This window comes from Myodes glareolus, chromosome 14, assembly GCF_982192425.1.
Source record: "Myodes glareolus chromosome 14, mMyoGla1.1, whole genome shotgun sequence".
In the NCBI taxonomy this organism is placed as follows: domain Eukaryota; kingdom Metazoa; phylum Chordata; class Mammalia; order Rodentia; family Cricetidae; genus Myodes; species Myodes glareolus.
Window position 1 is genome coordinate 63,471,533 of NC_142039.1, and position 121,896 is coordinate 63,593,428.

At 44.7% G+C, this 121,896-nt stretch overlaps 3 protein-coding genes and 1 non-coding gene across 6 annotated transcripts; 2 read left to right on the forward strand and 2 right to left on the reverse strand.

Moving 5' to 3' along the window:
- The first annotated feature begins 51,744 nt into the window (after positions 1 to 51,744).
- Positions 51,745 to 64,727, forward strand: LOC148119895 (uncharacterized). 2 transcript variants are annotated; one of them, XM_087896559.1, is made up of 7 exons: positions 51,745 to 52,355; positions 58,534 to 60,982; positions 61,687 to 62,115; positions 62,652 to 62,828; positions 63,623 to 63,798; positions 63,956 to 64,065; positions 64,239 to 64,727. In XM_087896559.1, exon 2 carries the CDS (start codon positions 58,561 to 58,563, stop codon positions 60,940 to 60,942), a length of 2,382 nt encoding a protein of 793 aa, XP_087752685.1. In that variant the 5' UTR covers positions 51,745 to 52,355; positions 58,534 to 58,560; the 3' UTR covers positions 60,943 to 60,982; positions 61,687 to 62,115; positions 62,652 to 62,828; positions 63,623 to 63,798; positions 63,956 to 64,065; positions 64,239 to 64,727. The 2 variants fall into 2 exon arrangements, with proteins under 2 accessions (XP_087752685.1, XP_087752684.1); XM_087896558.1 differs by having other exon boundaries at positions 58,534 to 62,115.
- A 5,482-nt stretch (positions 64,728 to 70,209) lies between these two features.
- LOC125399573 (uncharacterized) lies at positions 70,210 to 121,341 on the reverse strand. Of its 2 annotated transcripts, XR_015734897.1 has the most exons (6): positions 121,152 to 121,341; positions 115,422 to 115,480; positions 113,477 to 113,650; positions 101,244 to 101,357; positions 73,350 to 73,416; positions 70,210 to 71,765 (listed from the first exon to the last, which is right to left on the reverse strand). It is a non-coding gene; the product is annotated as an uncharacterized LOC125399573 (transcript). The 2 variants fall into 2 exon arrangements; XR_015734896.1 differs by lacking the exon at positions 101,244 to 101,357 and having other exon boundaries at positions 121,152 to 121,332.
- Positions 84,638 to 97,705, forward strand: LOC125399572 (F-box/WD repeat-containing protein 12-like). The gene is made up of 10 exons (XM_048433010.3): positions 84,638 to 84,790; positions 87,804 to 87,841; positions 89,731 to 89,891; positions 90,263 to 90,381; positions 92,175 to 92,384; positions 93,779 to 93,937; positions 95,374 to 95,581; positions 95,976 to 96,151; positions 96,233 to 96,360; positions 97,145 to 97,705. Exons 1-10 carry the CDS (start codon positions 84,701 to 84,703, stop codon positions 97,251 to 97,253), a joined length of 1,398 nt encoding a protein of 465 aa, XP_048288967.1. The 5' UTR covers positions 84,638 to 84,700; the 3' UTR covers positions 97,254 to 97,705.
- On the reverse strand, positions 106,994 to 108,834 carry LOC148119896 (uncharacterized). The gene has a single exon (XM_087896560.1). It carries the CDS (start codon positions 107,519 to 107,521, stop codon positions 107,285 to 107,287), a length of 237 nt encoding a protein of 78 aa, XP_087752686.1. The 5' UTR covers positions 107,522 to 108,834; the 3' UTR covers positions 106,994 to 107,284.
- Positions 121,342 to 121,896: the final 555 nt, after the last annotated feature.

Below are 121,896 nucleotides of genomic sequence, written 5' to 3' on the forward strand. Positions count from 1 at the left end.
GACACACCAACTTCACCCCTTCCCTGGCCTGACTTTCCCACCTCTGCTGTCTGCATCTCTTGCTAAGGTTGCTGCGTTTGTGGAAAAAACTTCATTGAAAGGTCCAGAAGAGTCGATAAGATCAACACCAGCTGCTGCATTGCAGAATCCTCTCTTCCCGGTCACCTGCAGGGATTCAGGGACTCAGAGGACCCCATCTTCTGGCTGTCATGGGTCACACAACCGCATAGGGAAACTTCCTGCCATGTCAGGACTATGCTTGCTCTCACATGGATGGGGACCTGTTAGAGCAAGGCTGTCCTGGGAACCCAGAGAGGCAGCCGCAGCCAAGCCCATGCCTTGCAAAGGTGATGAGTGACGCACAGCATGTGAGTGGGTGTGTGGCCTCGGAAGACACTGAAGTAGTGTGACCACCATGGAGACTGAAATAGGGTTCCATTAACCAGTGATCAACCACCATGGAGTCACTGATGATGCAGCAGATGTCTGCTGAGTGCAAATTATGCATGACAACATAGTGTCACTGCCGGAATTATCAATGACTCTGATGAGGCCAGGTTCCATAGAGACCAGTACAAGCCTTCCCCTCTCTAGAATGTAGGTATCTGGGCCTAAAAGCACAATATTGACAAAGGTACAATAGTGATAAAGATACACACTTAACGCAATAATCTCCTGGTCTCCTGCTGTCCCCTGCTCCCTACTCCAGCCAGCCTGCTCCCTGCATCTCTCAGCACCTCTCAGAGTGCATCTAGGAGAAACATGGAGACTTTGGTGAACTCCTGTGCTCTGAATGAACTGTAGGTACAGCCCAGAGCAGCAGGAGCTGGTCACTACAGAGAAGGTTTCAGAAGGAGTCCCAGCAGGATACTTCCACAGCCATGGAGAGAGGTGGCCTGGGAACAAGTAAGGAAAAGGCTTGCAGGAGCGAGGGCCTGCCAAGCCTGCAAGCTGAGCCCTTGCCTAAGTCCGGGCCTAAGTCCAAAGGAATCTCTTCCTATTCACGAGACAGTAGGATGCTCGTGACGTCAATAGATACAAGCTGCTGCAGAGGATGGGCTCTGACACAGAGGCCCAGCATATTGAAGATGACCATATGAGAAACCCCAGCCCTCTGAGAGCAGCTACTCCCATCACCAGCAGGGGGCACTATGACTTAGACGAACAGAGTGGTGCATGGGCTGTGGCCATCCTACCAGCCCCAGAGGCCACAGCCACCCAATGAAGAACAAGTGGGTCACAAACAGGGACAGCAATCAGACCTCGGTGCCCAGAGAATCTATGTCCCCAGGGGACTCTGTCCTCATAGTCCACAGGGGACAGATTCTGGGCTACCTTTACCTTGTCGTCAGGCAGTCATTCAATAATGTGGCTCGCCTGACCAGTACAGTGTTTCTCAGGCATGTTGGCAGAGGAAAGATTCTTCAGTAAAATTTCATCCTGATACAATAAAGGCTTTCCTTCTTGTGCGGGCTCACCCTCTGTTTGCTAGTGGCTGTTTCTTCCCAGGACGGGGACTGCTTCCTGATTTTCTTTCGTTCAGCTTTCAGCGTGGTGGCTTCTGTCTGCACTGAGGTTGACACAAGGCAAGGTCAGCATTTGGTCACCCTTGAAGCAGCTTCTAGAAGTGAAGGGCACAGAGACATGACAGTGGCTCTGAGACTCACATTCACCCCAAATCCCTAGCTGCACCGTAAGACTTGCCATCCCAGCATCAGAGAAGCCAACCCAGTAGCCTTTACATATGTGGAGATGCACTAATCCAGTCTTGCTCAGCCTGGCCCTCTGGCCTTGTTTTACATTTGTGCCAGTGAAGGTCTAGGTGTGCAGAGAGACAGGAAGGCCAGTACCTCACATGTCACAGGAGGGTTCAGGAATGTTGGGGTGTGGTGGTCTTCACTTAAAAGGAGACTCCTGTGTCATGGGTTTCCTGGGGAAAATAAATCCACAGGAGAGAAGCCCCTGTTCTCCCTGATGGAGCCTGTGCGAGCTGAGCCCCACAGACCCTGCGCTCTGCATGGGTGACAATATAGTGTCATCCTTTGAGCCTATGTGAACTGAGCCCTGCAGTCCCTGAGTTCTGTCTGGGTAACAATGCAATGTTAATCTCTTAGTCTTTGCCTTGCCCCCTCTTGTGCCACACTGAACCTAAGTCCTGCAGTGTGGTGTTTACAAGGTGGCATTTGAAGAGTGTGTCACCCTGCCCAGGGGTCTCCTGCCTTTCCATCTGCTCAGGCCTGTGTGTGTAGTCATGGTTGCCATGGACAGCAAACCTCTGCCCTCACAGGACATGGCACTAACTCTACCGATGAGACCTCAGACTCTGAGCCATCCTTTCTATGATACGGTTCCTGCGTTCCTTGCTCTTGGCCTCCACCACAAGCCTGGAGAGACCAGCTCCACCCCAGACTTCTGAGAGCAAGCAGGGTCTTCAAACAGGGAATACTATTTCCTAAGAGCAGAGCTGTCTACTCTGGTGTTCTTGCCCGTTTAATTCCAGAGTGATGAATCACTAATTGATGGGAAAGCTAGACCTAGGAAGTCTGGGACTCCTAGTCTGGTGACCTTCATGCATACACATGGCACTACCACCACATTTAGGGCAGAGAGGGGACATGATCAGAACATGACCTGGGAATTACAAAACAAGTCATTCCGGGCGTCCAGTCCTGCCTTTCCATGACCAGCAGGAGACCAGGGTATCCTACAGGGCTGGTTCACACAGGGAAGGGACTTGTCCAAAATGTGACTGCAGCCTGGGCCTCCCTCAGCTCCCAGCCATGTTTTGAGTCCCAGGACCCATCCACAAGGACACAAGAATGCATCAAAACAGAAGAGCAGTCACAGCGACTCCCATCAGCACCGTTTTCCTAACTTAAGTGCATGTGTGTGCCTGCTTGTCTCTATGGGCCCCACACACCTGCAGTGTCTGCAGAGGCTTCAGATCCCTGTGACTGGAGTTACCAGCAGCTGTGGCCACCTGATGTGAGTACCAGGAACCAAAACCAGGTCCTGAAGGAGTGCTTCTGATGACCCATTGTTCCAGCCCCTCCACATTCATCTTTGGAGACTCTGATAGAGCTCACCCTGGTTCTCCTAAGATATGCCCTCCAGACCTTCACATTTCCCACATAGAGACCTCTGAAGTCACTCCTAGACTCCCCCATGGACATTTAGTGACACCCACACAGAGAATCCCAAAGTTCTCCCTCAGCCCCCCTCTTTCACAGACCTCTGGAGTTCCCTGCAATCTTCAGAGACTTCCACACAGAGTCCCCAGCGCTACCATGTGTCTCTACATAGACACCCTCACAGACACACTCACCACACCCTCTAGAGTGGCCACAGATCTCCACAGAAGGGCAGAGAATTGTACAGTGCTCACATTGAGAACCCAGAGAGACTTCCAACCAACACAGAAATGCCATGCAATAACACCTACAGCATGCAGCAACAGTGCATGAGTTTCATGCAATAACACCTGCAGCACACAGCAATAGTGCATGAATTTCATGCAATAACACCCGCAGCACAGCAACAGTACATGAGTTTCATGCAATAATGCCCGCAGCACCCAGCAACAGTGCATGTGTTTCATGCACTAACACCTACAGAATGCAGCAACAGTGCATGAGTTTTATGCAATAATACCTGCCGCACACTAATAGTGCATGAGTTTCATGCAATTGCAATGACACCCGCAGCACACACCAATAGTGTATGTGCTTCATGCAATAACACCTGCAGCACACAGTAACAGTGTATGAGCTTCATGCAGTAACACCCGCAGCACACAGTAATAGTGAGTGAGCTTCATGCAATAACACCTGCAGCACACAGTAATAGTGCATGAGCTTCATGCAGTAACCCCTGCATCACACAGCAGTAGTACATGAGCTTCAGAGTCCAGAGATCTCACAGAAACCCTTCCAGACATGCTCACGTCACCATGCCAGCCACACTACACTGGAACATGCTAACATGTCATCTAGGAAAGGTGGCCAACAGGGCCTCTTGATTCTGACTTGACTTGGCTCCAGCAATTTGCCCTCCTCTGCGGTGATAACAGGGAAGCACTTGTTCCTTCACTCAGGACCTGGACCCCCTCCCCTCTACCTACCCGCTCACTGTCCCTGAATGATCTTTTCCATTCCTCAGCAATAGTCACATGGCCCCAAGATGCCTCTCAGTTTGGGGATCCTTCTGAAGCTTTGGAGTAGGCACCCCACGCACTTCGCTTATGTTCCTGAGGTAAGCTGTTGAACATTTCACACACCATTTTCAGTGTCGCGGAGAGCTCAGAGAAGCGTGCTCATGTTGTGGGCACTGTGGTCCCTGGAGGAAGGCAAACTTTAGTGTTTAGAAACATCCCTTGCTTTCAGCTACGAAATGGGGCAGGACTGAGTGTTAACATTGCATGCTGGAAATGAATTGCAAAACTGGGAACTCTGGGAGGCACCTGGATTACTTTTTTCTTATTGCTTTTATTTTTTATGAATTGTTACTAACGTGATTTTCACTTGCTAAATAAACCATGCACAATAAAGTTTTTTTTTCCAAAAAAAAAAAATCAGTGTCATTTTTACACCTACTGGGAAGGGCTCTGCTGGGGAGAGATGGAGCAGAACTGGAGGAAGGAAACAGGAGTAGACATAATCCTATTTCACTGTATATATGTATGAATTCAAGAATAAGGGCAATTAGTTAATAAAAAACAGATCCATCACAGTGGTGCTGTGGAATCCAAGCACTTGGTAGGTTGAGGCTGTAGAACTGTAGTTCTCATCTATCCAGGCACTCATACTGAGTTGGCTTCAAACCAGAAAACCCGAAAGCAGCTCCCCAACTGCTGCAAAGACCAGATACAGATATTGATTTGCTTTTCTGTTGCTGCCACAAAACACTGACCAAAAGCAACTTAGGGAAGGGAAGGGTTTGTTTCATCTTTCAGTTCACACAATCCATTAAGGGAGGAGCCTTCTTGATAATTCGGGGTGGGGCTGCTGGTGGGCGGGACAACACCCTGGGAAATCTGTGGGGCTGGATGCCAGGGGCGGGGCTCCTGTGAAGGGGTGGGCCTGTGTCAGGGGCGGGGCCAGTCGTAGCCTCACCTGAAAGGGTTCTAGGGATCAGACAGTTGAACTCCCCTAACCTAACTTACAACAGTCGTTGAGTCAGGTGGCCACCGACTGCACACATTGGAGCTGCGGTTCCTTCTCGCCCTCCACTTCCCTGCTGCCACTGGCTGCTGAGCCTAAAAAGGCTCAGTTCCTGGCTCCCCGAAGGCTTCCTTGGTGTCCAAAGAGTCCTGAACCACATGGGTTTCCTCTGCTGCCTAGGGACACAGGGACTGAGGTCCTGCAGCGAGATGGCGGTGGGCCAGTCTGATGGAGGAGGCAGAGGATTGAGGTAGTGATCTTTTTTTTTTTTAAATGTGAATGCCTCATTTATTTTTTTAAATTTATTTATTCATTTATTAAAAGTTTCCACCTCCTCCCCACCTCCCTTTTCCCTTTCCCTCCCCCTCCCCCTCCCTCTCTAGTCCTAAGAGCAGTCAGGTTTCGATGCCCCGTGGGAAGTTAAAGGTCTTTCCCCCTCCATCCAGGTCTATAAAAGTAAGCATCTAAACAAACCAGGTTCCCACAAAGTCAGTCCATGCAGTAGAATTGAAACCCAGTGTCATTGTCCTTGGCTTCTCAGTCAGCCTTCATTGCCAGCCACATTCAGAATGTCCCGTTTGATCACATGCTTTTTCAGTCCCAGTACAACTGGCCTAGGTGAGCTCCCATTAGATCCGTCCCAGTGTCTCAGTGGGTGGACGCACCCCTCCTGGTCCTGATTTCCTTGCTCATGTTTTCCCTCCTTCTGCTCCTCATTTGAACCTTGAGAGCTAAGTCCAGTGCTCCAATGTGGGTCTCTGGCTCTATCTCCATCCATCGCCAGATGAAGCTTCTATGGTGATATGCAAGATATTCATCAGTATGGCTATAGGATAGGGCCAGTTCAGGCTCCCTCTCCTCAGCTGCCCAAGGACGTAGCTGTCCCATGGACAACTGGGAACCCCTCTAGAGTCAAGTCTCTTGCAAACCCTAAAATGGCTCCCTTAATTAAGATATTTACTTCCCTGCTCCCATATCCACCCTTCCTCCATCCCACCCATCCCATTCCCCCAAGCTTTCCCCAATCCTCCCCTTCTCCCCTCTCTCTACCCATCTCCCCTTACATCCACCTTCCCCCTGTGCACCCAAGTTTTGCCTGGAAATCTTGTCTAGTTCCACAATCCAGGGGGATAATTATATGATTTTCTTTAGGCTCACCTTCTAATTTAGCTTCTCTAGGATCACAAATTATAGGCTCGAAGTCCTATAATTATGGCTAGAATCCACTTATGAGTGAGTACATACCATATTCCCCTTTTTGGGTCTGGGTTACCTCACTCAGTAAAGCATTTTCTATTTCCATCCATTTGCATGCAAAATTCAAGATGTCATTTAGTAAGACTCTAATGTGTATATGTTCCACACCTTCTTTAACCATTCTTCTATTGAGGGACACCTAGGTTGTTTCCAGGTTCTGGCTATTACAAATAGTGCTGCTATGAACATAGTTGAACAAATGTTTTTGTAGTATGATAGGGCATCTCTTGGGTATATTCCCAAGAGTAGAATTGCTGGGTCCTGAGGTAGGTTGACTCCCAGTTTCCTGAGAAACAAGTTTGCATTCCCACCAACAATGGCTGACTGTTCCCCTTACTCCACATCCTCTCCAGCATAGGCTATCACTGGTGTTTTTGATTTTAGCTATTCTGACAGGTGTAAGATGGTATCTCAAAGTTGTTTAGATTTGCATTTCCCTGATCACTAAGGAGGTTGAGCATGACCTTGAGTGTCTTTTGGCCATTCGAAGTTCTTCTGTTGAGAATTCTCTGTTCAGTTCAGTACCCCCCTTTTAAATTGGGTTAATTAGAGTTTTAATGTCTAGTTTCTTGAGTTCTTTGTATATTTTGGAGATCAGACCTTTATCTGATGAGGGGCTGGTGAAGATCTTCACCCAGTCAGAAGGTAGCCTTTTTGTCTTAATGACAGTGTCCTTTGCTTTACAGAAGCTTCTTAGTTTCAGGAGGTCCCATTTATTCATTGTTTCTCTTATTGTCTGTGCTACTAGGGTTCTACCTAGGAAGTGATCTCCTGTGCCTATGTCTTGTAGACTACTTCCCACTTTCTCTTCTATCAGGTTCAATGTGGTCAATTTTTAATATTGAGGTCTTTAATCCATATGGACTTGAGTTTTGTGCATGGTGATAGATATGGATCTACTTTCATTCTTCTACAGGTTGACATCCAGTTGTGCCAGCACCATTTGTTAAAGATGCTTTCTTTCTTCCATTGTATACTTTTAGCTCCCTTGTCGAAAATCAGGTGTTCATAGGTTTGTGGGTTAATATCCGGGTCTTCTATTCGATTCCATAGGTTGACTTCTCTGTTTTTATGCCAATACCAAGTTGTTTTCAATACTGTAGCTCTGTAATAGAGTTTGAAGTCAGGGATGGTAATGCCTCCAGAAGTTCCTTTATTGTATAAGATTGTTTTGGCTATCCTGGGTTTTTTGTTTTTCCATATAAAGTTGATTATTGTTCTCTCAAGATCTGTGAAGAATTTTGATGGGGATTGCATTGAATCTATAGATTGCTTTTGGTAGAATTGCCATTTTTGCTAGGTTGATCCTCCCAATCCAAGAGCAAGGGAGATCCTTCCATTTTCTGGTATCCTCTTCAATTTCTTTCTTCAAAGACTTAAAGTTCTTGTAAAATAGGTCTTTCACTTCCTCGGTTAGAGTTACCCCAAGATATTTTATGCTATTGTGGCTATCGTGAAAGGTGATGCTTCTCTGATTTCCCTCTCTGCTTCTTTATCCTTTGTGTATAGGAGGGCAACCGATTTTTTGGAGTTGATCTTGTATCCTGCCACATGACTAAAGGTGTTTATCAGCTGTAGGAGTTCTTTGGTAGAGTTTTTGGGGTCACTTATGTACACTATCATATCATCTGCAAATAACGAAAGTTTAACTTCATCCTTTCCAATTTGAATCCCCTTAATCCCCTTATGTTGTCTTATTGCTATTGCTAGAACTTCAAGCACTATATTGAAGAGGTATGGAGAGAGTGGACAGTCTTGTCATGTTCCTGATTTTAGTGGAATGACTTTGAGTTTCTCTCCATTCAATTTGATGTTAGCTGTCATCTTACTGTAAATAGCTTTTATTATATTTAGATATGATCCTTGTATTCCTAATATCTCCAACACCTTTATCATGAAGGGGTGTTGAATTTTGTCAAATGTTTTTTCAGCATCTAATGAAATTATCATGTGCTTTTTTTCCCCTTCAGTTTATTTATATGATGGATTACATGGATAGAATTGTGAATGTTGAACCAGCCTTGCATCTCTGGGATGAAGCCTACCTGATGATAATGGATAATTTTTCTGATGTGTTCTTTGATTCGATTTGCCAGTATTTTATTGAGAATTTTTGTGTCGATGTTCATGAGTGAGATTGGCCTGTAATTCTCTTTCTTGGTTGTGTCTTTGTGTGATTTTGGTATCAGGGTAACTGTAGCTTCATAAAATAATTTGGCAATGACTCTTCTGTTTCTATATTGTGAAATACATTAAGGAGTATAGGTATTAACTCTTCTTGGAAATTCTGGTAGAATTCTGCATTGAAACCATCTGGTCCTGAGCTTGTTTTTGGTAGGGAAGTTTTTGATAACAGCTTCTAATTCTTCGTGAGTAACAGGTCTATTTAGATTGTTCACCTGGTCTTGGTTCAACTTTGATATATAGTACTTATCTAAAAAAATGTCCATTTCTTTTACATTTTCCAATTTTGTGGCATACAGGCTTTTGTAGTAAGATATAATGATTGTCTGAATTTCCTCTGTGTCTGTGGTTATGTTCCCCTTTTCATTTCTGATCTTATTAATTTGCGTGTTCTCTCTCTGCCATTTGATTAGTTTGGCTAGGGGTTTGTCAATCTTGTTGATTTTCTCCAAGAACCAGCTTTTTGTTTCATTGATTCTTTGGATTGTTTTCTGTGTTTCTATTTTGTTGATTTCATCCCTCAGTTTGATTATTTCCAGTCTTCTACTCCTCCTGGGTGAGTCTGCTTCTTTTTTTTCTAGAGCTTTCAGGTGTGCTGTTAAGTCTCCAATGTGTGTTTTCTCCGTTTTCTTTAATTGGGCACTTAGTGCTATGAACTTTCCTCTTAGCACTGCTTTCATAGTGTCCCATAGGTTTGAGTATGTTGTGTCTTTATTTTCATTAAATTCACGGAAGACTTTAATTTCTTTCTTTATTTCTTTATTGACCCAGGAGTGATTCAGTAGTTGACTGTTCAGCTTCCATGAGCTTGTAGGCTTTCTGGGGGTAGCATTTTTGTTGAATTCTAACTTTAATCCATGGTGATCCAACAAGACACAGGTGTTTACTAATATTTTTTTGTATCTGTGGAAGTTTGCTTTGTTACCGAGTATATGGTCAATTTTCGAGAAGGTTCCACGAGCTGCAGAGAAGAAGGTATATTCTTTCCTATTTGGGTGGAATGTTCTATAGATGTCTGTTAAGTACATTTGATTCATTACCTCTATTAATTCTCTTATTTCTCTGTTAGATTTCTGTCTGATTGACCTATCCATTGGTGAGAGAGGTGTGTTGAAATCTCCTGCTATTAGTGTATGTGATTTGATGACTGCCTTGAGTTCTAGAAGTGTTTCTTTTACATAAGTGGGTGCTTTTATATTAGGGACATAGATATTCAGGATTGAGACTTCCTCCTGATGAATTGTTCCTGTTATGAGTATGAAATGTCCATCTCCATCTCTTCTCATTGATTTTGGTTTGAAGTCATTTTTGTTAGAAATTAGAATGGCCACACCCGCTTGTTTCTTAGGTCCATTTGCTTGAAAAACCTTTTCCCAACCCTCTACTCTGAGTAGATGTCTGTCTTTGTGGTTGGGGTGTGTTTCTTGTAAACAACAGAATGTTGGATCCTGTTTTTGTATCCAATTTCTTAGTCTGTGCCTTTTTATAGGTGAATTGAGTCCATTGATATTAAGTGATATTAATGACCAGTGGTTGTTGACTCCGGTTATTTTTTTTATTTTTATTTTTTTTGGGTAGTAGAGTTTGTGTGTTTCCCTTCTTTGAGTTGTGCTTGTGAAGGGTCGCTAGATGTCTGAGTTATTATAGGCAGTGTTGGCAATGTTGGATTCCTTGGGTTTTGATTTTCCTTCTATTACTTTCTGTAAGACTGGATTTGTGGCTACGAATTGTTTAAATTTGTTTTTATCCTGGAATATTTTGTTTTCTCCATTGATAGTGAACGATAGCTTGGCTGGGTATAGTAGTCTGGGCTTGCATCCATGGTCTCTTAGTTTCTGCAGTGCCTCTATCCAGGACCTTCTGGCTTTCATGGTTTCCATAGAGAAGTCTTGTATAAGTCTGATAGGTTTACCTTTATAAGTTATTTGACCTTTTTCCTTTGCAGCTGTTATTATTCTTTCTTTAATCTGTATGTTTTGTGTTTTGATTATTATATGGCGAGGGGATGGTTTTTTTTTTTTTTGATCCAGCTATTAGGTGTTCTGTATGCTTCTTGAACCTTCATAGGAATATTGTTCTTTAGGTTGGGAAAGTTTTCTTCTATAATTTTGTTGAATATATTTTCTGTGCCTTTGATCCACAATTCTTCTCCTTCTTCTACCCCTATTATTCTTAGGTTTGGTCTTTTTATTGTGTACCAGATTTCTTGAATGTTTTGTGATGAGAATTTGTTGGATTTGCTGTTTTCTTTGATCAGAGCGTTTATTTTCTCTATGGTGTATTTAGAATCTGAGATTTATTCTTCTATCTCTTGTATTCTATTGGTTATGCTTGTTTCTGTAATGTCTGTTCGTTTACATAGATTTTCCATATCCAGCCGGTTCTCGGTTTGTGTTTTCTTCATTGCCTCCATTTCAGCTTTCAATTCTTGAACTGTTTCCATTACCTGTTTGTTTTTTCTTGGTTTCCCAGGCTTTCATTTACGAATTTACTCATTTCTTCGAACTTTTTGTTATACTTCTCATCCATTTCTTTAAGGGAGTTATTCATCCCTGTTTAAGGGACAATATTGCTTTCATAATGGCATTTTTTTCCAGTTCTTCTGGATTATGGTGTTCAGGTCCTTCTGTTGTAAGATCGCTGGGGTCTGGTGTTTTCATGTTGTTTTTCAGATTGTTGGAGGAATTTTTGCCTTGGTGCCTGCCCATCTCTTCCTTCAAATGCACTCCAGTGGATCTTCTGGTATAGGGTCAGGCTCCCTTGTTGGCCAGGGACCTCTGCCTCTGATGGATCTTCTGCTACAGGATCAGTGCCTCTTGCTGGCTAGGAATCTCGCTGACAAAAGGCTTACCTTGCTGCAGCAGGCTATTGAAACACAGGAACTTCCTCGTGCCAGGTTGCACTTACCACCCTGTCCCAGCACTGAGGTAGTGATCTTTTTAAAACCGTGGGGTTATTTATCATTGTGCTTATACTAAAAACTTTTAAGGAACTTTTTTGTTTGAGGATTTTACTTAGTAGATCATCTGTTCTGAACCTGTGGATCACAGCCATCAAAAACCACATATTTCTGATGGTCTTAGAAATTGAGACACCACTCGGTAGCAAAATTACAGTTTTGAAGTAGCAACAAAAATAATTTTATGGTTGGAGGGGTCACCACAACATGAAAAATGGTATTGAAGGGTCACAGCACAGGGAAGGTTGTAACCAGTGCTCTACGCAGACAGACATCCATGGCGTTGACAAAAGGAAGCAAATGTGGGAATTATTAAGATACTGGTAGCTAGTGGTAAAATGTGCCTTTATGATACCTAGTATATGTCCAGGATGCAGAATCCTGTGGCAGTTATTCCCAACCATGGGATACCAGTTATCAATTGGAAAAAGTCCACAACGTTTATTTTTGTGTGTGAATTTATCTAAATAGTTCTTGTGCCGGAGTCCAGCCCCTCGGCTGCCTTAAGACATGCAGCATCAGCAGAGGCTCCAATAGGACAGCGTTCACTCTGTCTTACTCCTGGCCTTCACCTTCTCCTCCCATGGCACTGAGGCCCTGCAGGGGTGGCTGGCAGGCTTGGGCCCTGGCAAAGGCAGGAGAGTGCCTGGGAAGCCTGGCTACAGCACACTGCCCCCCCCCCCCGAAATCTACAGCAATAGGTGTGTGGTTGCTGTTTTTATATTTGAAATTGATGTGCTTTAGTGTCTGCTTTTTACTTTTTATCTACTTTTCAGAGTCCCCATCTTGCTGTGTCGAGACTGACCTGGACCTCACTGTGGCGGTCAGGCTAATCTCGAACTCTTGATCCTCCTACCTCTACCTCCAGAGTCGGGGCATGGCAGGTTTGCCCAAAACATACCTGGAAAATGTACCAACACTTTGTTGAGCTTTAGAGTTGTGTTCATGAAAGATGTGGGTTTGTTGTTTCTATTCTTTGCCTTGTTTGGGTATTTGGGTACTGCTGCTTTAAAAGAAGGGCTTAGGTACAACAGTGCACAGCCTCTGTACCCTGAAGTGACTGCAGGGAATTGAGGGCAGGAGGCTGTGCTGGGGTCAGTCTCTGACACCGTCCAAATGAAAACATGGGGAATTGTAGGGCCCTATCTTCCCTGTTCCTCGAGGCCGAAGCACAGGATGCAAAAATTGTTTACGCTAACCAGCTTAGCTTCCCCTGCTCATTCTGCCAGCCGGAGGAAATTAGTTCAAAGCCTTGTTTCTGTCATTGCTATGATAATTTCGCCTGCTAAGAAGGTTCTCACAGGCGCCCTAAATCTCCTCTCATCTGTCTGTCAGGGTTCCCAGCTCGATACCCCCTACATGGAGGCTCTGTCCGCTGGCGCCATGCGGCCAACACCCCTCTTCTCACTCCCATGTGGGAGGGGGCTCTCGTCCTCTTGCCTCCAAGTATATAAGCCTACGTGTGCTGAATAAAGATTGACATTTACCCTTTGGGCAAATGATACGGTCTCTCTGTGTGTGTCTGTTCAACTCCTAGGATACTGATCCAGACTCATGGTCCAGTACAGGAAGCGCGCCCTGTATCGGGTGTGGAGATTCGCAGAAAAGCGCAGGACAGGGAATTGGTAGTTTTCTTCCCTGAATGTTTGGAGGAATTTGCCATTGACTCTATATAGCACTTAAGGCCAGGCAGGTAGCACACACTTATCATGTCCAGACTCAGGAGGCAAAGGCAGGCAGATGAATTTTAGACCAGCCTGTCCTACATGAAGAGTCCAGGCCCATCAGTGCTATACAGTGAGACCCTGACACAGAAAAAAATTCTTTTTAAAGGTGGGTCCAGTAAGTTATTTTAGCAGGTAAAGGTGCTTGGCACCCAGCCTCCTGATCTGAGTTCAATTCCCAGTACCCATGTGGTGGAAAGAAAGAGCCGAGTCTCACAAGTTATCTTCTGACCTCTATGGGCACACAACAGTGCACACACTCCCGCACATGTACACACAGAGTGTATTTTAATAAAGTCAAGATGATTGACACCCAAAGAATGACACCAAAGTGTGGCAAATGTTCCACACCCGAGTCTGCATCACCACCCACCTGGTATGGACCTCGGTCGGCTTCATATCTTCCATGAGCTGGGTAGGGTCCTAGGCGTTAAACAGAGATGCACACACACATAGAGAGTTTGAGTCATTCACCAGGAGGAGAATGCTCGTTTATTAAACTTAATCCAGTGTTAAATACTTTGGCCCCAGAAGAGGAGAACCCCTCCCAGCCAGAGGGGGATGGGGAAGCTGGCGCCGAGTGAGCTTTTCCACAGGCAGGTGGGCGAGGGGTGCAGGGCAGTGTCAGACAGGTTGGAGGGATCTTGGCGCCTGGGCTCTCCCGGGCAGGTCGAGAAATTATCATTCCAAAGAAATATAGAGCCCTAGGCTATTGTACCAGTCTAGAGCAGAACAAGCACGAAACTTAGCAGGAAGCTTTAGCTGGTTGCCAAAACAGTCCTTGATTTGCATCCCAGGAAGCAAGGGAAGGCCCGGGTCTTACACCAAAGGTTGACCTTTTGCCCTACACATACACACATAGACAAACCTTCATACACACACATATACACACCACACACGATGTATACAGGAAACTATAAATATGTGGTTTCCGTATGAAAAGGGTAGGGAAATGGAGGATAGAGGAAAGGAAAGGAAGGAGGAATTAGTCATCTGATGGAGGAGGGTTATCTGTCTATTGTGTTATTTTCATTGGTCAATAAAGAGACTGCCTTGGGCCCTTGATAGGACAGAAAATTAGGTAGGCGGAGTAAACAGAACAGAATGCTGGGAAGAGGGAATTGAGGCAGACACCATGGAGCCAGCCACCAGATCAGACATGCTGAATCTTTCCCGGTAAGCCACCACCTCGTGGTGCTACCACGAGATTATTAGAAATGGGTTAATATCAAGATATGAGAGTTAGTCAGTAACTAACTCTCTAGAGATAATGGGCCAGGCAGTGCTTAAATGAATACAATTTGTGTGTTGTTATTTCTGGGACTAAGCTAGCCATGCGGGAGCCGGGTGAGGAGAAAAGCAGGCCTGCCCTGCAGCCCCTCGCTACAGATGGCGCCCAGACGTGGCTAACTGAATCCACAGAAAGCTTGAGAAAGCTTGGGAAAGAATAAAGCATGTTTTCTTGGTAGCAGCAATTTCTGGGGTCTGCTCTGCTTGCTAGAGGCAAGCAAATGCTCTTAGATGCTTCCTGACTCAGCCTTAGCTGCAAAACCTTGCAGCTCATTAAGAGGTCCTGCCACGAAACACTTAAATGCTGTTGGTGAAAAGCTGAACGCATGCTTTTCGGTTTTCAGTCGTAGCAGGAAAAAAGCTGTGCTGTTTTAAAATGCCGGCTTTCTGGGCTGTCCTGCCAGAGCAAACTCTGACTCTTTCAGGCAGACAGTCCGACTGAGTGTGGTCTGTGAGCAGAATGCTGCAGCTTGCTTGCTGGCAAGGACCTTGAAACGCCATAGAATTGTGGCAGTGAACACAGCTCTGGCTGGTACCTCAGCCTTGAGGCTGAAAAGCTAAGGAATGAGCTGAATCTAGCCGTCAAAGCCACAGCTCTCCATATTGCTTAGTAAATCAAAGAGGAAGAAAACCTCTAAATGGTTTACAGTGTGTATATGCAGGCTAAAAGTTAAAGTTCTTAAAGTTAAAAGGAAAGAAAGAGAGTAGTTGGGTGTGGTGGTACACACCTTTAATCCCAATGCCTGGGAGGCAGAGGCATATTGACCTCTGTGACTTCAAGGGGTAGAGGTAGATTGACCTCTGTGACCTCAAGGTGTGGTAGTACACGCCTTTAATCCCAATGCCTGGGAGGCAGAGACAGATCTCTGTGAGTTCAAGGTGTGGTAGCATACACCTTTAATCCCAGCACTGGGGAGGCAGAGACAGGAGGATCTCTGTGAGTTCAAAGACAGCCTGGTCTACAGTGTTATTCCAGGACAAAGATATACAAAGTTCCTGTCTCAAAAAGTAAAAGTAAAAATAAAAGAAATAGAGGTTAAAATAAAGCCACATAAAGATGGAAAATGCACAGAGAATCTTCATACTGTATGCTATTATGCTCTCTTTAAATTGTTTGTTTTCTGAGGAAGGAGCAACAACTGCTAAAAGACTTTTGTTTATAAATGCTACTGAACTAACCCAAGATAGGAATTTTGAAAATTCCTTGGCTTCAATACTGAAGTCAAAAGGTATGTTACTTTGGAGAAGAGATTTTGCTTTTGTTTCCACAGAAAATGAGAGACTCTGGATTTATTCAGAGTTAAGAATAATCACCTTTGACCAAGGGAGGCCACCTGAAAAATCTCCAACAGGAACAGATGGCCTGGATGTCTGAATTCTACATCCAGAACATATTCAAGACTGCTGCCTGAGATGATCAAGACTCACAGGATACTCCAGTCAGGACTTGATTATAACTCTAAATTTTCTTTAGGTCCCCATAAGATCATCAGCGCCCCCAACCAGCAGGAAGCAGCCTGAAATACTACGCCCACATTCCCAACAAATGGACTATGGGTGTTTTCTTTTGTTTAAAAAAAAAAAAAGAGGGAAATGGTGTGGGAGAATTATCTGTATTCTGTCAATCATATTTTAATAAAACGCTGATTGGCCAGGCAGGAAGTATAGGCAGGAAAGCCAGACAGGAAGTAGGGGTGGAGTAAAGAGACTGGGAGTATTCTGGAAGCAGAACCTCCCTAGCCACTCCTGTACAGACCACCGAAGAGGCAACATGTAAGCTGTCACACCGAGAAAGGTACTGAGCCCATGTGGCTAACATAGATCAGAATAATGGGTTAAGATAAGTTATAAGAACTAATAAGTAGCCTGACCTAATGAGCCAATCAGTTTATAATCTTATGGAGTCTTGTGTGTGATTTTCTTTGTTGCTTGCCAGCTGTTGGGGTACTGGGAGGGACAGAAACCCCAACAAGCCAGCCCTCATACTACATAAGATATGTTGAAAATACCTTGACTTCTGAACTTGGATCTAAGGATATGATACTTTGGAAAGGAGGTTCTTCTTTTGTTTTCACAGAGGATGAGACCCTATGGATTGCTTCTATCCCGATATGGTATGATAGACCACGCCCTCCTGAAAGGTTTCTGTGTACACCCTCAAAAAATTTCTTCACTCAACTGCTGACTGAGATGAACCTGGCAGACAGGTTATACCATGAAAGACCTGATTAACTGCGCCCCTATACAGCAGGAAGAAGTTTGGAGAGAAATAACTACGTCCATATTCCCAAATATTGTTTATAAATGTTCTTTTACATTTAAAGGGGGATATGATATAGATATGAATAATTTCATTGGTATGGATTTTAAGGTCAATTTTGTTATATGTATATATATTTCTGATCTTGACTGATGTATTGTGATTGTGTAGTTCATTTTAAAAATGTAATATATAATTAGAAAATATAGGTTGTTAATGGATAATATCGATAATAGTCAAGCTTGTAGTAATGTTAGTCTGATTTTATAGAAATGCACAGATATATTTCAGATAGACATTCATATCTTTCAAAGACTACAGAGCATGGCATTTAATGTTTTAATAACTTAGGACTTTTCATGACAATGAGACACATCTGCTCCTGGCAGCACCAATCTACTTCAAGAGGAAGATGGGCATCGAAGAGGCTCCTTATGGAGTTGGTTAGCCATTTGGGCAAGAAACTGCTCTTGCCTGGACTGTTGTATAAACTGGACACAGAGAACCCGCAGAGAGAGGACTGCTGAACTTGCCTAAAGGTGAGATGATCTTTCGGGGTTCCTAATTCAAGAAAGAGTCTGCGAGACATTCTACAGGACACAGCAGATAGTGACTGAATTGCCTTTGAAATTTCCTGCTTCATGAAAATGTCTGCTGGATATTATGGACCTGAAGGCCAAAAATGGATGCCCCAACGATACAGAGGAACTTTGGGTGACTGTCCAGGCAGCGAGATGTCTCTATCATTTCTAGAGTTTTGGAAGTTGCTTACTTCTTGTTTACTTAGGTAATATTATATCCTTCTGGAGTCTTTGATGGAGTTGAAGAATGGATAGTCATAGTTATATTTTCCATTATTATGAAAAAGATATAGTTATAAATATTGTGACTGTAATTCTTGCTTGATAACTGTTTTGTTATATGTAATTTTACTATGTTAAAATGAAAGCCTTTCTTTTTTTGTTTAAACAGAAAAAGGGGAAATGATGGAGGAGGGTTATCTGTCTATTGTGTTATTTTCATTGGTCAATAAAGAGACTGCCTTGGGCCCTTGATAGGACAGAAAATTAGGTAGGCGGAGTAAACAGAACAGAATGCTGGGAAGAGGGAATTGAGGCAGACACCATGGAGCCAGCCACCAGATCAGACATGCTGAATCTTTCCCGGTAAGCCACCACCTCGTGGTGCTACCACGAGATTATTAGAAATGGGTTAATATCAAGATATGAGAGTTAGTCAGTAACTAACTCTCTAGAGATAATGGGCCAGGCAGTGCTTAAATGAATACAATTTGTGTGTTGTTATTTCTGGGACTAAGCTAGCCGTGCGGGAGCCGGGTGAGGAGAAAAGCAGGCCTGCCCTGCAGCCCCTCGCTACAGTCATCAGATTGGAAGGCACCAGAACTAAGAGTTCCAGAAGACCTGATTCTCTAAGTAGAGAACAACAGTGAATCTGTCAAACAAAACAGAACATACTAGAACTAATGAACAGTCTTAAGTTTATAGGAAATAATATTTCTACCAAAATTGTATTTCCATAAACCAACAAATATGAAAAGGAAGCTAATCTAATTCTACAGTTTTATTCACAAAAGGACGAACTATTTGGAAGTGAAGAGTTGAGGAAAGGAAGGGAAGCTGTGGTCAGTGGGTGCTGGGTGGGGACAGCCATCCTCTAGAGGCATCTGTAAATTCAGTGCAGCCCTCACTCAGAATCCCAGCAGATTCTTGGGGGAGGGAAATTTGGCACGCTAACCCTAAAATTTACATTAAAGTGCAAAGGACCTAGAATGCCTGAACACAGGGAACTAAAAGGTAAAGGACTTTGCATGTAACCAGTGATTACAAGAGAAGTAGAATCTTTTTTTTCAGAACTACTTCATTTATATAAAAAAAAGATTAGCTGCAAAATTTATTTGTTTTTCATTTTCTCATATGATAAACTTAAGAAATTATCACAAATTAATACATAAGATTTTACAATTTTTATAATTGAAGTTATGACTTTCCATATCATTTTTCCTCTGTTCTCTTTTTGTTATTACTGGTATTGCTGGGTAGGTTATGATATTATATTTTACATTTTGAAATCTTTTTTTACTTTTAATTTGTATTTATTTAATATTGATAATTTTTTATTATTAAAAAATTTTCACTTCCTCCCTACCTTCCATTTCCCTCCCTCTCCCCTCACTCTTCTCCCCCTCCTTCTCCAGTTCAAAGAGCAGTTAGGGTTCTCTGCCCTGTGGGAAGTCCAAGGTCCTCCCCCCTCCATTTAGGTCCAGGAAGGTGTGCAACCAAACAGACTAGGCTCCCACAAAGCCAGGACATGCTGTAGGATCAAAACCCAGTCCCATTGTCCTTGGCTTCTCAGTCAGCCCTCATTGTCCACCACGTTCAGAGAGTCCGGTTTGATCTCATGCTTTTTCAGTCCCAGTCCAGCTGGTGAGCTCCCATTAGATCAGCCCCACTGTCTCAGTGGATGGGTGCACCCCTCGCGGTCCTGACTTCCTTGCTCATGTTCTCGCTCCTTCTGCACCTCATTTGGGCCTTGGAAATTCAGTCCAGTGCTCCAATGTGGGTCTCTGTCTCTATCTCCATCCATCACCAGATGAAGCTTCTATGGTGATATGCAAGATATTCATCAGTATGGCTATAGGATAGGGCCAGTTCAGGCTCCCTCTCCTCAGCTGCCCAAGGAACTAGCTGGGGACATCTCCATGGACAACTGGGAACCCCTCTAGAGTCAAATCTCTTGCCAACCCTAAGATGGCTCCCTTAATTAAGATATCTTCTTCCCTGCTCCTATATCCACCCTTCCTCCATCCCAACTATCCCATTCCCCCAGGGCCTCCCTATCCTCCCCTCCTCACTTTTCTCTTTCCATCTCCCCTTATCCCCACCCCACCCCCAAGATCCCAATTTTTGCCTGGCAGTCTAGTCTACTTCCGATATCCACGAAGATAACTGTCTGTTTTTCTTTGGATTCACATTCTTATTTAGCTTCTCTAGGACCATGAATTATAGGCTCACTGACCTTTATTTATGGCTAGAATCCACTTATGAGTGAGTACATACCATATTCATCTTTTTGGGTCTGGGTTATCTCACTCAGAATAGTGTTTTCTATTTCCCTCCATTTGCATGCAAAATTCAAGATGTCATTTTTTTTTTTTTTTACCGCTGAGTAGTACTCTAATGTGTATATATTCCACACTTTCTTTATCCATTCTTCCATTGAAGGGCATCTGGGTTGTTTCCAGGTTCTGGCTATTACAAATAGTGCTGCTATGAACATAATTGAACAAATGCTAAGACATTTTTATGGGATCGCCTAGGAACATTCCCAGGAGCTTGCTTGGACATTCGGGTTAATTTTCCAAACCTGTGACTTTGATGGTAGAGAACTAGGCAGTCTGCTTTAACAGGGAGCAGGGGAGTGAAGGTGCAGAAGGACCTACTGCAGCTGTGAGGAGGATGCTTCCGGAAAGAGCTGGTGCTCTACAGTTGGTGAGAACAGCTTTTAGAGTTGGCCTTCTTTAAGAAGATAGACCTGTTTTATGTTGGTTTGTTTGTTTTTGCTTTTGTTTTAGCTATGGGTGGCTACTGTAGTTGCTGATGGAAGTCAAGGTCTTGTCCTGTATCTGAGCTCTAGTGTGTGTAAGTGTAAGAGAACCATGAGTGGAAAATAGTTGTCCACACAACATTTTATATGGCCAAGTACAATGTCTCAGAGCTGTGGTCCCTTGAATTGTTAAAGAAACATAATTTTAGTTTTGGTTATATTTTCCCACTGGGTGCTCAAGACTATCTAGGTAACCAAAATTAACTTTAAGTTTTGTACCATTAAGGCCAAATGAAGATCTAGTCCTCAAGGGCTCCTGTGGCTTTTGAGGAACCTCTGGCTCCTTGAACTGATCTTCACCAGTTGTCTATATATGTGAGGATAAGCGGAGGCTTTTCCCACCCTGGCTGTGGCTTCCCTGGAAGCACAGAAGTGATCATCCCTCTGTGCTGACCCTCTTTGTAGACTGGACTCTGTTAAACTCATTAGGGGTCTCCCTGGTCTCCCTGAACAAGAGAACAGGTGATTTTCACAGTTACAGAACATTTCTAGAGACGATCAGAGACCCCTGGGACCTCATTAATCTTGTGGGCCAGGGAAAGGTATTTTTCCTTTTAGTCCCTCTGACCATATGAGAATAGCCTTCAAGGATTGTTCCTAACATCCAGAAGACTAGTTACACCCGTGCTTTTAGCTATGATTTGATATTTTATTAGTCAGATACTTTTAGATAAACTTTGATAAGACTTAGATTTTAGCCAGTTTTTGTAATTGTTGTTGATAGACGTTAAGATATTTTAATAATATGTATAGTATCCTTAAGTCTTATCTTTTATGCACCTTAAATTACTTACTCAGACCTTTATAACTTCCAAAAGCTTAATCTTCATACACAAATCTTTCTATATTTAAATATTTTCCATCTTTTCATCATTATAACATTTTTATTTCTTTTTAAATTGATTTTTATTGAGCTCTACATTTTCCTGTTTCCCCTCTCTGTCTCCCCCATCCCCCTTCAAGGTCCCTCCACCCAAGGTTCCCTTGCTTCCAGTTTACTCAGGAGATCTTGTCTTTTTCTACTTCCCGTGTAGATTAGATCTATTTAAGTCTCTCTTAGTGTCCTCATTGTTGTCTAAGTTTTCTGGGATTTTGGTTTGTAGCCTAATTTTCTTTACTTTATGTTTTAAAACCACCTATGGGTGAGTACATGTGATAATTGTCTTTCTGTGTCTGGGTTACCTCACTCAAAATAATGTTTTCTAGCTCCATCCATTTTCCTGCAACATTCAAGATGTCATTATTTTTTCTGCTGTGTAGTACTCCATGTCATTATTTTTTTCTGCTGTGTAGTACTCCATTGTGTAAATGTACATTTTTTAAATCCATTCTTCGGTCAAGGGGCATTTAGGTTGTTTCCAGGTTCTGGTTATGACAAAGAAACCTGCTACAAACATAGTTGAGCACATGTCCCTGTGGCACAATTGAACATCCTTTGGATATATACCCAATCGTGGTATTACTGGGTCTTGAGGAATGTTGTTTCCTAATTATCTGAGAAATCACCACACTGACATCCAAAGGGGCTATACCAGCTTGCACTCCCACCAGCAATGCAGAAGTGTTCCCTTTTCCCCAAACCTCTCCAGCATAAGTTGTCATCAGTGTTTTTGATCTTGGCCATTCTTACAGGTGTAAGATGGGATCTCAGAGTTGTTTTGCTTTGCATTTCTCTGATGACTAAAGATGTTGAACATTTCCTTAAGTGTCTTTCAGCCATTTTAGATTCCTCTGTTGAGAGTTCTCTGTTTAGGTCTGTACTTAATTTTTAAATTGGATTATTTGTTCTTTTGATGACAAATTTCTTGAGTTCTTTATATATTTTGGAGATCAGACCTCTGTCTGATGTGGGGTTAATGAAGATCTTTTCCCATTCTGTAGGCTGTCATTCTGTATTGCTGACCATATCCTTTGCTTTACAGAAGCTTTTCAGTTTCAGGGTGTCTTATTAATTGTTTCTCTCAGTGTTTGTGCTGCTGGAGTTATATTTAGGAAGTTATATCCTGTGCCAATGTATTCAAATGTACTTCCCACTTTCTCTTCTATAAGGTTCAGTGTGTCTGGCTTTATCTTGAGGTCTTTGATCCATTTGGACTTGGGTTTTGTGCGGGTTGATAGATAGGGTCTATTTTCATTCTTCATGTTGATATCCAGTTATGCCAGCACTATTTGTTAATATGCTTTATTTTTTCCGTTTGATATTTTTTGCTTCTTTGTAAAAAATCAGGTGTTTGAAGGTGTGTGGATTAATATCCGGGTCTTCTATTCAGTACCATTGGTCCTTCTGTCTGTTCTTATGCCAATACCAGGCTGTTTTCAATACTGTAGCTCTAGTAGAGTTTGAAGTCAGGGATTGTGATGCCTCTAGAAGTTTTTTTTTCTGTACATGATTGTTTTGGCTATCCTAGGTTTTTTGCTTTTTCATATGAAGTTGAGTATCGTTCTTTCAAGGTCTGTGAATTTTGCTGGGATTTTGATGTGCATTGCATTGAATCTGTAGATTGCTTTTGGTAAGACTGCCACTTTTACTATGTTAATTCTGCCTACCCAAGAGCATGGGAGATCTTTCCACTTTCTGCTGTCTTCTTCAATTTCTTTCTTCAAAGATTTAAAGATCTTGTCATACAGGTCTTCTACTTGTTTGGTTAAAGTTACTCTAAGATATTTTATGCTATTTGTGGCTATTATAAAGGGTGTTGTTTCTCTGATTTCTTTCCCAGCCCTTTTTATCATCTGTGTACAGGAGGGCTACCGATTTTTTGGAGTTAAATCTTGTGTGCTGCTACATTACTGAAAGTGTTTATGAGTTGTAGAACTTTCTTGGTAGAATTTTTGGGATCACTTATGTAAACTATCATATCATCAGCAAACAGTGAGAGTTGACTTCTTCTTTTCTGATCTGTCCCCCCACACCCTGATCTCCTTTTGGTGTCTTATTGCTATTGCTAGGACCTCAAGAACTATATTGAATAGATATGGAGAGAGTGGACAACCTTGTCTTGTTCCTGATTTCAGTGGAATCACTGGGAGTTTCTCTCCATTTAGTTTGATGTTGGCTGTTGGCTTGCTGTATATTGATGGAGGAGGGTCATCTGTCTATGTGTTACTTTCATTGGTTAATAAAGAAAGTGCTTGGCCTGATAGGTCAGAACATAGGTGGGTGGAGTAGACAGAACAGAATTGTGGGAAAAAGAAAGCAGAGGCAGGCAGACACTATAGCTCTCCTCTTCAAAATGGATACAGATTAAGATCCTTCCCAGTAAGCCACCACCTCGTGGTGCTACACAGATTATTAGGAATGGGTTAATCAAGATGTGAGAGTTAGCCAATAAGAGGCTGAAACTAATGGGCCAAGCAGTGTTTTAAATGAATACAGTTTCCGTGTAATTATTTGGGGGGTAAGCTAGCCGGGATCCAGGCAGGAACGCAGCCTGCTGCTCTTTTTACAGTACATTGCCTTTATTATGTTTAGGTATGTTCCTTGTAGCCCTGCTCTCTCCAAGACCTTTGTCATGAAGGGATGTTGTATTTTTGTCAAAAGCTTTTTCAGCATCTAATGAGATGATCATGTGGTTTTTATTTTTCAGTTTGTTTATATGGTGGATTACATTGACAGATTTTTGTATGTTGAACCATCCCTGCATCTGTGGGATGAAGCTGACTGATGTGTTCTTGGATTCAATTTGTCAGTATTTTATTTAGTATTTTGCATGAATGTTCATGACTGAGATTGGTTTGTAATTCTCTTTCTTAGTAATGTCTGTCTGGTGGTTTGGGTTTCAGGGTAGTTGTAGTCTCATAAAAAGAGTTTGGCATTGTTCCTTCTGTTTCTATTGTATGGAATAATTTGAGGAGTATTGGTATTAGTTCTTCTTTGAAAGTCTTATAGGATTCTGAACTAAAACCATCTGGTCCTGGGATTCTTTTGGTTGGGAGACTTTTGATGACTATTTCTATTTCTTCAGCAGTTATAAGTCTGCTTAATTTGCTTGTCTGATCTTGATTTAATTTTGGTAAGTGATAGTTATCTAAAAAGTTGTCCATTTCTTTTAGGTTTCCCAATTTTGTGGAGTACAGGTATTCAAAATATGACCTGACGATTCTCTGTATTTCCTCTGTGTCTGTCCCCCTTTCATTTCTGATTTTGTTAATTTGGATATTTCTCTCTGTTTTTTGGTTAGTTTGGATAAGTGTTTATCTATTTTGTTGATTTTCTTGAAGAACCAACTCTTTGTCTCATTGATTCTTTGTATTGTTTTCTTTGTTTCTATTTTTTTTTGATGTCAGCTCTCAATTTGATTAATTCCTGCCATCTAGTTCTCTTAGGTGAGTTTGTTCCATTTTGTCCTAAAGTTTTAAAATATTCTGTAAATTCACTAGTGTGGGATTTTTCCAACTTCTTTATGTAGGCATTGGGTGCTATGAACTTTCCTCTTAACACTGCTTTCATTGTGTCCCATAAATTTGGGTATGTTGTGTGATCAGTTTCATTGACTTTTAGTAAGTCTTTAATTTCTTCCTTGACCCATTGATGATTCAGGTGAGCATTGTTTAATTTCCATATGTTTGTGCGATTTCTGGAATTAGTATTGCTGTTGACTTCTAGTTTTAAACCATGGTGGTCTGATAAGGTACATTGGGTTATTCCAATTTTTTTTGTATTTGTTGAGGTTTGTTTTGTTACTGAGTATATGGTCAGTTTTTGAGAAGTTTCCATGAGGTGCTGAGAAGAAGGTATATTCTTTTCTGTTTGGATGGAATATTCTATAGGTGTCTGTTAAGTCCATTTGAGTTATAACGTATGTTAGTTCTCTTATTTCTCTGTTTAATTTTTGGTCGACTGACTTGTCCAGTGGTAAGAGGGGAGTGTTGAAGTCTCCCACTATTAGTGTGTAGGGTTTAATATATGATTTAAGCTTTAGAAGTGTTTCTTTTACATATTTGGGGCATGGATGTTCAGTATTGAGATTTCCTCTTGATGGATTTTTTCTGCGACTAATATGAAATAACCTTCTTTGTCTCTTTTGATTGATTTTAGCTTGAAATCTATTTTTTTAGATAGTAGAATAGCTCCACCCACTTGTTTCTTAGGTCCATTTGATTGGTATATTTTTTCCCAACCCTTTACTCTGAGATGATGTCTGTCTTTGAGGTTGAGATGTGTTTCTTGTATGCAGAAGAAGGATGGATTCTGTTTTCATATCCAGTCTGTTAGCCTTTTTTTTTAATAGGTGAGTTGAATCCATTTACATTAAGGGATATTAATTACCAGTGATTTCTATCTCTTGTTAATTTAGTTTTCATTGTTGGCGATGTTAATTTGTGTGTTTTTCCCTTCTTTGGGATTTGCTGCTATGAGACAATCAATTGTCTATGTTTTTGTTGGTGTAGCCAACTTCCTTGGGTTGGAGTTTTCCTTCTAGTATTTTATGGAGGCTGGGTTTCTGGCTAGGTATTGGTGAAATCTAGTTTTGTCATGGAATATCTTGTTTTGTTCTTGTATGGTGATTGAAAGTTTTGTTGGGTATAGTAGTCTGGGCTGGCATCCATGGTCTTTTAATGTCTGCACAATGCTTAACCATGACCTTCGGGTTTTCATTGTTTTCAATGAGAAATGAGACGTAATTCTGATAGGCCTACCCTTATAAGTTTGTTACTTGGCCTTTTTCTTTTCCAGGTCTTAATATTCTTTCTTTAGTCTGTATGTTTAGTGTTTTGATTATTATGTGGTGAGAGGATATTTTTTGAATCCAGTCTATTTGGTGTTCTGTAAGCTTCTTGTATCTTCATAGGCACATCTTTCTTTAGGTTGGGAAAGTTTTCTTCTATGATTTTGTTAAATATATTTTCTGTGCTTTTGAGGTGAAATTCTTCTCCTTCTTCTATACCTATTCTTAGTTTTGGCCTTTTCATGGTATCCCATATTTCCTGGATATTTTTGGTTAAGCTTTTGTTAGATTTAATGTTTTCTTTAATTGATAAGTCTATTTCCTCTATATTATCTTCAGTGCTTGAGATTCTCTCGTCCATCTCTTGTATTCTGCTGTTCATGCTTGCGTTTGTGATTCCTGATCATTTTCTCATAATTTCTGTTTCTATAATTCCCTTGGCTTGTGTTTTCTTTATTGTCTATATTTCAGTTTTCAAGTCTTGAATAGTTTCTTTCATGTTTGATTTCTTTTTCTTGGTTTTCTTTGAGGGATTTGCTGATATTTCCAATTTTTTGTTTGTCTTTTCCTCCATTTCTTTAAGGGAATTTCTCATTTTCTCTTTCAGAGTTTCAAACAGTCTCTTGAAGTTATCTTTTAGGTTATTTCTTCTGCTTCATCTATATTTGGTTCAGGTCTTGCTGTTGTAGTGTCTTTAGGTTTTACTGGTGTTGTGTTGCTTTTAGTGGTGTTGCATGTGTTCTTACCTTTTCTACTCACCTTTTCCTCTAAGAGATGTGGTTGGGGCTGTCTGAGAGTCTGTTAACTAATCTTCTGTTGAGTTGGAGATTGCTTACTCTGGATCAGGTTGCTGGCTCAATAATCCTGGTCTGCCAGTGTCCCAGGACTGGATTGGCTCCTGGGACCGGATTGGCTCCCGCCTTCTGCTCCCCTGGAGCTTGTTTCCTCAGGCCCACTCTGTCCTAGGTAGCTGTGTGATCTAGTCAAATGGAAAGTGACCTCTGAACTAGAGGTCAGACAATTATGATAGGGAGGAAGAGTGAGAGAGGCAGGGGTAGAGAAAATGAGAGGAAGGTAGAAGAAAAACAGTCTAGCCATCACCCAAGCAAATGAGCTGAGATTACATAGAGCTCCATTAAAGCCCAAAGAGACTATGTCTGGGGACTTGACCTGTTCACAGAGGTAGAATCCACAAAGAACAGAGCTCTCAAGTAGGCTGAAAACTGTTTAGCCTTTATATTAAGATCACCAAATATGTCTGTGCTCCTGTAGGAATAGATCCCAAGAGTAGGCAAGTGCAGGAAGGCAAATTAAGAAGAAAGACCATGAACCACCAGTGGGCAGTGGCCCCAGAAGTTCTCCCAAGTTTTGGAAGCAAATGTTAGATTTAGAATGCAGGATATAGAAGCAAAAGTCAGGAAATAGTCAGGATCTGACCTCAAGAGACGAGGCTTAGAGCACACAGCAAGGGCAGACTCTCTCCTGTAGGAATGGACGGTCTGTACAAAGGAGGGAGCTGGTCAGGACTCATGAGTGGGGGTGGAAGACATAGGAATAAAAGTTGATAGAACTGTGACGGGTACATGCAGGCTAAGACAGTCTTAAGGAAGTCTCCTCATGACCTTCTTTACTGAGAACTGATTTGCCCAGGCAAAATGGGGTATCTTGAGAAATTACTTGTCTCAACAAATAATCTTGTTTGAGATATGACTGTGGCTGACCAGGAACAGTTGAATAATGACAGAAAGACAGTCTAGTCTGAGGGGACTTCCGGTTTTCTTCAGCCAGGCATTTTATCACTTACAGACTGTTCCTGTCATGGATAGTGCTGGTCCCTTCAGAGGAGGTGGGCTTTCAACTGACATCCAAGTGCAGGACAGCAGCAAGTGAGAGGAGATCCTGACCTGCCTCCAAGAGCCCCAAACACCCAGGATCCAGGTACGAGCTTGGGGGCTGTGAGACAGAGCACAGGTGTTATGGCGAGGGCTCCAGTTTCCTCTGCTCTTCCCCCAGCAGTAGTTTAAGTCCATCTGCTCCCGAAACAGAAGATCTCAGGTGGGACATCCTAGAAGATCAAGCATCCAGAAACTAATGAGAGTAAACAGAAAAAATAGAATACACTATGTACACAAGTGGTCTAACAGGATGGGCTCCCATGTCTCCTGTCTCTGCCATCCCTGCCCTGTGCCTCCTTCGCCATGGGCATACCCAGGACAGGAACATGCTTCTCCCAAAAGTGTTTTACCATGTACTTAGTTTCAGTAGATAAATAAGATGCAAGAATATGTGTGAGAGTGTAAGCACCCCCACAGCTGAATAGTTTACTACAGCAAGGGTGGCAGCATGTGTCACACGCTCCCCTGTTTAGGAAGTCCATGAAGAGAGTGGAGCTGCTGCAGCTCATCAGCCAAAGGCCCCTGAAGTCTCTTGATTTGCAGAATTTTTTGCTGTTTAATCTCTCTAAAGAAATTACTGAGAGCTTTTTTGCCAATGTTTTTTTCTTCCCATAATGAGGCCATTTCAACATTAGTAAAAGGCACCACAATTTCTGCTGGGTCTATTCCTTCAAGTTGATGAAGTCTCATTTTTGCTTTCTGAATCAATTCAGAAACCTTTTCTACATTGGTTTTTAATTTCCTACTCTGTTGGTATGGTAAAAATATCCATTCTAAGGTACTGTCTTCTCTGTGCATAAGAATTCCTGTGGAAGAGTGAGTAGAAGGCAAAGTAACTAAGACAGAATCAAGCTTTGGATTCAAGCAGTGAACGTGTGGATCCTGCAGCCTCTTTTTTACCAGAGTCAATTCTCTGTATGTCTCTGCTGATAATTCTCTTGGACTATTTAAGTCCTTATCACAGTGTAAGACTTGAAATAAATTGCTTGGCTCTTGGGTTGTTTACTTAATTGTGGGGCTTAGCCAATTAATTTCTCCCATCAATTTTTGAAATAATTAGAAGTTTGTAATTGATCTCTCCTGATTTGTACCTTCTGTGGCCGAATTTTCAGTAAGTCTATCTTATGTCCTAGGTCATTCAAAGAATCTCCTCTTTGTATATTTTTCAGGAATAAATTGTAATTCCCAACAAGGCAAAATTCTCTTTACTTCATCAAACATTTTTAATAAGGTATCTGTATCTGAATCAGCCAGTAAGTTATCATCCATGTAATGATAAATTATAGATTAAGGAAAGTATTTATGAATTATTTCTAATGATTTTGTACAAAATATTGACATAAGTAGGACCGTGTTACATTTTATGTGGCAAGATCCTACAATGGGACCTTTGAACATGTTGAGAATTATTATAAGTAGGCATTGTGAAAACAAATTTTTATCTTGCTCATGCAAAGGGACCATGAAAAAGCAATCTTTTAAATCAATTACTATATAGGCTATGCCTTATGTAATAAAGAAGTTAGTGGGATTCTGGTTGTAAGGAACCTATCAACTGAATGACTTTATTGATTGCTCTCACATCTGCTAACATCCTCCATTTCCTAGATTTCTTTTTAATGACAAATATAGGAGAATTCCAAGGGCTGATGAACTCTTTTATATGTTGAGCCTCCAGCCGCTCTTGGAATAGCTATTCTAATGCCTGTAACTTTGGTCATATAGTAACCAAATAAGCTAATGTTGGTTTTTCTAACAACTTTTGGCTGACCATCTTATATTTCATTATATGGTGATGTGGTGGCTCTTCTCTTAATCCTCCTGTCTCTGTTTTAGTATCTTTCTCATTGTTATTTATAAGTCTAATTTTTCTTCTAAGGCATGTCTTTTATCAATCCACATTTTATATTTTTCCTTTTTCTGTATTTTTAAAGCTTTGTTTTCCTTTGAGAGGCACAGAAAGCCACTGTGGCTATTAGAATAAACTATGAGATGCCAGAATGAGAGTAATCATAATCAGTGTTATGCCAATCTCAGTTAAGTTCTTTATCTCTTCATTTTCTGTTTCTGTTTTTAAAGCATCTAATGTAGCACTCTACGGGGTCCAAATGCCCTGTTATGGTATTTCCCATCCTTACGTGGCTTATTCTTTTTATATTGATTTATTTTCTCTTTAAGAATTTCACTTTATTATTTTCAAATATTTCTTCTATGACTGTCTATACCCATTTCTTTTTTTCTTCAACCTCTAAGCACATTTTCAAGCAAACTTACTGCACCTCTTCAGAGGTTTTCTTGGTTTGAACCTGGCCTTCTGCATGCCTGTAGCTATTCTCTGACCATGTGAGCCAAGCCTTAAAGGACCAGGCCACTTACCACAACCTACCCAATAGGAATAGGTAGATGCATACAACAAGCACTCACAAGCTTGCCAGAGAGAATGGGTATGTGCACCATGGTCCCAGGAAATGTTTGTTTTGCCTATCCATGCATCTGCAGGCTCCTTCTGTGGCTCCACTTGGCACATGGCACTGGCACCTGGCTCCACCTCCCCCTCGTGCCTTTCTAGCAGGCTACCCTACTGGTTCTGGTCTGCAGCAATTGCTTGCCCTTCTGTGAGAGTTGAGCCTTATGCCTGTGGGCACTGGCCTGGGGTGCCTACCTGCCCCTGCTCTGGAAAGTTGCTAGGCCCATGGTGGGGCTGGCATTTCCACCTAGCTTTCACTTAAGTAGTAGGGAGCACAACAGCTGCTCACAGGCCCCACTCAAGTGCTTGGCTGCACAGCGAGGCTTCTTAAAGGAGCCGTGCTTCTGTATATCACAAGGACAGAGCCTGTCTGAGGAACTGCTGTTGCTAGGGAGCCACATCCAGCTCCTTGTCTGGAGCTTCTCTCAGCTTTTTCAGGCACTATGCCTGGAAAAATGTGCTCCACATTGGGCACCAAATATAACAACTCTTTCTCTCGACCACCAACTTCTGAATAATGACATTGAGACTTTTAACAATTATGAAAGCTTGGCTTTAGCTTAGGCTTGTTGTCAACTATCTCCTAAACTAACTCATTTATATAATCCTATGGTCTGCCACATGGTTCATTATCTCTCCTCTCCTCACTACCATAGATCAAACTCCTCTGCGTCTGGCCGAGGATTCTCCTGTGTCTCAGATTATTTCCCAGAGTTCCTATCTCTCCTTGGAAGTCCCTCCTATCTTTTCCTGCCTATCTATTGGCCATTCACCTCTTTATTACGCTAATCAATAGGTACCTTAGGCAGGTAAGGAAGGACAGACATACATGTTGACACAGTGTACAAAAAGATTGAACATCCTGATTTTGAGGTGGAGTGAGTGAACACCAACTTGTTTATGTCTTGATCAACAGTCAACAATTATTGCCATCTCTTGATCCTGATTCAGGCTATTGAGCAGGCACAGATACTATTCTTTTTTTTAAAAAAAAAAACTTATTTGCCTTTGCTTTTTTGAGATGGGGTTTCTCTGTATAATAGCCTCCCATTCTGAAATTTACTTTGTAGGCCAGGCTAGCCTGGAACTCAGAGATTTGCCTGCCTCTGCCTCCTGAGTGCTGAGATTAAAGGTGTGCACCACAATCAGCTATAGATACTGTTCTTATGTTCTGTGTTGAGTCTCCTGTTTGGCAGTTCATTGAAAAGCTAGCCATCTGCCTAATACAGGTACCATGAACTACAGTGCAAACAGGAGAGGATCATGGAATCTACTGTATCATTAATGCCATTTAGACACCATCTGTGTTGTATAAGCATGGAGGGTCCATGCATAGAATGAAGCATGAACAAGCCTATGCCATCACACCATCGTGGTGCCCATTGGCCCATTATAGAGCATGAGGGCTCAATGAGTTTTGTGTCTGTGGATTGAGCACCACACACAAACATACCTGTTCCAGCATTCAGACATATAAATACATGTGTGTGTTCACAGTCACACACATGCACATGTGTGGAAATTGCTGCCCCGAGTTACATTTCCCTGCCCCCACCCATTTGAGGTGCTTATCTGCAAAGAAAACATAATAACTTTACTCTGCTCCTGGAGTTGGAGAAGGAAGTTTGAGTGCATGTGATCATTCCTTGATCCCTATTGGGGTCAAGTGAAGGTTGAGTGCATGTGATCAGTCCTTGACCCCTACTGGGGTCAGGTGACAGTCCCTGCTTGAGTCAGGTGACAGTCCCTCCTGGGGTCAGGTGACAGTCCCTGCTTGGGTCAGGTGACAGTCCCTCCTGGGGTCAGGTGACAGTCCCTCCTGGGGTCAGGTGACAGTCCCTGCTTGGGTCAGTTGACAGTCCCTCCTGGGGTCAGGTGACAGTCCCTCCTGGGGTCAGGTGACAGTCCCTGCTTGGGTCAGGTGACAGTCCCTCCTGGGGTCAGGTGACAGTCTCTTCGCAGCCCCCTCCTCTTTTGGTGCCATGGTATAAAAGCTAGCCCCAGCAGAACAATAAACAAGCTGAAGCTGTTCTGTCTCAACCTCGTACTCTGTGGATTCATTCAACCTGGACGCCCTCCGCCGAGACTCGTGGTTCCAGACCGTGCTGGCGCGAGATACATGCACACATAAAAACATTTAAACAAACCAGAAAGCAGCAACCCATGGCGGTCATCAGACATTGTCATCTACAGATGAGTACTCCTGCCTGCTCCTGACTTTCTACAATTCAACAAGTGGTGAAATAATTCAGGTATCCATGAAACACATGAGTTGAGGGAGCAAAACCTATATCCATTTTTTTTATTATCCATTTTAATAATTTATAGTTATCTACAAGCTTCCTAAAAGTTATATAAAATCAAAAGTGGGAAAACGTCACATTTACTAGTTTCCTATTTTTAAAAAATCAATTCTAACATACATGTATCAAAGGAAACATATTTCCTTTAGATAGGTAAAACAAACAAAAACCACCAGAAAAAAATAGAATATGGTAATGCTTAATTTTTGAATAGAATAAACCATTTTTATGAGTTTTCCTAGGATAAAAATATTAGAAACACTGGATTAAGACAGTCCACCATCTTCTAAGCCACTGAGGCCCACTGAAAGGCAGCCATGTTTGAGGGCCTTGGGGGAAACATCCAAGCTCATGAAGCTCGCAAGGCTAACATCCTTGGGCCTATCACTGTATACTCCACATGTTGACCTTCTGAGCCACCTTCTCTTTCCCTCCTAGGGCCTTTGTGGGTCCAACACTTTCACCTACTATTTGTAGAAACCCCAGATTACCCTAGCCTCTTGTCCCACACTGAGCTCTGCAACCTCTCCCAACCTTGTCTTCCCCCCAAACCCCCTCTTACTTCTGCTCAGAAGCAGTAGAGACCCTCTGCTCTCCTGGGCCTGGGCTTTTGGACCAAACATTTGAAGATCCTGTCTCACCCTCTTTGTAGATGGGAGCTCACTCATGGACAGACCAGGAAACTGCCAACAATCTATGCAGTGATCATCCATACCAAGTGGAGGCAGTCTGTCTACCAATGAAGACCATGTCACAAAAGGTGGAGCTGATTGCCCTCACTCGGGCACTCCAGATAGCTAAAGGAGAGGGTCAACATCTATACTGACTCAAAATATGCTTTCTTAAAAGCCCACACCCTTTCTGTCTTATGGAAAGAAAGAGGCTTCCTCACTACCAAGGGCAATCCATTGTCAATGGACCCCTTATAGCCAAACCCTTGGAGGCCCTCCAGCTCCCAGCAGAGGTAGCTATAATCTACCATCTGGGGCACCCAGGCCTCCAAGGATCCAGTGGCCTTGAGCAATGCCAGGGCCAACTAGGTGACCCAGAGTCTGGCCTCTAGTTCCACTGAATCCATGAGACATACATTTTTTATGTCCTCTTATTAACTCTGTTACCAACCAGAGGAAAGAGACAAGCTCCCAAATAAAGGCCACACAGACAAAGATGGATGCTCCACCTAATGAACTGCCTCATCCTTCCCAGGACCAGGCACTCCCCATCATTTCTGACATCCACCACACCCTACATAGAGGTCCCAAGGCTTTGTCCCACTCCTTAGAGCCCTTCTTTGATCCCACCAATCCTCGAACCCATATTTTTTACAGATTCACACTTCCTGCCAGAGATGCACCAAGGTCAACCTTCTTCAGGGGGCTCTACAGATATGACAATCCCTGGGTGGCAGAAATGACATGGCTCCCAGAGCCAGTGCTACTCTCCCTAGGAGGCCCTACCCACATCACAGACACCACAGCTCCTCAGTGACAGCATTAGCTTAAGGAGCTATAGGTGACATCTTACAACCACACACACCTACTCTCAGAAATTCCCCATAGCAAGGACTGTGTACATGGCAGAGAATGCCAAGTGTGTGGGATTCAAGGACTAAAGGGAAATACAGTGCCCTTCCTATGTGACCTCTTTCAATGGACACCAGCAGGGAAAGCTCAGGAACTTCTGTCTGCAGGAATGAGCTTGGCCTGGCTGGACCTCAGCTGGCCAGAACCAGTTCCCCATCAACATGGTTGCACCTGGGCCCTCTGCCTTGCTGCACTCTGACTGATTTTTCTCCACCTGAGTCGGGGTAAACATGTGGTCAAAGAAGCTTCCAGGTCACACCCACCACAGCTGCTGAGCTAACAGCTCTGAAAGTAAAGCACCAGCGTGCACTTTGGAAACTCCAAGGGGCCTGGATGTTGCCACAGCAGACATTGTTGTTGGGACCAAATGGCCTGGCTCATAACTTAAAGAGCATCCCCACCAAACATCCTCTGTCCCAGTGAGCAAGTTACTGAGCATCTCTGAGACTCAGCTTCCTCCCCTGTGGGGTGGACATCAGGGCTACTTTGGAATGGTGTATGTAAAGATCCTGGTGCACAGTAGCTTCTGGTGACTGCACACATCCCCTCCAGCAGCGTGGGTATTGTGCAGCCAGGCACTGAGTGTGGTGTTGGGTTTGTGGACCTGCTCATCGCCTGACTATCTCCTCTCATGTTGAAGACTAAAAGCAACAACACAGGTTACTAAGCAGAGAGAACATCATCCCCACCCCTACAGAGCTACCCAGCTACCCCTATGGTCTTTGGATAAAGCCTCTTTCAGAAAAGACCACCGAGTTAGTGCTCAAGCTCTTGACTCTCTGGAGCATCTGTCTAGGGGCTAACAGGACATAGCTGCCACCTTCCCCTTGCCCAGGCCCTGATTTTACTGGGGTGTGGCTGGCCCAAGGGCCTACTTCAGGAGTTATCCAATGACCCGGACTCACTCTGGCCCCACTAACAAGCTCAGGGCTAGGCTGTGTGAGGTTTGCCTCCTACTCATGACCCTGATCCCATTCAGATGAACTGTCTGGCCAGAAACAGAATTGCCAGAGGCCACGTCAGAGGAGCAGTAGGGAGCCATTGACCTCAGAGCATGGGCCCACCAGGAAGCAAAGCTCTGGTGGATGAAGCTCTGCTGGGTAAATCTCCAATAGCAAAGGCCCCGGCAACCTCAGCCCCAGCATGTCTCTTGCTACTGCTGTGCCTTTGCATGTGCGCCGCTGTCATCTTTCTCTGGTATCTGACATGGCATGAATGGGCATGGGAAGATCCCCGCTGCCCTCCATGTAGTCTTGGAAATATCCTATTCTACTGGGCATTTTCTCCTGTGGATTACTGTGAAAGTGATTTCCTCCTAAGCTGTTTAACTGAAGCAATGATCTTATATAATAATAGTGTTAGTTTAAGTAGGAATTTGATCATTGGGGTTTTTTAATAAACATAGTAAGGGATTATGAAAGAGGGTAGTTTAGTAGAAAAATTAACATAGGTAAATACAGGTAGATAAAATGTTGCCGCTGCCTCTGATAAAACAGAGGCTCCAAGAATAAAAAATAAAACAAGGGAGTATCACATAGCTAGAACACATAGCTTCTGTTTAGGAGTTGTAGAGGCTGTAACTTAAGTTAATGATTAAGGACTTGTGTCCCAGTAGCTTAAACTCTTTCAGTCTCAATATTGGGAGATGTGTTCACAGGTTTCAGAGTACATCATAGCTGAAACAAAGCTATGAAATGACGTAAGGCTATATTAAGATGTTTCGTTAACAGTTCTGAGGAAACAATCTAAAGTTTAGAAAGGCTCATGGCTGAGTCAGGGACTCATTAAGGTTGGTAAACAGGAACAAAGCAGCCCAAATATTTTTAGCTAACATGCTTTTCTTGCCTGGATTGGTTGGTGACCAAAAGCGATGATTAATTCCTTGTACCCACTTCTGCCCTTAGATTTCTGATAAAAAAAAAATCTGTTGATGAGTGGGTATGCACCCTGAGATCTTAGAGACAACTGTTTTTCATTTATGAAAGTTTAGGTTTGTGAATTATCTTTTGAGATAAATAATACAATGATTGGTTCTTTTCTTTTTTGGTGTAGGAGGTCCTACTTTCTAAGTGTTGCTTTCATTGGTTGAATGAAGAAACTGCCTTGGCCTTTTGATAGGGCAGAAACTTAGGTAGGCGGAAAAGACAGAACTGAATTCTGGGAGGAAGAAAGCAGGGTCAGAGAGAGCCGCCATGGAGTCAGCTGCCAGGACAGACATGCTGAATCTTTCCTGGTAAGTCACGACCCCGTGGTGATACACAGATTACTAGATATGGGTTAAAGCAAGATGTGAGAGTTAGCTAATAAGAGGCTGGAGTTAATGGACCAGGCAGTGCTTAAATGAATACAGTTTCTGTGGAATTATTTCTGGGGCTAAGCTATCCAGGCGGACGGAAGCCGGACTGGACACAGTCTGCTGCTCCTCTTTACTACACGTTTTTAACTGCAAAGTGGTGCCTGCCAGCAAAATAACCAGCTGAGAAAAATACCTTGATTGCTTACACTTTTAATCAGAAACAAGTGGCTTGGGTATGAATGTACATGGGTTCTTGAGACGGCTAGTTTTTCACATAAAGTACATAAAACATTTAATATTGTAAAGGATATGGAAAACATGGTTTTTTATTTGTAATTTTAATTTTAATTATTCTTGACAAACAAAATATTACCACATTGTAATTTTTAGATTGCTTGAAAGATATTGCTGGAGTACATAACCTGTAAGAGAAAAAATAACATTATTTAGAAGGAAAACATAAAAAATGCAGAAAGGAAAACATCAGCAAAGATGTAGAAGAAAAGTTAGAAGGAACACATCAAGATATACAGAAGGGAAACAAACAAACAAACAAAAATAGAGTAGATCAAGTGACAGAAAGAGTAATAAAATGAAGAACTAACCTTTGGCCGTCAGATGAGTCCTCCTGTGTCTGTGTCCACTAGTTCACCTGCTCTGCATCTCCTCTTCAGTTTCCCTGACCTGCTGAAGGCTTGCCATTCATCAGCATCCTAGGGGAGATCCGGATATGTTGGAGATGTGTCTGTTTGTGTGTGTGTGTGTGTGTGTGTGTGTGTGTGTGTGTGTGTGTGTGTGTGTGTTTCCTTTCATTGCAGGCCCCAAGTTAAGTTTTACTCCCTCAGAGAAGTCAAAGGTCCACTAACTCCTTAGGCTGAGCTCTTGGAGGCTGGTCCTCATGGCAGTGATACAGGATGGCTGTACAAGCTTTTCTCCATGATGGTCTAGGCACATGTCTTAGGGTTTCTCCTGCTGTGAAGAGCACCATGACCATGGCAACCTTTATAAAGGAAAAGCTTTTAACTGTGGTGTCTTGCCTTTCAGAGGTTAAGTCCATTATCATCATGGCGGGTCATGGCAGTGTGCAGGCAGACATGGTGCTGACTGTGTCATGATCAGAAAGCAACATGAAATGATCTGAGACATTAGGTGTGGCTTGAGCATATATGTGCCCTCAAAGCCCGCCCCACAGTGACACACTTCCTCCAACAAGGCCACCCCTCCTCCAACAAAGCTACACCTCCCAATAGTGCCAATCCCTTTGGTGGTTATTTTTTTCAAACCACTGCAGCATAGAAGGCCAGGGTGAAGGTGAGCTGTCCTCAAGACCCTTTCAAAGTCACACCTATGCCTTCTCCCTGTCCTCCTTTGCAGGGCAGGCCAGTGACAGTTGTTCCTGGGGATGAGGCAGGCTGGCCTCAGCAACCTCATACTTCCCTTTCTACTCAGGCCAGTAGTGAGGTTAGATCAGACCCCTGCAGCTTATCTTTTCCCAAAGGACTCAGTGACATCTTCAGCAGTGAGAGCCCCATACATTTGGCCCCTGCATTCAACACTGTGTGGGTGGACACTCTTAAGTGCAAGGAGCCACTCTCTACCCAGGAGAACATGCACACAACTCGTACAGCAAGACATACAAGCTGACAGTGCTGACTAAAACCCCTAGCCTGATGGTGATCAACATTTCTGTCTAGGGCTGACATTAAATGTGGACACGGGGTTCAAGTTAGTTCCACAGCTACTAAGAACAGCATCTGGGGTTGCTGTGTCCTTCCTGGCAAGGCCCACTCACCTCTCCAAAACAGAGACAATTTCAACCTTCCAAAGTGTCACACATTCTTCTCCAGCTCCCCAGCACTGTCCTGACAGACAGAAGACAGGCTTGACTCTGATTTAAGTCCATGCAAAAGGGGCTGCTTCCTCCTTGTGACTCATTGGCCCAGAATGACATAAGATTGGGTCATTCTGGGGTTCCATCTAGGTGATGTGGTTTCCAGAAAGAATACCCAGGTGCTCCTCAAGGTCATGCTGCACAGGGCCATAAACACACTCTTGGAAGCCCTGCTTCTCTTCTGTAGGCTGATGCTCAGGAGGAGTTCATGGTCATGCTGCACAGGACCACAGGACATGTTCTTGGAAGCCCTGCTTCTCTTCTGGAAGTGATGCTCAGATCTTCATCGTGGTTGTGCTGCACGGGACCACGGGACATGCTCTTGATAGCCACGTTTCTCTTCTGCAAGCTCCTTCACAGGAGGTGCTCATCATGGTCATCCTGTACAGGACCACTGGTCACATTATGGGAAGCCCTGTTTCTCTTCTGTAGGCTGCTACTCAGGAGCTGCTCGTCAAGGTCACACTGGACAGGACCAAAGGACAAGATCTTGGAAGCCATGCTTCTTTATTCAGGCTGCTTCTCAGAAGCTGCTCACAGTCATGATGTACAGGACCACAGTACATGGTCTTGGAAGCCATGCTCCTCTTCTTCAGGCTGCCACTCAGGAGCTGCTCATCATGGTTGGGCTGTACAGGACCACAGGACATGCTCTTGGGAGCCCTTCTCTTCTGTAAGCAGCTTCTCAGGAGGTGTTTGTCATCCTTGTGCTGCACAGGACCACAGGACAGGCTCTTGGAAACCCTGCTTCTCTTCTATAGGCTGCTGATCACTTGCTCATCATAGTTGTTCTGCACACGACCATGGGACAAGCTCTTGGAAACAATGTCTCTCTTCTGCCGGCTGCTATTCAGATTCTCCTCATGGTTGTTCTACACAGGACCACAGGATACACTCTTGGAAACCCTGTTTCTCTTCTGCAGGCTGCTGCTCTGGATCTTCTCATGGCCATGCTGCACGGGCCACAGGACATGCTCTTGGAAGCCCGTCTTTTCTGAAATCTGATGCTCAGATTCTGCTCATAGTTGTTCCGCACGTGACCACGGGACATGCTCTTGGAAGCTCCATTTATCTTCTGCAAGCTCCTCTTTAAGAGCTGCTCATCAAGGTCACATTGCACAGGACCACAAGTCACGATCTTGGAAGCCATGCTTCTTTCAGGCCGCTACTCTGGAGCTGCTCACAGTCATGCTGTACAAGACCACAGGCCATGCTTTGGATGCCATGCTTCTCTTCTGCAGGTTCTTTCTCAGGAACTGCTCATGGTCATGCCGCAAGGACCACAGGACACAATCTTGGAAGCCCTGCTTCTCTGCAGGTTCTTCTCAGCTTCTCATCATGGTGATACTCTACAGGACACTAAACAGGCTCTTTGAAGCTACCCATCTCTTCTGCAAGCTGCTGCTCAGGAGCTCCTTGTGATTAGGCTGCACAGGATCACAGCACACAGTTTGGCAGCCCTGCTTCTCTTTGGCAGGCTGCTGCTCATGATCTGCTCATGACCATGCCACAAAGGACCACAGGACATGTTCTTGGAAGCCCTGCTTCTCTTCTGGAAGATGCTGCTCAGATTTTCATCATGATTTGCTGCATGGGACCACAGGACATGCTCTTGGAAGCCACACATCTCTTCTGCAAGCTGCCTCTCTGGAGATTCTCATCATGGCTGGGCTGCACAGGACCATAGGACATGCTTTGGGAAGACATGCTTCTCTTCTGCAAGCTGCTGCTCAGAAGCTGCTCATTGTGGTTGTACTGCACAGGAAAACAGGGCATGCACTGGAAAAAACTGAATATCTTCTGCAGGCTACTATTCACGAGCTGCTCACGGATAGGCTGCACAGGACCACAGGACACGGCTTGTTAGCTCTGTTTCTCTTCTCTAGTCAGCTGCTCAGGAGCCGTTCAACAGGGTTGTACTGCACCAGACCACAAGACACACTCTGTTTTTCTTCTGCAGACTGTTGCTCAGGAGCTGCTCATGGTAAGGCTGCACAGGACCACAGGACACGCTTTGGCAGCCCTGCTTCTATTCTGTAGCCTGCTGATCACTTGCTCATCATGGTTGTTCTGCACAGGACCACGGGACACACTCTTGGAAGTCCTGCTTCTCTTCTGCAGACTGATGATCAGGAGTTGTTCACAGCCATGCTGCACAGGACCATAGGACAGGCTCTTAGAAACCCTGTTTCTCTTCTCTAGAATGCTTCTCAAAAGCTGATCATGGTTAGGCTGCACAGGACCACAGGTTATGGTCTTGGAAGCCCTGCTTCTCTTCTGTAGGCTGCTGATCACTTGCTCATTATGGTTGTTCTGCCAAGGACTACAGGACATGCTCTTGAAAGTCATGTTTCTCTTCTGCAAGCTCCTAGAAAGGAGCTGCTCATCATGGTCAAGCTGCACACGACCACAGGACACACGCCACGAAGACCTGAATCTTTTCTGCAGCCTGCTAGTCAGGAGATGCTCACCATGGACATGTTGCATGGGACCACTGGACACATTCTGGGAAGCCTTGCTTTTCTTTGCAGGCCACTGCTCAGGAGCTGCTTGCCATGGTCATGCTGTACAGGACCACAGGACACACTCTTGGAAGCCATTCTTCTTTTCTGCAGGCTGCTTCTCAGGAACTGCTCACTGTCATGCAGTATAGGACTACAGAACATGCCCTTGTAAGTCACACTTCTCTTCTGCAAGATGCTTCTTGGGAGCTGCTCATCATGATTGGGCTGCACAGACCCACAAAAAGATGGAAGCCCTGCTTTCCATCTCTAAGACCATGCTCAGGGGGTGTTTTTCATGGTGTGTTGCACCACACCAAAGGACATGCTCGAGGAAACCCTGTTGATCTTCTGTAGGCTGCTGCTCAGGAACCATGCATAGTTAGGCTGCACAGGACCACAACACACACTTGGAAGCCCTGCTTCTCTTCTGCAAGCTAATACTCAGATTCTCATCGTGGTCATGCTGCACAGGACCCCGGGACACATTCTGGAAAGACCTGCTTCTCTTCTGCTGGCTGATACTAAGAAAATGCTCATTATGGTCATGTGCACAGCACAACTGGGCACGCACTTTGAAGACATTCTTATTTTCTGCAGGCTGCTCGGGAACTGCTCATAGACATGGTGTACAGAAACAAATGACATACTCTAGGAAGCCATGCTTCTCTTCTGCAGGCTGCTGCTTAAGGGATGCTCACAGTCATGCAGCACAAGACCACAGGACACACTCTTGGAAGCCACACTTTTCTTCTGCAACCTCATCATGGTTGAACTGCACAGAATCAGAGGACATGCTCTTGGAATCCACATTTCTTTCTGCAAGCTCCTACTCAGGAGCTGCTCATCATGGCCATGGTGCACAGGACCACAGGACACATTCTGGGAAGCCCTGCTTGACTTTTGCAGGCTGCTACTCAGGAGCTACTCATGGTCATTTTGCCCAGGACCACTGGACATGCTCTTGGAAGCCAGGCTTCTCTTCTGCAGGGTGTGGTTCAGCCTCTTATCACAGCTACGCTCTACAGGACAACAGAACATGCTCTCAGAAGCCACGCATCTCTTCTGCAAGCTGCCTCTCTGGAGATTCTCATCATGGTTGGTCTGCATAGGACCACAGGACATGCTTTTGGAAGACATGCTTCTCTTCTGCAAGCTGCTGCTCAGGAGCTGCTCGTGGTAAGGCTGCACAGGACCACCAGGCACGCTTTGGCAGCCCTGCTTCTATTCTGTAGGCTGCTGATCACTTGTTCATCATGGTTGTTCTCCACAGGACCATGTGACACACTCTTGGAAGTCCTTCTTCTCTTCTGCAGGCTGATGGTCAGGAGTTCTTCACAGCCATGCTGCACAGGACCAAAGGACAGGCTGTTAGAAACACTGTTCCTCTTCTGTAGAATGCTTCTCAAAAGCTGATCATGGTAAGGCTGCACAGGACCACAGGACATGCTCTTAGAAGCACTGTTTCTCTAATGTAGGCTGCTGATCACTTTCTCATCATAGTTGTTCTGCACAGGACCATGGGACAAGCTCTTGGAAACAATGTTTCTCTTCTGCAGGCTGCTGCTCAGATTTTTCTCATGGTTGTGCTACACAGGCCACAGGACACATTCTAGGAAGCCCTGCTTGACTCTTGCAGGCTGCTACTCAGGAGCTACTCATGGGCTTTTTGCCCAGGACCACAGGATACATTCTGGGAAGCCCTGCATATTTCCAGCAGGATGCTACTTAGGAGCCTGCTCACAGTCATACTGTAAAGGACCACAGGACACACTCTTGGAAACCCTGTTTCTCTTCTGCAAGCTGCTTCTCTGGAGATTCTCATCATGGTTGGGCTGCATAGGAACACAGAACATACCCTTGGAAGACATGCTTTTCTTCTGCAAGCTGCTGCTCAGGAGCTTCTCATCATGTTTGAGCTGCACCAGAACACATGACACACTCTTGGAAACCCTGATTCTCTTCTGCATGCTGATGCTCAGGAGCTGCTTGGGGTTTAGTCTGCACAGGACCATAGGACATGCACTTGGAAGCCCTGCTTCTCTTCTGTAGGCTGCTACTCAGTTGTTAATCATGGTTGTTCTGCACAGGACCATGTGATATGCTCTTGGAAACAAAGCTTCTCTTCTGCAGGCTGCTGCTCTGGAGGTGTTTGTGGTCATACTGCATAGTTCCATAGGAAGCCCTGCTTCTCTTCTGTAAGCTACTGCTCATGAGGTGTTAAATCATCGTTGTGCTGCACAGGACTTGGAAACCCTGTTTCTCTTCTGCAACCTGCAGGTCAGGAGCTGCTCATGGCTAGGCTGCACAGGACTTCAGAACATGCTCTTGGAAGTCCTGCTTATGTTCTGTAGGCTGCTCATTATGGTTGTGCTGCGCAGGACCACAGAAAATGCTCTTGGAAGCCAAGCTTCTCTTCTGCAGGCCGCGACTCAGGAGCTGCTCACCATGGTCTGCTGCACAGGACCACACTGGGTGACTGAGGGGTGAGGTAGGCTTTACTATTGGCAAGAGGGGATTGTAGCATGCTGTGATTCTTGCTGTTGTTCTTCTTTACAAGTTTGTGATCACCATGAGATTGATATTTTGCTGGCAGGGTAGAGGTGGAATTGTCGAGCTCACTCCCTATGCTCTTTAGGACGTAATGGCAGGTGGGAGGATCTGCGGATGCCAGGGCAATATTGGGCTGCATGAGCTTGCCATTATGGTTGGTGTTGTCCACTCAGGGTGACTGATGTTATCAAATTAAGTAAGTTGCCATGATGCTGTTAAAATTTTTTCATGTAAGGAGTTTCTAATGTCCTTTGGGCTATAGATTATGCCCCAAATGGCTGCTATAATACTGGGGTTGGACTTGTTGGGGAGTGTTTCTAGGGACAGGGTCGGTTTTGAAAACTCTTTACTGCCCTTGAGCCACTGATGTTCCAAAACGTCATGTATCTTGGGCCTCTGCCCAGGATCTGTAGTGAACATCTGCACGATGAGACCGGCAATCTGTCCTGGGAGCTTTGGCGGAATGTAGTAACGTGGCTCTTGCATTTCCTCCATCTTTTCATAAGTTGTTGCTTTGAATGTGTAGTGCAGAACATTTCAGACATGAAGGAACCACTAGACATGGAAGTAATAGCGAAAACTAAGGATATATGAAAAACACATGTGAAAACATGATCATATAAGCTTATTAAAAACTATAATCTAAAAAGGAAATTTGTATGATAGTGTCCTCAATGAATAAGTACATTTCCTTCTAATAGCCATAGGTTAAGTAAATGTCCCAGTGTCAGATACTGTCAGCCAAGGAAACCCCAAAGACCCTCAAAACAATACAGACCATTGTTCATAGACAAGAACAATACAGACTGTTCTTGGTTGTTCACCAGACTTGGTGGTGAGATCCTATTACTGGACACCACTCACTTGGTCGCAGAATGTACAGAAATCAAGTTGAAGATGAGCTGTAAGTTTTCTCCCTATGGGCAACTCTCCACAGTGCCAAAAGATGCTCTGCAGACTGCTGGGGGAGAAGAGTCACCAACAGTCTGACCCAGCTGTGAACCCAGGAGCTACAATAATGACTTCCCAAGCAAGACATGCTCTCTAGTGAAACTGTGGCTTAACAGGTATGGGGTTGACAACCACTTTGTGATTGGAGGGAACTCATGTCTGATTCTCAAAACCGGTCAAGAACCTTTAGTAGGGAAGGTCATGGGCCCAGGGGGAACTTGCTGCTGCTGTTGACTTCATGTTGTCAGGTGACCTTCTAAATACACACGTTGATATTCATAGATTCATAGATTGATGCTGCAGCCAACCATCAGTGAAGCTTCCTACTGCTGCAGCCAAAGTGACGAGATTAAGAGATAGATGGTGGGGTGCTCAGCCCTAACTGACACAGTCCTATCACCCCCTCCAAGACTCCGGGAATGCAGTCAAAGAGGCAAAGAGATGCCTCTGGACATGGCATGGCTTTCACACTCGTGAACTCACTTCATGCAGTCATCCACACAAGCCTGAGCTCCTCAACTCTTTATCATTGGTAGGGGAGGGGTCTATGAGACCCCATGGCCTTCTGAGGGACTACTGGAAGGTACCATTGGTTGGAAAGGATTCATTTCCTTCAGTGATGTAACCACTGTTAAGATGCCCTTGCTCAGGGGAACACTCCTCCATTGCTTCTGGGAGTGCAAACTTCATTGTCACTATGGAAATCCATACAGCAGCTGTTCAGAATCCTTCCACAAGGTCACTCTTGCTCAACTATGTTCATTGCAGCTTTGTGCATAATAGTCAGAAACTGAAACTACCTAGACATCCCTCAACCAAAGAATGAATAAAGAAAATGTGGTACACTTATACAATGAAGGATTACTCAGCTGTTAAAAATGACATGATAAAATATGCAGGCAAAGGGATGGAACTAGAAAAAATCATCCTGAGCAAGGCAACCCAGATTTAAAAACTCAAACATAATATATATTCACCTGTAAGTGGGTATTTGCTGTTAAGTAAAAGATAACCACGCTATAATCCACAGACCCAGAGAGGCTAGGTAACAAGAGGGGGCTCTAGTGAAGGGGTACATGGATCTCTCTATGTGATAGGGGAGTTCAGCCAATCACTTTCTGTTTGTGGGGCGTGCCGCCCTCAGGCTAAAGCCTGCCTATAAACCTGGCAAGCGTGCTCCCGCTAGCTCTCTCTCGCCTGGCTCTAAACTGATGTAAGTCTTACTTCTGTTTATTAAAGCTGTATATTTTGTATTAAGATAGTCTGGGGACTTTTCATTACCGATCGCCCTGCGGCATCATCTGGCGCCCAAATGTGGGGGTTTTTCCCCCCTTGTGGCGTGGGCCGAGCAACCAGAGCGCTCACCGTACCTGGGATCTATTTGCAGCCCCACAGCCTTTACCCTGACTAGCCAGCTCCTAGCCGCATTGGCGGGGCCGTGCAACTAACTTCCTTGGCTTCTGCTACCCCCATTGGGCACTGTCTTCCCCGTTGCGCGGCTGAGACCAGCGCTTGACCTGCGCCAGAGCACACGATCTGTGAATTTAACCTCTGGATTTGAGTGTATATATTTTAGAGTTTGCTTCCTGGTTTGACCCCATTGCCACGTGGATTCAGGTGCGCCCCCGCCACCTACTGGCAGACAACGGTCATTACAGGTAAGATTTTTCTTTTGGGTTGAAAATGAATAAATAAATACATACATACATACAAGTACGATTTCTTTTGATTGAAAATGTCAGAAAATATTACTATCCAAAAGTTCAATGGCCTTTTCAATTGTGCTATGGAGGATATTCTGAAGGATGTCTCTGATATTCCTCTTACTTGGTTATTTCTGGGGCTTGTCGTTTTTCTTGTGTTCAGATATTTTATAAGGATGATGCAGTCCTTACAGATTGAATCCACAATGCTAAGGGCAGAGATTAAAACCTTAAGGTCAATTCAGACTGACACCAACCTCCTCAAAAAAGAGTTTGGAGTTCTCCAGGAGGAGACTAGATCTTTGTCTGATATGACTCGGTCGACTGACCAAAATATCCAGAAGGTACAGTCTTTAGAAGGGAACTTCACTGCTCTGGAGGAGGGAACAACAAAAATGACTCATAACCTCCAGTCCATGACTGTAAGTGTTGAAACATTAGCTGAGAGGATTAAAACCATTGAATGTGAAAATCGGACTTTATCAAAAGGGTATGATAGATTAATTGACAGGATTTCCATACAAGAAGGCACAGTACATGCCATAAAGATTATGTCCAAGGAGGATATGGTAACTCTAACGGACAAGCTCCATGCCTTAGAATCGTTAATGAAGGCTTTGGAGCATAATACTGGACAGGAGATTCAGGACTTACAGAAGGCAATGGTGAGCAGATTTAATAAGATTGAAGATATCATAGACTCTGATGAACAGGAGCAAAAGGTAGAAAGGCAACATTTATCTCCAAAAAATCTCAGTCTACATAGAGTTATACCTGCCTTTCCAGTAATAACATCAGAAAAGATAACTGGCTCCAAAAACTCTAAGGTCATTAAAGAACATACATGGGAGCCTATACATATGCATGATCTGAAAGAATTTAAACAAGCAATTGTGAAATAATGGACTACATTCGTCCTTTGTTAGAGAGATGTTAAAACCCTGGGCTCTCAGCAGCAGGGCAACTTCTCGAGACTGGAATCAATTAACGTCAGCAGTCTTGGAGAACGGACCTTTATTGCATGTCATATGCCTATTCAAACAAGAGGCCAGACTTTTACAACAACAAGAATAAGCAAAAGGAATTGATGTTTCTCTAGATCAAATTCTAGGGGAAGGACTTTACTCTAATCCTCAGGAACAAGCTCTTTATGATGAAAACATTTTATCCATATGTGCCACAGCAGCTCTAAGGGCCTGGGACAGGGTTCAAGACTCAGGTCAGAGGGTAGAATCATATATCAGGGTAAAACAGGGTCAGAGAGAACCTTTAAGTGACTTTTTACAAAGACTAACTAAGGCTGTACAAATAGGGATACGTGATCCAGAAGCAAGAAATATAGTAATTGAGTCTTTGGCTTATGAGAATGCCAATGTAGACTGCAAAAGGATCCTGGGGCCTTTAAAGATCAGATCAGCGCCTCTGGATGAATGGGTATTACATACAATGAATGTTGATACATTTGATTATGGCAATGAAACATGGGTGCAAGAAGCAATTTCCAAAGGTAAAAGGAGACATCAGATTACAAAATGCTTTCATTGTGGCAAAATGGGACACATGAAAAGGGACTGCAGACAGTGGAATTCCAGGAATAATGCCTCTTCTAGGAATAACAGGAATAGGAGGACTCAGCCTTCAGGTTTATGTAGGAGATGTGGAAAGGGCAGGCCTTGGTCGAATGAGTGTAGGTCAACAAGAGATAAACAGGGCAACCTGTTGCCATTGGGAAATGCAATGAGGGGCCTCGAGCAGGCCCCCATGGCAAATGTGGTCCAGTCATTTCCGATCACTGCAGAGAACATGCCTCTTCAGGGAAATTAGAATGCCCCATGCCTGCCGTTAAAAGCAATAACAGCCTGAAGGATGAGTTAATTGTGGTGAATGAATCAAGAAATCTAAGAGGACAAAGTAAGCATTAATTCTGGCATACTCCTATAAATGAACAAAGACCAAAGCTAAGAGTGTGTGTAAATGGCAAATTTATTACTGGCTTACTGGACACAGGTGCGGATGTAAGTACCATTACTCCAGAGTCTTGGCATCTGCATTGGCCTCTTCAGGAGGTAGATATTCAGTTCCTAGGAATTGGAACCCTATCTCGAGTAAGGCAAAACACAAGATGAGTCAATTATATACGTCCAGACGGACAAATAGGAAAACTAAGGCCATATGTAGCCAATATTGCAGTGAATTTATGGGGTCGTGACCTATTGCAGCAATGGAATACATAAATTAACATTCCTGCTGCTTCTAGAGCCTATATTTCTGAGGAAAATATTACAAGATATTACAGATAGCGGAAACCGGCCATTAGAGCTGTACAAGAACACAACACAATTGATGGCCCTTCAGAGGTACTAACAGCCATGCCTCTACAATGGTTGACTGAGAAACCAATATGGACTAAACAATGGCCTTTAGCTGAGGAAAAGTTACAGGCTTTAGAACAGCTGGTACAAGAGCAATTAGATGCTCGACATATAGAAGAATCTACCAGCCCTTGGAATTCTCCTGTATTTGTTGTTAAGAAAAAATCTGGTAAATGGAGAATGGTGACAGATCTTAGAGCTGTCAACAGGGTTATTCAAAGTATGGGCCCTCTGCAATCTGGAATTCCTCTGCCCTCCCTGTTATCAAAGGGATGGCCTCTTATAGTTATTGATCTGAAAGATTGTTTCTTCACTATACCTTTACAAGAAAAAGATACAGAAAAGTTTCCTTCACAGTGTCTACTTATATTAACTTTCAGCCTGCAAAGAGGTACCAGTGGACTGTCCTCCCACAGGGAATGTTAAACTCTCCCACCCTGTGCCAATAGTTTGTAAGCCAACCATTAAAAATTATAAGCAAACGATTTCCTAAGTCCATAATATACCACTATATGGATGATATCCTGATATCTGATCAAAACAAAGATACCTTAGAAAGGCTGTTTGAAGAAGTAAAAATAGTTTTACCTAAATGGGGATTGCAAATTGCTCCTGAAAAAAATTCAGAGAGGAGATTCTGTTAATTATTTAGGTTATAAAATAGGTTTACAAAGAATTAAGACACAAAAGACACAAATCAGGAGAGACTGGTTACGAACTCTTAATGACTTTCAAAGATTATTAGGAGACATCTCCAGCCGAATAACACCTGATCTAATAATTCATTTAAATAAAACCTTGGATGGTGATAAAGACTTGAACAGTCCCAGAGAATTAACAGTTGAAGCAGAAAAAGAACTGACAATAGTTGAAGAAAAATTACAGGAAGCTCATGTGGACAGGGTAAATCCAAAGCTTAGATGTATTCTTGTCATATTGCCATCCAGAATTTCTCCTACAGTAATCTTGATGCAAAGAGATGATATTATCTTGGAATGGATCTTTTTACCACACAAACCAAGTAAAAAATTAAAAACTTATGTGGAAAAAGTCTCTGAATTGATTACAAAAGGAAAATTGAGACTTCGTCAATTAGCAGGTATAGACTCAGCAGAAATTATAGTGCCTTTCACTGCTGATGAGATAAGAAAGTTGTGGGAAGACAATGAACCATGGCAAAGAGCTTGTGCTAATGTTTTGGGAGAAATCAATAACAATTACCCAAAAAGGGTGTTGGATCATTTGGGCATATGCCATGGAGTAGACTAGCTGGGTCATATGGTAGATTTTTAGCTTTTTGAAAATTGATGTCATCTTTTTTAATTGTTGCTGCCTTTTAAGCTATGACTAGCCTATTCAGCAACTGCACCTCCTGCCGATTCTAGCAATAGTTTGATCACTAGAGTCGCAGTCTGAGGAAATTTTGTTACCTCAGGCTTCAACTCTTTCAAAGCTACAAAAGGAACGTATCTAAATCTCTTTCTGAGGAACTCAAGATTCAAAGGTTGAGGTAGAATCCTGCTCCCCAGAGAGGCTGAATAGCAAGCAGCTCACCTAGCTCACCTCCTTGCTTCACCCGAGAAGTTCTTGTGCTTCTCCTCACCCTCCCTAAAGATCCCTTGTCCACCTGGCTCTAAAACTCTTCATTGTGTTTTTCCCATTCTGGGAGGGGCCATGGAGCATATATCATCAGGTGATGTTTGATTTCAATCTCCTCCAAAGTGCTAGTGATGCTATTAGCCTCGGCCCTGCCAACCTCCTGTGCTAAATAACAGTGTGCGCCACGGATCTCCTCCAGCATCTGCTCACTGCTGACTTTCACAGTTATTCCAAAGTCATACGGTTTGGTATTTCCAGCCACATCTATAGGATGTTCATGACTTTTATGCCCCAGTGGCTGATGTTTCTTTCATGAAAGTACTCAACTGTAGGTACCATCTGCTGGAAAATGGGGTGCACCTCCTTCTTCATAAGGCCAAAGACTGCTTGTGAGGTTGACCCAATCTCCCCTGCTACAAATTCTGTGCACAGAAAAGATTTTGCTGGTGTGCTAACAAATTGAAATAGCTTCCTGGTATAAGGTTGTTGTACTTTCATGAGGTCCACCACACAGATGCTCTCTGGGAACTTGTTGGTGACCTTATTCTTGACATTGGCAGTTACTCTGGTGTTGGTGGGAATGTAGTACACTCATGTTTCTCTTCTCAAGCTGCTGCTCAGTTTCTCATCATGGTTCTGCCATACAGGACCACAGGACACGCTCTTGAAACCCTGTTTCTCTTCTTCAGGCTGCTGCTCCGGAACCTCTTATGGCCATGCTGCACAGACCCAGGGGACAATAGCACAGTTTTAAGAGCCATGGGTCATTATGAAAACAATAAAGAAAAGAAGATTCCTGCTCAGTTAAAAGTATAACAAGGTCACCTTTCAGTTTACTCCAGCTACGCACGTAGTAATCAGCTTCTGAAATTGGAGCCTGTGTTTTTGCAGAGGCTTGGAAACAAATGGCTGCTGACCACACAGCTTTGCACAAAGTTCCCTAATTTCATAGCACCCTGCTACATAACCTCTTCAAAGTCCGCAGAGAGATGAGAGAATATTATGCATCCAGCAAGCAAAAACTGGGTACTTTAAAAGGAGTGTTTAAACAGGAATATTAAATAAGCATATAAAGGAATAAAATCACAATGGAGATCTGGAGGCAAAACTCAGGGCATCGATAAAGCGTAACAAGAAATTGAGGACAGATTGAAAAAGAGGATGAAAGCGTTTGCAGATACAGCAAACGAGAGATAGTTTATGAGATGTTTGCGGGAAAGTTTCCAAGTCTGAGAAACAGAAATGTGTGTTGAGGAACAGCCCATCACATACTCAAGGCAGAGACTAGAAAAAGACTCAGAGTGAGGAAAATTCTTCAATTTTTTAAAGATGTTGGACACCACAAGAAGGTGCATAAGCCATGACTTTTTATGATGTAAACTTGGAATTCACTAAGAAAAGGTTTTTAACATAGATTGGGCAGAGGCACTAAGGAGGAGAGAGGGGCAGGGGTGGGCACGTTACACACTCAGGCTCCTCAAGGGAGAGCACTTGTCCTTTTAGACAACCAGCTCCTTGAGGCCATGACTATCTGCAGTCCTGTTGGTCCCTGACTCCAGCAGCTGACAGAGACCCACCCAGTAGTGAACAGTTTCTTGTCTGCCACGTCCCTCAGAAAGAGAGCTAGTGGCTGGAGACAAACCCAACCTCCAACCTTCAGAAAGTCAGTGCAGGTTCTTTACAAGTGAGATGGGGACTGGGGAGGGAAGAAGTGTGCCCTGAATTCTGTGGACAGAGGCCAGAAAGGTGGGGGAGGCGGCAGGAGCAGGCACAGCCCTGGGGAGCAGTCACAATGAATACTCATGTTGTGTCACTCACCCCGCCCTCCTTAAAGCCTCCTCACTACAGACCCACGCAGGTCACATGACTTCAGCCTTCCCAATCAGATGAGCTCTCCCGGCTTGGCTGGCTTGATTGGTTAGGTTCTGCGCATGTGATCAATTTGGTCGTGAATCAGGACTCAGAGTTGGAAGTTGGGCTTAGATAGCTGAGACAGTTGGCATCCATCTTGTATTTAAAGCAGAGCTTTCAGTACAAGGACGCCAGTGGCGAAGACAGTGTGCAGAGTCACACATTTGGGAAAGGCTCTTCCTGTTCTCCTCATCCAACACCCAGGTACAGTCTTGCCTGTTGGCCTTTTGTAATGAGCATGGAAACAACAGATCCCTCTGAATAGATAAAAAAAGGAATCTGTAATGTAGGTAAAGTAGGAACGCTGTAGTATAAGGATAAGTCTAATATAGAAAATATAGGATAAGTATAATTTAGAAAATGGAAAATAAGTAAGAAAACTGTGTGGCAAATTATTAAGGAGGAATATTAAGGGAACATTTTGCCCACTTGGAGGCTGTCACATCCATCTGGCCCTGCCAGAGGGGAAAGCTGCAGCCAGTAACCTTGGTAATGACAGTAATCTTGCCCCGTGAGAAGGACCCCACCCTTCTGTGTTAGGTCGGTACTGATAGCCTAGGACTTCTGGCTATTAGAGGGATCGGACGGGAGGCCGTTTCCCATGGGCATAAAAAGAGAGGGCAGAAGCAAGGCAGTCATCTCACTTTCGTGATGGCCCTGGCATGTTGCTGAGCCTCGTGGTGGGAACCTCCAAACGCCTGTCTTCTGAGAGCACAGCCATGTCTCCTGAAAGTAGAGCTTGCTTCCTGAGAGCAGAGCCTCGTAACAGCACCATGGCAGAGCAGATGGAACGCTTTGCCTCTTGGGAGCAGACCCCAGAGCAGACCATCGCCAGACCATACAGATTACGTGGTCAAGAGTTGAGCTTCCTGCGGTCGGGCATCCAGTCTGAAGAAACCCAAAAGTCCCTTTCAGGACTGAAGAAATCTTTTTTTTAAAAACATCAATTTATTCATTCATTTATTATGTATACAATATTCTGTCTACATGTATGCCTGCAGGCCAGAAGAGGGCAACAGACCTTATTACAGATGGTTATGAGCCACCATGTGGTGGCTGGGAATTGAACTCAGGACCTTTGGAAGAGCAGGCAATGCTCTTAACCGCTGAGCCATCACTCTAGCCCAGGACTGAAGAAATCTTACAGAGGATATCAAGTCATAAAATGCCATTTAAAGATTAGGAAATGTTATTTGATAAGTTTTGTTAAGGTTAAGAAAGGTTTTATAATTGGTAAAGATTAGGAAATGTTAATTGGTGAGTTGTATTAAGGTTAAGAAATGCTTTATAGATAATTGGTATGTCAAATGGAGGTTAGGAATTGGTTTTATGCATTAGGATTAGTAGGATTAATAATAGTGATATGGAATTATTTATGTGTTGTCTATTGCATGAGTGCTAAGAGTGTGAACCCCCTTAATGCATTGGCTATAGAAGCTACTAGTAAAGAATCATTATAAAGACAATTCTCTTGCTTGTTCTGGTTACTCATCGCTCTCTGGGGAGAACCTTGAGCTGAGAAAAGTCACAGTGACTAAAGTAACTAAACCCAACAGCTCATGACACATTTGCCATTACACTGTTGGCATGTATCCTTCACTCTGATTGTTTCATGGTTTGTCAAAGCCTCATTGGGTTGGGTTTTATGTTACTGGCTACTGCTCCCACAGGCTACCTAGCCCACTGCCTTCTTCCATATACCTCCCCCGCCCCCCCCCCCCGCTCTCTCTCCACCCCATCTCCTTTTTTTCTCCCCGCCTCTCATTATGACACTGGCTAGTCACATGATACACAATCACCTCCAGCTCCTGAAAATTGTCTACATTTTATTCTTCTTTATGGTGAGCATGTGAATTTTCTGTGGATTCTGTTTATACGCAGTATCCCTTATCAGTCTGAGTGTGTGGAACCATCCCTGAATTGATGAGTCCCGGATGAACTCACTTCATTGTGACCTGTATCTCCTGTCTCATGTGTTGCTGAAATTGGTGTGAAATACTGAGTATTCACACTTAAGATTTTCAAGCCAAGCCTCATGGAGGAAATAGACTTAATAGTTTTTCCTATTTATGGCATCTTTATTAGGTTTTGGTATCAGGGTGGTCTGGTTTTGTAGAAGCAGTCTGGAAGCATTCTGTCTCTTTCAATGGACTCGTCCAGGGATCATTTCTTCAATTTGTCTTATAGGCTCTCTCCACATTTCATTGTGGCACTGGACATTTCTTTTGTTTAGGGATTTTTTTCATTACCTTTTCAACTTTGTTATTGATCTACTAATATGTTTTACAAATTGTTGCTTCAATTTTGATAGACCATGTGTGCCTAGAAATGTGCCCACTTATTCCAGATTTTCCAGTTCACTAAAGTATGTTTTCAAAACATTTCCTAGCAGTCCTGGATTTCCCTTCAGAAAAGAGCAGACCTCCCAGGGAGATCACCTGATGTCATAACAATAGAGATGACAATAAGACATAAAAATGCAATAAAACTAGGAAACATAAACCCTCATAACAAGCCTGGATGAGGCAATCCAGTAGCAGGAAAAGGGTCCCAAGAGCAGGGAAAAGACTCAGAGACACCTCCGCTCCCACTGTTAGGAGTCCCATAAAAACCCCAAGCTAAACAAACACAGCACATTTATAGAAGATCTAGAATAGCCCTATGCAGGCTCTGTGCTTGCTGCTTCAGTTTCTGTGAGCTCCTACGAGTCCTGCTTAGTTGATTCTGTGGGCTGTGTTTTCCTGGTATCCTCAACCCTTCTGGCTCCTACAATCCTTCTTCCCCCTCTTCCTCAGAGTTCACTGAGCTCCACCTAATGTTTGGCTGTGGGTCTCTGCCCTGCTCCCATCAACTGTGGGAGGAAGTCTCTCTGTGATGACTGGGCTAAACACCAGTCTATGAGTATAGCAGAATATCATTAGGAATCATTTCATTCACTTTTCTTTAGCCAGTCGTGTTTGGTTCTATCCTAAGTCTCTGGGAGATCCAGCTTTCTGGGATCCAGGCAGTGTCAGGGTCTGAGCTTCTTCTCTTGGTGTGGGTCTTAAGTTAGACCAGCCACTGGTTGACCACTCCCACAAGCTCTGAGTCACCATTACCCCAGCACATCTTACAGGCAGGATAGGTTGTAGACTGAAGGATTTGTGGCTGGATTGATGTTCCAGTCCCACTACTGGGAGCCTTACCAGGATACACAGATGGACAATTCAGGCTCTGTATTCTTCATTACTGGGAGTCCTCTCTAGGGTCACCCTCATAGGTTCCAGGTAGTGTCTCTGGACTAGTTTTCCACATTTCCCACCAAATGGCCTCAATTCCAATCATCTCTCTAAGTACTCTCTCCTCCCAACTTTATTCTTCCTGTTCTCATCCTCACCTGCCCCAGGTCCACCCACAGAAGCCTTTTTATTTCCCATTCCTAGAGAGATCCATGTACCCCTTCACTAAAGCCCCCTCTTGTTACTTAGCCTCTCTGGGTCTGTGGATTATAGCGTGGTTATCTTTTACTTAACAGCAAATACCCACTTACAGGTGAATATATATTATGTTTGAGTTTTTAAATCTGGGTTGCCTTGCTCAGGATGATTTTTTTCTAGTTCCATCCCTTTGCCTGCATATTTTATCATGCCATTTTTAACAGCTGAGTAATCCTTCATTGTATAAGTGTACCACATTTTCTTTATTCATTCTTTGGTTGAGGGATGTCTAGGTAGTTTCAGTTTCTGACTATTATGCACAAAGCTGCAATGAACATAGTTGAGCAAGAGTGACCTTGTGGAAGGATTCTGAACAGCTGCTGTATGGATTTCCATAGTGACAATGAAGTTTGCACTCCCAGAAGCAATGGAGGAGTGTTCCCCTGAGCAAGGGCATCTTAACAGTTGTTACATCACTGAAGGAAATGAATCCTTTCCAACCAATGGTACCTTCCAGTAGTTCCTCAGAAGGCCATGGGGTCTCATAGACCCCTCCCCTACCAATGATAAAGAGTTGAGGAGCCCAGGCTTGTGTGGATGACTGCATGAAGTGAGTTCACGAGTGTGAAAGCCATGCCATGTCCAGAGACATCTCTTTGCCTCTCTTTGACTGTATTCCCGGAGTCTTGGAGGGGGTGATAGGACTGTGTCAGTTAGGGCTAAGCACCCCACCATCTATCTCTTAATCTTGTCACTTTGGCTGCAGCAGTAGGAAGCTTCACTGATGGTTGGCTGCAGCATCAATCTATGAATCTATGAATATCAACATGTGTATTTAGAAGGTCACCTGACAACATGAAGTCAACAACAGCAGCAGGTTCCCCCTGGGCCCATCACCTTCCCTACTAAGAGTTCTTGACCGGTTTTCAGAATCAGACTTGAGTTCCCTCCAATCACAATGTGGTTGTTAACCCCATACCAGTTAAGCCACAGTTTCACTAGAGAGCATGTCTTGCTTGGGAAGTCATTATTGTAGCTCCTAGGTTCACAGCTGGGTCAGACTGTTGGTGACTCTTCTCCCCCAGCAGTCTGCAGAGCATCCTTTGGCACTGTGGAGAGTCGCCCATGGGGAGAAAACATGCAGCTCATCTTCAACTTGATTTCTGTACTTTCTGCAACCAAGAGAGTGGTGTCCAGTAATAGGATCTCACCACCAAGGTGGTGAACAACTAAGAACAGTGGTTATGGTCTGTATTGTTTTGAGGGTCTTTGGGGTTTCCTTGGCTGACAGTATCTGACACTGGGACATTTACTTAACCTATGGCTATTAGAAGAAAATGTATTCATTCATTGAGGACACTATCATACAAATTTCCTTTTTAGATTGTAGTTTTTTAATAAGCTTATATGATCATGTTTTCACATGCGTTTTTCATATATCCTTAGTTTTCGCTACTGCTCCTATGTCTAGCAGTCCCTTCTTCCCCCTTCATGTCTCATATGTTCTGCTATCCCCTTCCCCTTAAGGCCTCTTTCATGCCTCCATCCATCTAATGGTCCCTTTCTATCTTTCTGGCCGTCACTAGCATTCAATGTTAAACAAGTAACTTTAAAAATGTATCACTGAAATTGGCCTGTAGGAGACTTCTCATGGCATCTGTCTCTCCCAGTGTGATATTTTATGGAGCCATCCATTCACTTGTAAATTTCATCCATCCACTGGACACTTAGGCTTGTTCTATCTCCCCCCTGCTATAAGCAGATCAGCAGTGAACATGAAAGTACAGGTAAATCTATGTAGGAACGGAGTTCTTTGGGGAGATGCCCCAAAATGGGATACTTGAATTGTATAGCAGTTCTATACGGAGCTTTTGAGGACTCTACAAATTGATTTCTATGGTGGCCACACCCATTCGTATTCCCACACACTCGTTCATACTCCCACACATGCGTACATACTCCCACCTATGCGTACATACTCTCACACACTCATTCACACTCCCATATACTCGTTCATACTCCCACACACCTGTTTGTACTCCCACATACCAGTTCCTACTCCCACACACCCACTCATACTACCACACATTCGTTCATGCTCCCATACACTCGTTCATACTCCCATACAACAGTTCATACTCCCACATGCATGTTCATACTCCCACACACCCATTCACACTTCCATACATTTGTTCATGCTCCCATACACCCGTTCAAACTCCCACACACCCGTTCACACTCACATACACCCATTCACACTCCCACACACCTGTTCATAGTCCCACACCCTCGTTCGAACTCCCACACACCCGTCAGTACTCCCACACACCTGCTTGTACTCCCACGCTCCCATTCGTACTCCCACTCACAGTGAATAAAGGTTCCTCTTCCCTAAATCCTTGCCGGCTCCTGGCATTTCTACTGATTTGCTTTCCTGATAATACTCATTCTGATTGTAGTGCAATGAAATTTCAAAGCTCCTTTAAATTTGCATTTCCATGGTGGCTAAGGATGATAAACACTTAAAATGTTTATTAACCACTTGTTTTGAGCACTTGCTGCTAAGTTCCTTAGACTGTTTTGATCAGATTGTTTATATCTCTGATTGTTTTATGAGGGAACTTACTGATATGAACTTCCCCCTTAAAAAATGTCCTATTTGAACACTTAGTCTCCAGTTTGTGGCACTGTTTGAAGTTATTGAACATTTAGGAGTTCAGCCTTGCTTGAGTCCGTCCCTTGGGGTGAGCTTTGAGCATTTATAGCCTCCCCTGCTTTGCTCTTCTGTGTGGCTAACATATGACCTCTTAGCTTTTTGCTTCTTCCATCATCGACCACACTTTGCCTGCCATTATGGATGCTCCTCTGGAAGCCAAAATCAACTCTGCTGTATGTAGTTTAGGGCCATAGTAATTAATATAACAACAAAAATGTAACAGAACTGCTTTTGATTTTTTTATGTCTAGTGTTGTGAGTTGGTACTGAGAGAGACAATGGATGGAAGCAGGGCAGAGGAGGCGATGGTGCAGCAGGATCCTCAGGACAGATGCTCTGAAGAGGATGTCATCATGGATCATTACAAGATCCTCAAGACCCTCGGCACAGGAAACTTTGCTCAGGTGAAACTGGCCGTCCACCTCCTCACAGAGGTACCAGTTGCTCTGAAGATGCTGGAAAAGGGTAAAACAGATTCTACAATAATTGGAAATGAGGTAGAGATTATGAAATTCCTCCAACACCCTAATATAATCAAATTGTTCCATGTCATGGAAACCACTGAACACATCTACTTGGCTTTGGAATATGCCTCTGGGGGTGATCTGGCTAGTCGTATCTTAGAAGAGGGCTATATGCCGGAAGTGGAGGTCCGGCACATATTTACACAACTGGTGTGTGCCGTTAAATACTGCCACGAGAACGATATTGCACATAGGGACATCAAACCAGAAAACATTCTGATGGATGCAAATAAAAACGTTAAGCTCTGTGATTTTGGCTTAGCCGTCAATGTGAGTACTGAGCCAGAGTCAAGAGTGTTCTGTGGCACCCTTCCCTATTGTGCCCCAGAGCTCTTCAGCAGCCAAGGCTATGATCCCAGGGCACTGGACATCTGGAGCATGGGAGTGGTTCTATATATCATGGTGACAAAGCACTACCCTTTCAAAGGAAATACTTATGAACAGATGCAGATAGAAATGCAGGACCCACATTGCTACATTCCACCGAAGCTCCCAGGACACATTTCCAGCCTCATTTTAAAGTTATTCAAAACTGATCCTAGACAGCGGCCCAAGATACACCATGTTTTAGAATATCCGTGGCTCAAGGGCAGTGAAGAAGTTTCAAAACCCACCCTGTCCCTAGAAACACTCCCCGACAAGCCCAACATCAGTATTATGGCAGCCATGTGGGGCATGGGCTATACCCCCAAGGACATTAGGGACTCTTTAGGTGACAACAAATTTGATAGCATCATGGCAACTTATTTACTTTTAAAACACCAGTCACCCTGTGTTGACAACACCAACCATAATGGCAAGCTCATGCAGCCCAATATTGGCATGGCACCCGCAGATCCTCCCACCTGCTTCCTGAAGAGTATAGGGAGTGAGCCCAACAGTTCCACCTCTACCTTGCCACCAAAATATCCACCTCATGTTGATGAAAAACAGAAAGACAGAAAAAATCACAGCGTGCCTGCCATCCACTGCTGCCAGCACAAAAGCCAACCTAACTCCACAGGTGTGCAGTGTTCTTCTTTGCAGCATGGCCATGAGCAGCTCCTGAGCAGCAGGGCTTCCAAGGGCCTGTCCTGTGGTCCTGTGGAGCATGTCCATGAATACCACCTGTGCAGCAGCCTGCAGAAGAGGGACATTGTTCCCAAGAGCATGTCCTGTGGTCCTGTGGAGCATGTCCATGAATACCACCTGTGCAGCAGCCTGCAGAAGAGGAACATTGTTCCCAAGAGCATGTCCTGTGGTCCTGTGGAGCATGTCCATGAATACCACCTGTGCAGCAACCAGCAGAAGAGGGACATTTTTCACAAGAGCATGTCCTGTGGTCCTGTGGAGCATGTCCATGAATACCACCTGTGCAGGAGCCTGCAAAAGAGGGACATTGTTCCCAAGAGCATGTCCTGTGGTCCTGTGGAGCATGTCCATGAATACCACCTGTGCAGCAGCCTGCAGAAGAGGGACATTGTTCCCAAGAGCATGTCCTGTGGTCCGCTGCTGCATGGTCATGAATACCACCTGTGCAGCAGCCTGCAGAAGAGGGACATTGTTCCCAAGAGCATGTCAGGTGGTCCTGTGGAGCACAACCAAGACGAACACCTTCTGAGCATCACCTTACAGGAGAGAAGCAGGGCTTTCAAGAGCTTGTCCTGTGGTCCCATGCAGCCCAACCATGATGAGCAGCTCCTGAGAAGGAGCCTGCAGAAAAGAAGCAGGGCTTCCAAGAGTGTGTTCTGTGGCCCTGTGCAGCATGACCTTGAGCAGCACCTGGATATTCTTTCTGAAAACCTCATCACCCAGGTGGAGGCCCAGAATGAAAATCCCCCTAAGAGCGGCTCATTCCTCCAGCATACACCATCTTCGAGGAGCTCCGAAGAGGGACTTGAGAATGTGACCACCACAGATGCTCATGAGGACAAGAGACAGACCCCCCAGGAAACTTCAGAACCAAACCTCACCAGTGCCCAACCCCAGAGAGTGACCATAGCCTCTCCTCGCCGATGGGGTGGATGGAAGCAGGTGAAGAGGAGACTAGTGAAGGGCTTACGAAGATTATGCTGCTGTTTGCCAGCTGAGAGGAGAAGCTGTACTTTCCAGAGAAGAGTGGCTCCACAGGAAGGAGGGGACAATCGAGTCGCATAAAACAACGTGTAAGGGAAACAGGGGAGTCCCACAAAACCAGGTAAGGGGACCAAAATGCACTTATGTATTTTATTTAATTTATGCATTTCTAACATCCTTTGGTAACTGACACATGGCAATTGCACATGCTTCTGGATATGTACCTTAACATGTGTGCCATATCCTGTGCTGCCAGCAATTGAGGACCCAACCTCACATCACTCTCCTTATGTGGAACCCGAGAAAGTTGACTGTAAACAGAAGTTTCTGTCCTGCCTGGTCCTGCAGCCATTCAGTCCCAAGGAAACACACAGAGGCTTATATTACTAGCTCTTGCAACATAAACTAACTCATTATTCTTATCTATGTTTAGCCATTTGACTTGTTACCTTATCTCAGTGATGCAATTTGGTCTTGCTTCCTCAGTGAGCCTTTCCTTTTCCCAGAATTCTCCTAGTCTCATCGGCCCACCTATACTTCCTGCCTGGCTACTGACCAATCAGCTTTTTATTAAACCAATATGGGTGACAAATCTTGGCAGGGTACAAGAGCATTATCCTACAGCAGTTGAGTAGAGGTAGACAACAGAGGATGGTGACCAGAGGCTGGGGGAAAGGGCAATTGGGGGGCTGTTGGCTAAAGGGAGCAAAGATGAAGGTAGGAGTCGGGTGGGGCCTATGCACAGCAGGACCGGCACAGTCAGCAGTAAATTCTGTGGGTTTCAGCCACAAGACAGTGCCTTTCATGTGTCTTTCTGCTTTTAAGCAATGAGCCTCCATGGATGCCGAACCACAGGGTGAGTGGGGATCTGCCTGGAGTGGACTGGGACAGTTGCAGCAGGAGTCAGGCAGGACATCTCGGTGGCAGTGTGTCTACATGTCCTGCACAGAAGGCTTTGTCCAATACAGGAGGAGGTAAGCAAACTACCACAGGCTTCTCCTCAGGAAATCCCAGCCAGGAGCAATCTGGCCCAGCATTTCACAGTGTCCTGCTTGGAGTGGGATTGACTGCCTGGGTGAGAAGCACCTGCAGTCCTTACTTGGAGCAAGCATCAAAGGTACCTGATGGGACACATCCCCCTGCCCTGCTCACCTGTCTTTTTCTCATGTGTGAGAGGAGATGGCTTAGAACGTTGGAGCAATGATCTTCTCACCAGACAGACGGTTACTACCTCCATACCCCAGCTGAGCCCAGGTAGGTTAGCCTGATTGAGTCCACACCCCAAGCAGTCTTTTGTGACAAATTGTTGAAACTTGTCAGGGTGGATAGCCCTACAAGGACAGTTTTGGGGACCTCCTGACACAGGTCGTGAGCTCTTTGCAGACTTTGGTAAGGCCCTTGTCCCTTCAGGGCCTCAGAGTTCCCCCTTGTATATTGGCTTGACAACGGTGTTACTTGGCAATGGTGTTGCCAAGGTAGAGACACCTTAGTGAGATGCTGGTCTCAACCTGTCACACAATAGAAGCTGCATCTATTGGTGCTGTAGGATTTGGATTCCAGTGTGGCCAGGTTAGTGGATGTCATGTGTGGTTAGGAGGCAGAGGGAATCCTGTGTTAGAACGCCTCTTGGTATTCTTCTCAGTATGGCTGAATCCTGTGGCTCAGTTCAGAGCAAAGCCTGGGTAAACCTGAGCTTGACAGTGTCTCCAGAGTGCTGTATGTCCTTACTCCCCAGACTCCCTGGCAGGTGTTGGTTTTGCTTCCTGTTCCATGGCATGGTTTCCTTCCAGGATAGAGGACCCAGTCTCATGTCATTCTGGGCCAGGGAGTCACAAGGAGGAAGCAGCCCCTTTTGCATGGACTTAAATCAGAGTCAAGCCTGTCTTCTGTCTGTCTGACAGTGCTGGGGAGCTGGAGAAGAATGTGTGTCACTTTGGATGGCTGAAATTGTGCTCTGCTTTGTAGAGGTGAGTGGGCCTGGCCAGGCCTAGGGCATAGCAATTCCAGATGCTGTTGTTAGTAGCTGTAGAACTAACTTGAACCCCGTGTCCACATTTAATGTCAGGCCTAGACAGAAATATTGACCACCATCAGGCTAGGGGTTTTAGCCAGCACTGTCAGCTTGTATGTCTTGCTGTACGAGTTGTGTGCATGTTCTCCTGGGTAGAGAGTGGCTCCTTGCATTTAAGAGTGTCCACCCACACAGTGTTGAATGCAGGGGCCAATTGTATGGGGCTCTCACTGCTGAAGATGTCACTGAGTCCTTTGGGAAAAGATAAGCTGCAGGGGTCTGATCTAACCTCACTACTGGCCTGAGTAGAAAGGGAAGTATGAGGTTGCTGAGGCCAGCCTGCCTCATCCCCAGGAACAACTGTCACTGGCCTGCCCTACAAGGGAGGACAGGGAGAAGGCATAGGTGTGACTTTGAAAGGGTCTTGAGGACAGCTCACCTTCACCCTGGCCTTCTATGCTGCAGTGCTTTAAAAGAAAATAACCACCAAAGGGATTGGCACTATTGGGAGGTGTAGCTTTGTTGGAGGAGGGGTGGCCTTGTTGGAGGAAGAGTGCCACTGTGGGGCGGGCTTTGAGGGCACATATATGCTCAAGCCACACCTAATGTCTCAGATCATTTCGTGTTGCTTTCTGATCATGACACAGTCAGCACCATGTCTGCCTGCACACTGCCATGACCCGCCATGATGATAATGGACTGAACCTCTGAAAGGCAAGACACCATAATTAAAAGCTTTTCCTTTATAAGGGTTGCCATGGTCATGGTGCTCTTCACAGCAGTAGGAACCCTAAGACATGTGCCTAGACCATCATGGAGAAAAGCTTGTGTTGAAGATGGACAGCATCTTTTCACACTTGTATAGCATGACAGTCATCGTGTATCACTGCCATGAGGACCAGCCTCCAGGAGCTCAGGGTTTGGAGGTGAGCCTAACGAGTCAGTGGATCTTTGACTTCTCTGAGGGAGAAAAACTTAACTTGGGGCCTGCAATGAAAGGAAATACACACACACACACACACACACACACACACACATAGATACATCTCCCCCGCATCTCCAACATATCCGGATCTCCCCTAGGGTGCTGATGAATGGCAAGCCTTCAGCAGGTCAGGGAAACTGAAGAGGAGATGCAGAGCAGGTGAACTAGTGGACACACAGACACAGGAGGACTTTTCTGAGGGCCAAAGGTGAGTTCTTCATTTTATTACTCTTTCTGTCACTTGATCTTCTCTATTTTTGTTTTCCTTCTGTCTATCTTGACGTCTTCCTTCTTTCTTTCCTTGTACATCTTTTCTGATGTTTTCCTTTCTTCATTTTTGATGTTTTCCTTCTAACTAACTTTATTTTTTCTCCCTTATAGGTTATATACCCCAGAAAACTGTTTCAAGCAATGTAAAGATTACAATGTGGCTATATTCTCTTTTTCAAGAATGATTAAAATTTAAATTATAAGTTTTTAAAAAAACACCATGTTTTCCATGTCCCTTACATGATTAGATGTTTTATGTACTACAAGTGAAAAACAAGACGTTCCAAGATGGTGCGGGAGAATTATCTGTATTCTGTCAATCATGTATTTTAATAAAACGCTGATTGGCCAGGCAGGAAGTATAGGCGGGAAAACCAGAGAGGAAGTAGAGGTGATGCAATGAGAACAGGAGAATTCTGGGAAGCAGGGAGGTTCCTCCCAGTTCTGCCCAGACCACCGGAGAGGAAAGATGTAAGCTGCCACGCTGAGAAAGGTACTGAGCTGTGTGGCTAACACAGAGTAGAATTATGGGTTACCATAAGATGTAAGAATTAGTTAATAAGAAGACTGACCTAATGGGCCAATCAGCTTTATAATTTATAGAGTTTTCTGTGTGATTGATTTTCCTTGGGGTATGCCGGCTGTGGGGTACTGGGTGGGACAGAAACCCCAACAAGCCGGGCCTCATGTTACACCAAGAACCCATGTACATTCATACCCAAGCAACTCGTTATCGATTAACAGTGTAAGCAATCAAGGTATTTTTCTCAGCCAGTTTTTTGCTGGCAGGCACCACTTTGCAGTTAAAAAGAAAGAACCAATCATTTTATTATTGACCTCAAAAGATTATCTTGTAAAGAATATCTTATAAAGAATCTTAAAGTAATCACAAACCTAAACTTTCATAGATGAAAAACAGTCGTCTCTAAGTTCTCAGGGTGCATACCTACTCATCAACAGATTTTTTTTTTTAATTATCTGAAATCTAAGGGCAGAAGTGGGTACAAGGAATTAACCATCTTGCCAATCCTGGCAAGAAAGGCATGTCACCTAATAATATTTGGGCTGCTTTGTTCTTGTTCGCCAACCTTAATGAGTCCCTGACTCAACCATGAGCCTTTCTAAACTTTAGATTGTTTCCTCAAAACTGTTAACGAAACATCTTAATATAGCCTTACGTCATTTTCATAGCTTTGTTTCAGCTATGATGTACTCTGAAACCTGTGAACACATCTCCCAATATTGAGACTGAAAGAGTTTAAGCTACTGGGACACAAGTCCTTAATCATTAACTTAAGTTACAGCCTATACAACTCCTCAACAGAAGCTCATGTGTTCTAGCTGTGTGATACTTCCTACTTTTATTTTTTATTCTCTGGAGTCTCTGCTTTATCAGAGGCAGGGACAACATTTTATCTACCTGTATTTACCTAGGTTAATTTTTCCACTAAACTAACCTCTTTCATAATCCCTTACTATGTCTATTAAAAAACCCCAATCATCAAATTCTTACTTAAACTAACACTATTATTATATAAGATCATTGCTTCAGTTAAACAGCTTAGGAGGAAATCACCTTCACAGTAATCCACAGGTGAAAATGCCCAGTAGAATTGGATATTCCCAAGACTACATGGCATGGAGGGCAGCGGGGATCTTCCCATGCCCATTCATGCCATGCCAGATACCAGAGAAAGATGAGAGCGGCACACATGCAAAGGCACAGCAGTAGCAAGAGACATGCTGGGGCTGAGGTTGCCGGGGCCTTTGCTATTGGAGATTTACCCAGCAGAGCTTCATCTACCAGAGCTTTCCTTCCTGGTGGGCCCATGCTCTGAGGTCAATGGCTCCCTGCTGCTCCTCTGACGTGGCCTCTTGGCAATTCTGTCCCTGGCCAGACAGTTCATCTGAATGGGTTCATGGTCTTGAGTAGGAGGCAAACCTGACACAGCCTAGCCCTGAGCTTGCTCGTGGGGCCAGAGTGAGTCCGGGTCATTGGATAACTACTGAGTTAGGCCCTTGGGCCAGCCACACCCCAGTAAAATCAGGGCCTGGGCAAGGGGAAGGTAGCAGCTATGTCCTGTTAGCCCCTAGACAGGTGCTCCAGAGAGTCAAGAGCTTGAGCACTAACTCGGTGGTCTTTTCTGAAAGAGGCTTTATCCAAAGACCATAGGGGTAGCTGGGTAGCTCTGTGGGGGTGGGGATGATGTTCTCTCTGCTTAGTAAACCGTGTTGTTGCTTTTAGTCTTCAACATGAGAGGAGATAGTCAGGCGATGAGCAGGTCCACAAACCCAACACCACACTCAGTGCCTGGCTGCACAATACCCACGCTGCTGGAGGGGATGTGTGCAGTCTCCTGAAGCTACTGTACACCAGGATCTTTACATACACCATTCCAAAGTAGCCCTGATGTCCACCTCACAGGGGAGGAAGCTGAGTCTCAGAGATGCTCAGTAATTTGCTCATTGGGACAAAGGATATTTAGTGAGGATACTCTTTAAGTTATGAGCCTGGCCATTTGGTCCCAGCAACAATGTTTGCTTTGGCAACATCCAGGTCCCTTGGAGTTTCCAGACTGCATGCCGGTGCTTTGCTTTCAGAGTTGTTAGCTCAGCAGCTGTGCTGGGTGTGACCATTTACCTTTCCTGGGCTCACCTAAGGTTCAGGGCTTCCTCCTTGTTTCCCGAACCAGATCTGAGGTTTAGCAGAGGCTCTCCTTGGGAAGGAGGAAGTTCTCAGTGGGAAACTTGGTGTGAGAGGACAATTCCCTTGAGCCTTGTTTGCCTTGTCCCAGTCAGGTCGCTCGTGCCTCTGGCTGCTGGGCTGGATCTCCTGAGGAGGGCAGTGACCATGGGCCCCGTCCCCCGTCATCCAGGTGGGCCATCTCTCTCTGGTATCACATAGATACAGTTTCCCACAGACCCTAACACTGCAGCACTAAAGGAGAAATCCAGAGTAGTTGACATACATTGGCATTGAGAACACTGCGGCATGGCTGGAAGAATCTAAAGGGGTAGACACTCAGCACCCTGTTCTTCAGCAGCACAGTTGTTAAGGTAACAGATTTTTTGAACTTCATCTATAGACTCAGAAGAATGACAAACTGATGCCCAACACATCAAATGTAGCTACAAGCAACTAGGCTTAAACCTGGAAGAGTTGGTAGAATTTGGAAGACCCATGAAGACCCCATACTTAGGTCCCCGCACTCACAAAAGCCTCAGTGATGCAGAAAGTCCTCAGGGGAAAGAATGGAGGCCTGACAGATGGAGCCGCCCGCAGAGTCCAGCAACAGACCCCCTAAATCAAGTCAACTAATTTTGTCAGAGGCAACCATGGAAATCAAGGCAGAGAAAATGGTCTGTCCACAAATGACTGCAGAACAAGTATTAGAAAATACAAAATCCATGTGGAAAAATTCCCTGTCACAATGATTAGGGCTGATGTAAGTCTAAAAATTAAAACAAGTCACGGAAGCTGTAAAGTCATAGAAGAAACCCGCACAGCCTTGTGCCCTATGACCAGGCAGCCTGAGACACAGAATCTCACAGGGAAGATGACCTGAGGACACCGGAGCTCTGCTGCCACCAGCCTAGGAAACAGAAGCTGGGGGTTGACTGGAGCAGACCCCCCCCCCAAGGCCACTAGAGGACTTGGACCTGCCACAGCCCAGGACCTCAGATCTTGGAGACAAGAAATTCCTGTTCTAAGCCATCTGGGTTGTTTGTCGTTCTCACTGCACAGGAATTGGTTCAGGCAAATGTACTCTGCCCTTCTTCCTTGTCCATAGGTGCCTCTCCATCCTCCATCCTGCTGTATGAGGGGTTGGGCTAGGAGCAGAACCCTTCCAAAGACTAGGTTGGGCTATTTCCAGCTCTGACGGTCTTGGGCCCTGCCCAGGGCTGCAAAAATGCCTTGGCCTGATGAAAGAATTTAGCTGAGAAGGGAGAAGAGGTGGAACATGGAACTGGGAGTCTCCACCCTGCTGTGTTTAAAGACCAGAAAGGCTAGGGCTAAACACACCATCACTGCTCCACATCCTAAGTATTAACTTCCACTGAACAAACCACCCTGCAGCTGCACATCAACACTGTTAGGCACCAGGCCCTGCTGGATATGCCCGTGCCCCACAGGAACCTGCCTCATGTCCACTGCTACGAATCAGCACCTACTGTCGTCCCCAGCCACCCCTCATACACTCCTAGTTGTACACTCTGGTGCTGGCATGCATGCACTCTGGTGACGTGGCAGGCTCAGTTTGATACTGTCACCCTACATGCCACATACAGAAAACTAGGTATATTGTGGGTCCCCTGACCCCAATCGGCCATTGTACACCAGTGTTCCCAGGATTCAGAGGAGCTGAAGAGCAGGATCTCAGGTAGCAGTGAGTATGGCACATATGAATGACCCAGGAGACTGTTTTGAGGACAGCTAATATATTAGAATAGCAGGGCTAGCCTATATAGCATGGCCACACCCTGCTGCCACCTCACATACAGTGCCAGGTATCAGGCCCTGATGGATATCCCCAACCACCCCAAATACAGCCTTAGTTATCAGGTTCTGCTGGCCACTTCCCCACCTGCGGTTGCCCCATACTTAGCGCTTGACATTATGCCCGGCTGGACACCCCACGGTCTCCATTATCATGTGTATATTCCTAGGTACCAGAGGCTGCCAGCCATGCCTCCCGTAACGAATCCACACATAGTGCTAGGCACATAGTGTCTAAGTATTGACTCTGCTGTATACTCCTTAGACTCTGTTCTAAATGCAATATCAGACATAGGCCCTGTAAGATCCCTCCCACATAGGCTGCTGACACCCATGCTGGAAGCTCTCTCAGCACCTGCACAAAACACAAAAGTTACTATGTATTTGGTTCTGATGGGCATCCTTCCCTGCTGACATCAAACTTACACAGCTTAACACAGGTGCTGGATTCCTTCTACCATCCCACACAAAGTGTTACCCATCAGGCCCTCCTGGAAACACGCTTTGGCCCTCTTAGCATTCAAAACGCACCACTCCTTTCCAGCCTTGATGAACAGTCCTCTGGCGTGGCCTAGTAGCGTATGTGGTATAGCAGAAAGGTAGGGTGTCAAGCAAGGCCGGATACCTACAAATTTTTATGTGGCAGTGACCTGCATTCCAGCAGTGTCTGAAAAATAGCCAAGTATGTTGGCTGAAGTCGGGGTGGGATGGTACAGTGATGCCTACTGTATTATGTGTGATGGAGGAGTGTCCGTGTCCAGCTGGACCAGATACAGAGCACTGTATGTGCACTTGCCATGGAGGCAGAGGTCATATTCAGTTTGACTTGATAACCATATCCTGATAACCCATGTGGGATGGTGGTCCAGGGACAGGATGCTTAGCAGTGTTTGTAGGGTGGCATGTAGGCACCTAGTAGGACCTATTATGCACTACTGTATTTGCGGAAGCCTCTGTGTCCAGAAGATGAGATCTTATAGCCCGATCCACTGGCAGGCAGGCAGAGAGACTAGGGCTGGCACAGGGAGGTGGGTAGAGAGACTGTGGATGAGAGATTTTTAGGCAGGCTCCCCTTCCACCAGAACCCTCCCAGGGGTGCACAAATGACTGTTGATGGTGAGTTAGTGATGTTGGAGAGTGGGAGCGAACCCCGAACAGCAAAAGGAAAACTGGGAGTCTAGGGGGTCTTGTGATGTGGGAGAATTGTCTGTATTCTGTCAATCATATTTTAATAAAACGCTGATTGGCCAGGCAGGAAGTATAGGTGGGAAAACCAGACAGGAAGTAGAGGTGATGCAATGAGAACAGGAGAATTCTGGGAAGCAAGAAAGTTCTTCTGCCACTCCTGTGCAGACCACCGAAGAGGCAACATGTAAGCTGACAGCTGAAAAAGGTACTGAGCCCGTGTGACTAACATAGATCAGAATAATGGGTTAAGATAAGTCATAAGAACTAATAAGTAGCCTGACCAAATGGGCCAATCAGTTTATTACCTTATGGAGTCCTGTGTGTGATTTTCTTTGTTGCTTGCCGGCTGTTGGGGTACCAGGAGGGACAGAAACCCCAACAAGCCGGCCCTCATGTTACAGTCTTGGAAAAGGGAAATCCTCGGGATCAGGGAAGACTGAACTGGTGGTAGAATTGAAGAAGGTAGGGCCTTAAAAGGGGTTCACACAGGTACTGCCATGAAGAGAGTGTAACTAGGGGTTCCTCTCCCACCCACCAGTTCCCCAATAATCACTCTGAGACTTAATATTAATTACAAACTGATTGGCCATAGCATACTTATTACCTGCTAGCTCTTACATTTACATTCATTTACATTCACCCATTTCTATTAATCGGTGTATTGCCACGTACCCGTGGCTTAGCAGTAATGCTATGGCATGTTGTTCCTTGGGGTGTTTGATGGCATCTCCCTGACTCCACCTCCTTTTTCCCTGTAATTCTCCTTGGATTTCCCACCTGGCTCTATTCTGCCTGGCTATTGGCCAAAACAGCTCTGTTAACAAATGGTCATGGTAATAATACATATTCACACCATATAAGGGGCATCCCACATCAAGGGACGTTTCTCTAGAGTGGAGCATAGGTCCCGTTGATCCACCTGAGACTGGTGGAACACCATCACCTGGGACAGGAGGGACTCTCCTGTTGGTAGACATTTTTGTTTTCATCAGCTGTTCAAAGACTGCTGGAATTACCTGGGTACAGACCTTCCAGAAGCTGAGGGTTCACATGGGTAGGAAGGAGTCCCTATAGTGCCAATAGAGTTTGCTGTTTGAACCAGAGGGTGGTGGAGACCAGCCCATGAACAGACCAACTGTCCTTTTTAGATGCCCTTTTAAGCCTGGGTAGGTAGTTCCAACACTGATATCCTAAGAACATAGCTGCTGAGGAGATAGTGAGGATTACGTATGGGGTCCTGTCCACTGAGGCTCCAAAAGCTTGGAAGAGAGATGCTTAAGAGACATCCAATCCCATGGAGAAGGAAGGGTATGTTTGGTGGTGGCTGAGTCCTTGATGTGGTGACCAAGAGAGAGTGTAGCATGTGAATGGATGAGGGACCAGAGAAGGGAAAGTAGCCAGCCAGTGAGGGAGCCTGGGCCACCAGATGGTGGTTGAGGAGGAACAGCCATCCATGCAGGGGCTCAAAGGGGCTAGGCCAATGGAGAGCATGGAATGGCTTGGAGGTTGGCAGGAGGGCCAAGGCAACCTGAGCTCCAGGGAGAGCTGGGAGAGTTGTTTGATGAGGCCTTTGGCTCTCAGTGACTGTGTAGGACACAGAATATGCAGTTTCCAGGAAATGTTCAAAACTTTAGAGATGAGCTCCACCACTTTGGGAGTAAAGGCTGGACCGTTGTCTCTTTGGATGCTTAAACTGAGGATTGATGTGTTTATGGAGTGCCTGAGCACCCACATCCATCATTTCCCTGGAAGTTGGGAATGCCTTGATCCACCCTGTCAAGGTATCGGGAGGGTTAGGAGATAGTAGAGCTTTTTATGAATGGTTATATGGGTGAAGTCAATCTGCTAGCTCTCGTCTGGTTGGTGTCATGGATTGGGTGCAGGGATTGTCATATCTGGAGAGCCCCCTGAAGAAAGTTGACCTTGGTGCATCTCTGGCAGGAAGATTGAATCTGTAAAAATAAATAAATAAATAAATATATGGGTTTGAGGATTGGTGGAATCAAAGAATGGCTCTAAGGAGGGGAACAAAGCCTTGGGACCTCTATGCAGGGTGTGGTGGATGTCAGAAATGATGAGGAGTGCCTGGTCCTGGGAAGGATGAGGCAGTTCATTAGGTGGAGCATCCATCTTTGTCTGTGTGGCCTTTATTTGGGAGTTTGTCTCTTTCCTCTGGTTGGTAACAGAGTTAATAGGAGGAAGTAAAAGAAATGCATGTCTCATGGATTCAATGGAACTGGAGGCCAGTCTCTGGGTCACCTAGTTGGCCCTGGCATTGCTCAAGGCCTGGTGCCTCAGACGGTAGATTATAGGTACCTCTGCTGGGAGCTGGAGGGCCTCCAAGTAGCATCGCCATGTCTGGTACTTCTGCCTGCTCTCTCTGAGCATGCGCCAGAGATAAAACATTCTCTCCTCCTCAGACCACTTTGTTTCACACAGGACTGTTTTTGTTTCTGCCAAGTCTAAAAATATGATTACTAAACGTCTCTAAATTAAGTTTCTCTTTCACAATAAAAATCAAAAAAATTCAACGAACAATGTTTAAAATCTTAGTTTTTAAAAATATGTCTTATATATGATTAAACAGATACAAACTGTCTATTTATATGATTATGGTTTTTTCTTTACATTTGTACTGAGTACTAAATTGATTTAGTAAATTCATTTCTAAAGCTATCATGTATCATGGTATTAAGAAATAAAAATGTTGTAATGACGAAAAGATGGAAACTGTTTAAATATAGATGATTTGTGTATAAAGATTAAGCTTTTGGAAGTTATGAAGGTCTGAGTAAGTAATTTAAGGTGCATAAAGGATAAGACTTAAAGATGCTATGCATGATATTAAATGTCTTGACATTTATCAACAACAACTACAAAAACTGGCTATTATCAAGGTTTATCTAAAGGTATCTGACTAGTAAAATATCAAATCGTAGCTAAAAGCACAGGTGTAACTGGTCTTCTGGATGTTAGGAACCATCCTTGAGGCTATTCTCATATGGTCAGAGGGACTAAAAGGGAAAATACTTCCCCCTCGCCCACTAGATTAATCAGGGCCACGGGTCTCTGATCATCTCTAGAAATGTTCTGTAACTGTGAAAATCACCTGTTCTCTTGTTCAGAGAGGCCATGGAGATCCCTAATGAGTTTAACAGAGTCCAGTCTACAAAGAGGGTCAGCACAGAGGGATGATCACTTCCGTGCTTCCAGGGAAGTCACAGCCAGGGTGGGAAAAGCCTTCCCTTATCCTCACATAGATGGACAACTGGTGAAGATCAGTTCAAGGAGCCAGAGGTTCCTCAAAAATCACAGGAGCCCTTGAGGACTAGATCTTCATTTGGCCTTAATGGTACAAAACTTAAAATTAATTTTGGTTACCTAGATAGTCTTGAGCACCCAGTGGGAAAATATAACCAAAACTAAAATTATGTTTCTTTAACAATTCAAGGGACCACAGCTCTGAGACATTGTACTTGGCCATATAAAATGTTGTGTGGACAACGATTTCCCACTCATGATTCTCTTACACTTACACACACTGGAGCTCAGATACAGGACAAGACCTTGGCTTCCATCAGCAACTACAGTAGCCACCCATAGCTAAAACAAAAGCAAAAACAAACGAACCAACATAAAACAGGTCTATCTTCTTAAAGAAGGCCAACTCTAAAAGCTGTTCTCACCAACTGTAGAGCACCAGCTCTTTCCGGGAGCATCCTCCTCACAGCTGCAGTAGGTCCTTCTGCACCTTCACTCCCCTGCTCCCTGTTAAAGCAGACTGCCTAGTTCTCTACCATCAAACTCACAGGTTTGGAAAATTAACCCGAATGTCTAAGCAGGATCCTGGGAATGTTCCTAGGCGATCCCATGAAAATGTCTTACTAAGATTCTACTTCTCTTGTAATCACTGGTTACATGCAAAGTCCTTACCTTTTTAGTTCCCTGTGTTCAGGCATTCTAGGTCCTTTGCACTTCAATATACATTTTAGGGTTAGTGTGCCAAATTTCCCTCCCCCTAAGAATCTTCTGGGATTCTGAGTGAGGGCTGCACTGAAATCACAGATGCCTCTGGAGGAAGGCTGTCCTCACCCAGCACCCACTGACCACAGCTTCCCTTCCTCTCCTAAACGCTTCACCTCCAAATAGTTCCTCCTTTTGTGAATGAAACTGTAGAATTAGATTAGCTTCCTTTTCATGTTTGTTGGTTTATGGAAATACAATTTTTGTAGAAATATTATTTCCTATGAACTTAAAACTGTTTACTGGTTCTAATATGTTCTGTTTAGTTTGATAGATTCACTGTTGTTTTCTACTTAGAGAATCAGGTCTTCTGGAACTGTCGGTTCTGGGTGCCTTCCAGTCTGATGACTAATTCCTCCTTCCTTTCCTTTCCTCTATCCTCCATTTCCCTGCCCTTTTCATATGGAAACCACATATTTATAGTTTCCTGTGTACATTCTGTGTGTGTGTGTGCTGCGCAACTGTAGGTGCATGTGTGTGTGTGTGTACATATGTGTGTATATGAAGGATTGTCTATATGTGTGTATATGTAGGGCAAACGGTCAACCTTCGGTGTCATTCTTTGGGTGCCAATCATCTTGACTTTATTAAAACACACTCTGTGTGTACATGTGTAGGAGTGTGGGCACTGTTGTGTGCCCATAGAGGTCAGAGGATAACTTGTGAGACTCGGCTCTTTTTTTCTACCACATGGGCACTGGGAATTGAACTCAGATCAGGAGGCTGGGTGCCAAGCACCTTTACCGGCCAAGATAACTTACTGGCCCCACCTTTAAAAAGATTTTTTTTTTTCTGTGTCAGGGTCTCACTGTATAGCACTGGAAAATCTGGACTCTTCATGTAGAACAGGCTGCTCTAAAGCTCATCTCCCTGCCTTTGCCTTCTGAGTCTGGAGATGAAAAGTGTGTGCTATCTGCCTGGCCTTAAGTGCTGTATAGAGTCAATGGCAAACTCCTCAAAACATTTAGGGGATAAATACCAATTCCCCACGTTTTCATTTGGACGGTGTCAGAGACTGACCCCAGCACAGCCTCCTGCCCTCAATTCCCTGCAGTCACTTCAGGGTACAGAGGCTGTGCGCTGTCCTACCTAACCCCTTCTTTAAAGCGGCAGTACCCAAATACCCAAACCAGGCAAAGAACAGAAACAACAAACCCACTTCTGTCACAAACACAACTCCAAAACTCAACAAAGTGTTGGTGCATTTTCCAGGTACGTTTTGGGCAAACCTGCCACGCCCTGACTCTGTAGGTAGAGGCAGGAAGATTAAGAGTTCAAGATTAGCCTGAGCGCCACAGTGAGGTCCAGGTCAGTCTCGACACAACAAGATGGGGACTCTGAAAAGTAGATAAAACTTAAAAAGCAGACACTAAAGCACATCAATTTTGAATATAAAAAAAGCAATCATACACCTGTTGCTGTAGATTTGGCGGGCAGTGTACAGTAGCTAGGCTTCCCAGGCACTCTCCTGCCTTTCCATTCTGGACACATACAAAGCAACGTAAACGCATTTTACCACTAGCTACCAGTATTTTCTTTAATAATTCCCACATTTCTTCCTTTTGTCTACACCACAGGTGTCTGTCTGGGTAGAGCACTGGTTCTCAACCTTCCCTATGCTGCGATCCTTCCATACAGTTTCTCATGTGGTGAACCCCCCTCCAACCATAAAATTATTTTTGTTGCTACTTCAAAACTGTAATTTTGCTACCAAGTGGTGTTTCAGTTTCTAAGACCATCAGAAATATGTGTTTTTCGATGGCTGCATCTCACAGGCTGAGAATCCACGATCTACTGAGTAAATTCCTCAAACAAAAAAGTTCCTTAAAAGTTTTTAGTATAAGCGCAATGATAAATAACCCCACGGTTTTAAAAAGATCACTACCTTAATCTTCTTCCTCCTCCATCAGTTGGCCTGCCGCAGTCTCGCTGGAGGCCCTCAGTCCCTGTGTCCCTAGGATGCAGCAGCCGCCCACATGGGTTCAGGGTTTTTTGGACACCAAGGGGGCCTTCGTGGTGCCAGGAACAGAGCCTTGCTAAGCTCCGCGGTCAGTGGCAGCAGCGAAGCGGAGGGCGAGAAGGAACCGCAGCTCCAACGTGTGCAGTCCGTGATTACTGGACTCAACGACTGTTGTACATTAGGTCAGGAGAGTACCACTGTCTGATCCTTAGAACCCTTTCAAGTGAGGCTACGACTGGCCCCGCCCCTAACACAAGCCCACCCCTTCACAGGACCCCACCTCTGGTATCCAGCCCCACCCCTTTCCCAGCGTGTTGTACCGCCCACCAGCAGCTCCACCCCAAATTATCAAGAAGGCTCCTCCCTTAATGGATTGTGTGACCTGAAAAATGAAACAAACCCTTCCCTTCCCTAGGCTGCTTTTGGTCAGTGTTTTGTGGCAGCAACAGAAAAGCAAATCAGTATCTGTATCTGGTCTTTGCAGCAGTTGGGGAGCTGCTTTCGGGTTTTCTGGTTTGAAGCCGTCTCAGTATGTGTGCCTGGATAGATGAGAACTACAGTTCTACAGCCTCAACCTACCAAGTGCTTGGATTCCGTGTGCACCACTGCGATGGATCTGTTTTTTATTAATTAATTGCCCTTATTCTTGAATTCATACATATACACAGTGAAATAGGATTATGTCTACTCCTGTTTCCTCCCTCCAGTTCCCCTCCATGCCTCCCCGGCAGAGCCCTTCCCAACTCCATGTTCTCTTCTAGCTGTTTCTATATGTCTGCATCCCAGCGGCCGGTGGCTAAGAGAAAGTCAGGCAGAAAGAACGCAGCCCCCTGAGCTGCATGAACAGCCCTGAGCTTTCTGCTGTGAGCCCTTTGAGCAGTCTTTCAGCTTCTTCCATATGTGCTACTTGGTAAATAAAATGCGTGGTGCAATTAGCACTAAAGTAGGTAATGAACAGTTTAAAAAGTCTGCTTGAGAACAGAGTTAAGAATTTGCCCCAGTGCTGTCACTCCAGAATCCTCATAATCCTTTCAAAAAGTTCCACTCCTGGTGACTAAGCCCTGAGATACATAAGCCTATGGGATCCGTTCCTATTCAAAGCACCCTTAGCACCTTCCCTAATCCTGAAAACTCACGCTTCCATTGCTGTGTGTATGTATTGTCATAGTTCATAAAATCTTTTCCTTCTCCTTTCTCCTCTCCCCTTCATTGCTCTTTTGAGATCCTAACTGAACACGCTGCTGCCCCAGGCCTGACTCCGGGAGAGTGGTTTCTCTGCTGGCTATGTTCCCTTTGCTTTCAGTTGTTACCCTGCTCTATAAAGGTTCGTCCAGTGCCGCAGTGCATTGGTGGTACTTCTTTTCTAGAACGCCTGCTGGTTCCTTTAGGGTTATACCAAGTTTTCCTCTGTGTGGCTTTCCCACCAAGTTCTATTCTGGGATCCCTTCTGTTTCTCTAGTCTTCCTGTAATCGGTGTTTCTTGACTCACCCATCACTCACCCTCACTGTAGGACCCAGCCATGATGATCTCAATATAGGCCCGAGGATAAGTTTAGTCTAGTACAATACCTGGTTCCAAGAAGGACCACAAACTGAGACCACCCAGGCACCACCCAGGAGCAGACCATCCAAAGGAAATTTCTAACGCTCCAATCATTGTAGATAGGACCACCTGCCAGCACACACCCATCGCTTTTCACCAGGACACCCCTAGACAAATGTCAGTCAATCAGGGGTCCTGAACCTTAGAAATCCTTCACCCCCACCTTTGCTACTATGAAAACCCAACTCTAACTGAGCTCGGGGCTCACCGACCACTCCAATACGATGGACACACAGAGAGTCTGAGTTTGCAAACTTATGTAAGAAGAAAGGCTCTTTGGTTTTACATACGGGACTCAGTCTCCTAGTTAGTTTTGGGGAGTGGTGGGGGGACTCTGTGATCTGGGCATAACACTCAACTCTCTGAATGAATGCACTTAGTAATTTTTTCCACAGGGCGGCTTTTCTGTGGAAATAGCTTGAGGATAGAGTTCTTCAAAAAGTCAAGCCATGTTTTATTTCATCTCTCTAACTTTGGCTTTCATCCTGGCTGTGGGACTCTTGCTTCCCGTGGTCCCTGCTCAAATTTGTCTCCTGTTGGGGAAGGCTATACAGGGACTCAACACCAAAGCCAGGTATAAAGTCAACCCTCCTCATAGGTATGGAGTGGGAGTATCACATTCAACATCAGTTAGCTGTGTGTGGGAGATTTGCCCACAATGCTTCAGTGCTATGGGCCCCATGGATTCATTTCTGGATTGGTAATAGGCTCAAACTTTTGATAGAACTAGCTCAATGTATCTGTCAGTACGGTAGGAACAAGATTTCACGGACCTGATATGGAAATCCTCATATCTCTTGAAACCACACAAGATTTTTATCGTGACCCTTCACTTCTCCTTAAGAGAGATTCTGAGTACATTAGAAACATTCATGCCTTTTTCTTTCTTAGTCAAGATCCCGACTCCCACATACACCCCCCCCATGGCCATCTACTTCTGGAACTATACCACACCAAAGCTTTGGCTGAGACACTTCTAGTCAGGGGTCTTATGTTGTGGTAATAGCTATCTTTTGAAGCCCATGGCACGTCAAGTGTGCGGTGTGGCCATAAGCTTCCCAGCTCTTCACTGCTGGGACACTGCCTATGTCCAATCATGCTATAGCTCAGAATGCGACTCCCTGTCACAGGTCAGTTTTCCTTGAGAATCCTGGAAAGTCAGGTCACAAATGTGGAGAGCTGCTTAGAGCAACCTCTGCCCTTCTTCCCTGGCAGCCCAGAACTGTCAGTTTTGACCCTTCCTTCCTCTTTCTGGGTCCTGGGCACTGCTGCACCCTCTTGTGAGTCCTCAAGCACGTATGTATCACTGACCAATGTTTCAAGCACGTATGTATCACTGACCTGAGAGAGATGCTAAGACTGCTTGGGATACTCTTTTCTCCTTGTGGTTTAATTTACAGCCAACCGTTAAGTGTTGACTTCATTCCTCTGATATTCAAAAGAGAGATTTGCACCAAATATTTTCTCCATCAGTTCGTAGAAAATCCTGTGATAAACCCTCAAACCTCTTTAGACAAATGATCAGGCTGCCAGAATCCAGGCAACACTGACTGAGGATTCAGATTGCTGAGTCCAGCCAGCACAGCTCACAGTTAGGATCAAAATCTTCTCCCTTCAATCTGGATAGGTTCTCCTTCTGCACTGGGGCAACTTTAATTGCTAATGCATAGTGATTCCTCTCTGCAGTGGTTTGGTCAGCTCTGTGCAGGAGCCAATGTTAATCCCACCAGTTGAGAATAAGATCACTATCACAGTTTAAAATTTGAAGCAAGCTTCAATTAAATAATGATCATGTTGGTGGGCTGTCTGTCCAAGTCCATATCTGATTTTCAAGGAAATGATCCAAAGTGATGTTTTACAGGGCTTAAGAAGACTTTAGAACCCATAATTCACCACATCCCACGGGTACCTCGGGGCAAGCACACACCTGATGTATTTCCTTCTGGCACACCTCCTGCTTATGACAAATTAATGGCAAGAGTACATTCCGACATATTTCCTGCCTATGTGTGGTCAAGCATGTCCAGTGTAGATGGGCAAAATAAACTTTTCTAGGGGAGTGAAAACATGTGGCTTGTTATCTCCCATAAACAGTAGCCTCTAGCATTTCAGGAGCTATCTGTCATTGGTTAAGGGCTTGCACATCAGAAGCATTTTTGATTCATGGATCTCTTGGGTACAATAATTAAGCTTTCAAATGTAACTTTGGCTCTCACATTACCCCCTTGATTTGTATCCTGAGGCAAATCCTTGACTGTGTGATAGGTACCTGTTTACACTGGGATCTAATAAAGGTCAGCTTGTTGGCACCCAGACAGGAATTGTCATTTAGTTAAGGCATCAATGATACAAGAACCAACAGTAATTAGCAGAAGCAGAAAGGTCAAAGGCCCTGTGATGACTGTTAAAGTTACTATCGAGAAGGACCTGGAAGTGAGAATGGGAACCAGTTATTTCCTGCATCTCAGGTCCCCCTTATTGCAATGATTTTTAAAGGAAAATATTATGTTTAGGACTCTCAGACCCATAGTCCTAGTAGTTAGGAAAGAGGAGAAGTCTCAAGACTAAGAGAGAGAGATCCCATCCTCAGGAATAGACAGGTGGGAAACTTGGGCTATACTTATCTGGAGTTTTTTGACCTGTGAGAAGTAGATCCAAGTTTTACGACTCCTTAGATTCTCTAAAACTTACATGATTTTTTTAGTTTACAAAAAGACATATTTTAGAGGTATTAGTATTACCAATCTGTACTGAAATCATTGTAGAAAAAGCAGGTAACAGGTGTCTGTAAAATAGCTGAAGTAGACTCATACCTTTGAATCATAGCAAAGGCTATATATTTGGGGTTAAAAACATGAACATTTTTCCTATCCAGAGAGCTAAATATATATTTTAGTCTCATGAAAAGCATCTTTAAATCTATACTTAGAAGACAACCAAAGGAAATTTAAAATCTTAAGCTCATGACTGAACAGTAAGTGGTCAGTGCTCTACCAGCTTCATGGAAGGGGGAAGAAATAAAAAACATTATCCACTTTCCACAGACTTGAACCACTTACTTATACCTTTACAGTTTGTATTTATACCTCTTCTATCACTTTCTGAGACCCCCCAGAACTTACTTAAGCTTTCACATCCTCAGGCCTTTATATGTCTTGAAGCATTTGCTTAGACCCTCAAAACTTACATAGACTTCAACCCTTTCTCTTTCCATCTAATCATTTTCCAGATGATTAGTAGTAGTAACAAGTAGTTATTACTGAGAGCAATCATTGCAAGTCATATTCCCTTAGTGGAAAGCTACATCTGAAACCTTTAATATGAAGCCAGTTAGCAAGGCACACCTGTCTTCCTTTTCTCAATAGGATACCTAGTAGCTCAAGAAAAAGCAAGGCTTTATTTTTACGTATGAAATGAGCTAACAAGGTGGCTGCAGTATTGGGGAAGAATCTGGTTGCCTGCTGCTGCTAACTTGACAAAGCTATAGTTTGCCTATCTGTCAATACCATTCGAGATATGAGAAGGATAAATTAGGGCAGGAAGTATAATCCAGATGGCCTGTGTATCACTTAAAATGACAGAGACTAGTCCACTATCCATGATGGTCATCCTATGGTGACCCCTCTGGTGACCCCTATGATAGGCCCCTGTGGTTTCTATGGCACCGGGAGCAAAGGTACCAGGACAACATCGGTCTTTGACCTTCAGACCCAGAAGCTGAGAGGCTTTCCTGTGGAGAAGGAACATGAAGGGGGTGACCAATCTTACTTTGTCTAAGCAAATCAGGGCAATCAATATCCCAATATCCCCGTTGTCCACAGTTTGAACCAGATCCTGGTGGCAGGTGCAGCATGAGGGCAGTCTTTCCCAGTGGTTAGCACACCACAATCCAGGTGGAGTCGTTGTGGTATCCAGTCATCTTTTTTGGAGACCTTGGGGTCACTGCCAGGAGCTGGGGTTCTCAGTCACACTAATTTTTTTCCATTAAATATTTAAAATACTAGGCTGGAGAGATGGTTGAGAGGTTAAGAGCATTGACCGCTCTTCCAGAGCTCCTGAGTTCAACTCCCAGCAACCACACGGTGGCTCACAACCATCTATAATAAGATATAAAATTTGGTGCCATCTTCTGTTGTGCAGGCATACATGCAGGCAGAACACCGTGTATACAATAAATCTTAGAAACGTTTAAAATACCATATTCAGGAGATTTCTGAAAATTTGAGGAACATTATCCATTAAGTATTTCTGAGCTAAACAAACCTAGGCTGAACATTGAAAACACATATAGGAGGCTAAATAAAGTTTTTTCCTATAATTAACTACATTAGTGTTTTAGGATATTTGATCACACTGTGAACCCTGACATTGCATTATTTACTGGACAAACCTGGTTCTAGTTATAGTGGGACTCAGCCCTAGTACACACCTTTAATCCAAGAGCTTTCTGTTTGAATATTATAAACAGGGGTAAGTAAAGTCAACCACAGATAAAGAAGCAGAACAAACAACCAGTTGACAGGAAGTGGACAGAGAATTATTAAGTAAAACACATAGTAAGAGGGTTAAGAGGATGGATAGAAAGACACACAGGAAGTAGAAGGGAGTGATATTCCGTTTGAGAGGTTTGCTGTTCTCAAGTGGGAGTGCAAGGCATGGGACTTTGTGCAAACTTATCCATTTGCCTAAAATACCCATCTCCTCCCTTGTCCAAGTGGGTGACTTTTCCTCATTTGAACTGAAGGACTTTCTTTGTCCTGAAGAAGCCACATCCCGGCGCATGTGGGATCACAGCTCCTCATCAAATGCACATGACAGCATTGCCGCAGCTGCCGTGTGTCACTACTCTGTTTGGGGACAGTGTCGCTGAACAATAAGGGCTCTGGCACTGGTGAGTTCAAAGCCCAAATAAGCAGAGATGGAGCTGGAGAGAGGAGAAGACTTTATGATCCATCACAGGTAAGGCGAGCATGAGCATCATTCCAGAGGCAGTGTCTTCTTGACTACAGAAAGCACAGGATTTTGTCCAGTGGTAGAAGGGAGAGTCTGATCTTGAGCACACACAGTGAAGGAGAGCAGTTCCATCCTGAGTGTGCTCAGCTTGAGATCATGGGAAGAATGCTACAGAGATTTAAGTTATGGGGCAACTGTTGAGATGACTCAGAAGGTAAAAGCGTCAACTCTGTAGCAGGGCGATCTGATCTAGGCCCCAGATCCAAATGATGGAAGAGGAGAACTGGCACCTCACAAGCACCTACACAGTGTCTACACAGTGTCTACACAAATATAAGTAAATGTATTTTTAAAATAGATTTAAGTTATGGACAGAAAATGCTGTGAGCATGTTCAGTTTGTACTGTTAATACTGGAGCTGGAAACATTGGAAGGGATTTTTTTGTTGTTGTTTAAAAGTTTCTTTTCATTTTATATACCAACCACAATTTCCACTCCCTCCCTCCTTTTGTTTCCTGCCTCAACTTTTCCCAACCCAACTCCCCCCTCCACTCCTCCATGGGGAGTCAACAAAGTCTGGCACATCAAATTGAAGCAGGACCAAGCCCCTCCCCCTTGTATGGATGCTTAGTATGATATCCCGCCATAGGGACTGGGCTCCAAAAAGCCAGTTCATTCACCAGGGACGGATCCTGGACCCACTGCCAGTGGCCCCACAGACTGCCCAAGCCACACAACTGTCACCCACACTCAGATGTCCTAATGTGCAGGTTTCCCAGCTGTCAGTCCAGAGTCAGTGAGCTCCCACTAGCTCTGGTCAGCCATCTTTGTGGGTTTCCCCATCATGATCTTGACCCCTGGAAGGGATATTTTTAAGGGTATTAATAGAGGATTTTGCCTCAGAAGGTGTCTGCCTTGCTTGGAGGCTGAATCCACCACAGTGGACACTGGGGCTCTTGTTGGCACCTCTGAAGCACGGGGTCACAGGAAGCAGTTTGAGCTTGTGCAGCCACTTCTACTGAACTTGCTGGAAGGAAAAGTGCATGCAGTTACAACACGCCAGGAAGCATAGAATGAAAATGAATGTGGCCTGACACCTTGTGTCCCTGTAGCCTTCAAATCGGGCCTCCTTACTCTTTGGCAGTTGTTGTGGTAGCCCTGGGAAGTCCTTTGGCAATGATGTCTGTTCACCATTACCCCCCCTCCAGCTCTGTTCTTTGGGTAAAGTTTGCCCCTGCTTAATTGTGGCCCCTGTACCAGCCCTGGGGTCAAATTCCACTGCCACAGACTGACAGCTTCCTTAACCCTCAGCCTCTATGACAGAACAAGGCTCTGCTGAAGTGTGATAGTGCGTGCTTGTTTAGAACCGTGTGTGGCTATCTTTCTATGGTTGGGACCTCCATGCTCATAGAGCACGGGTGGCACCTAAGGGCACTAGGCAGTAGGCGGAGCGTCCGGGATGCTTCTGCTTTCATTGCAGGCATTCATCCTTGTAGAAGACAGGAAGCTAGCTCCTTGAGTAATTGACAAACAGTTCTCAAAATAGGGCATGAAGAACAGGACCTCGGCCTGTTCATGGGCCTGAAACAGACTGGAAAGATAACGCTGGAGATTAACTAATGATCAGATATTAACAAGGTGATAGTTCATTCCACCCTGAAACTGGGATGCAAATACTGATGAGTATCTTGAATATCACCATAGAACCTTCGTCTGGCGATGGATGGAGATAGAGACAGAGACCCGCATCAGAGCACTGGACTGAGTTCCCAAGGTCCAGTTGAAGAGCAGAAGGAGGGAGAAGATGAGTAAGGAAGTCAGGACTGCGAGGGGTTTGTCCACCCATGAAGGTGGTGGGGTTGATCTAATAGGAGCTCATCAAGGCCAGCTGGACTGGGACTGAATGAGTATGTGGTCAACTGGACTTTCTGCATGTGGCTGACAATGGGGGCTGACTGAGAAGCCAATGATAATGGCACTGGGATTTGATTCTACTGCATGTACTGATTTTTGGGATCCTAGTCTGTTTGGATGCACACCTTCCTAGGCCTGGAGGTGGGAGGGCCTTGGACATCCCACAGGGCAGGGTACCCTGCCCTCTTTTAGGACTGGGGGAGGGAGGGAGCGGGAGGGAAATGGGAGGAGGGGAGGAGGTGGAAATTTTGAATGGTATTATTTATAAAGCCAAAAAAAAAAAAAAGATCGGTGGTCAAGTGTTGCCTGGATCACAGTAAGATCGGGGAAAGGCGCGCCCGGGAGAGGAAGTAACCGACACAAGTTCCGCATGTGGGCGGGCTTATCTAACAGTGGCGGAAGCGAGCCGACGGCTTTGGGGCTCGGCGAGCAGGATGGCGCCACAAATTGGCCCTCATGAGCTGCTGCACGTCTTCTCCTTCCTGGAGGCCCCCGACCTGCTGCGCGCGGCGCAGGTGAACAAGGTGAGGTCCGGCGGAGTCACCCCACCGCCTGGCTCCGCAGGCCCGGTTCCGCAGGCCCGAGGCCGCCGGAGCATCCCCTCCAGGGATTGGCTTTGCCGTGGCTCCCTTGTCTGGCGCTTACCCTTTGCCTTCTTGACCGCGTCCCAGCCCTGCTTGTCATCTGCCCCGCCCTCCATGCCTGGCTGTGTGCTTCCTCTTATGGACTCAGTACAAAGGCGACGAAATCACTATTAATGTAAGGTACTTGTTTTTCCCTGCCAGATTCATTACTGAACTGTGACAGAAAAGATACTAAAATCTCTCTTCAATGTCTATCCCATGTACTCAATGCATACCTTGAAATTTTAGCCTCTTCAGTTAAGTAAATCAGTGTTCATAAGGTTAGATGCATCCTTGCTTGAACAGAGCACTTGGATTTTCAGTTTTCAAACCTGTTCAGTTTTAAAACCTTTACCCACAGAAAGTTACCAATTCTGTTCATCCCAATCGTCAAAGGACCCAGAGTTGACATCTGGCAGTGAAGCTGAAGACCCCGGACCTCACTGTGCAGATAGGCATTGCCTAGTTTTGTTTTCTCCTTTGTAGTTCTGGGGGATGCACCTAGGGCCTTGAGCTGGCCATGCGCTTCACCAGCTGAGGGAGGGGCCTGCCTGTCACTGTTAGCTTTTACAGCTGCTGTAGTTTGACAGGATCTCTGGCCACTTCTCTTTGCTACACTGTGATACGTCTGAGGGCCTGCATCTTTTTGCTCTGGATTTGTTGCCAAGATTTTGTGAGCCTGAGAACTTCCCTCACATTGCCACAGTGTATAAGTCTTGTCTTCTTCACTTTGTCCCTGCCGCACCCTGGAGAGAAAATAGAGGCCATTGACTGTCTGCCTACAGCATCTGTTTAACATCTTGGTTTATCAATTGTGACAGCTAAAGTTATGTTTTAAGTTAAAATTACTGCTTGGGAGATCTATAAAACAAAAATGCCTCTAGCCTGTGAGCCCCACTTGCCCACGGACAGATAACTTCCTGGGATGCTGGGGGTTGTTGTTCCTGTAAGATAACAAGCCACCCTGGCTTCACTTCAGTAAACAAGGCCAGTTGTCCCAACTGCACAGAATGTGCTTAACCATAGGTACATAAGCAGGAAGTAGTCAGGATGTATGCGTGCTCCTATTTAGACAAAGGCAGAAGTATGTCGCCTTGTGGATTTTGCCTTTTTAAACCCCCATCTAATGTAATCTGGTGCCATTCACTGGAAATTCCAGATATGGGCCTGGCCAGTGTCCATCATTCTGGCCAGTATTTGATAAGGCTTACTTCGGATTTGGCTCAAAAAATTGTGGTGGTGATCTTATTCTCACCCACTGGGATTAATGTAATACATAATGAAGGAATATATGATCTCTTTCTCTGAAAATGGGTTAGTTAATTTAGCACATTACATATGAGGCCACTTTCACCTTTTTTTAAAGGTATTTTTTAAAGTCTCATCTCCCATTTTTATCCCATGCCTCATCTTACCCTTCAGTCTGAGGTGCCACTGAAAACAACGGGCGCAGGGTGCACCCTAGGGCCACAGCCACCTAAGGTCCTGGCAGTGTCTGTGAAACACCGGGGTAAATTTGGTTTCCTATATGGAACTGATGTGGCCCAAAGCTACATTTAAAACTAAAACACAAGCAAAGGTGCCCATTTGCCAGCACAAGGTCTCCGGTGGGGAAGGAAGACAGGGGGTCCTCACCTCTCCCAGGGAGGTCTCAGACAGAGAACACCTCACAGTTCCAAGTCTCTGAGGATAACTTTAAGTAGATGTGGGAAACGACTGAGTTCCATCTCATGTATGCTCATCAGGAAACTGAGTGTCCCACAGTGACTTCCCTGAGGTGATGATGGAGTCTTGTGCAGAGCTAAGGTGAGTCCCCCGCAGTTTTTGCATAGTAGGCCAAGTTTGAAAGAAAAGTTCCTTCTGCCCTTTGGTATCGCCAACTTTTCCTGGTTCTGATCTACCCATAAGTTAAAGGGGGTCAGAAATCTCTATGAGTCTAACAGAAAGATCCTTAAAGATGGTTAGCATTTGTTCTGTAGAGCACGGCGCACATTACAGTCTCTGTTTGAGAACGGAGAACCACCTAGCTAGCTTTGAATGGGAAGATGCGTAGATCTTGCTTGGTTTGATTTTGCAAAATTACAACATCATTACTGAACAAAAAGATGCTTTTCTTTCTTTTTTGTTTTTTTGAGTTGGAGTCTCACAGTTCAGGCTGGCCTTGAACTATCTGTGCAGCGAGGATGACCTTAAACTTATCATCCTGCCTCCACCTCCCAAGTGCTGTGATTACAGTCCTGAACAGCACACTCAGGCATCCTAAGCATCTTGCAGATAGCTCTGCAGAAAGAAGTGAGAACAGGGCTTGCATAGTACCTGCCCTGGAAGACTGTTCCCATCGGACCATCTTGGCAACTCGAAGGCATCCCCATTGCTGCAGCTCCATATAAGAAACCTGAAATCCTTCCCCGTCCTCACAGCAAGCAGAGATCTTGCTTACAACACAGCTTGACTTGCTCCTCCCCCAGTCAAAATGCTCAAGTAGCTTCTTCTCAGTATTTCTGCCTGGAGACTGTTGGGAGTTGGTAAAAGCCACCCAGCCAGCAATTTTTCCCAGTTCGTCTGCAACCAAACCTCATGCTCTAACTGAGCAACTTAGGAAACTATCCTTTCATGTTTGTGAATCATTTGCATATCCAGTGTGTTTCCTTACGTTGCTTTAGAACAACAGCCACTCTCTGATTAGTCGTTGTCTCTCTGAGCCCCTGGGCTCTGACTCATCAACCCCACTGAGTCTCATTTTCATCATTTGGTGGTTTTTAATTGTCTGTTGCTTTTAATGCATCAGGTTGAGCTGTGTTGAATGTGGAAACTGGGTTGGTTTTGATTTTTGTCCCCTCCATTGGGTTTGGCAAGCCAGGTGCTTACTAGTTATTGACTGACCAGATGCTGTCTCTTCCTGTCCTTATCCTAGGTCTGGAATGAGATTTCAGTGACCCAGGAACTGTGGAGGTGAGTGAAGGAAGAGCCAGGGGTGGTCCTGCAAAGGAGAGACGCTCACTGGACGTGGTTTCCGAGTGCTGCCATCACTTCTGCCTGTGTTGAGGACAGAGAAAGGATTATACCCCTGGTCCTTAGCCATGAGCAATCCTCTATGGTTAATAGTGTAAGACTGTGTATTGGCAGGACTCCCAAATTCAATCAGCTGGATTCATTTTCTGCAGTTTCTGTCAGTAGAATCAAAGCACTTAAAGCAAACAAATGAATAAATCCATTTCATAGCCAGGATGGCCTTATACTTACTTTGTAGCCTAGGTTAGTTTTGAGCTTGTAATCTTCCTGCATAACCTTCCTGAGTACTGGAATGCAAGCCTGTGCCACTGTGCCCAACTCAGATCACTTGTCACGCAACAGCAGAAGAATCTAAGATTGTATAAATCAGAAATAGTTAAAACATTACATTTGCTTCTTTAGAACCTGTTATCTTTTATACTAAGATAAAACTAATGGGGAGAGGAGAATGGCACAACGCAGGCCTGGACCTTTTCTGCCTCTGGCTGAACGTGGGGCCCACAGCCTTGGCAGTCAGGTCGGAGTTAGAGTTTCCACCCTTAATGGAGAACAGCTGCTCAGATGTGAAGCTTCCTCGGGACGGGGAGGGAGGCTTTGCTCTTATGTAGGATAACTAACACCTGGAATTCTTGGCCATCTCAAGGCTGTCTTAGCTTCTTCCATCTTCAGCATCTTAGAACACTTCTTTTTGTTGCTTTTTCTTAACTTTTATAACTCATATTGATTAGCAAAACAAGCTCAGGCAGTTCTGAGGTGGACTTTCGTTGGAATCCATTCTTCTGTCTATTCTTTGAAGAGCTGACTTTTAAGCAGGTGTAGTTCATTTAGGGAAAGGCAGGACTTGCCAAGTATGTGACTCCGAGAAATTGTCCGAATGGATGAACTGACTGGTGCAGCTGCTGATGTATCAAAATCCAAGTTAGAATCTTTAAGGAAAGCACTAAAAAGTAACCAAAACTATGGTGCAAGAAGTGACAGAGAAATTGAAACAGTCCATTTGACCATACTTAACACAAAATATGATAGTAATGAAATAGAGGGCGGAAGGCGTACAACAAGGAAGCATTAAAACAGCAAAGATATAATATACAGCCTAATGAAAAGGCAGAGCGACAGAGTTGACGAAGAAAAATAGTCCAACGTCATGCTGTATGCATGAGATACACTTAGCTTTCTTTGTTTCTGTTACACGATTTGGAGATCATATCCAGTAAGTACCAGTGTGCATGCTTGGCAAGCACTCTACAGCTGAGCTATGTCCCCCTCTCTGAGACACACTTTGAATCAAAAGACAGACATGTTGACAGTAAGACCGTGGGAGAAGATATACATGCAAGCAGTAATTGACATCAGCCAGAGTCGGCTGAGATCAGACATCAAGATTTATGTTATTAATGATTAATAGAGGAGCCTAAGGAGAAGATACGGCCCTGTGTGTGTCTCCGGACACAAACAACAAAACACACAGACTGACAGAACTGAAGGGGAGACAGACAGTTCAACATTTAGATAGTTAAAAACATGGGCTCCTGAATCCCCGTTGTTTAGCCTCTGTGCCCCCAGGTGTAGAGTAGTGGTGAGCACCTTCTCCAGCGGGCCGCCGTGAAGGGCAGTTTGTCATATAAAAAGTCCAGCACGGTTGGCCTGCCAGACTCATTTTCTATTAGCTCTGCCCCTGCCTGACAGAGGAGAGAGTTGAGGACTCCTTAGGGACAATGAGTTATCCAGAGTTTCAAGCCCAGACAGAGGTAAGACCAGAATTCAAAGCTACATCTCCTGGCGTCGGGAACCAGACTGCTGTGCCCTGCCTAAGCTTGCTTCTGTTTCAGGCAGCTGTGTCTGAGACGCTGGGCCTCCTGCAAAGCCTTCCCAGTAGTTCTGGGCACACAGACATGGAGGCAGTACTACTTATGCCGGTCTGAGCTGGAGTTCCGTGTAGCATCTGGGCGGTCACAGGACTTCACCTGCAAAGCTATTTCTGGGCACACAGGTATGAGCTGGTGTATAGTAGCTATGTCCACTCCCACTGCCCACCCTCTTTCCGGTCAAATCTCCGGGGTCTTGGTGTCTCAGCTAGTGGATTGGCAAGTGCTGCTTGATAAAATGTGGGTCTTGCTGGGCACTGTGTCATCTGTGCTCTGTCATGGGAGGAAGGAATGAGCTGTTATTTCCTTTTCAGAGCAGACTGGAAATCTCAAATAGAATAAGCCAGACCTCTAGTTATAACTGGGTTCTGCTCCCTGGAATTCTCACCCATCAGCTTGCATGGGTCCGAGCTACTCCCTGTCTCTTTCGTGTACCCTAAGCAAGCACTCATTGTGTACCAGATCTGAGTCTGTCTATGCGTGTGCTCTCTTCCAGGAAAGATAGACCAGCTGGCCTACATCTCACCTCATGAGTACCGCTTTGATGAGAGGGCGAGGTCCGTGGTTTGCACTGTGTCTTCAGACTGTACTGTGCGTGCCTGGGATCTGCGTGAGGTGAACTGCTCCCTGGGGAGGGAAGGATCCCTACTGGGTTTGATTACCTTAATGCAGAGTAGGAGCCCAGTTTTGCAGATGAGAAATCTGAGCTCTGCCATCAGCTGTCACCAGTAGGGACATGCTGATAATAAGCAGGGGAGAGGGGCTTTTGAAACTTGAGAGTAACCTATCTCGTGTGACACATGCTTGGCTTCCTCTTGGAACCAGACTTTGCCTGTGGTGGTGGGAGCTGTTTTGTCGCTCCTCACATTTCCTGCAAGCCACTCAGTCAGGGGCCTCAATGCTGGAGCTCATGCTGCACCCCCAGACGGTTCCGCAAGCTTTTTGTCATCCCGTGTGTGTGCACACCAAACTGGACAGATTGCCTAGAATTTTAAACTTTGCTAGTGCCTATGCAGATGTAAAAAGTGAAGACTTTTAGAGTTTTGGTTTGGTTTGGTTTTTTGAGACAGGATCTCACTCTGTAGCCCAGGCTAGCCTAGAACTTTCAGGCTACTCCTGCTCATGCATGTGCACACACAGACACACATACGCACATACTAATGACCAAGTTAAGTAATTTTAAAAGAAGTTGAGGGTTGGGCTCTCCTTAGTTTGGGTTTTTCAAAAGAAAACAGAGTGCGTTTGCTGCACGGGCCAGCAGTGTTTTCTTTAAACAACTAGATGGTAAACACTTTGCTCCTCTAGGCAGAATCTCTGTCATAAATTCTTAACTCTGCAGCTGTGACACAAAAGGAGCCATGGACAACGCGTAAACAAGTGAGAGCAGCACACTCCAGCAATGCGTGGTCTCCTTAGGTGCTCTGCTTTTAACCCACATACAAGATGCTCAGTGGCCTGTGTGGCTGCAGGCAGGTCATGGTGTACCAGACCTTGAATTAGCATTCCATTGTTTGCAGTATGGGACACCTCAGACGGCCAGCAGCCCTTCCCGCATTTGGCCTGGCTTCCCAACCTTTGTAACATTCACGAGCAGCTATAGTTTGTTCCTTAAAGATTCAGTTGTTAATGCTGGTGCTGTGTTGCATTGAAACTTGCTTTTCCAGTAGCACAGTATTTGCATGTGCTCTCTGGAGGCTCTCTGAAGGTATGATCCACAGCCGGCTTCTTTGTGTGTTTTTGTGCCTTAAAAGCTCCTGAAACAAAAATGGCAGGCTGGAACTTTGGCTCAGTGGGACAGCATTTGCCTGGTCATATATGTGGGTTGGGGTTCAATTCCTAGTCTTAGAGGTTAAAGCCACTTTACTTTAAATAAACAACAGAAACCTAGTTATTTAAATTACAAACAATTTCTATCCCTTTCTCGAATTCTTCAAGTTAACAGTGTTAACGATTTGGCCTTTCTCCTGCCTTTTTCTTTGGCTTTTGATACCAGGCTGGATTTTATCCTGCAGCTTGCAGGCCTGAGATACCGGGCCTTTTTTTTTTCCGCTTGTTTTTATAATGTGTATCCATCCACATTCAGATACAGACCTCTGTGTCTGTGAGGTCATGGAGGTCAGAAGAGGGTGCCAGATCCTTGAGAGCAGCCCAGGACCCCAGTTCATCAAATGGTACCAGCTCAGTTAACCTAATCTAGAAAACCCCTCACACACCACGGAAGCTTGTTTCCTAGGTGATCCTAGAGCCATTCCCAGGCCCATCGCAGCCTTTTCACCAATGCTCCGTGTGTGCTGTGGACCTGGTGTAGTCGGCTCGGGTAAAACTGTGCTGACTGATGGAATAATGTGTGTCTCTGAAATTGACGGAGCCCCTGTATCAGTCAGTCATGTTAACTTTGTCGTCGCCAGGGCACAGAGATCTGGTCCAGCCCTGTGCAGCCTGCTCCTCTGGTGAGTTTGGTGGCCTATCCTCTGCTGCAGCTGGTTGTCACGGTGGACACACAGGGTTTGATCACCGGGTGGAAAGCAGAGACCGGGTCTGAGTGGGCCTCATTCCGTCTACCAACCTCCTGTTCTTCCATGGAGGCCTGTGGTCACCCAGAGGGCCCCTTCCTGATGGTGAGTGACCCTGCTCTCAGGAGCCCCTCAGGGCCTAACCACCTCTTGGTTAAAGCCACGATGGTGGGAGGAGTCTGGATCCCGGTTCATAGCAGACCCTGTCTTTCTGGCTCTTCCTTGCCCACCATGTGGAATGCATGCTCCTCTGTCCTTCAAACTTCTGCACGGCCTCAGCCTTTCTCTGTAGCCTCTCCTGTGGTAGTGGGAACCTGCTGTGTGGAGTTCTTATGGTTTTGTGGCCACATGGCCTTGCTTTCTTCTACCTGCAGCTTTTCTTCGCGCCTTCATTCTTACCAGATTTTTATGAGGAACTTGGCTCCTGACTGTCATGGATGGGGCTGATGTCACCGTGTACTTTAGTGCCTACACTGAGCTTCCTGACGCTCCTGTTTTCTAGCTTGACAGTGTCCATCCTTCCTGAAGCCTCTACAGCTGGTGTCAGGGGCTCTCACCTTGGGGTTGTCGCAGGTTAAATTCAGGCTCCTTGACTTGGGTTTGCACTCTACTCTCAGGACCTCAGGGCAGCATCAAAGCTCTCAAATCACAGCCCCTGGGCAATGCTCTTTGCATCATATAGTGACGTAGTGAGAGTCTTCTCCAGTATTGATTATCCACTGGTAAAATCACGCTGTCACCCAGACCTGCAGCTGGGTGTGAGGGTTGTGGACTTGTCCTGAGAATAAGATAGGTAGCCCTGTCACCAGATGAGGCCTGGCTTACTTTCAACGAGGTTTTGTCTTACACGCACACAGGCACGCAGGCACGCGGGCACGCGCGCACACACAGCCACACAGCCATGGTTGGAGCTGGTTCTTTTTGGTGCCAGCTGTTCGTCTTCGAAGTTGATGTCTTCCTATTCTGACTCTCGCCCTTCAGGTCACATGCAGGTTGCCCAGTCTGGATGGGCTCCTTACCCAGAAGTCTTAAAATGTTTATTTTTCTACATGTTAGGTGGAGATGTGCTTGAAACTAGTTTCCAGAGTTTTCTGGTTATTTTCATTTTGTGAAACATTTTAATTATACTTACCCTTTGACCTAGTAATTCTAATTTTAGGCAGCCCCCTGAATGTATGCCTGCATGTGTGTATAGGATCTAGGCAGGAGCACCAGGTGCAGCAGTAATTGAGGTGACATTTGCACTCCTGGCAGCTCTTCCCAAATTAGTAAACATTTTCTTTTGACTTTTTAAAGTGCCATCAGAATGAGAGGAATCATTTTCAGTGTAAAACACACAGGCAGGCTGCCGCTGTCACTGACAGGAAGGGCAGTGGAGGGTCACATGCCCTGCAGGAGACTCACATTGCTGTGGGCTGTGCCCACCCTTCAGTGTCGGGGAGGCACAGCTCCTGCAGAAGATGGTGGTACTCCCCACTGTTACTTGCCTTCTGTTCCAGGTAGCCTGTGCTGATGGGAACCTCTACACTCTGACAGTACCTCAGCTGCAGGTGCTCTCCAAAGTGGTTACATTTCCTCACACCTCCATGACCCTCACGTGCTCACCAGACCAACAGTGGGTGTTTGTGCTGGCAAAAGGATCAGACGTAGGCCCGAAGGTCAGTGCCTGGTGAACCCTGTTCCTGCTAAACCTAATGCAGTTGGAGGTTGTTCTGGAATAGTATGTTAAGATGTGTTATATTTGCTTATGCTGTGGAACATCTGTTTAATGATGCAAAGATGTGTTGCACTCTTTTATGTTGCAGCTGTTTAACTCTGTGAAGCTGTGTTTCTTTGCCTGCCTGAAACATCTGATTGGTTTAATAAAGAGCCAAATGGCCAATAGCAAGGCAGGAGAAAGGATAGGCGGAGCTAGCAGGCAGAGAGAATAAGTAGGAGAAATCTGGGGAGAGAGGAGATCCAGGAGCAAGAAAAGAAGGTGTCAGACACCCAACCATACAACCACATAGCCACCAGCTACCCAGCTACCCAGCTACCCAGCCACCCAGCCACCCAGTCATACAGCCACACAGCCACACAGCCACGAGCTACACAGTCACACAGCCACACAGCCACCAGCTACACAATCTCACAGCCACACAGTCACACAGTCACACAGCTACACAGCCACCCAGCTAGACATGGAATAAGAAGGAAAGAAAAAAATATAGAAATAGAGAAAGGTAAAAGTCCAAGAAGCAAAAGGTAGATGAAATAATTTGAGTTAAGTAAAGCTGGCAAGAAACAAGCTAAGCTAAGGCTGGGCATTCATAAGTAAGAATAAGCCTCCATGTGATTTATTTTGGGAGCTTGGTGGCGGGCCCCCCAAAAAGTAAAAGAGTAAACAACAACAATAGGAGGTTGCTAGAGAGCCTGGACCCCGAGACTATAAGACTAGGTTCTCAGGCCATCACTACAGGGCCAGGCCCTGTAGCCAGACAGGAGTGTGCCTCTCTCTTACTGAAAAGATCAGCTGTCTGGGGAGGGCAAAGTCAGTTCTGAACAATCTGGGCTGGAGCATCTCCACCAGGGTGCTCCTAAAGAGCTCTCTGGTGTGCTGAGGATGGTGTGAAGACAACGGTGAGCAGGGAGACCCAATCCAGAGGGCAGCATATGATGTGGGGGTGTGGGGTGTGGTTTTGCTCTGCCTCCAGCACTGTGGTCAGGAGGAGTGCCCTGCAAGTCACAAGGTCCTGACTATGACCTGGTTCATAGGCACAGAGACATCCAATCATTTGCCAGAGGCACAGCCCTTATTGAATGCCAGGACCTAAACTGAAATTTCTGTTAGGCCACAGAAATGAGAGCTAGTGGTAGCTGGGGAAGCAGGTCGTTAGGGAATAGCAGTTGGGTGCAGAGGACATGGGATGCATAGAAAGGGAGCCTAAAAATGACTTTGACCGCCCTGTCAGGCCCCGTATGTAGGGTGGGCATATGTGGGCAGCCAGCTGCTGAAGACAGTCCTGCCAGAAGGCTGTAGCTAGCTTGGGGCTGGAGGGCTTTGGGAGCTGGAGGGCCCCTCACCCTCTGTGACCATACAGGGTTCTTTCCCCAGGTGTTCTACGTTCAGTCCTTGCTCAACCCATCTGAAGACATTCCTGTCTCCACCACCCTCCCTGTCAGGCTGAGTTCCAGGGTCTGCTGGGCTCCGAATGAGGCAGCCAGGCTGACGGTGATGCACAGAGATGACAGAGGCATGCATTTGGTCATCACTACCTTCATTTTAAAGGCCAGCAAGTCCAGGGACAGAGTGAGCATCCTCGGTAAGGCCCCTGTGCTGGCCACAGCCTGCAGTTTGGTGCTTCAGGACAGGCCTCTCGCAGTTCCTCTAGGGCATCTTCTCTCCCCTTTCAAGGAGGTGGAAGCAGAGTATCCTAGAAGCTTTACTGTGGGATTTCATGTCCTGAGTAGTGGGGTGCTTACCACATGTCGGTCCCTGTGTGGTCCAGGGCTTTAGGTGTAAATTCCATGCCCATGGACCCCTCCTGTGAGGGTGGCAGCACCCCAGAGTTTTGCTGCTGCTGGACTGGGATTGGCTCTGGAGCAGGAGCAGAGCTTTCCTAACTGCAGAGCCACGTAGTTCCCGCCGCACTGCACCATCAGGCGAGACGCATACCCCTGCCTGAAGAGCCACCTGTGTGTTTTTATTCTCCCAAGCACAACAGCTGGCCAGCTTCATCCTGCCAGACACTATGAATCCGCACCTCATGCAGGCCCATGGCTCCCAAGTGCTCCTGCTGACCTCTCGGTCAGAGCTGTTGCTGTTCACCATAGATGGCGTGCATCTGATAGCCTTCCAGGACCACCAGAGGCCCATCACGTCCATGTGGGTGGTGAGTGTACCATCTCCTGCCCGAGGCATGCTTTCCGGTCTTGGGCATCCGCAGCCGTGCCTCATTTGACTTCATCCCAAGGATCCGCACCGTGTCGTCACCTCGTCCTTGGACCTGTCTTTGCGTGTCTATGTGTGGAATAAGAAGAACACATGTCCAATCCTCAAGAGCTGTTATCATTTGCTTGGGGGATCTCACAGATGGGCCAGGTAATTGGCTGTCCTCCTGCCCTGTGTCTGTAAAGTGTAAAGCAATTGGTTTTCTTTCTTTTGGAACTAGTCTTGTCGTGTTGCCCAGGCTAGCCTTGAACTTCCAGAATCCAGTGACCCTCCCACCTCATTCTCCTAAATAGCTGAGACCAGATGTGCCTATCGCATCTGCTCAAAGGAAGGATCCTAAAGGAAAGGTTGAAGAGAGTGTGAGTAAGTCCGACCTCCGATGAGCCACTGTGAACATCCTGCTTCTTTTTCTGCTGGCAAGCAAAAAGCCACAAGACAGATTTCCAGCTCTTACTGTGCACTGCATTTTGTCTCCTGTGTTGTACAAAACCAGCCTGTGTTGGCATCGCCCACACTTTGCAAATTTAGATGCTCTGTGCATAGTCACAGAGAACATATGGCCAGACCAGGATTTAGACCTTGAAAAGGCCTTGTGAAAAACAGCCGGTCCTGGGAGCTCTTATGGGCATACCACCTTTGACCACCTATGGGTTCCCAGTAGAAATGCACTTAGTATAACAATGGCATGTCTGGGCCATTTCCCCTGATGTTTCTCACCACACGAGAATCACTGTGATGCCCAGCACTGCCAGGCAGGACCTGACATGGCCTTCCCACTGAAAAATGGGATAGTATTTCCCTTCTGAGTCTAGAGGAAACAGGAGCCAGATAGAGTTGTGAAGATGAGGCTGGGCTCTATCCCCATATAAAAGCTTTTCTGCTTAACCAGTTGCCTTTATCCCAAGGTTAACTCATGGCATGTCCTTCGTTATAGTGGATTTACCCATGTGAAAAGTGACAGCAGGAGCATTGCTGGGGTTGAAGCCAGAAGCAACGGAACAAGTATCCTGAGGTCATACTGCTACAAGGTCCAGCTTAGATAGACCCCATCAGTTGAAGATGTTCTTGCTTTGTGTGCAAACTCCTTACCAAAAGATGCTGTCAACTTTGGGGAATGGACTGGTAAGGTGACTACTGTATGATTGCAGTGAGCCCGTGACGTATTTTCTCCTGTCTTGTGTTTCATTGTCTTGCTCGGAGGAACAAAGGAGAGTAAGTAGGCATCTTCAGCCGGGCTTCCAGGTGCCTGAGGGTTCTGGTCCCAGACGGCGTGGACTGTGGCAGTGTTCGAGAACCTGCTTGCTTACCGGGTCAGGACTGCAGCAGGGTTGTTCTTGCTCTCCGGGATATAATTAAAAGAGTTTTACCTGCCTGTGCTGTGTTATGTACTGTAGACACACATTCATGCGTAGACTTTGCTGTCACTGAGATGCTGTAAGACTGTCTGAGAAATTCAAGGATAACAAAATAAAAATAAAAATAGAAATAAACAGAATGAAGATGACAGCTTTGGAGTTGGCCGGCCCGGGAGCCCTGGCTGGGTTAATTAATGAATTATAAGAAGTGTGTGCTGACAGTCACCCCCCCAAAACCAAAAATGGAGCTTGGTGGAAGTCAGGAGAGCATCTCACTGTCAAAGAGAAGACTGGAGAGCTAGGAGGGAGCAAGGTAGGATGGCGTAGGAGACAGGCAGGCCTGCTCAGTCCTGACTCAGTGTCCTTAGCATGTCCCTCAGGCCTGTCCTCTGCTGCTCCTGAGCAGGTACCGGCCACCTCCATGGAGAGTCTTCCCAGCTGCTCCTGAGGGAGAGTCAGAGGATTGTGTGTGCACAGATGTGTGCCCATGCTTTTGTAATATGCTGTCTTTGAGTCACAGATCCACACATAGATGTCTTCAGTTTCAGGAGGTTCCTCCCACTAAAATTCATGTAATGGGAATTTTTTTATCTTGAGGAATTTTTCCTTACATTTGAAGAATAAAGACGGGGATTTCAGACTACTTTGCCCAGTATCTGAATGCACCCTGCTTATTACATTAAATCTTGAGCAACAATGTCTAGGCACCAGAGATGACCAGGATGAATGAAGAGGTGATGGAGAGGGGAAAATGGAGGAGCAAAGAGGTTCTTTTGTTGTTGTTGTTGTAGTTGTTTTGTTTGTGTCTTTTTCTCTTTGTTTTATTTTGGTTTGCTTTGATTTTTTTTTTAAATTTTTGTTTTGGGGCACCACTGAAGGTGAGAGGGAAGGATATGGAGGGACTGGGAGGTGAGTGGTATTGGGGAGCAAAATGTGAAATTTCCAAAGATTTAATAAAGAAATTATGTTAGAGCAAAGGAAGAAAAGGTGCCTTTCCTCAAAGCTGTCAGTGGAAGAGCCCTCACCTAGCTCCACTCAGGGCTGCGTGATACTCTAAGGCTCGTGGCCTAAGGGTGAGGATACGCAGGACTGAGCCATCCCTAGATGGCATTAGGGAATGGGATGGGGATCAAAGAGAAATAGAAACCAGCAGATACAAATACCATGACCCAGCAAGAAAGATAACTGTCGTGCTCCAAAGATGATGGGAAGTTCAGGCCAGCAGAGATGCTGGCGTTCTACTGGAGACCTCCTCGTGGGCATGTTCCATGTTCAGGTCCTCTTAAGGGCAGCATCCTCAGGACACAGAAGCTCCCTTAAGTTCCCTCCTTGGAAAGTGTCGGCACTGACATTAGGGTGATGCAAGGATGGGCCTGGTGGCTCTGCCCAAGAACGCACACGGCTCTAGGAATCCTGCTTTAGAGTTGTGAGCCAGTTTGGTACGTGGAGACAGGAAGCTCAGGTACCAAGGTTAGCAGAGTTAATCTTGCTGAAGGTATGTAAACACTGGGTCTTGGGTGTGGTGCTCTGGGCCCCAGGAGGAGCCCTGGAAGACATGCAGCACTTTCAAGTCCTCCAGTACCAAGTCCTGACGCTTCCTTCCTTGGCCACCAGTGGGCACAGGTGCACCTGATGAGGCAAGAGGCCCACAGACAGAGAAGCGTGTAAAGCTGTGTGAGCGTCTTCCTTCTGCAAACCAAGTTAGAGATAAACCAAGGAGCCAAAACTGGTAGGACACTGGCTCGTCACCTCTGCCACTCTGAAAGGCCAGCCTAGTCTACCAAGTGAGTTTAAGGCCAGCCTGAGCAACTTAGACTGTCTCAAGAAGTAAAACAAGGGATGGAGACAGACATCACTGGGTGCTGCAGAGTGCCTGGCTAATGTGTGAGGCCCTGGGTTCAGGCCCTGTTATTATAAAGATAGAGAACTATAATAAGCCTAAGTAGTACCTGGAGGTGATAACATTTGCAGGGTTTTTCAAAAACTATATACAAGTTCCAAAAACATTTAACTCTTCTGTGTTTTAGAAACCTAAGCAAATCACTAGAATTACTAAGCCAAACTCTGTGATACTGTCAGAAGCAGCCCACACATGAAGGACAGAGTGCCAGTTACTAGACAAGATGGAAGTCACAGAAAGAGTGGCGGCCACAGAAGAACAGAATCATTATTTCATGTTCCCAGGTGGAATGCTGAGCTAAGACTACACAAGACGCTCCTTTAGTAACAAGAGTTAGCAAATGGAACAGACCTGCCCTGTGAGTTATAAAGGGAAAGTAAACTTGGATAATTAAGTAAAGATTGGTATCAGTGCACACAGCACAACAGAAGGCCCAGAAACGGCACGGGGGCCTTAGACACACTGCAGGTGAGGTTTCCCGTGGTGGGTGGGGACAAAGCTGGAGGTGGTTTCCCAGTGAGCAAGCGCAGACCCTCCCACATGCTAGCACATTATCATCCCTCAAATGGAAAAAGCCAAAAGGGAAATTACAGACAAATTACAACAGGGGCTTCAAAGCGGGGCTACAGATAAGCCATGGCAGAGCCTCTAGTTTGTGCCCTCCCGCCCCATTCTTTTTACCTTATAAAGCGCACTATGACATCAGAAGACATAACTGTTCATGGTGTATTTTGTATAAGAATGCACGCTTTTAGAACTTTTATGGGATGAACAAGAAACTTACGGGGACAGAAGTTTCTGATTGCTCACAGGAACAGTAAACTGAAAAACTGAGCCAGATTAAATTGCTGATTTTCAATGAAAAGTGACGTAAAGTAGTATGGAGCAAAGTGTGACAGTGCCCTATACATGGCTACTGTCCCCACCACACAAAGTGTGACAGCGCCCTACACAGTGCTACTGTCCCCACCACATATGCTGCAAGCTAGAAAGGTGTCCTCCATCCTGTCCCCACCATGAACAAGCAGTCCTCAGCCTTGCTGTTTATAGTTGCAACCCCTACCTTTCCTGGTGAGCCACTGACTTCAAGAAAGACACTCTACCTGCCCCCCACATACAGGTGGTAATTACAGGTTCCATTTAAATGAGGACATTTTCTATGGGCTTTGAAAGAATTGTCACCATTCCCACATTCATCAATTAGGACCTTTAATCACCAAGAGCACAAAGCTGCACAAATACAGATAAAAGACCACTCACTGGATGCAGTGGGAAGGTCACTCCTGCACTTGCTGGACCTCAGCTTCATGGGCTGGCAGACATGGCAGTGTTACAGTGTTAGTGTACAGCACATTGTAGACTGGAGGACTGAATCCGCATCTCAGTGTCTGGAGCCTCCGTCTCAGTGCACCATCCCATCGCCACCACCTATTCTAAACGTCAGTGGATCCCATTGTCCTGATCCCAGTGTCTTTATGTCCTAAAGGGCTGGGTGTAATATCAAGCTGATGGAGAGGGCATTCAGCGAGGCTTTGGGTGGCAGTACTAGAAAACTCATGGGCAAGGTGAGCAGACTCACCCCCTCAACTATAGGAGTGTGAAGAAGGCAGGCTGAGTACAGCAAACATGCATGCATTAATTCATTGCTCTCTGTCCCTAACTTGAGACATAATACAACCAGTGCCTGTCACCCTGACCACCCTGCAATGACAAACTGTATTCTGACATTGTAAACCAAAAACAAAAACAAACAACAAACAAACAAACAAAAAACCCACCTTTTTTCTGATGTGGAATTCCCCTCTGTATGCTATGAATATGTTTTATCAACATTGTCCATTAAAGAAGCTGTTTCGGCGAATGGCTTAGTAGAGTAAAGCCAGGCAGGAAATCTGAACAGAGATATAGAGAGAAAGTAGGCGGAGTCAGGGAGACACCATGTAGCTGCCGAAGGAGAAAGACACCAGCTGCCAGCCAGAACCTTACCAGTAGGCCACAGCCTTGTGGCAACATACAGAATAATAGAAATGGGTTAATTTAAGATAGAACAGTTACCTAAAGATATGCTTAAGCTATTGACCAAACATTATTGTCATTAATATAGTTTCTGTGTTATTATTTGGGTCTGGGCAGCTGGGAAACCAACAAGCAGTCTCCACCTACACTTTTCTCCCCTAAGTTGCTTTGGCCAGAGTGTTTTGTCACAGCAACAGGATAAAAAACAAACAAACAAAAACTTATCATTTACTTGGTTGAATGATTCTGATGGCAGAAAGTGAACTTGTGTAATAGGAGGAGGCTGCTTGTTCATCTCTGACTGCCCAGACTCCCAAAATAACCACTCAGAAACTGTATTAATTAAATCACTGCTTGATCAATAACTTAAGTGTACTGCTAGCTAGCTAGCTCTTATATCTAGAATTAGACCATTTCCATTATTTTATATTTTACTGTGAGGCTCATGGCCTACCGGCAAGGTTCCAGCTGGCAGCTTGTTTCTTTCCCCTCTGGTGGCTACATGGCATCTTACTGACTCCACCTTCTTTCTCCCAGCATTCAGTTTAGTTCCACCACGCAGCTCTATTCTGCTAAGCCACTGTCTGAAACAGCTTCTTTATTCATTAACCAATAAAAGCAACACATATACAGAAGGACTTCCCACATCAAACTTGTGCAGAATGGCAGATGTGTTAGGGGAAGAAATAAGAGTGAGCCAGGAAGCTGAATTCGTTTGATAACTGCCTCCTCTCTTGGAATGTAATCCAGTCTCCTAAGAGCTGCCCCATTCTCTTAAGACCATTCACTCATTCAGGAGGGTCAGGCCTCTAACTACAGCCCCCTCTGTTCTTCTAGGCCCCACCAAATCACCATCACCTCAGCATTGCTACACAGGAGATCAAGATCCTAGCACATGCACCTTTGGGAGATATCCTCAAACCATATCAAAACATAGCATAGCCCTTGCAACTTTCAGAGTTAGATCAAGGCTCATAGTTAACCACAAAGAAGATATAGCAGGTACTACCAGACACTACTACAAAAATAATGGAAGAATATCAAAGGCAAATGAAATGGGATTTTAAAAGTATTTATAATAGATTAATTAAAATTGCTGCAGGTTCCCAAGTGGCTGTAGTGGACCATGTAGTGGCAGGCAGGTCCCCGAGTGGGGCAGGCAGTGGGTAGGGGGTCCAAGAGAGCAGCCAGTCCCAGGCAGGGACTCCACAGGCCTACAAAGACAGCTGGTCCTGGGCAGGAGGCCACACTGTGGCAGGCGAAAGACAGAGACATGAATAGACACGCCATGTAGAGTGGGGTTGGATATTTATTTAGTGGGTTATGGAAGGGAAGGGGAGACGAGGAGGAGGAAGAGGAGGAGATGGAGGGGGGAGAGAGACAGAGAGACAGAAGGAGGGAAGGGGAGAAGTAGGGAGAATGGAGCGAGGCAGAAACTGCCTCTTCGGGGGGAGAGACAGAAATAGAAAGAGACTCGGACTACAAGCAGGAAGGAAGATCTGCCTGCCTCAGCAGACAAGGGAGGGAGTGGGTGTGGCTTGTCTCTTAAAGAGACAGAACAGATCATTACAGTATTGAGTCTAGATACTGTCTGGATAATACGCAAGTATGTGGTACAACCACAGTTTGGCTGCTCCATATTTAAATTCACGATAAATAAGGGGACCTCCAACATGGATGTAATTTCTAATAATCATGATAGAACCAACATATAATTTTCATTGACAGAGAGCTCTGATGTTGTCGCCCGCAGCCAAGAAACCACCTGGCATTTACACCTTTCCCTCCTTCCTCACAGAAAAGTTCCTGGCTTATCAGAGCCCTGATAAGAACTTGAGACTCTCAGGCCTCTGTGTCAGTTCATCACAGGACCAGTAGCTCTCTGAGCAATGCTATGTGGAGAGGTATCCTCAGATGCAAACCTCATCCTTGCTCCACTATAGATTATAGTAAACTTCAAAATTTAAGTCAAAAGATATGTTACTTTGGAGGAAAGCTTTTTACTTTTGTTTTCACGGCAAATGAGAGGCTGTGGATTCATTCTGGGTTAAGAAAAATCAGGTTTGATAAAGAAAGACCCCTGAAAAATCTCCAATAGGAGCAGATGGCCCAGATGATCCAACGTTTCAGAGGACCTCTGTTGGAGTTTCCTCTGAGTTCACATCCAGAATGGACTAAAGACTGCTGACTGAGATGATCAAACCTCACAGAATACTCCAGTTAGGACTTGACCATAATTCTAATTTTTATTTAGGTCCCCATAAGATTATCAGCACCCCCAATCAGCAAGAAGAAGCCTGGAAAAAATATGCCCACATTCCCAAAACATAAATTATGGATACTTATCTTTGTTTACAGTGTTGGTTACATGTTGTTATGAATATGGTCTGGGGGGGAAAAAAACCTAAACAAAGGAGATTCTTGCTTTGGAAAAAAAGGGAGGGGGATATCTGTGGGATAATGGTCTTGTACCCTGTAAAAATTTGTCAGTTATACTGATGTAATAAAATGCTAACTGGCAAGTAGCCAGGCAGGAAGTATAGGCAGGGCAACCAGAACAGAATTCTGGGAAGAGGAAAGGCTGAGTCTACAGTTGTCACCCAGATGCAGAAGATTCAAAATGAGAATGCCTTGCTGATAAAGGTACCAAGCCACATGGCTAACACAGAGAAGAATTATGGGCTAATATAAGATGTGAGAAATAGTTAATAAGAAAGCTTGAACTACTAGGTCAACCAGTTTATAATTAATGTAGGCCTCTGTGTGTTTCTTTGGGACTGAATGGCTGCAGGATCAGCAGGACAGAAACCTCTGTCAACAAACCTTCTTACCCTGTCTTGGCACCTTGGCAGTCTTTTTTCTTGTATCCTGTTTGTCAAGTCCGGACATCATACACTTTGTCAGTGGTTGAGGCATGAACAGTTCCTTGCCCAAAAGCCAATTGTGCCAAGAAGAAAACAAACTCCACGTTGAGTGTCTTTAATGCTCAACACCCTTTCGGGAATAGATGGGTGCCACCAGAGCAATCATGTCTCATGTCAACAGAAACCTAAGTTATTTAAATGCCATGTTCTACAGCTCTTGAAGTGGTTGAAGGTTACCTATCTATGCAGAATACACTCTCTATGTATCTAAAGAATCTAATTAGTCTGATTAAAAGTATAACAAACATGAATGACTGTTGACCTATAATACTTAATACCTATATAACTTAAAGATTAAGACTTCATATCAGAATATTAAACAATCTTTAAACAGTTGTGCAGTAAAGGAGGACAATGACTTCAAAATGTAAGCAATGTATAAGTATCTTGATCAGAGGTAGAAATGTATAATGCAATATGATAAATATATCCTAAAATTGTATCAATATGCAAAATGTCTTAAACAGAGGTAGAAACATGCATGCATACAATCTGACAAAATAACTTTACATAGGTATACAAATATTATAAACAGAAATAGGAGCATATTCAATATAATAAATATAATTTGAACTTGTATCAAGATACAAAAATCTATACCTATATAAATTGTGCATAAATAATAGCTCACAAGTATTCATTCTATTACTCACTATTATTATTATTAGTGTGAGTAAACTCCCACTAATCTACCTATTATCCCATTCAATTTTCCCTCTTTTTCTTTCTTTTTTTTTTGAGAGCTCTGGGCCTATGTAATTTCTATCCCAACCCCAACCCTATGTGAGTAATAAACAACCCCTAAATGGTACCCCTAACTGTGGGAACAAACTTTGTTGGGAGAGGAGACATCATCTTCTACAATTGCTTCCAGCTGTCATGGGGGTGATGTTCTTTCTATGGGATCATGTAAAAGTAAAATAAAGGTTAAGTTTGAAGATTGCTGTTTGTATAATTGAAAATGGTCTCTGAGTAATCAACAGGGTTTTTGAGAAGGAGAATCAGTCTTCTCCACAGATCAGCTCACTGAGATGTTAGCCAGTCCCAAGAGGTCAGCCCTAAACACATATGAGTAACACTAAATAATCTCAACATAGTGTATTTATAAGCTTTACACATACATATATAGCATAATACATGCATGCATTATGTATAATTAAAGAAAAAGAAGCCATACTACTGAGTGTGGTGGCACAAGTCTTAAGTCTCAGCACTCAGGAGAATTCAGAGGCTGCTAGATCTTTGTGAAATTGAGGCCAGCCTAGTCTACTTAGTGAGTTCCAGAATAGAGGCAGTGTTACATAGAGAGATTTATATATATATATATATATATATATATATATATATATATATATATTCTTCTACCATGTTCCCTGAGCTTCAGTATAGAGACTTGTTGTAGATTTATTAAGTGGGACAATGAGAAGGAGTGGGTTGGACCTGGGAGGTAACTGGAGGAAGGAGCAGGAAAGGAAAATGATGAAAATATAGTACTCATGCATGAAATGCTAAAAAAGAACAACAACAATCAAGGAAGATGCTCACAGGCACACACACTTACACACATACCCACAATAAACATGCCCACACATACACACACTCATTATCATACTCTCTGCTCCCTCTTACACACACACACACACACACACACACACACACACACACACACACACACACACACACAAAATCCCAGTCCATAGTTGGAAAGTCTAAGTTACTATAGATAAATGCTTGTTAAATAAATATTAGGCAACTTGCCTTTTATCAAATGGAAATTTTTCACACAGTTTGATTGGAATTCCAGATCTGTTCAACAGCAGAAGCAAAACAAGTAAGGCACACAGTTCAGTTTGGGTTTTTGAAAGCTGGGCAATGTTTGCTTGGCAAATCGCACAGTGAGATGCTGCCAGGGCTGCAGCACACTTTCAGAGTCTCTCCAAACACGAAGGTGGGAGATAACCATGCAACATGCAAACGTATGTCCAAGACCTTATCACTTATCTTGTATAGATTCTGACTGCTGTGTCTTTTACCGAGCATTCTGCAAATACATTTCAAAATAGAGCCATGGAAGCTTAGTGCCAAAGAAAAAAAAGCTTGGAAGTTATTTGGTCCATCCTCACATTATAGCCTTGGAAAAACAAGCTGGATAATGACTCGTCAAGATAATGAGATTAGCAGCAGGGGTAGGAACGGACCCTGGCTCTGCTACAGTGGCAGGAATAACGGTGAAAAAAAGCAATGATTGCAGGAAGGGCTGTCACCACCAGGAAAGGAGCCTGCAGTAGGACTTACACAAGCACTCTCACCCATCAAGACCGCCTTCGCCATCTTCATCTTGAATAAAGCAGCTTCTGAGTGTACAGTGGCAACATATGTCACATCTAGATTTGGACTGATTGCTCTTACAGACCCACAGTTACATCGTTTTTCCCACTACTGTATTATTTTCATCTTAATTTTGGCATCAGCTGTTACTGATTTACATTACTGGACCTATAGAAGCATCATTAAAATGATGTCAAATGAGAAAATAACAAGAGCCTGGCAAATATAACATGTATTTTATGATAAGCATCAGAAAGAACTAAAAATAACTCAGCTTTATTTTTTGTCTCAAGGAAAGCTTGTAAAAAAAATAATCTGCATTGCATGTTACCACTTTGAGCTGTGAAGGAATGGAAGCAGCCAGAAAGTCAGTGCTTATTCTCTTTGTGGGAGAGATCGGTGGGTTCTTCTGAAGGCATCCCATCCGTGTCCTCAGTTAAAGTCTTATTGTTGCTTCTTGTCGCATTTTACTGCTTTCTTCAGGTATATGGAGACAATGGAGACTAGGTGGTTTTGGATTTAGATGAGTCCTTCACCTGCGGTGGCAACTGTCACCAGAATTCCATTTGAGGAAAATAGCCAGTTGTCTTATGAAGCTTCACCAAAAACTTCTTCAGTGCTGTTTTCTCTTTGTCGATCTCCCTCAAGCGGATGCTTAAAGCTTTCTGTAGTTTCTGAATGTGAATCTTGCTTCTCTTTTCCTCTCCCACGTTGTTCACAAGGGCCTTCCGCAGGTACGAGGGCTCCCCTCCCGCTTTGAGGTTCGTCTTCTTCATTAAGCCGCCCATTCCACCCAGCTCAGCTGTGGCCACGGAGCTCGAGAAGGCTCAAGGCAGGGCAGGGCAGCTGCCTGTAAATGTCTCTGTAAGATGATTCTTCTATGGTTTGGAATAAAGAATCAGAGCGGCATGGAAACAGAGGCTCACGGAACCCTGGAGCCGAGTGACATCAGAGACAAACCCAGCCCCAAACTCAGGCTCGGTGCTCAGAAGAGGCTTGTAAGCTAAAATAGTAACCATTCTTGCTCTAAGAGCAAGAGCATTTTCAGATGCCAGGCTGACTGGCAAACACCTACACCACCTCGCTCACGCTTATGCCACAGGGTAAGTGCCAAAGGCGCTCAAAATCAGGACCAGATGTTTATGTTCATGGGGGAAAAATTAAAAGGCTGATTCAATAATTGGGGTTAGTGTCAAAAGTGATCCATTCTCATATGTGTATTTATACATATACATTTATATATAACACATATTATATATAATATCTATAGCCACACTATGTATTTATAATTTTAATATATTATTTATATTTATGTATTACATATTAGGATATTTTATGTATAATATATATTCTATATATTCCATAATAAAAATATTTTTATTATAGATTTCTGTTATAGAAAGAGCTAAAATGGAGACAGTAGCAAGGGTGTATGTACTGATACACTGGTCTGGGATAGGAGAGATCAATACGAATGTGGGATTTTTCTGAATCAGTGAGAATTCATGGCTGTATCTGTCAGTCATCACAGAACCATAGTTGTTCTGTCAGCAGCAGCAGGGATGGATGCACTGCTCTAAGACTGTCACCCATGGCGGCGTCACCCATGGCAGCCAAACGGGCTCTTTGAATCTCCTAGAGACTTCAATTTTGGTGGAGCCAGATTCTTCACTATGGAGCAGAATCTCAGTAGCAGTCAGTGTGACCAGCTGCAGTTTATTAAAAGACATTGAAAACACAGACTTCACACGAGTGCTAAGGAGAGGCACTTGGAAAGAAGGTAAGACACACTAGAGACCATGGATGTGGGCTTCTCAAAGAAGCACACTGAAGTGTCTCGACAGTAAACACATATGCCGTTTGGTGGGCCTCGACCGACATCTGAAAGGATTGCTAAGAAGACTTCACACACTCTAAAAAGCGCTTAAAATAACGAGAGGCTATTTTAATACACTGGCTGCCTAGCAGCGGACAGTCGTGATGCTGGCTCTGTGAGGAAGCCTGATTTGAGTCAGGGTGCAGAGGTCAGTTTTGCATACAGCAGCAGAGGAATGGAGTTTCTGAAGAGGACAGGGAACAGGCACCAGAGGACTGGATAAACCAGATAAGCTGTGCAAAAGAAAAGATGGGCAAGTCACTAGGGAGGGGTGCTCTGGATGGAGATAAAACTGGAAGCCACTAGGGTGCGGGTGGGGATGAGGACGGGCAGGATGTGTTCCTTTACTGTAAAGGAGGTTTTTTGGTTGAGATTCCCAGAGGATTGCAGTCTGTAAATGGGAAGATAGAAAGGACTTAACTAAATGTCAGTTGTTCTCAGATTCCTGATTCTCGGCTGACAAGAGTCTTCAACCTGGTCCTGAGTGACAGATTCCTTCCCCTCCTATGTCCCCATAATTTGCCACTCCAGGGGTGTGTGTGTGTGCGTGTGTGTGTGCGTGCACGTACATGTGTGTGTCTGTATGCATGTGTACATGCTTATGAAGACACACATGTGTGGAATCCAGAGGAGCACTTTTCTATTAGACTAAAGTCTGCTGCGTGAGATGCACCTTGACATTTTAATGAGGCCAAGAACCTGAGACCAGATAGGTCACAGAGGTGCGGTAAAACCTACTAATATTATTCTACTAAATGAACAGATCAACAAAACGGCTCCTAATTACATATTACTATTCCCATGGATCAGAGCATCGCTTAACCCTCTCCAGAGAAGCTTCTTTTTGCAGAGATGGCCATTAATGCAGAGACCTAAAACTAGACAATGTGCAGAGAGTGCAAGATCCTGGAGCTCAGTCCTGAATGGGATGTCTGTATCACTCCTTCCCCTCAGGCCTCAGGATCTATCCCCTCCATCTCAGGGGTGGAAAGACTGTAAGAGCCGGGGATAATGGAGGACTTCAAGGAAACTGTTTCCCAGAGACTCTGACAGAATGTGAAGACCTACACAGGCTTAAGCCAGCACAGGGGTGGGAAAATAGTGGCACAAAGTTCCACCTCTAACCAAAAAGCTTTTCTCAATTGACAGCTGCTGGAAAATCGGGTTTGTTTGCTTTTCTTCCAATGGAGTTACACTGGGTATATTAACCACACTCCAGGACAGGCCCCATCATCAGGAGTAGTTAACCAACACAAAATGAACTCCACATTTTTGTGGGTTTTGTTTTTGTTTCTTAAGAGAAAGAACATGAAGTTGGATAGGTAGGAAGGTGGAGGAAGATCTAGGAGGAGTTGAAGGAGAAGAAAGAATATAACCAAAATATATTGTATGAAACTCTCAAAGAATAAATTAAAACAACAATAAAAAATACATACGGCCAAAAGCTTATTAAAACAACACCTTAGCAATCAAGGAAATGTAGATTAAATGTGAGATTCCACTTCATTTCAGACCATCTATCATCAAGAAACCAGGATGCATGATTCCAGCAGCTGTGTTCCCTGCACAGCCTTGAACAGTAAGGGCCCATTAACATCCCATCAGCTTAGGAGGCTCCACCCCTTCCCAGGTACTGGCACTTAGGGATTGCTGGGGGTTAGGGATTGCTGGGGGAGTGGAAGTCATTTGCTTCAATGATGTAGCCACTGGTAACTCGCCCATGTTCCAGTAAATAAACCAATCCATGTTCATAACATGCAACCCTAATTAAGCTTAGTGAGCCACAAAAAAAGCAAAACAACAATAAAAAGTCACAAAAAGTAGGAGAGGACCTGCCTGGGAAAAGGGATTCAGGGAGAGGGGGAGGAGGAGGAGAGAGAAGAATGAGGCTGAAAGTGGCCAAAACGCATTATCTACACCCAGGAAAATATCAAATTGGTAAATAAAAAAGGAAACAAGTAGTAATGAGTGATGGAGAGGATGTGCATAATGATGATATCTTATCCCATGCTAGGAGCTGCCTTGTACACTCTCATGTACATACATACATACATACATACACACACACACACACACACAGACACACACAAAGCTCTATGCGTATTCAATACAGATGATAAAAAAATAACATACATCTTTCAGCCTGAGGATTCTTTAGAGGTGAATGCATGCCATATGAGACTATCGCTTCCTTGAATCTCTTTAAATCTAGCACTAAGACTAAGCCAGTGACCTGGGCCTGGGACGGTGAACTCCAAGAGAGCAGGAGAGGATCCAGACCAGGGACACTTGCAGAGGCCGGACTGAGCCAGCAACCTAGGCCAGCGCAGGCCTAACACAGCGAACTCCATGTGAGTGGGAGCAGATCCAGACCCCATGTGAGTGGGTGCAGGGACATTTATGGAAACAGGATTGAGCCAGCAAACTAGGCCAGAGCAGGCAGGCCTGAGGCAGTGAACTACACAGGAGCAGGACTGAGCCAACAACCTAGGCTGGAGCAGGCCTGAAGCAGTGAACTCCACAGGAGCAGGTATAGGGGAGCAACTGCTGAGGGACTGGGCCAGAGTCAGAGAGCTCTGTGGGTCCAGGCATGAGTCTGGGACCTACGAGGGTGTAGGCAGGAACCAAAGACCTCGGTGAGTCTGGGTGTGAGACTGGGACCTTCAAGGGAATAGACCTGAGCCAGGACCTCTGCAGGTCTGGGTGTCAGTCTGGGACCCCTGAGGGAGTAGGCAGGAACCAGAGACCTCTGCAGGTTCAGACATGAGTCTGGACCTCCAAGGGAGTAGATTGGAGCCAGAGTCCTTTGAAGGACCTATGGCTTTTATATGAAGGTGCACATACATGCACAGACAAATGCACACATACACAAATCACTTTAAATCCATTTAAAATGCTGTGATATGACCAATAACTTACAATTTACATTGAATATCATCCTCCAGCTACATCTATATTATAAAAGACAAAAGTTGACCAGAGGTGTCCTGTGTCCTGGCTTTTATGCTTTTACAGCAGTGCAAACTACATCATGAAGTTTGGAAAGAGGACAGAGAGGAGGCAGAGCCAAGACAGCTGAAAAGTGGCAGGTATGGAAAGACACTTCTGCTAAAATGCATTTTAACAAAGCAGGACCTTATATTTCGTCAAGATACTTCCTTTCAGTTTCTACTGAGCTGTCTGACTTTGGGCTTCTTAAAAAGACCGAGTCATAACAAAATCAGGACTTTAAGTCTGTTGGTTTTATCTAAATGTGAATATAACAATTAAATCTTGTCACTACTTGCTCACTGACCTTCCTTAAGCATGAACAGTCACGCTTATGGCAAAACCAGGAGGATATAGGCAGAAGAGAACAGCCAATGTTTCAGCCCTGGTCCTTCTAGAGAACCAGTATAGGATGGGACACCTCCAATAGGCTTCTAACACTCTAGCCACTCATCTTTCTGTTCAGAACATGCGAAACTTCACAGGCTGGACTCTAACCAGAGGACACTCTACAAAGAGGAGGACCACTGCAGAGTGTCCTTAATGCTTCCAGGTGAAGCCGTATGGTCAGCAATAGCTTGATCCATCCCAGCACACAATGTGATTGCTAGAGCCCAGAGCCTTCTCCAAAGCCCCTAAAACAATGTTTAAGTCTCCTCAGCCAACTCTTACAAGACGAAGTTAATTTCTGTGTGTGCAGGTATATATGCATGAGTGTGTGTGTGTGTGTGTGTGTGTGTGTGTGTGTGTGTGTGTGTTTGTAGACCAGAAATCAATCTGGAATGCCATTCTTTAGGAACTATCTACCTGACTTTTCAGACAGGATCTCTTACTGGGGCATGCTGATTAAGCTGGATTGCCTGGCCATCGAGTCCAGAGATCCTCCTGCCTCTACCTCTCCAGAGCTGGGATTATAGGTATGCCTCACACACCTGGCTTCTAAATGGGTGCCAGGAATGAAGCTCAGATCCCCATTCTTGTGCAGCAAGCACTTAACCGACTGAGCTATCTCCCCGATCTGCTTGCTCTCTTCAGATTTTAAATTTCATCACCTTACTGCCAGATTACAATTTACAACTTACAACTTACATCACCTTACTGCCAGATTACAACTTACAACTCAGAGGCCTCTCTGCAGCACACCTGTGCAAACAGTTGGCCTTACCTATAGTACAGCAAATCACAAGGTTCCCTACTTTCCCAGCCTGGAGGCACCTAGCTCATAGACAGAAGCAGTTCTGTGGTGCAGGACACAGACACTCAGGGTATGCAGTACTGAGCCTGAGAGGTCACAGAATATGAGCTCACTAATTTCACATTAACTGAAAAAGCAAAACTAATTTGTCCTAACTAGACAAAGCAACTTCCCTTAGCTGTTATAAAAAGAGCCTTCTCCCTCTCATGGGCATGGTTTGCCCATTTTACTGCTGTCCATGGTATAGATTCATCATTAAAATTTGTATGTCAATTCTAGTCCAGTAAATACTTCCACCTGTGTCTTCGGCTTGTCATTCCTGGCAAGACATACAAGACACTCCAGCCTCCTCAGACATGGGCATAAAATCCACACACGCTATGAATTCACACACACACTCATCCGACCGGAGTTCAACATATACATCACATAGCCTTACTTCCTCCAGATGCACACATGCAACTCCCCCACAACACTGAACATTCTTATGAACTACCATGACAGAACCATCACATGCATAAGCCATGTCCCACCACAATCACATAGAATAGCTTTTAAACTCCCTCATACAGTTCCTCACATCTAATTCATACATATCAATCCCAACATTTTACACAAAGACAAGCTACCCTGAACACACACAACTGCCACAACCCCAAATGCAAACACATGTCTTTCTCTTACCTCCAGAATGCTCGTGAAGAAATGGAACCAAGGTGAACGGGAGCAGCGGGAGCGGATCGGCCACTTAGATTTTACCCAAAGGAAGTGCATGCTTTAACAGTTTTTGAGAATACTACAAGGAGACAGTTTCATCCAGCAGGCGTTTTAGCACTTGGTGTCAGCCACAGACAGCATCTAGGTATGAAGGACAGAGAACAAGAGCAGTGACAAAACAGGAAACGAACGATCTGAGCCAAGACAGCCCTAATGAGACACATCACAGCATCAGGTGAGGGTGTTTGGGGAACTAGTCTTTTTATGTGTGTAGGGGAGGGTTGTGGGGATGTGTGAGGGGCGCCAGCATCATGTGTCTTCCTGCATCACTCTTATTTTTGAGGCAGGGCCTCACTGACCCCAGAGCTCACTGAGCTGGCTAGTCTGCCTAGACATCAATGAAAGCCATGAGCTCCAGAGATCTTCCTGTCTCCCTAAGGTCCTCAGTGCTGCAATTATGGGTGCACATCACCATGGACATTCTCTATGAGCACTGAGCATCCATAATCAGGTCCCTGTGTGTCCTAGTCACTATTCTACTACTGGGAAGAGACACCATGACCATGGCAACTCTTATAAAATAAAACATTTACTTGGGGCTTACTTATAGTTTCAGAGGTTTAGTCCATTATCATCATGGCAGGGAGGATGGCAGGAACATGGTAGCATGCAGGTAGATGCTGGAGGAGTAGCTGAGAGCTACGTCCCAACTGATGGGCAGAGACAGACAGACTCTGGACTTGGGATGGACTTTTGAAACCTTAAAACCCACTCCCAGTGGCACCCCTCCTCCAACAAGGCCACACCTCCTAATCCTTTCAAATAGTGCCATTCCCTGATGACTATGAATTCAAACAGTGAACCTCTGGGACCATTCTTTTACAAGCCACCAAGCTGTGTTTGCAAACATTCCACTGACTGAGCCATCCTCTCATAGAATAACTTCTTCCCAGATAAGTTATGCTCCCTACTTCACCTTTAAAATCATTCATGCGGAACTGTTCCAGAGACATAACTATAAGGAGGTCAATACAAGATCACATTCTTTGATTTCATCATCCAATGATATTTAATCAGTTATACAGACAAAAGGGGTTAAAAGAAAGAAAAAGAAAAGGAAATTTCCTTTATTTTAACCACGGGGCCATGGCCACTTGGAGCACAGCTCCTCGGTGACCTAAGATATATACACAAATAACTGAAGTCTAACTTATGTGACTAGTGGCACTTTACAGGGACAGACAACCTGAAGATAAACAACTCACACTGCAGAACTACTTGCTTTAATATGGAAATGAGATGGCACTTTATCTATACAACTGTGGACGCAAACAGATGGCCCATAAGGTCACACCAGTGACCTCCTTCTGAGAACAAGACAAGACCCCCACTACTTTCTCGGCTGCATGGTCCCCTCTCTGATACCTGCAGCTTTTGTGCACTGTATGTCAACAAATCCTATCTGCCTGGCCATTCCCTTGATGATTTTGTTTATGACCCACATCACTGGCTTTCCATACACATTTTACATCTAACAGGAATCGATAGATGAAGAGCATGTATACTAACTATGTCCATACAGGACACACACACGACTTTCAAGGTGTTTTTCATCAACTAAAAAATATAGCCTAGACACAAGAAGGGCTACAAGAAGAAATGTGGGAGAGACTGCAGAGAGAAGAGTACACTGCTTTGAGAAAAACTGTTTCCACTGCTTTAGATTTTCCCCAACGAGGGTTCTGAAGTCTTGGCATGAAGTGAGAGCTCATTTTCAGGTATATTAGTTATCTCCTGCAGCAGTGCTGCGGACAAATGTGCAACAGGCATTTGCTTCCATCGGTGGCTGAGGGTCAGTGACTGCAGGAACCACCTCTGGAAAGTGCTTCTGCCCAGCTCTGAGCTTACTCACAAGATGGGGACACTGCTGTTCTCTGCTACATCCTTCAGCGGGCAGCCTCGTGTGTCGTCCTGTCAAAGACAGAGGAAAAGGAGGAAGACCTTAGGCAAAGTAGGTCACAGTGGAGGGGGCCTACAGTGAATCACATGGGATAGACAGGGATGTGGCAAGTGAGGAACTGAAGTCACTTCTGCCACCCCTTCAATGAGGCGTAGACCCTGGAGGGCAGGAGACCACATTTGAACTGTGGGAAAGTCAGAAACTCGTTCTCCTGGAAATATTCTTCATCTTTGCTCCCCATACGGAGATGCCATGATGGGTGCCCTGCAGGATTTGAAAGAGAACTGGTCTGCTCCCATCCCTGAGCTCTCAAGCCTGCAGAGAATACGGGTCTCAAGCCTCTGTTGCTATAGACACTGTGGCTGGGAATTGAGCAAAATCAGAGAGGCATCAGATGAGGTCAGCTGACTGCAGGCAGATGGGAAGGAGGGCTAGATCAGGAAAATGAACAGGCATATTCTGAATGGATGAGCAGTTAAAAGCTACAGAATTTATGACTACTACATTTGCCAACCAATAAAACACTTCAGGTATGTGATCCGGGGATGAAGTTACTGTGGGACACTGAGGGATGCCCCAAGGACAGGGGGACCCCACATAGGACATTCATTATGCACTGCCTACATGGGCAACTGTCTTCTTGCTGAGAAGATGCTCCCCTGTCCACTCCATATTTCTGAGCTGAGCCAGGGATTGTCTGGTTTCCCTTTACCTATTCCTATATCCACAGCTGAGTGGGTTCTAGGATGTTCTCACAGAGAGGCCCTGAGCATCCTTGCATTCCTCAATTCTAGTCCTGGGGTACCATGGAGGTACCTTTAAAAGACAGTTGAATGAAATCTTGGCTTGTGAGAAAGATGTGAACCACAAAATCCTAAACTGAGGTTTCTCCATGTCCTCTGTCACCTGACAGTAGGACCACTTCCTGCCTTTTAAACTAAGATCAAGGGAATTGACAAAAGGAGATTTTGGAGGGAACTGTCAGTCAGCCTTCTGTCTCTGGCCTAAGATAGACAACCTAAGGGCAGAAAACACTGCTTTTGGCTCACAGTTTTGAAGGCTGCAGTCCATGGCCACGTGGCCCTGTGGCATCTGTGGCATTAGTGTGACAGAACATCCCGAGCAAGAGCGTATAGCAGAGCAAATGTCCTCACCTCGTGATAGCCAGGAAAGAGAAAGGGATGGGTCCCAATATGCCCTTCAAGGCCATGCCTCTAATGGCCTAGTTTCCTTCCACTAAGCTCCACCCTAAAAAGCTTCCACCAGCCCCTACCCAGGGATCAAGTCTGCTAACCAGCATTAACCCTAGAGATATTTAATATCCAATACACAAGACCTCACCAAAGGCCCCAAAGGCTCACTTTCATTCCAAAATACAAAATATGTTCAACCTGTCTCTAGGATCTCTCAAATTCTCAACATTTCCTGCATTGCTTACATCCAAGTCCAAAGTCTCCTTTGAGACTCAAGGTGAACTCCTAAGTTACCAACCAACCAAGACTATGAGAATGTTCTCACAAAGGGGACAAATAAATGTCCTCTTGATGATATTAGCTAGTCTTCGTTTTGTGACAAACAAATTTTACTTAAATGAAATATATTTTCTTCCCATCATGCCCTCTCTCAAATCACCAGTGCTTTTAGGGCTGCAGGATCTAAGCTTCTGCAGTTGCACCATCTGTGAGCCTCTTAAAAAGGAAAGTAAGTTATGCATGCCAAGAGACACAAGACATTTCGTAAAAATTCCAATTTCAGAGAGAAGAACAAGAATAAAAGCAAGAAGTAATTGGGTCAGAGCAAGATAAAAAAATGTAGTGGGGCAAACATCAGCATCTGTGCCTTCATGTCAAGCATCTGGGACATCATATAGATCCCCGTGGTCATGTCTACCACATGTCTGTGCTTCTGGCTGCCTCTGCTTACTGCATCTCTCCGCGGGCATTCTCCTGGTGCCCCCTATCTTCCTGGGGATTTGACTGCAGCTTCACCTTCTCATGGGAATTGCTCACCACTGGCCTTAGAGAATTTCTTCTATGATTCATACAGAACCAGCACCATGAGCTCTGATACCAGCGTGAGCAGGAGCCAGACAAATGTGATGTTCCGTAACTACAGCAGCCTCCGAGTGCCTCAGGAGCGGAGCGAGGGGAAACAGGTTCCTGGGAACAACACCTCCCTGGGCAGCTCTGGGAAAGCAGAGTTCACTGTGGTGGGCGGGGTGGAGGCTCTCTTCTCAAAGCCAAGCTTCTGAGCCTCTAATGGGAAGGCTGATCTCCTACAGTCCTCGAGGTATTTTCTACCCAGGGTGAAGTAAAGCATGCTTTTCCTAGCACCAGCCTCTTTAGCAAGCACACCACCCTTGGTCGCATCTTTAAATACATCACTTTCTGGTTCCCATACTACCTTACCAGCATACTTAGGATGACCTCATTTCTCTCCGCTATGCCCTACCTCCAGGAGGGTTTGACCAGTTTCTAATAGTTTCTCTGGGTATGGAGAAAACCTTAAACATGGGCTGCAGTGATGATTTCATGGGTATAGCTCTTGCTATGCAAGCCTGATGAACTTAGTCTGGGCCCAAGAAAACCACATAACCCTGTATGCAGTAGGGTACATGCCTGTCATCCTAGGTGGGAGGCAGAGATGGGGATATGTGAAGAAGCTTGTGGTCCAGTGAGCAGAAAGAGTCTGTAACTCAATGTGGAAAGTGAAGACCAGCTCCTGAAGTCATATTCTGACCGTTATTCCTGTTCACACTCAACCTCTCTCTCTCTCTCTCTCTCTCTCTCTCACACACACACACACACACACACACACACACACACACACATACACACACACTCTCTCTCTCACACACATGCATGCACACACAAATGCACCTGTTTACAGAAACACATACATAAATTATAAATTGACTAATTTAAAAAAACAAAGCCCACAACACAAGAGTATTTGAGAGAAACTTAAGAGTCAGAGACATGAGTCAGAGCTCATGGTCTGACCCTTTTACTTCCAGAATTCAGTCCTGAACAAGCACAAAGAGGATCTCTGAGCCATCAATACACTCAGACACTGTAAGTACACACAACTCCCAATCCATGGACTGAAAGCCAAGCACTCAGAGAAATAGAGAATGCAATATATTAATCTCCCATGCATGAAAATTATGCCATGCGTCAAAAGCAGACATAAAGACACACACATGCATGCACACATACTATCTGTGTATTGACTAATTACTGTACAGTAACATATACATACAATTCACACACATAGACAAAAACATATGTATACAACTATAACATACTATCCAATATTCTGTATGTATAAAACAAACTTCTGAGTTCATCCTACAAGCATACCCATGGGCACTAGAAACACACCATCATTAACCATATTTAATGCATGTTTATACACTGTGGTTTGAATGAGAATGTTCCATACAGGCTCAGGTGTTTGAATAGTTGGCCCCAGTTGGTGGTGCTGTTTCCGGAAGGACTGGGAAGTACAACCTTGTTGCAGGAAGTATGTCACTGGAGAGTCACTCTTAAAGTATGTCACCTCAAGAGTTTAGATACTCTATGCCATTTCCAGCGGTCTCTGTGAATTGTGCCTGTGATTCAAGATGTGACTGCACAGCTTCCTGCCCCTGCTGCCATACCTACCATGTTTCCCCTCCATGATGGACTCTTACTCCTCTGAAACTGTAAGTCCAAATAAACTCTTTCTTGTATAAGTTGCCTTGGTTATGATGTTTTATAATAGCAATTCAAAAGTAATTAATACATATAACAAATGATCTATTTTTCAATACTAACAGACAGATACAAACAACTAGTGCCCAAGGCATAGAGAAGTATTACCTAGATAACATTTAAATTACAAATACAAACCACCTGTTAATCTAGAGTTATCTCTAGCTGCTAGAAATCACTTTCTAATCATTAATACTAAAACATAACCATATGTTTTGTTGCCACACACCTGTCTGCACAAATGTACAATCTCATCTATCCATCAGAAACACACATCCTTGCTTATTTGCTGTATGTATACTAATTATTCCCTGTTTACCGTATTTAGAGCATAAGAAAACATTCATCCAAACATCCATGGCACTCTAATAAACATTCTGTCACCTAAATATTCTCCACTCAAAAATCTGGTCATATAGAGAAGACATAAACATTCACAATCCATACTAGAAAATACAAACTCCATACCCGTGTATTTCCCCACCAATATCAAACATTTATACAACACTACAAATGTTCAAATATATCTGCTCCCAAATGTACAGTCTCACCACTTACATAAATGAGATGAGTGGAAACTCAAATATCCACAAAGAAATAACTTCTCCACCTGCCAAATGTAGGTTCATATGAACCTGACACTACAGGTATACATATCCAATCTTCAACCCCCCCCACAAACCTTGCCACACACCTGCCTTCACATGCTAAAAGCACAGTAGACAAATCCTGTAGCCATCCATGGCATCCCAAATACACAAATAATCCTACATTTTCCCAACAATATTCTCCCTTTTGTATCGTCACATAAATATGCACAGTTTCTTTAACATTGTCCACAGGCACTTACTTCTTGCCCAAGTTTCTCCCAAACTCCATGACAAACAAAAATATCAAAGGAAAAAGAGATAAAATATTCCTCAAATCAAATCGCAAATACCTAACCCCAAGTCCAAGGTTACACACATGGTATCTCACATTGTCTAAATGCAGTAAGCTCCACAAACTATCAAAATCCCTTAATTCCAAATCTCTAAACAAGCACCATCACCCACATGAGAATACAATTAGATTCTCACCATTCACAACCCAAAACTATGAATCAATACAGTATTCCCAATTTATGTCCTAAAAATTATACAGCAAATCTTACATACTCTGTCTCTCCAGAAGGTCAACAAGCACACCACCACATTATACATGGGAATAGTCACCTCACAATTCCCATTTCTGAAATTAAAACACATCTTTTCACCTTCTCAGTCTCAGTATCTTACACACACACACACACACACACACACACACACACACACACGGCTACATAATAGTCACATACAATTTAATAATAAAATAGTCTTTGTTATAAATTCCATTTACTCATCTGATTCTCACATAACGCTTTTCTTGATTATTGCCACTCTTAAGGTCCAAAAGGAGATGCGCGGCTGAATTTAAGGGGCCAGTTATCCAACTGTGAAAAGCCTCTAACATCAGTGGCAATTAGTGAAGCTATAACATGAAAGTTGTGTTTCTGGCTGGTATTTATGTTTGCACGTCAGAAGTTCGCCCATTTTTCAACAACATTAAAAATTTGTTTGCTCAACTGAGTAATGCTTTCCGACACATTGGAAGCTTCCTGAGAGTGTAGGGGACACAGATGAGGGACACTTCCGAAGTTCACACCTCATTTATTAACTCTGCCCAGCCAGCTCAACACACACATCAAAAGCCAGACAGCCTACAGAACAGTGGAGAGAAGCCCTGGTCTGGGCACTTGCCAATGACAGTGGTGTAAAAACTCCCAGTCTCCGGGCCGACCTCGGGAGGGCACTCAGTCATTCAGGGCCACACTGCCTGCAAAACACAAGGAACAGGCAGCAACAGTGGCGACGGCATGCTCAGGAAGTTAGGTTGGAGTTGCCGTTACCTCTTTCTCTGTAACGGACACTGGACGCCGCCATGTTCACGGAACGTTAAGAGGCAGGCTCGCTCCGGCATCCTCCATGCTCGCGCCGGCGTGCTCGAGCCCCCGTCGAGGCTTCTGTCTGCGCGGGCGCACAACGGGCGGATGCAGGGCGTCCAGGAGGCAAGGAGCTCGCGCTAGAACGCCAACAGCATGCACAAACAGGAGCGCTCGGATGAAGCATAGAGCTTTGCGGGAGAGCAAAGAATGCGTTTGGAGCCCCGCCCTCCCCGCGCCCCGCATTCTCACAGAACCTGAGCGGCTATCCTGTCTTAAAACCAGAAATTGCAGAACCTTCCACCCATGCGCTTAGCATCCTCACCGAAAACTGTTGAAGACATCTGGCTCCTTCTGGACCCAGCGCTTTGGATGGCATTTGTCTCCTTTGCACCTCTCAAAGAACAGTATGCCCTCTCTCATACTTTCTGAAAGCTGCATTAAGGAACACTTCCAGCCAACATTTAAAGAAAAAGAAAAAGAAAAAGAAAATCAGACTCCGGAGACACTCTATGACAGGATTTACCTAGGACTCTGCCTGTAGAGGCCTTCCTATGATATCCATCGTATTAAAATCTCTTACTTCACGAGGAGAGCTGGAATAAATGTCGGTTCACAAACATTTCCTGTGAAATCATTGTCATTCTACCTTAAATTGAGACTTGATAGTCCGGGTCCCTCTAAACCTCTCTTCCTTTCCCAAATAGCTGTC

Excerpts from the sequence above, each read along its gene's own strand:
- LOC148119895 (XM_087896558.1), top strand. The coding sequence starts at position 58,561 with ATGGATGGAAGCAGGGCAGAGGAGGCGATGGTGCAGCAGGATCCTCAG.
- LOC125399572 (XM_048433010.3), top strand. The coding sequence starts at position 84,701 with ATGGCGCCACAAATTGGCCCTCATGAGCTGCTGCACGTCTTCTCCTTC. Across the intron at positions 84,791-87,803 it reads GCGCGGCGCAGGTGAACAAG|GTCTGGAATGAGATTTCAGT; the intron begins GTGAGGTCCGGC and ends TCCTTATCCTAG. Across the intron at positions 89,892-90,262 it reads AGCTATTTCTGGGCACACAG|GAAAGATAGACCAGCTGGCC; the intron begins GTATGAGCTGGT and ends GCTCTCTTCCAG.
- LOC148119896 (XM_087896560.1), bottom strand. The coding sequence starts at position 107,521 with ATGGGCGGCTTAATGAAGAAGACGAACCTCAAAGCGGGAGGGGAGCCC.